General features: G+C 47.8%; 1 protein-coding gene across 1 annotated transcript; it reads left to right on the top strand.

Annotated features, from left to right (window-relative positions):
* The first annotated feature begins 28,443 nt into the window (after positions 1 to 28,443).
* On the top strand, positions 28,444 to 31,201 carry LOC109739173 (auxin-responsive protein IAA1). The gene is made up of 5 exons (XM_020298258.4): positions 28,444 to 28,971; positions 29,110 to 29,330; positions 29,429 to 29,543; positions 30,745 to 30,806; positions 30,925 to 31,201. The coding sequence occupies exons 1-5, from the start codon at positions 28,781 to 28,783 to the stop codon at positions 30,942 to 30,944; spliced, it is 609 nt and encodes a 202-aa protein (XP_020153847.1). The 5' UTR covers positions 28,444 to 28,780; the 3' UTR covers positions 30,945 to 31,201.
* The last annotated feature ends 112,978 nt before the right edge of the window (positions 31,202 to 144,179 follow it).

The following is a 144,179-nucleotide window of genomic DNA, read 5'->3' on the forward strand; positions in this document are numbered from 1 at the left end:
GCTAACACCTTGAACTTGTTGGGAAAAAAATTGCAACAAGTCGAGCTTTGTAGATAGTAACTCTACCATCAGTGTCCGTCTTCCTCTTGAAGATCCATTTATTCTTAATGGCTTGCCCGATCATTGGGCAAGTCCATCAAAGTCCACACTTTGTTCTCATACATGGATCCTATCTCAGATTTCATGGCCTCGAGCCATCTGTCGGAAACTGGACTCATCATAGCTTCTTCATAGTTCGTAGATTCGTCATGGTCTAGTAACATGACTTTCAGAATAGGATTACCGTACCACTCTGGTGCGGAACGTACTCTGGTTGACCTACGAGGTTCGGTAGTAACTTGGTCAGAAGTTTCATGATCATTATCATTAGCTTCCTCTCTAGTTGGTGTAGGCATCACAGGAACGGTTTCTGTGATGAGCTACTTTCCAATTCGAGAGAAGGTACAATTACCTCATCAAGTTCTACTTTCCCCCCACTCACTTCTTTCGAGAGAAACTCCTTCTCTACAAAGGATACATTCTTAGTAAAAATATCTTGCCTTCGGATATGTGGGAGAAGGTGTACCCAACAATTTCTTTTGGGTATCCTATGAAGACGCACTTCTCCGATTTGGGTTCGAGCTTATTAGGCTGAAGCTTTTTCACATAAGCATCGCAACCCCAAACTTTAAGAAACAACAGCTTAGGTTGCTTGCCAAACCATAGTTCATACGGTGTCGTCTCAACGGACTTAGATGGTGCCCTATTTAACGTGAATGCAGCTGTCTCTAATGCATGACCCCAAAACAATAGTGGTAAATCGGTAAGAGACATCATAGATCGCGTCATATCTAATAAAGTACGGTTACGACGTTCGGACACACCATTACGCTGTGGTGTTCCAGGTGGCGTGAGTTGTGAAACTATTCCACATTGTTTTAAATGAAGGCCAAACTCGTAACTCAAATATTCGCCTCCGCGATCAGATCGTAGAACTTTATTTTTCTTATTACGATGATTCTCCACTTTACTCTGAAATTTTTTGAACTTTTCAAATGTTTCAGACTTGTGTTTCATTAAGTAGATATACCCGCCGCGAGCTTCAATACTCATCGGACCGCATACATCGATATGTATTATTTTCAGTAAGTCATTAACTCGCTCCATTGTTCCGGAGAATGGAGTTTTAGTCATCTTGCCCATGAGGCAAGGTTCGCAAGTATTAAATGATTCATAATCAAGTGATTCCAAAAGTCCATCAGCATGGAGTTTCTTCATGCGCTTTACACCAATATGACTTAAACGGCAGTGCCACAAATATGTTGCACTATCATTATCAACTTTGCATCTTTTGGCATCAATATTATGAATATGTGTATCACTATGATCGAGATTCAATAAACCATTTACACTAGGTGTATGACCATAGAAGGTTTTATTCATGTAAACAGAACAACAATTATTCTCTGACTTAAATGAATAATTGTATTGCAATAAACATGATCTAATCATATTCATGCTCAACGCAAACACCAAATAACATTTATTTAGGTCCAACACTAATCTCGAAGGTAGAGGGAGTGTGCGATGGTGATCTTATCAACCTTGGAATCACTTCCAACACACATCGTCACCTCGCCCTTAACTAGTCTCTGTTTATTTTGCAACTCCTGTTATGAATCAATAAACTTGGCTAGATTTCTCAAAAGAAAAGGCAGGTATTTTCTCTGGTTTTGCTGCAAGTTGTGTATGGGACATGACCTCAATGCGCCCTGCCAAGGTTTCCACCACAGCACAGCATACGCACGGTACAATACAATACAATGTATCCATGTTTTTTCTTTTATTTTATATTTCAAAAATATTTTAAATACATATATTCCAAAAATATAATTCATTTCAAAATTAAACTATGGATTATACAAAATTTCATGCAGTGTAAAAACCTGTTAGCGTTTTGTTTAGAAGTTGAGTGCATTCGAGAAAATAGTGATATCTAAACATGTTCATACTTTTTTCTTAAATGCATGTTTTATACAATGTAAAAATATTGTCGGTGTAATTCAAAAAAATCATACAATTCGAAAAATATACGTTACATGTTTTAAAAAGTTCACGGGTTTCAAATATATGTTTGTGACATTTAAAAGATGTACAATGAAAAAAGTGTTCGCATATTGTTATTTCAAAAAATATGTTTGTGCCATTTAGAAAAATACAATGAGAAAAATGTCCTTGTAGTTTTAGAAAATGTTCCGTATCATTCGACAAATGTTTCAACATGTTTAAAAAATGTTTAACATGTATTTCAAAAAATATTAATCATGTATTTTAAAAATGTTCAACGTGTATCAAAATGTTTCTGATGTATACAATAATGTACAACATGTATGGAAAAAAGTAGACAGGAATTGAAAAAAATGAAAAGGAGAAAAGAGAAAAATTGATGAGAACCATGAAAACCGAGAAGGGAAAAACATAGAATAAAACGAAAACAATCAAACAAAACTTTCCAAACCCGCCCCCGGCAGCTGCAATACTGGGGCAGTCCAGTAGCATCGCGCCAAAGGCGAGATCAAAGGATCTCTCAGCGCGGACGAGATATAGCCTCGCGCCGAATAGGCGGTCTCGGTATGTTTAACAGGGCAGATCCTATTTGACGCTCGTTAGCGTCAAAAGATTGTGCCTTCGCTGAGGCGATCGTCCGGTTGGTCCGGCCCACGTACGGGATTCGCCTGTTATTCGTTCGCTGCTGCTTCCTTCGCTGTTTCCTGCGGGGTTTTTTTTCGTTTTTCTTCTGTGGTTTTTTACTTCGTTTTTTCAATGTTTTGTCCAGTTTTTGATGGTTTTGTTCTGGTTTTTTTGTTCCTTTTACCTTTCTATCTTTTCCTGTTCGTTTATTTTCTTTTATGTTTTTTTCTTCTCATTCTTTGTGTATTCACCGCGTATAACAAAAATGTTCATCTTATATTAAGACATATTCACCATATATTACGATAAAGTTCACCATGCAATATAAAAATGTTCATCATGTATTACAAAAATGTTCATCATACATTAATAAAATGTTCATGATATATTACAAAAAGTTCACCGTACATTATAAAATGTTCATCATATTTTAAGAATTTTTTCAATGAATACTAAAAAATGTTCATTGTTTATTTGAAATTGTTCAGCGTATTTTACAGAAATATTCATTGTGAATTCGAAAAATATTAAATGAATATTAAAAAAATTTCAATGTAAATTAAAAAATTGTTCAGTTTATATTACAAAAAAATTCAAGTACACTTAAAATTGTTCAGCGTATATAGAATTTTGTTCATGTTTTTCAGTTTTTGTCCACTTTTCTGAAAATAAACGTTTTATAAAGGTTTGTTATAATTTTGAAATGTGTTCACATTTTAAAGCTATTCGCATTTATTAAGAAAGATTGTTCACATTTTTCAAGAAATACTGAAAATTTTGAAGGAAAAAACGGATCTGCCATTAGTCGTTAGTACTTATACCTTGGCGCTGCAATAAAGTTAACTACGGTTGCTACCTCAACTGGCTCCCGACGGTGCTTCCTACCTTGAGGTTGTGAGTTCGACTCCATCCGTTAACTTAATTTTTTCCTGATTCCTGAAGTTTTACATACGACGCCTGCTAACGGGCCGGCCCGTTTTGCGCGCACTTTAGCGAAAGGTCGTCATATTGACGCACGCGGGCGTCGAGCAGGGACTCTCGTTTAACAGATCATGATTCGGTATCAGGTTTATGGGTTTGCGACACTGTTGAACCGAACCGATGAGATGGGCCACGCGACAAATTGGATAAACCCGGCTAGTCTTCTAGTACACCTTACTTCGAGAAAAAAAAACTCCCGTACAAACATCAGAGGCAGTTTCTGCTAGGCCATCACACACACTCACATATGTGGACATCTGCTAGTCCTCCAGTTTACACATTTTCACTAACAAGGACAGGAGGCCCAAATCCTATTCGGTGCCTTCTGCAGCACTTAACACGTATTTGGTAGGTGGCGCATGAAGATGTTTGGAATGGCTCGGGCCATCTAAGGTTGTAGCAGGAGAAGTTGGTCCTTGTTTTGGGAAGCTTCTGGTCAGGTTTTTTCCTTTCCAGGTTTTTGTCAGTTTCGAGCAGTTTTTTTTTTCAGTTTCTTCATTTTTATTCAAAAGTGCAAACTTTTTTCTCAAATTTTGAACTTTTTTATTTCAAATTGGAGAATATTTTCAAATTTGTGAACTTTTTATTTCATGTTTTCTTTCAAATTTGCATTTTTATTAAAAATTATGAACTTTCTACAACATTCATGAACTTTTTAAAATTTTACGATTTTTAGTTTTTTGTTATTTTTTCACCTTTTGGAACTTTTCCAAAATTATGAAATTCTAAAAAATATGAACTTTTTCCAAATTCATGAAATTATTCATTTTCACGATTTTTTCCAAACTCGTGATTTATTTGGTTTTTGTAAACTTTTTTTAAAATTCAACGCTCAATGGGCCGCTGGTCAACGGTCGACCGCTTCTTTGTGAACCAAGCGACGAGCGAACCAGGAACCGTACGGAGAAGGAAACCGAGCGAGCTGTTCGCTCGGTTATTGGGTCGGTCCAAGAGCGGGCGGCGCCTGAGCACTGTTTGCGCAATTGGTGCAGAAGGCACCATTTAGGAACATTCGACGGGAGGGCGGTAAGATATTTGGTGACCTCAGTGGCTGATAGCAGTGGACGGATAACTCATCATGCTCGTATTTAGTCTACCTTCCTTTCCTTTTTCTTTTTAAAACCATGCAGGAGAGATGCATGCATTCATTATATGATAAAAAGTTTACATGACTACATCTCAAGGAAAGAGGCTCTCGTATCCCTTCATCTGTGACTCTCGGGAGCACATGCCATCGGGCTTCCCTGCCTCCTGTCAGCATCACATCCGATCGGTCACGTCTATTGTGGCCTCAAGGCCATGGATGCATGGTGGATCCCGGCCCTAGCCAGTAGGAGGGCTCATTTTTAGGCGTTTTTAAAATTTTGGTTAGGGTTTGTGTCCTGCTCAGGAAGATGAGGCAGCGGTGCCCTGAAGATGGAATAAGTTCTTCCTGTCTAGCTTTTATCCGAGCAGTGCGTCTAGCATCGTCCAAGGGTGTGTAGAGGTGTGCCTCGGGCAGATCTCGCGATATTCAGTCAGTGTTTATTTGGTGGATCTGCTTGTCGCTCATTTGCGTTCGTGTGTCTACGTGTTGGATCCTTTCGATACGCTTTCTCTTCATCGGTGATGGTTGCTATTCTAGTGCTCTGGTCCTGTGGGGTCTTAACACGAGGACTTCCTGATTGCCTACTACAATAAGGTTTGCCCAGCTTTGGTGCTGGTGGGTGATGACGGCGGCGTGCCTTCGCCTCGCTCTACTGCTTGCAGTCGTCGCTAGCCGGTCTACGGACTGGATGTAATTTATGTTACTATTGATGTCCTTTGTATAGTCATGGCTGACGTAGATCAAAAGTTTTCTACTAAAAAAAGAATGGCATGACTAATGTCGAAGAAGACACAACCAACATCCATAACCAAAACCTAAAGAGCGACAAAACGACCTAGGGATCATCGACACAAGCGCTGATGACCAACGGCCTGGAAATAACACCTGCAATCCTAGCTAAGAACAAAGCAGTGAAAACAACCAAGCATGGAAGTATCAACCGTACACAAAATGATAGAATTAAAGGTACAACCTCATTTAGGTAAGACACGTGGCTTATTTTTTACCACTAGTTCTTCTGAGGATATTGAAATCTCCACCCATAACTAGAGTTTTTTTTGTTTGTAAACTACATAAGCTAGCAAATTCAGTTAGAACACCATCCTTTTCCTCAATCTACGCTGGACCATACACCACAGCAAGATACTAATGAAAATCACTACATTTCTCTTTAATCAAGGCACAATAAAGTGTTTACCACATTCAAAATTCAACATATAAAAATCCACATCATTGGTACCAAGTAGAACGCTTATTGATATATCCGGACTCACTGTGTGCAAAGTTGATGAAGGCAAAGTATTATCCTCAGGGACATATTCTGGATACGGTGTTCCCGCATTCTTCATCAGTTACTTGTCAGGGTATTATGCATGGCTTGGAACTGCTTAAGAAAGGGGTCATTTGGAGAGTGTGTGATGGGTATAGTATTAAACACCTCACAAACGGGTTTTACATGATTTCTGGTGGCTTTACAAGATTTTCAAAAATAATAAAGCTAGCCATGATGGTCTTCTCTCCCCCCCCCCCCCCTAAAATACAGGATTTTCAAATAAAGGAACAGAAAAAGTGAATGGTTAAGATGTCCTCCCCACTCCGGTCATTAGAAATTTCCCATGTCACCTAATGCTAAAATTTCTTAGGAGTTAAACCAACATTGGCACGATACTAACGAATCGCATCCATTCATATGGAACGAACGCGATACATAAAAACAACAACACGAGGCTCAAAACCCCATGAGAATCTATTGGAAATCCTACAAACTGAATGAGCCCCTAAGATTGGACAACAATTTTGTAAGTTTTATTTTGCGAAAAAGTCAATATTGTAAGGTTAATCATGCACTCGTCTGGTTCATGCATTAAAGACATCATCAGTGCACTCGCCTTTTCCGCGGAGTTTCCATGCACGTGTTGGGATATCATCAAGCACGACATTTGTGCTATGTTTGCCAAGCTATCACTAGTAGAAAAAGGACCTAATGTGAGACACATTAGTCCCGGTTTGATTTTGGCCCGGTACTAATGGTATCATTAGTGCCGGTTCGAACGGCTATGCATTAATGCCGGTTCGTGTTGAACCTTTAGTACTGGTTCGTGCCACGAACCGGTACTAAAGGGGTGGTGGCAGGCTCGCGTCAGGCCGGGGCCCCACGATCACCTTTAGTACCGGTTCGTGGCACAAACCAGTACTAAAGGGCTAACCTTTAGTACCGGTTCGTGCCATGAACCGGGACTAAAGGGGTCTGACCTATAGTCCCGGTTGGAGACACAAACCGGGACTATAGGGCTCTACCCCCCCCCCCCCCCCGGGTGTATTGCCATTTCAGTTTTGAAAAAATCAAAAGAAAATGATAAAAACTTCAAAAAATAAAATCCTTCGAGAGGTAGTTATATTACTACATCTACTAGTTAGGAAAATTTGAAAACTTCAATTTGGACATGTTTTGCAAAAAGTGTAGGGAAAATGTAAAACGGCTATAACTTTTGCATACGATGTCAGAAAAAAATGTATAATATATCAAAAAAATCAGCACGAAAATCCGCATACAATTTGACAGCCTATGGCCTGTTTGCAATTTTTTAGAATCCTCAAATTCCAAAAGGAAAAAAATATATGCTCAAATTTCAGTTTTTTTGGTTAAATCTGGTCAAACTACTTATTCAAGAAGTATTAATGTTACTACATAATTATTCAAGAATATTAGTGTTACTAAATAATTATTTCAATTTTTTGAATTTTGGTCAAATCTGGTCAAACTATGGTCAAACTATGGTCAAACTGTGGTCAAACTTATTCAAAAAATATTAGTGTTACTAAATAATTACTGTTTTTTAGAATAATAGTTTCAAACTCAAACGGTGAAACGTGTGACTTAATGCTCAAGCTAAACTGCTGAGGGTTAATAGGATTGTCAGCTTACATTTGTGAGGAAAACAACAAGTGCAGACTTGGAAAGTAGAGGGAATAGAACTCCGAAGTTAAGCGTGCTCAGGCTGGGGGAGTGAGAGGATGGGTGACAGGCCGGGAAGTTAGACGATTTGGAATGAGTGATCCACACTTGAGTAGTTAAGAGGGGTGATTAGAGACTAAATCATCAAATAATTCAGAAAATCGAAAAAAATTCAAATTTTTTTTCCAAAATTTTCAGAAAAAATTTCAAAAACAAAACCTTTAGTACCGGTTGGTAACACCAACCGGTACTAAAGGTCCCCCATACCACAGCGCGAGCTCACGCCACGTGGTGGGCCTTTAGTGGCGGTTCGTGCCGAACCGGTACTAAAGGGGGGGCGCCTTTAGTCTCCACTCTTTAGTGCCGGTTGCAGAACCGGCACTAAAGGCCCTTACCAACCGGTGATGAAGCTTCGTTTTCTACTAGTGTATACTCCCTCAACGGACGCGGCTTCCAGAAGCTTAACGAGGCCATCGTCACGCTGCTTCCCAAGCGCCCTGACGCGGTGTCCATCACCGACTACCGCCCCATCAGCCTTATTCATATCATTGCCAAGCTTGTGGCCAAGGTTCTCTCCCTGCGCCTTGCCCCGCGCCTTGGCGAGATGATCTCGACGAACCAAAGTGCTTTCATCACCGGCAGATGTATCCACGACAATTTCCTCCTCGTGCAACAAACGGCGCGCCGCCTCCACAACCTCAAGCTGGCTCGCGTCATGCTCAAGCTCGACATCTCCCGCGCGTTTGACTCGGTTTCTTGGCCCTTCCTCCTCGACATTCTGCGCCACTTGGGTTTTGGCCCGCGCTGGAGGGAGTGGATCTCCATCCTCCTAGGCACGCCGAGCACATGAGTCCTCCTCAACGGCTGCTCTGGGCCTCCTGTTGCGCATCGCAAGGGGCTTCGGCAAGGTGACCCTGTTTCCCCCATGCTTTTCGTGCTGGTCATCGACGTCCTGGATCGGCTCCGTCGCCTTACCCCGCGGCACATGGCATCTAGCATCTCCTTATATGCCGATGATGTCGTCATCTTCTGCCATCCGGACGAGCACGACCTCACCGTGGTGCGTGAGCTTCTTCGGGTCTACGGAGTTGCCTCGGGCCTCCACACCAACTTTGCGAAGTGCTCGGCATCTCCGATCCAGTGCTCACCGGATGATCGCGCGGCCATCCTTCGTGGCCTCGCGTGCCCGATCGTGGATTTCCCAACTAAGTACCTTGGCCGTCCGCTCTCTATCAGGAAGGTCTCCTCCACCGCACTGCAGCCCTTCATCGACAAGCTCGAGCGCAAGTTATCGCCATGGTGGGCTACCTTGCTCTCCAAGGGCGAGAGGTTGGCGCTTGCTCGCCACATCCTTGGGGCCATGCCCCTGCACATTATGATGGTGATGGCCCTGACACCGCCGATCCTGAAGCAACTCAACCGCCTCGTCCGCTCCTTCCTTTGGCGCGGCCGCAAGGAGGCCAACGGCGGCCACTCTCTCGTCAACTGGCCTTCGGTCTGCCGTCCGATTTCCCTTGGCGGTCTTGGCATTCCAGACTTCCAGCGCGTTGGGCTTGCGTTGCGGACCCGGTGGCTGTGGCTCCAGGCGACAGATCCTTCCCACCCTTGGCACCACCTGCACATGCCTAGCTGCTATGAGGTCCAGGCCATCTTCCGAGCCTCCACGACTTGGACACTTGGAGACGGCCGTACTTGCCGCTTCTGGGTTGACCACTGGCTCGACGGCAAGTCTATTGCGGAGATCGCCCCGCCGATCTATGAGACTATGACAAAGTCCCCCGGCGGCGGTGCAAGACCCCATCTGTCCGTGATGCCCTAGCCGACCGTTCCTAGGCACGGGACATCTCCGGTTCTCTTGGACCGGCCGCGCTGGTCCAGTACGTCCAGTTGTGGCAACGACTGCTTCAGCTAACTCTATCGGACTCTTCAGACTTCCTCACTTGGCGATGGACTGCCAACGGCGCATACACCGCGAGCTCGTGCTACAACGCCCTGTTCCTTGGCTCCACCGAGGCCCCACTGGAGGCTTACCTGGCATCCTTGGGCGCTACTTCGTGTGAAGATCTTCTTTTGGCTAACGCTCAGGGATTGGTGCTGGACTGCGGAGCGCCTCACTAGGCATGGCCTCCCGCATGGCTCTACGTGCTCCCTGTGTGACCAGGCGCCGGAAACCATGGCCCATCTCCTCTCGGGATGCCCGTTCACTAGGCAGGTATTGACCATCCCTTCCGCGGACGCCCCCTTCATCGACTGGCTTGCTTCTTCGGCCGCCAGCACCCCCTCCTGCTTGCGCCGTGGCTTTACTACGCTTGCACTGCTCATTGCCTGGGAGATCTGGAAGCAGCGCAATGCTTGCGTCTTAGATGCCGCCCGGCCGTCCATCTCCAGGACCTTGGCGACGATCATGGAGGAAGCTCGCTGCTGGGCCCACGCGGGCGCCTTAGGACTGTGCAGCATTTTGCCCGAGGGGTAGTTCTTCTGTTTTGGGGACGCGTACACCCCTCTCTGTTGTACGCTCTAACCTCCTGACTCACGCCGCGCCGCGTGTTCGTGCTCATGAGAGGTTCCTGTAATTGCTCTTGCTACTACTTCTACCTATGAATGCAATGATACGAAAAAAGACATCATCGGTATGAGGTCGATGAGTGTATATATTGTTAACCACGATTCAGGTCTTTTGTACTAGCATTTGTTATTATAATTGTATTTCGCAAATATGCAGAGTGCCTGCCACGCCAGAACCACACACTCTCTTCGCGTCCAAGAGAATTGATCCTCGGTGCGTGTTACTCGTATTATACTTCTGAGATCGTTTGGAAAAAGGCAAACTGAAAGCAAATCTACGTTACATGTAATTTTCTTCAGCAATCAACATTTTCTTGCATGCGTGTGTCCCGGCTCCCGGGAAGTAAAACAGTGGCTTGAAGCAAAATTGCTTGTTTTTTCCATCCATCAACAGCAAAGAAGAATGAAAAGGCAGGCGGTCTGCACGGATCGTCCGAACGGAACTGAAAGATTTTCAGCCGCGTGAACTGTCTGGAGATCTGAACATGGTGTCCAGTTTAAGCCCGACAGATTGTAGAGGACGCGCGGCGCACTGCTCGCACACACGAGCTGATTTGATTGTCTGTCGATACGGCTGTGGCCTTTTGCGTATTCTAACCAGAAGCCGGTTTGGTGGTATATATAAACAAACTTGTAAGTTAATCATTCCAAGATCGTTTCTTAAGAATCTAAAGTATGTTTGTGTGTCTGAAGATTCTGCACCAAAACCCCCATTTGTTCTGCCTTCACCTCTGTTTCTTTGGTGGTAGTTATTTGATCATGAACCATTTCATGGTCAATTCAATTAGAAATGCATAGATGACATTACAAAATGGAAAAACCTGCTATGAGTATTTGAACGGCAGCCCATTTTCCCCACAGCATGGGTGTGCACGCACTAGTGGAAAAAGGGTCATCTGTCCCGGTTGGTAAGGGCCTTTTGTCCCGGTTGTTGAGACAGATGGGCCTTCACGTGGCCGGTGCGGCGAGCCCAGGCAGGAGGGCCTTTGGTCCCGATTGGTGGCACTAACCGGGACCAATAGGCATCCACGCGTCAGCATTTCAGGGGCTGGGATTTTTGTTTTTTTTGAGGGGGGGGGGGGGGTTGGGGGTTTTGGGGGTTAATTTAGGTGTTTCATATATTGTGTTAGCTAGCTAATTAATAGAGAGAAGTGTCCTCTCTTATCTCCGTGCTTGGTCGACGCTACGTACTATATACGTATAGAGAGGACTAGACACGCTAGCTAGTAAGCAAATGAAGGAAACAGAAGATCGTCATGAACATATGCATACAGAGAGAAGTGATATCGACCACCTCTCTTTCTCCGAGAGATTGGTCGAACAACAAGTTCTCGTATATCTATCCGACACTACCGGCTACATATATACAATAATTATCTCTTACAATATAATCTCCTAATTATATATGAACACAGGGTCCACATAGTATTCTCCATTTTCAGCGATCACGTGGTCAAGGAAGGATGCCGCCAATTCCTCTTGAATTGCTCGCATACGATCTGGTGGTAGGAGTTCATCCCGCATCCGAAAGATCTAATTTGAAGAAGGGGGTCAATACATATATATATATATATATATATATATATATATATATATATATATATATATATATATATATATATATATATATAAATGAAACTCAACACAAATGATGATAATAAAATAAAATTGTGAATATTATTGCTTACGCACTTCATATTGTTCGTCAGAGTAGCCCCGCTCACAGGTCGTGTGGCGGATGGACTCGCAAACGTAGTATCCACAGAAATCGTTCCCTTGTTCCTGCCACAACCACTTTACAAGAAATAGAGGTCAATCAAACTGATAAGCAAGCATGCTAAATGGTATTGATGAAACTAGCACTTGAATCACTAGGAGATGCGCGGAACATGCTACTATAGTACTTACTTTCGGGTGTCTAAATTGCAGCTTGTTCGGCAGTCCCGGAGCTTTTTTGGTGAATTTTCTCCAAACCCTGCCAGACAAAGAAAACAATTACTTGATATCAGGAAATGAACAAAGTTGCTGATATGGTGGAAAATGATCGATTTAACTTACTTCTCGAGCATTTGAGTCATGTCCGCATAGTCCTGGGGATCTTTTCGTCTCGAGTCTAAGACGGTTACTACTCCCTGCTTAAGCTTAATCTCTAGGAGAATATAGTGGAAGCTGCGCACGCATGCATAAGTCATCAATTACATTACTATAACCTGGACTAATAAGGGAAACCGAATATGCACAAGACAGTAACACTCACTTGAAGTTGTAAGGAAAGAGTATTATATCTTTGTTTTCATTTATTACCAACGATCGTAGCAAGTTGGCCTCGGTATTTTCGCCATGATATTTAACCTCAGTTGCATCTATGAGACTTGTGTTAATGAACCCAATATCATCGATTTGTCTTTTCTTCAATTCGGCGATCTTCAATCTGCATAATATAGTGAGGGTAATTATAAATACATGCAATGAAAGAGCTGACCTATATAGAGAAACTTAATGACAGAAGTAGTACTACTTACAGACAGTAGCAAGTGACCGTTGATTTATCGAGGGCCTTTTGATTGAAAAACTAGAAGAACTCCTCAAATGGAACATTCAACAGTTCAATTCCAACGAGGTCATGCTCCTCTTTAACTCTCAGCGTCAAAGTATTCCTCCCCCCAGACTCTCTGCAGGTTTTCATGTACCATCATGCAATCTTCGCATCATCGTTGTTAGAGATCTTTCATCTTTGACGAGAGGCTTCCCGTACTCGTATCTGTGTTCCTCCACCTCCAAGAAATCATAATGTAGATCGTCGGGCAGGTAATCTCCAAGATTGCTATAACCGAGCACCATCCTCGGATCATTAGCGACGATGTCGCTAGACACCTTGAGCGGGGGGCACGATTGGTTCGCTTGTTCGTCGAGCTGGGCAATTTTTTCCCAGTTTGTCGTTCTTTTAACCTTTGATCACTGACAGTACTTCCCAACCGCTCCGCTTCGACAAATGTCTTTGCAATAATGCGCTCATAGTTGCCTTTCGGCGGAGACTTTGGTGGTTTTGTCAGGGCAGCCAGAGTGCGCTTCGCTTTCACCGGATCTACCTTCTCCTCCGGAGGTGGATGTTTCTTTGCTTTCACCCCTTCAAAGAAGTTCGTCACTTCGGCTCGCATGATCTTCGCGTTCTCCTCCGGGGTCCTCTCGTATGGTAACTTCTCTGGAGTCTTCAGAGAAGGACCAAATATGTATTGCCTCCCGCCTCTGGTGTACTGCTAGACGCCGGCAGAGCAGACAGAGCGGCTGCGGCTGTCTTCTTTCCTTGCTTACGAGGCGGAGGAGAAGGACTACGACGCGTCGGAGCAGCCGGAGCGGCGGCGGGTCCCTTCCGCCCTTACTGACGAGGCGGAGAAGGAGGAGGCTGGCTGCTCGGGCGCGCCGGCGCAGGCGGAGAAGGAGGCGGAGTGCCTCCACGCGCCGGAGAAGGAGGCTAAGTGCCCTGATCACTCGCCGGAGGAGGAGGCGGAGGAGGACGCGGAGTGCCCTTACTCGCCGGAGGAGGAGGAGGAGGAGGAGGCGGAGGCGTCCAGTTCGGAAGGTTGATGAGCTCCTTCTGCCATAGGCATGGAGTCTTCAGAGCAGAACCCAGCCGAGTCTCCCCTTCACCGGTAGGGTGGTCAAGCTGGAGGTCCTCAAATCCCTCCGTTATTTTGTCCACTGTCACCCTAGCATATCCTTCTGGAATCGGACGACAGTGAAAAGTTGCGCCGGGTTCAGGAGGTCGAACAGAGCCGACAGCCGCCTTGACTTTGAAGTTCTGCCATTGCGTCATAAGGTGGCAATGTTGAGACTCCGTGATAGCATCCACGGGGTAGCTAGCAGGAGCCGTCAAGACATGCTCCGGCTGAAGCAGCTCGGTGGAAGCCACGCTGCTTCTCCGCTGAGATGGCGGGGTAGCTTCGGGGGTAGTTTCGGCAGGTTGCTTGCTCTGAGCTATGTCTCGTTCCTCTAGCGCTTGAACCCTTTCGTACAGCTTCTGAATTTGGGTCTGCATACACGCCCAAGAAGCCTAGCAGGTTCACGCAAAGGTTCTTCGTCACGTGCATCACGTCGATTGAAGAGCGGACCTCTAGGTCTTTCCAGTAGGGTAGGTCCCAAAATATAGATTTCTTCTTCCACATGGGTGTGTGTCCCTCAGCGTCATTCGGAACAGCTAGTCCGCTGGGACCCTTTCCAAAGATTACGTGTAAATCATTGACCATAGCAAGTACGTGATCACCGGTACGCATGGCGGGCTTCTTCCGGTGATCTGCCTCGCCTTTGAAATGCTTGCCTTTCTTTCGACATTGATGGTTGGTCGGAAGAAATCAACGATGGCCCAGGTACACATTCTTCCTACATTTGTCCAGCTATATACTTTCAGTGTCATCTAAACAGTGCGTGCATGCGTGGTATCCCTTGTTTGTCTGTCCTGAAAAGTTACTGAGAGCGGGCCAATCGTTGATGGTTACAAACAGCAACGCGTGCAGGTTAAATTCCTCCTGTTTGTGCTCATCCCACGTACGTACACCGTTTCCATTCCACAGCTATAAAAGTTCTTCAACTAATGGCCTTAGGTACACATCAATGTCGTTGCTGGGTTGCTTAGGGCCTTGGATGAGAACTGGCATCATAATGAACTTCCGCTTCATGCACATCCAACGAGGAAGGTTATACATACATAGAGTCACGGGCCAGGTGCTGTGATTGCTGCTCTGCTCCCCGAAAGGATTAATGCCATCCGCGCTTAAACCAAACCATACGTTCCTTGGGTCACCTGCAAACTCAGCCCAGTACTTTCTCTCAATTTTTCTCCACTGCGACCCGTCAGCGGGTGCTCTCAACTTCTCGTCTTTCTTACGGTCCTCACTGTGCCATCGCATCAACTTGGCATGCTCTTCGTTTCTGAACAGACGTTTCAACCGTGGTATTATAGGAGCATACCACATCACCTTCGCAGGAACCCTCTTCCTGGGGGGCTCACCGTCAACATCACCAGGGTCATCTCGTCTGATCTTATACCACAATGCACCGCATACCGGGCATGCGTTCAGATCCTTGTACGCACCGCGGTAGAGGATGTAGTCATTAGGGCATGCATGTATCTTCTGCACCTCCAATCCTAGAGGGCATACGACCTTCTTTGTTGCGTATGTACTGTCGGGCAATTCGTTATCCTTTGGAAGCTTCTTCTTCAATATTTTCAGTAGCTTCTCAAATCCTTTGTTAGGCACAGCATTCTCTGCCTTCCACTGCAGCAATTCCAGTACGGTACCGAGCTTTGTGTTGCCATCTTCGCAATTGGGGTACAACCCTTTTTTGTGATCCTCTAACATGCGATCGAACTTTAGCTTCTCCTTTTGACTTTCGCATTGCGTCCTTGCATCGACAATGACCCGGCGGAGATCATCATCATCGGGCACATCGTCTGGTTCCTCTTGATCTTCAGCAGATTCCCCCATTGCAGCATCATTGGGCACATCGTCTGGTTCCTCTTGATCTTCAGCAGCTTCCCCCGTTGTAGCATCACCGTATTCAGGGGGTACATAGTTGTCATCGTCCTCTTCTTCTTTGTCGTCTTCCATCATAACCCCTATTTCTCCGTGCCTCGTCCAAACATTATAGTGTGGCATGAAACCCTTGTAAAGCAGGTGGGTGTGAAGGATTTTCTGGTCAGAGTAAGACTTCGTATTCCCACATTTAGGGCATGGACAACACATAAAACCATTCTGCTTGTTTGCCTCAGCCACTTCGAGAAAATCATGCACGCCCTTAATGTACTCGGAGGTGTGTCTGTCACCGTACATCCATTGCCGGTTCATCAGAGCTTCGAGAGGAAAAAGCTTAACTAGTGTGGCTCGGGCATTTCATCGAACACCTCATGTGCATAGGAGGTGAGCTAGAGCACCACAAAGCCCTCCCCTCGTCGGCCAGAGAAAAACAGAGCACTAGAGTGCTCTGCTCGCGGGCGAGGGGTATATATAGGCACCTCATTGGCCCCGGTTCGTGGCATGAAGCGGGACTAAAGGGCAGCCTGTGGTCCCGGTTCAAGCCACCAACAGGGACCAATGGTGGTGGGCCAGGAGCAAGGCCCATTGGTCCCGGTTCGTCCAACCAACCGGGACCAAAGGGGCCAGACGAACCGGGATCAATGCCCCCACGAGGCCCGGCAAGCCCCTGGCCTCACGAACCGGGACCAGTGCCCCCATGGTGTTGGAAATATGAGCAATTTACCAAATGATTTCATTAACAGAAATACTAGATAAAGCATGACTAATATAGCCGCGATAAAGCAAGTCATGCAATCTGACGGAGAGAAAGTAAATAGCATCTGCATATATGAACTTGAACTAAACACATCTAGAACAGACACTAGATGAAGTTGCATATATGAAGTAGAACCTATCATATGTAGGGCAGAAACTAGAGCAAAGAACTGTGTCATGACATCTAACAGAAAGAGCAAGAACACGTACGGGACAGCAGCAGCAGAAGCACTGGACTTGGGGTCGACATCCTCTCCAGCCATGTCGTTGCTGAGGTAGTCGACGTCGGGGAAGAAGTCGTCGTCGGGGAAGTAGTCGTCGGAGTCCGTGATGAAGAAGACAGTAGTCGCGCAAAGTGCTCCCCAAAAACCTTATCACCCTTCTCCCGTACAGGACTCAAAAGGTGCGGTTCCGGAGGCCTACTATCCCGACCTGCGGTGCACGCTGCAAGCCGGGATGGAGAAGAACGTAGCAGCAGCGCAGTGCTCGGAACTTTGTGGCGAGAGGAAGAGGAGCTTCTGGTGTGTCTCACTGAGAGGAGCGACCTCTCTTATATAGGCACAGGAGAAGGATGCGAACAGGCTGTGGCGGGAGGTGAAGCAACGGAGGGAGACGAAACGAACAGGCAGGGGCCGAAGAGGCGCGCCGTTCGAATTCAGTGTCCACTACAGAAAACGTTTCAGCTCCCGCGTGACCTTTCGTATACCCGTCGTGCGTGGCAAAAATTTAGACATCGGCTCGGCTCATTCCCGCAACCCGCGTCGTGTCGTGTCGTGACGAGGCGTGGCGAGGCGGGTGGCGGAGGAGGAGCGCGCGTGGATGTCCCTCTTGTTCTCATGCTCATACAAGTGGGGAAAGAACCTCCCTTATAAAGAGGTCCAACTTCCTCTAAACTAGCAATGTGGGACTAAACTTTAGTAGTGTCCCTTGCCTTGCACAAATGGGCTAAGTGGGTCTCTAGGATTTATTAGGAATTTCTGAAATTGTTATTGGGCTAGGCCCATAAATAGATAAAATTCCAGCAATCCCCCACCAGATCCCAGAGGCACACAAAAATTGCCTTTGGTTCCAAAACACTGTTTTATATATCGGTACTGCAGTGGAGACTGTTAAGTTGAACTTCCACCTAGAACTCTATGCTACACTAGTAAGCAACTTGAACAGTGGACTGGGCCTTGAACTGCAAGTTTTCTGCGAATCTAGCTTCACATAAAGCCTTGACCGATACGTGGCTACCGTGGGTCTTCCCCGCGGGTGGAGCTTATGTGTCATACTCCGTGACCTTTCATGAGTTTACTAGAGAGAATCCTACTCTCATAGATTGCGACGTTTGACAATCAGACTCATATAGGTGTGTTCTTCAAAAGATGTTCTGCAGGATAACATCTCTGCTTAAATGAGCCACTTAGAACACATTAAGATATACATCAACCTGCCATGCAGTTTAGGAGAGTATTGCATCTTCATGGAGCGGTATTGTTAATAGTAAGGATACTCTCCTCTCAGTTGATCAACAGCTTGTCTTCCACATCTAATTCACGGGATCTCCGATCACAAAGAATAGGTTACCACTGTGAACAACTCATATTGTGGGTCTCATACCCATCTCCCTCGATGCATTATCTATCACATTACGTGATAGACCCTTAGTAAAAGGATCTGCCAGATTTTTAGACGTTTGGATATAATCCAATGCAATAACTCCGGAGTTTCTCATTTTCCTGACAGACTTTAACCTTCTCTGAACGTGTCTTGATGACTTCATGTTATCCTTTGAGCTGCTCACTTTCATGATCACAGTTTGATTGTCGCAGTTCATAAGGATACCCGGTACATGTTTCTCAACAACCGACAAGTCATTCAAGAGCCGGCGAAGCCAATCTGCTTCGACCGTAGCTGTATCTAGTGCTATGAGTTCTGCTTCCATTGTTGACCTTGTTAAGATGGTCTGCTTGCAAGACTTCCAAGAAACAGCGCCACCTCCATGAGTGAATACATAATCGCTCGTGGCCTTTATCTCATCAGCATCTGAGATCCAGTTTGAGTCACTATACCCTTCAAGCACCTTTGGGTGCCCAGTGTAGTGAATTCGATAATTCGCAGTGCCTTTCAAATAACGCAAAACTCTCTCTAGAGCTTTCCAATGCACATCTCCTGGTTTTGAGACAACCCGGATTTAGTCAGATCCAATTAGAGGGATTTTGTAGGTTCATTAATCAAGCCTTGGCAGAAGAACTTGACCCGACTCAGTTTGCTAATAGCAAAAGAGATGTCAGGTCTTGTAGCACCGGCTAAGTACATAAGCGAGCCAATAATCTGAGAATATTTCAATTGATCTCTAGCAATTCTTCGATTCTTTCGAAGTAACACACTCGCATCATATGGTGTTGGAGAGGGCTTGCAGTCACTATAGCCAAGGCGACTCAAGATCTTTTCTACATAGTGAGATTGAAGCAATGTAATCCCACCATCATCGTCTCTCAACAACTTGATGTTCAAAATGACATCAGCCACTCCTAAATCCTTCATCTCAAAACAACGAGATAGGAAATCCTTGACCTCCTTAATAACATTCAGATTTGTTCCGAAAATCAGTATGTCATCAACATACAAGCAAAGAATAACTCCTTCGCCCCCACCATGGCGATAGTACACACATTTATCAGCTTCGTTTACAACGAAGCCTGCAGCGGTTAAAGTTCTTTCAAACTTCTCATGCCACTGTTTGGGTGCTTGCTTGAGTCCATACAAAGACTTCAGCAACTTGCACACTTTTCCTTCCTGACCATCTAGTACAAACCCATCTGGTTGTTCCATATAAATTTCCTCGTCCAACTCTCCATTTAGGAAAGCAGTCTTAACATCCATTTGATGAACGAGAAGACCATGCGAGGCAGCTAGTGAAAGTAGAACTCGAATAGTGGTCAGTCGAGCCACAGGTGAGTAAGTATCAAAGAAGTCTTTACCTTCCTTTTGGGTATAACCCTTAGCCACGAGCTGAGGCTTGTACTTTTCAATAGTACCGTCAGGCCTAAGCTTCTTCTTGAATACCCATTTGCATCCTATAGGTTTGCACCCATAAGGACGATCAGTTATCTCCCAAGTTTCATTCGCCAAGATGGAATCCATCTCGCTACGAACCGCTTCCTTCCAGTAGTCAGCATCTTCAGATGCATAGGCCTCTGAAATAGAACTGGGAGTGTCATCTATGAGATACACAAGAAAATCATCACCAAGGGACTTTGCAATCCTCTGTCTCTTGCTCCTAGTAGGAACTTCATTGTTCTCCTCCACAGAATTTTCAAAGTGTTCCATCGAAATGGCAGGTTCGGTAATTGTAACTAGTTCCTGATTCGATGAACTAGGTATCTCCTGATTAGACGAGGTAGACATATCCTTCATGGGAAAGATATCTTCAAAGAAAGTCGCATCATTCGACTCCATGATCGTACTGACATGCATGTCAGGTACCTCCGATTTTACAACCAAGAATCTATAGCCAATGCTATGAAAAGCATATCCCAGGAAAACACAATCCACAGTCTTTGGTCCAAGCTTCCGCTTCTTTGGAATTGGAACATTGACTTTCGCCAAACAACCCCATGTTGGCAGATAAGAGAGTTTTAACCTTTTCTTCTCCCATTCCTCGAATGGAGTTATCTCTTTGTTCTTTGTGGGGACTCGGTTTAGGACATGACATGTTGTCAATATCGCCTCCCCCCACCATGCCTTAGAGAGACCCGATGTGTCTAACATGGCGTTAACCAAATCAGTTAGAGTACGGTTCTTTCTTTCGGCCACCACATTTGACTGAGGTGAGTAGGGAGGCGTCCTCTCATGGATTATACCATGTTCCGCACAAAAAGCATCAATTCATTGGAAAAATACTCTCCACCACGGTCGGACCTAAGCCTCTTGATTTTTTGATCAAGTTAGTTCCACTTCAGCTTTATAGATCTTGAAAAAGTTCAAAGCCTCATCCTTAGATTTCAGAAGATACACACGGCAGTATCTAGTGGAGTCATCAATTAACGTCATGAAATATTTCTTTCCACCTTTTGTCAAAACACCATTCATTTCACATAGATCTGAATGTATGAGCTCTAGTGGTGCAAGATTTCTCGTTTCCACAGTCGTGTGAGACTTACGAGGTTGCTTAGCTTGCACACACACTTGAAACTTAGATCCCTTGACAGTGGTGAAACTAGGGATTAAGTTCAACTTCGCTAGTCATGACATGCAACCAAAGTTAACATGATAAAGACGTGAATGCCACACATTTGATTCACTATTATTGCAAATATAATTAACAACTTTATTGCAAACGTCTGATAAGGATAAATGAAACAGGCCTCCTGACTCATAACCTTTACCAACAAAGGTTCCATACTTGGATATTACAAACTTATTCGACTCAAAGACAAGCTTGTAGCCATCTCTACACAGAAGAGATCCGCTAACAAGATTTTTATTGACGGAGGGGACATAATGCACGTTCTTCAACCGCACGATCTTCCCCGAAGTAAACTTCAGATCGACCGTGCCAACACTACGAACACAAGCACTTGAACCGTTGTCCATCAGCACGGTTGAAGTCCCTGCGGTCTGATAAGACGAAAACATGGAAATATCACCGCATACATGCACATTAGCACCCGTGTCAATCAACCAATCAGGAGAATGACATACTGAAAGAATAGTGGAAAATATACCATACCCAACATCCTTTATGTCAGTGCCTCCAATGACAACATTAGCGGTCTTGCCGCCTTTCCCAGGATGACGCTTGTCATAGCGATTAGGGCAACTAGGAGCCCAATGATCAGGATCCCCACACACATGACAAGCACCTTTCTTCTTGTCATTCTTCTTCTTGAAGTTCGTGTGTTGCACAGCCTTGTTCTTCCCATCAAACTTTGCTTTGCCATCAAACTTGCCCTTGTTCTTGAACTTGTGGGGCTGGAAGTTCTTCTTCTGTACCAGATTGGCACTAGATCCTCCCTCAATACCTCGAGCACGTGTGTCCTTTGCTCTCGCCTTTTCTTCCACATCAAGAGTGCCAATGTGATCCGAAACGGAAAACTGCTGCCTCTTATGCTTCAGTAAGGTAGCAAAGTTCCTCCATGAAGGAGGAAGCTTATTGATGATACCTCCGGCAACAAAATTGTCCGGTAGCATACAACTGAAGTGCTCAAGTTCTCTAGCAAATGACTGTATCTCATGAGCTTGCTCAACCACGGAGCGCTCTTCAGTCATCCTGTAATCATAGAATTGCTCCATGATGTACAGCTCAGTGCCAGCATCCGAGACCCCAAACTTGGCCTCGAGTGCATCCCACATATCTTTTCCATTATCAATTGACGCATAAGCATCAACTATGTTCTCATCATGAACACTCAAGAGAGCAGCCTTAAACAAAGTATCCATTTTCTGAAAAGCTTGTGCCTGTTGAGCATCAAGCTCTCCTTCAGGTTTGCCAAGAGTGGCGTCATAGCAACTCATGGTTTGAAACCATAAGACTGCTCTCACGTGCCACCTCTTATAGTGGATACCCTCAAACATAGGAGGTCTCATGAAAGCAGCAAAACCACTTGGTGTAAATTGCCTATAATAAGGTTTTTGGATTGTTGGAAATATGAGCAATTTACCAAATGGTTTTATTAACAAAAATACTAGATAAAGCATGACTAATATAGCCGCGATAAAGCAAGTCATGCAATCTGACGGAGAGAAAGTAAATAGCATCTGCATATATGAACTTGAACTAAACACATCTAGAACAGACACTAGATGAAGTTGCATATATGAAGTAGAACCTATCATATGTAGGGCAGAAACTAGAGCAAAGAACTGTGTCATGACATCTAACAGAAAGAGCAAGAACACGTACGGGACAGCGGCAGCAGAAGCACTGGACTTGGGGTCGACATCCTCTCCAGACATCGGCTCATTCCCGCGGCGCGGCGGGCGGCGGCGGAGGAGGAGCGCGCGTGGATGTCCCTCTTGTTCTCATGCTCATACAAGTGGGGAAAGAACCTCCCTTATAAAGAGGTCCAACTCCCTCTAAACTAGCAATGTGGGACTAAACTTTAGTAGTGTCCCTTGCCTTGCACGAATGGGCTAAGTAGGCCTCTAGGATTTATTAGGAATTTCTGAAATTGTTATTGGGCTAGGCCCATAAATAGATAAAATTCCAGCACATGGGTCCCGGTTCTGAACTGAACCGGGACTAATGGGCTGACCAGGCCTGAACCAAAGCCCTCTTTTCTACTAGTGACGGGACGGGACGGTGGCATCGCACCACAAGAGATGATTGGTACTCCCTTCATTCTGTAATGTACTGTGTCCATGTTTTTTGAGATTCAAGTTTATTCATAAATTAGATCAATAATACATAAAATCATTGCACTGAAAAATTATACCTTTAAAAACTACTCCCTCTGTAAACTAATATAAGAGTGTTTAGATCACTATTTTAGTATTCTAAACGTTCTTATATTAGTTTACGGAGGGAGTACCCTCAAATACAAATTCGAAGGTATCGATCATGCTACCGTCGCAGTCGCTCATGTTGGTTAAATTTATGGTTAAAGTTAAATCTTGAGTATCACATGATACTTTTTTCAGGGGTCGAAGATTGGATGGTGTATTCTTTCAAGCAAGATTGCACTGCGACGCGTACCGCTCCTATTCTTCCTTCTTCGAGGAAGATCGCGATGAGACGCGAAAAGGGCGAGACATGAAGTGAAGGCCGGGTCTGAATGAATAGCGTCAAATCGAACGCATTATTATGCACGCACGGGCAGGCTGCTTTTCTTGACGCTTCGTACTCAAGTCATTAGTCGGATGTGGACTGCCGTGATCTCTGTCTCTCCACAGCAGACACGCTGAACTAATTTTCCTTCCTCTCCGTGAAACACATGATGATTTATTTGTCTATTATATCTTCTTGATAAGAAGGAATACCACACCACATGAATTTTCATACTCCACATGAGTATTAGTTTAATTCATATAGTTCCAGATAATTACTTACTGCTAAAAGTTTCTGACTTCAGTACACAGGCCACACCAAAAAATTAACCTGGCAGAATAAATTAACTTGGCATCTCTAACCTCTCACCCAACTATCTGCATACTCTACTTAATTGGAGGCAGGCCATTTGAGCACCCGGCACCGGTCAAATGATAAACTGGAGAGTATGGAATCTTCGTGGATCGCTGCTTTTGAAGCCGCGACTGCTTTTGGTCTCCCCGCGAGGCCGAGCACGCAGCAATCTGGCGGTCAAAGCAGCTTTGCCAGTGGTACGATTTTCTCAGGCGAAAAGGTGTGGGCTGCATCCCGGTCAATGGCTTGTCTGCGAAGACGGAGCAAATCGGGGTGTTGCTCGCTCAGTCAACCTACATCCTGTCTGGCTAGTGAGGGGCATCCCGTGCCCACTTTGCGTGCACCACCTCCTGGTTTCCAGTGTTTCTCCTTCAAATTCTGATTTCTGGAGTAGTAGTACTACATACAGTACGTACTGGTTGTTCTCCGGCTCCAAGATAACATTGGACTACCGTCTGTGTTTGCATTAATGCTGTTTTTTTCGAGAGTACGTAAATTGCCTACCATAATTTTATAGAAGGGAGAAATTTGATTATAAGAAGCCGACAGGAGTGCGAACACCACCGTTAGCCCACCGACGCCACAACAAAAAAGGAAACTACACTCTCACAAAACATTGTAAACCAGCCACTCCGCCTCTAGCTAGTTTCCACTCCTTAATTTCATCTAAGATGCTGTTTGCCAGGGCCTTCTCATTTATGCTGTTCAAAAGAACCTGGAATTTCACAAAACGTTGCATTTATGCTGTTCAAAAGGACCTTCTCATTTTCCTGACCAGCCCGTTTTGTTTTGACGGACGACGGCGCATGGCGGTCGTGGCTACTTGTCCGAGTGTGCACCACAGATCCAACACGGCGGTAGGGGTGTGGCAGGAAACGCGATGACGAGCAGTGCGCAGCAGAGAGAATGTCAGGTAGAAGTTTCCGATGAAAACTTCGTGAAAACCACGTTCAAAAGTTTTGAAAAATCTACAAAAAAAATACAGTATATTAAGAGGGTAGTGCTCTATTGCATGTGACATTCCACGAGGTAACGATGAGAAACAAATTCAGCAATGAATATAGTGGTGTTTACTGTTCGACACTGTTTATTACCAAGTTTGTTTTTTTATACCACGTAAATGAATTACAGTTTGAACTTGGAATTTTACATGCTAATAGAGCATCACTCCCTTGACGTGATATAATTTATTGAGTTTTTTTTTCGGAACTCCAAAACATAGCTTCCACGTGGCTTTCGTCGGTTTCCACTGTAACCTGGTTTCCATTTGATATTCTCTCATATGCAAGGGGACTGGTGCGAAAGCGATGTGGTCGACTGGGGAAATAAAAACTTCCTCGAACAGTCACCCGCAGGAAGAGGACATATTCAATGCTTCCTTTCTTCGCTTCCTCGCTATGGTTAAAAAGTTACGAACAAAACTAAACTTTTACAACATTGATGCATTTCATCTCACCGTGATCCACATCACAAGAAACAAAAACAAAAGCAAAAGCAAAATAAATCAGATCGTCAGTGCTAAATAAATGTACTATTCACACCAGATTCCAATTGTGTATTCATAGTTGGATTTCTCTTTTTTATTCTCAAGCTTTTTTAGAGGTATTTTTTTATTCTCAAGCTATGAATCACATTTGGTCCTCAAGTTTCATAGCCTGGATGGAGCTAGGGACCGGGCCACGGCCCACCCTAGGTTGCAAGGCTAAAACAAATGAAAATAGTAATAGTTAGAAGAACAGTTCCCACTGTTGGCCCATCCTGTGATTGGGCCAACATCGTCGCAAGGCTTTTTTTGAAGAAACTAATAATTAGAAGAACAGTTTCCACCGTTGGCCCACCCTGGCCTAGTGGGCTAGCTCCGCTATTGGTGGTACATACATGCTATGTTAGTACTGTCAACTTTTAATATGTTTTTGTAACTTTTATATTGTCTTCAAATAAAGTAGAAAGGAAATTCACTTTTCTTGATGTTAGTGTCCTGGCTTAAGAGCTTTGCTGGAAATAGATGCTATAAATGACATCAGTTGTCTCCTACTAGAAGATTCAGAGGTCTTTTTTTAACCCCCCCCCCCCTATATTAATTAATTAAACAAAAAAGTTATTACAATCAGTCATTACAGCATAAGCCACACAGGGCGGTACACAGTTGACGAGCAACCCGTCGTACCTATTATTAAAACTAAACTTAGCAATCTCATGTGCCACCCATTGGCACGCCGATTTATTTTTGAAAAGCTCACATTCTGGAACATCTTGATTATACTCACAGCCTCTTTCTTCAGGTCAACCAGAGCGGATCTGTCAAGCTTGTCATTCGCAAGGAAAGAATGTACGAAAGCACAATCAGTCTCCAAAATAATAGACTGGTGAAGGGTAATACCAATATAAAGACCTGCTAGGCAGGCGCGGAGCTCGGCTTCATTGACACTAGTACACTGACCAATAAAATCCCACGAGGACAAGATAATTTCGCCAGACGAATTCCTAGTGACAACCCCCACACTGGCAGCATTAATACTCTCAACAAAACTAGCATCGATATTGATCTTGATATAATCCGAAGGAGGAACTTTCCACATCTCATGCTCTTCCACCGAGGCAAAATCCGCAATAACACCTCTCACCTTTTCCTTACCTTTGTCGCGAGAATCCAATTGTATAGCGTCGTGATTGGCCGAAAAGGAGAGCCAATAATTTTGCACAAAATTTGCCGAGTTAGAAATGGATTCTTTTCCTTTTCCAAAAATTAAATCATTTCTCAGATGCCAAGCTCGCCAGAAGAGGAATAAAATTTGTTCTCGCTGTTGTAGGCTCAACTGATCTAGCAAACTCAAAAGCCAGTCTGGACCCGAGCATTTGAAAAACTCTTCATCCGGAAAATTCCAAGAGTCTCTCAAGGCGAACCGCAGAGCACGAGCTTTAGGACACCTCACCAGAGCATGAAAAGTGCTTTCATCTTCCACCCCACAAATAGTGCACGTACCTGAATTAGTCTGATGGTGTTTAACTCTATTCAACTAGACTGCCAAACTATTCGTAGCAGCTCGCTACGCAAAAATTCTAATCTTATGAGGAATATTAGCCTTCCAGATTAACCGCCATATGCTCCTTTCCCCCTCTGGTTCGACACTAGATTGACCAAAGGTATCTGGACTCTCTTTCAATTTAAGCGCAAAATTGTATGCACTTTTAACAGAAAATATACCATTGTTCTCGTAATTCCACGCAACAAAGACTCCCTCCCCATGGCCATGAATACGAATCTTTAGAATCTCATCAGCGTCATGTGGATAGAAGATATGCTTCACCAAATTCTCATCCCAAGATTTACTCGTGCTCATGAATAACTCAGATACCCACTTCAGTCTTGTATCCAGAAAACCTAAGACAACCTGGAAAGCAATTGTGATCCTCTTCGATCTGGTCTTACAAGACACCATTAGTGTATCGACGTGGACCGATGCGCAACTTTAGTTTGCTCCATAGCCTACATTGACCAAGCACCTTGCTTTGATTGTGTAGAACTAGAAGTGGTATACTTACTCATCAAATTGGTATTGATCTTACCGCTGGCGACGACGAATGTTGAAAGAGTATTTCAGCAATGGATCGGGTGAAAATAAGTTGGGAAAGAGTATGGGTGACGATCTATTGAACTATTTCTTAGTGACATTAATTGAACGAGATGTGTTTATTGCGGCGCGACTTCCGTCCCCTGAGATAGAAAAGACGATTTGGTAACCAAATCCTTGATCTTCCTAAGGGCAAGTAATGAGCTTGATCTTGCGACACTCTTCTACCAAAGATGAAGGCGGGACGTGGTGCTCTCTTTTGACACGCCTCCGCACACTGAGAGTAGTTAAGGGTTACTATGTGGAGTATATACATCTCGAGTAGGGATGCTCGTAGGCGAGTGAATACATGATTTTTTTTAAAAGTTTATAACACATATACTTCACCCCTTTTAAAACAATATTTCACCAATTCAAAGCTTTCCTGTGAACATGACATGACACTATATATCTCGGTCTTCAAACGAGAATGCCAATTACCAATTGCCGTCACTATTCTTTCAGTGATATGACATGTCGATTAATGATTTACTTGATTAGGTGTCCCCAATAACTTTGTCAATCCCAAAATCCGCCACCCCAGTCTTTTAGAAGTCTTCACACGGTGCGCTGCTCTGACGAGAGAGAGGTGATGACAGCGACGCGTCTTCGGCTTGCTTCGTTTCGTGTAGTCGTCGCTAGATGGTCTATGCATTTGGATGTAGTTTTTATTATTTCTTGTGGTCGATGTACTGTTGTGATTGAAGACGAAGTAGATAGGAAGTTTTTCAAAAAATGGTAATAGTCTACAAAGCATGTTGTGTTTCTAGAAATAAAACCTTGGAACCATTTATCACCCCTGGCCAAAACCAATCGAAGCAAGGTGGCGTGTCATCCGGGAACAAACCTCCCGCGCAAGATTTGGTTGCAATCCATCGGCGCGACCCACCGGCAGCACGGATCCATGTTGGCTGAGCCCGACGGCGCAACCGTACGTACGTGCGTGCGCCGATGACACGACGCGCCCAACAGTTCCGTCCTCGAGCGACGCCTCCTGCCCCGCGCGCCGTCCGCTGGCGATCGCGCGGCCGGCCGTGCAGCGCAAGGCACGGCGGGCCCCGCCGCCCGCCGGTTCCGCGGGCCGCTGCAGGTCGCCCAACCGGCAGCCCGGGCCCACCCGCCCGCGCGGCCCGCCGTGCCGCCACTGTCCGCTTTCCGTTCCGTTTCGGGAAAGCCGACCCCCTGCCCCTTTCGCGCTCCGCCCCTCGCGCTTCTGCGTTATCGTGGATGAGTCCTGGCGGAGGAAGGGGGCGGGGGTGTGAGTGGAAATACGGCGCGGTGCGTAAAGCCGGGCGACGTGACCGTTGACCGCCGGTGACCGGTGGCGGGCAGCGCCCGCCCGCCCGCCTGGTCTGTCTATAACCAACCTGCCGCCTCCCCGGACCGCACAAAGCTGGACCAGAGGCAGCATTCGCAGCAGCCGCAGCAGCACAAGAAGACGACGACGCAGCCACCTCCGACGCAGAGCTCGAGACTCGAGAGAGGCTGACGACGAGGGCGACGAAGCCGGTGGCCATGTCGGCGGAGACGGAGCGGAGCTCCACGGAGTCCTCGGCGGCGTCCGGGCTCGACTTCGAGGACACCGCGCTCACGCTCACCCTGCGCCTCCCCGGCGACCCCGACCGCAAGCGCGGCGCCTCCTCCTCCTCCTCCTGCTCCCTCGCCGACCGCTCCTCCCTCCTCGCCGAGGCTCCGCCGGCCCCCAAGTACGCGCCACTCTCCGTCCCCCTCTGTCCGTTCCCCGTAAAAAAAGGCTTTCTTTCTTGCGGCGAACTGCGCAGGAGTTCGTTGGGTTGGGATTGACCTGACCCGGGGTTTCCCTTGTCTTTGTTTGGCTTTCTCAGGGCGCGGGTGGTGGGCTGGCCGCCGGTGAGGTCGTTCCGCAAGAACGCGCTCGAGAACGTCGCCGCCGGGTCCACCAGGGCGGCCTGCGCGCCGGCCAAGTTCGTCAAGGTGGCCGTCGACGGCGCGCCGTACCTGCGCAAGGTGAACCTGCGGGACTACGCCGGCTACGACCAGCTCCTCCGCGCGCTCCAGGGCAAGTTCTGCTCCCACTTCACCATCAGTGAGTGCCTCAATCGACCCCTCCCCGCCTCCGGCCCCTGCTCATGCTTGCCGGCTTCATGTTCTCAACTGAACTGACGATGTGCTGGGTGTGCGCAGGGAAGTTCGCCAACGACGAGATGAAGCTGGTGGACGCGGTGAACGGGACGGAGTACGTGCCCACCTACGAGGACAAGGACGGCGACTGGATGCTCGTCGGCGACGTCCCCTGGAAGTGAGCTCCTTGCGCCATCCTCCTCTCCTTTAACCTTGATTTCGTTTCTTTACTTATGCAAAGTTGGTGTCCTGTTGCAAATTTCTGCTATGTGCTTGGATGATTGTTTGGACTGGGTTAATTAATTTGTTTGTCAGGCTCTTGGACTGATCAAATTGGATATCCTTGATGTGGGTGAATTGGCCATATCCCGTAGTACTTTTACAAGTGGTTTTTGTTACGAATTAGATTGGTTGCTTGCTTGAGATCTGCAACGGACATGGTTGTCATGAACTGATGCTTTACGGTTTGGTTAGCAAACACCAAGGTTGCTTTGCTTGCGGTTCATAGCAAGAGATTGATTTTTCATACATAATAATGAGATCCCCAGGAGATGTTGTTGGTTGTTGGCACTAACACAGTGCATTGCGTGGGTCTGTACTCTGTAGCATTAGATTTGAACAGATTAATTGCTTCGCTGATTCCGTCCGCGTTTATCTAACTGCGATGTTATTGTAGCTTGTAAGAATATGGCAGACCTTGAGCAAAGTGATTTGGGAACCAACTGAATACCATTTCAAAAATGAACATAAGCTGTCCTTTTATCCCCTCAAGTTAATCTGAAATTCACCTAGTGGAGCATGGATAATCGAAGCAAACGAATATACTCTGCCTGATTTACTTACATCTCTGTTTTTGAGCTCATGTCACATCCAGAGGAATTGACCCTGTGTGGGTCAGTTATAAGAATTGGATGTTTGGTTCTTTCTCGGTTATTCTTGCGCCTTGTAGTGCATTACTACTATTTGTATGCTATACATTAGCATATTATAAGCAAACTTTGATGTCCAGCTTCTTTCCAGTAACAGGGCAGACCATGATGCCTATCCATCAGCCTATGTCTAACCAAAAAAGAATCCGCTTTGTAACTTTGTTAAGATATAGGCTACTAGGGATAAGGTTTCCTTTCTAGTTTTGTTCTCCACTAGTATAATTCACTGTGCACCCTTCAATAGTTTCTTGACCCTTCTAGGAAGTGTGGTTACTGCTTTGTGTGGGTTCCAGATAGTTTGGCGGCCTGGCCCTCGTCAAGTTCTTCGTTATCTTTTATCTCGGTTGGTTCGCAACGAACCACTCGAAACCGAAGATGACGAGAAGTGTTCTCGACGAACTTGTTACACCGACACATTCCTAACTTCCTAACCTGTGGATGCTTACGCAGGATGTTTGAGGAAGCCTGCCAACGCGTCCGCCTGATGAAGAACTCCGAGGCTGTGAACATAGGTATGTGCATGTGCTCGGTCGTTTTCGACATGATTTTCATGCTCCGCAGCTGTCATCTCATGCCGTGCGTGCACTATCAGCCATGTTGATTCGCTGAACTCATTTCTGTTGCTCGCAGCACCCAGATCTGCCCGGTGAGGCATACTGCGTGGCCCTTACGGACGGTGCCGCCTGAAAGGAGGAGGCGGCTTTGCTCTGCCGAGGAGATAGGAACGTGTACAGCTATCGGTTACTTACTACTTTGGGTTTACTTGATGCTCTTGGGTCGTGAAAAGTTGTTGGTTTCATTACTCGTCTGTAGCAGCACCACTATAGTCTCTACTACCACTACTACATATAGAAGATGGTGATGGTGAAAGTACTGGGAGCTTGAAATATACACCTCTACTACTGCATATAGTTTGTTTGTTTGTCTCTTGATGAATAAGACCAAGCTTGCAGAAACCCGGCGTTCTCTGCTGTTGCGCGCGCGCACCCGTCGTAGCGAGGTCGCCTGTGATGCCGCAAGCAAGGCCTTTGGCTTTGCCTTGGTAGAGTTTATTTTTGTGTCAAGTGATGGTTTTTGTTTGAAGTTCATTTTTATGCTAGTAGACTATGAAATGTGCCCACCTTGTTCATATTAATTTGGATGTATGGTGCATGCTTGAGCTTTACCAGTGAAGTGAACATGCTATAACCCCATGCCACTGTGATGCCAAATGGATTGGACTGGTCATTCAAAATGGGACCAGACCAGGTGGGGCCATGTGGCACCTGACTGGCTTGGGTTGGGTTGAGATCGGATCACCGGGTGTCGACCATGGTGACTGGTATCATCAAAATAATTGTACTGTGCTGAAGGAATGATTGTTGTGGACTTGTGGTGCTGAAGCCTGAAGGCCATGTTGATGCTGCTGTTGTTTCAATTCCCCTTTTCCTTTGCTTGAGCTGATAAGCTCGGACGGGAGGTCGTTTTCGTCCCTTTTGCCCCCTTTCCCGCCAGTCACCTCGCTGTCTGGGGCCGCGCCGCGGTCATTCCGATCAGACCAGACCGGCTTCGGGGGTGGCAGGCTGGCTCCTTTCCCTTTCGCTCGCCGGAGAAAACGACCCCGCCGCCCCATGTCGGGCCGCTCCGCGCCCGTCAGCGTCCCCGTCGTCTCTTCCCTCCCCTTCCCCCTCGTCTCTTAACAGAAACGGTGGACAAAACTTTCAGCTGGGCACATGCGATTCCACGGAGATCGTAGTACGTGTTCAGGCTTCTGAACCCAGGCAGGAACAGGAGCATCCCCGGGTTCTATCTACGGTATGGTAGCATCCATTTCCCTGCCGAAAAATTCCTGATGTTTTGCCGTGCGATGGGTGGGTTCAGGGTCCTCGGCCCGACGCTTGTTTGCTCTCGGGGCAGGGGAAAAGGTTTGGGAGGAGGGCTTGGCGCTCACGCAACCCGCGGTTTCAAGAGAGCAATGATCAAAAGGGAGTTTTGGGGATGTGAAAACGCGCGCATCGTTCCATCTTAGCAAAAGCAACCGGGCACAAAGGAGCTTGCTTGTCCTAACAATAACCACTTCTTTTCCTTGTCAAAAAAATAACAACTTCTTTTTCTTTCTAGTATGTATACAAACAGGGCGGAGAAAGTTCCTTTGAGTTTATTTTTTGCGCAAAAAGAAAGTTCTTTCAGTTATTTTACCCATTTCAAGCCGGCGTTTCTTCTCCAGCCTTTTTACCAGCATTCTCCTCCGGATTTCTACAGGTTATCGTGAGCCTTACACATTTAGGTTGATCTTAAGGCACGCCATGTTTGAACCGACACGTGGGACTAACTCGACAGGACATGTTAAGGAGGGTGAAATATGACACAGGCTTGATTAAATTGGGTAAAGAAATGTTTTTTAGTTGAGTATTCTCAATAAGAAAAGACAAAAGAGGGGATAAAAAAAGGAAATTGCTAATGGAGCTCGAGCTCCATGGAGCACAAAATTCAAGTAATTCAAAATTTAAGATTTCAAAAGATTCTGAAAAATTACACACATTTTTTTACATGAAACCGTAGGACAATTGTTCTATGGTATTTTTATTAATTAACAAGGTAGAAGGTACAAGAAAAAGTACAAATGAGCATAACCTAGCCAACACCTTATCTAGGGATGTAAATCATCATATTACAAAACTATGTTTGAATCAATCCAATCTTTGAACTCGCTTGCTTTCGCTGGGTTAGCTCTGATCTGAGTAGTCAAAAGCCTTCCTTAAGGTAGTGAATCCACCCTTGGTGGTGGGCGGGAGCAGACCTGGAGATTTTATCATTTCTGACACCCCAAGTAGCCCAGCATGCCATGATGACGATATCCAGTGCAATGTCTACTGGCAGTTCTGTGCATGCATTTTGAATCTCATAAAATACTGATATGCCTCTATTCTTGAGTGGTGTAATGAGGTCCCAGCAGTGGACTGTGAATGGACAGTTCCAGAATAGATGAATGGAGGTTTCCTCAGTGTTCTCATTGCATAAAGCACAACCATAATTCTTCAGGTACATAGATTTTCGGTGTAGCAGATTCCTGGTATTCACTCTATCACGAAAAATCAACAAGAAAAGATCTTATGTCTCGGTCTGCATGAGGTTTTCCAGAGCTTTGGGAAGATATGATGTTTCTGAACATTACCAATCAACAACTTGTACATGTTCATAGGGAGGAATTGCTTTTTAGTCCATGGGTATGTCCAAAGATCAAATGCTTGACTATTTTGCCTTTCATGCAATAAGCTTGCAGTGTATTGAACTGATCATATGCTTGTTGTGACAGTGGCCTGTGAATGTGAGATTGCAGCTCTTGTAAATTTGAGACATGTTCCAAAGTGACATCTTTGGAGATGGAGAAAGAGAATAGTTCAGAGAATTTTGTTTGGAGTGGGAGCTCCCACCAGCTGTCCCACCAGAAAAAGCACAGTATCTCCCCTACCAGCCTTACAAATTGAAAATTGTTTGTAGGTGGGAAGAAGCTTTAAAATATCCTTCCACCAGAAAGAGCCATCTAGTTTATCTCCAGGCTGAGATGAAGAGTAGTGGGCCGCCCATATGATCTTCAACCATGGAATGTCTTCCTTATTCAAGAATTTGTGCAAGAATGTCATTAGCAGAGCTTGATTGCGGGTGCTAATATCCAACACACCACGACCCCCTTGGTTTTAGGTTTACAAACTTTGTCCCATGCAATAAGTGATGGCCCTTTCTCTTGTTCTCCATATTTTCTCCAGAAACAATGTATGAATACTGTTTTGAGTTGGTTTATCACTGATATAGGAACCCTAAGTGATGCGACCCCGTCTTCGGAGAAGAGGGAGTACAAGGGGAGGTCCGATCTTCACGGCGTAGGATCGATAAATGGATGGGGATAACTAGCTGCAAACAGCCGAAAAATGGAAAATAAGAGATTATGACCCACGAGGAGGAGGCTCACCGAGGCTTGCAATCCAAACATTCGCCGATCCACAACCCGCAATACTACCCCACACAACCACGCTCAAGTCGTGGAGCACGGGATAGGTGCAATCTGCAAGGGAAACCACAAACTCTAATCCACACAACACGATCTAGTCGTGGAGCACGAATTAGGAGCAATTTCTCAAGGAATCACGAGAATAAGGATAACAAGATCTCTCCAATCTCAGGAGGAGTCTATGTCTTTGGTCTTTGATAGAAATGGCCAAAAGTCCCCAACGAAGAGAAGAGCTAGCCTATTTATAATCGGGACAACCCCCCTGGATAGGTGTGGAAATAAACTAGCTTTGGGAACCAGCTTAGGTGTGAAAGAGAACCAGCTTTGGTTTGACTAAATGGCTTCGAGACTTAGTGAGGTAGCTTCTGGAAAACTCTCGTTGGAGGTGGTTGGCAGTTCTCGACCAAACATTGTTCACTGGAGTCGAACAATGTTTCCTTCAGCAGCATAGTCGAGTTCTGGAAACCTTTCGCAAGTTGGGATATCCAAACTCGTGCAAAACATTGTTTCGTCAGAATCGGAACAATGTTTCTTCAGCAGACAATTCATTTCTTCATGAACTCCTAACTTTGTTTCTTCGCCATAAAACATTGTTTTGCACGGACTGATATGTGTTTGGCCTTCTTCGATATTGCACCTGAGTTCAACCAACAACAAAGGAGGTGAAGGCACAACCATGTTTTCAAGGTCAAATGATAAACTTAAGTTAGCATTCACCTGATCATGTACTTGCATTGCACGACTTCTTGTGATTGGACCGTTGATGATTGTTGGTGTGATAACCATGGCTGGGATGTCCTCATCATCCTCCCCCTCTTGAAAAGGAGTCGTCCTCGACTCTAAGGGTTGAATGGTTTTCATGTCCTTATCATCCTACCTCTCTTGAAAAGGAGTCGTCCTCGACTCTAGCTGGTCATCACACAAAAGAAAATTGGCCAGTACAAAGAAACAATGCCAAGATTTTATCAAATGCTTAAGTTTAGCTTTCACCTTTGCGAACTTCACATGTTTTGTTCGACTCAGCAATTCTTTCCAGCTAACATTTCCATGGAGTACAAACTTATAATCAGGCACATCCATGTTTGTATCATCCTCCCTCTCTTGAAGAAAAGTCGCCCTCGACTTCCTTCGGTCTACAAAATAATAGCACAAGGACAATACAAAATATCTTGGCCAAGTAAAAGTCGAATGAGCATATTCAGTATTTAGTTTTATTGGCTCCTTGATGGTTTCATTATGATTAACAAAAGGATATTGTTTGATGGATGACATAGCAATCATCTTTTCTCTAATTTCATCGCGCCAATGCTTCAGGAGTTCATAAGTGCATACCTCTGGGTGTTTCAAGATGAATGATCTCTTTTCTTTTACCTCACTGAGTACCTCCATGCCTTTTTGAAGATCACTTACCCCACATGATGTTTCTTTGATGGTGCTCCATGTGCGCCATAATTGTTCATGGATCTCATCCTCCCATCGCTGTAGCAGGGCAGCTAAGTATGATTTTTGCATCTGCACATACTTCAAAGAAAGAGAGCTTTGTGAATGGTTAGTAGTTGAATAGTCTTCTCTCCTTTCATTTGGTGGATCACTCATCTCTTTGATATTGTGTGTAAACACCTCAAGCTCAGATTTGGTGGACTCACACAACTCTCTACTCCTCTCACTTTGATGGTGTTGTATAATATGTTGTGGTTCACTCATTTCTTTAATCTTGTGGTGGATTACCTCACCCTCATATTTGGTGGACTCACACAACTCACTAATCCTCTCTCGTTGAATGTGAGGTATACATGGGTGGAGATATTCCATCTCTCTAATCTCATTTTGAACAGTCTGATCCTCACATTTGGTGGACTCACTCACCTCACCTCTCTTATCACTCTGATTATGTGGACTTTTGGGAAGTGAACAGTCTTCCTCACATCTGGTGGAGTCACTCATCTCACCTCTCTTATCATTTTCAATATGTGGATTTTTGGAAAATGGACATTCTTCCTCACATTTTGTGGAATCACTCAACTCACCCCTCTTAGCACTCTCAATATGTGGAATTTTTGGAAGCGGGGCGCCCGGAACCAAGTCGATTTGGTGTTCAATGCCTCGCTTCAGCAGCAATCTGGGTGGCACCTCCTTGTGAAGCACATCCCCATACTCCTGCAAAAGATCCAATACAACACTAGGAAGAGTTGAGGGTAAGTCGTTAGCAGCCAATAAAGTTTCCTTGTACATGGGTACAAAGAATGGAGCATTAGGTTCTCTCAATTCCCGCATATCCCTTTTCCTAGCCATCATAACTAATCCCTGTTTTTCCCGGGGCTTGGTCATATTTGGTTGTGGAGCTTTTGGCTGTGGAAACACTCCCTCACTATGTTGGTGGCTCACTCGTTGTGTATGATCATTCTCTCCCTTTTTCTTTCCTTTCCTTTTCATCTCATCAAGATAGACTTCCTCGGGTGTCATGGGCAGCCAAGTGAACTTTTCTCCTTTATGGATAAAACATAAGCGATTCGCCCGCCCGCTGATTTGCACATCACAGTCATGCAACCACGGTCGTCCAAGAAGCAAGTGACAAGCATGCATCGGCACCACATCACACTCAACATCATCTTGATATGTCCCAACTAAAATTGGTATTTGCACGCTGCTAATCACCTTAATTGTGCCACAATCATTCAACCATTGCATGCGGTATGGGTGTGGGTGACGTTTTGTTTGCAATTGAAGCTTCTCGACCATATCCGTGCTTGCAATATTGTTGCGGCTGCCACTATCAACAATCACTCGACATATCTTTGAGTTGACAAGGCAACAGGTGTGGAAAAGATTATGCCGCTGCCCCTTGTCCTCCTCCACAACCTGGGCATTAAGTGAACGACATACAACCAAAGCTTCACCATCAAGTTCCTCATGAGATAAAATAGTTCCTCCTACTTCCCAACCTTGCTCCTCTTCCACTTCATCATTGCCACCTTCAGGGTCACTTTCAGACTCCCATTCACCTTGTTCATTGATGATCATAGTTCTTTTGCTTGGACATTCCGAAGAAATATGACCTCTTCCTTTGCACTTGTGGCATTGAATGTCGCTGCTACGTGTAGAACTCTTTTCTGGAGGTGGAGCAGATGATACTCTTGCTATAGCTGATGACCTCTTATCTTGATTGCGAATAGCAGGTGAGGAAGTCGTCGAGGCATGTGGATGTCTAGGTGGTGCACCCTCAAACTGAGAACCATATGGCTGTTGTGCTCGCTGCCATGAGCGTGTGGTGGTGCGGCCTTGGAAAGCATGAGTACGACCATTACGCATATTCTTCTTCTCAACTCTTATAGCTTGATGTACCACATCTTGTAATGTATCATAAGGAAACATCTCCACAAAATCTGATATTTCATCATTCAACCCATGTAAAAATCTCGCCATCTTCGCCTCATCACTTTCATGGGTTCTTGTCTGAATTAGCAGCACCTCCATCTCTTTATAGTACTCCTCAACAGTGCGGGAACCTTGAGTGAGCCCCTGTAACTGCTTGTACAATTGCCTCTCATAGTATGATGGCACAAAACGGCGCCTCATGACTTCCTTCATCAAAGTCCAGCTACGGATATGATTATTTCCTGACATCAACCGATCGTCTTGCAGCTGATTCCACCATGTAAGAGCATAACCAGAGAACTCCATAATAGCAAGATCAACTCTCTTGGCTTCAGAAAAACCATGGATGCGAAAGATTTGATCACACTTCTCTTCCCACTTAATATATGCATCCGAGTCCTCTTTTCCCATGAATGATGGTACATGTAGCTACACTCTTGCTTGGTTATCACGGTCATCCTGATCACGATGGTCGTAATGATGACCATTGCGACCAAAAACACCACCATGGCGAGGCGGGGAGTAGGGTTCATAGTCCCCCATGCCTTCATCTTCGTCACCATTCTCGGAGAGATCTTCAAGGAAGATGGCATCACCATCATGTGCCGCTCGTCGCCGGTGATCAGCAGCAAACCTGTGGGGGTCATGGCCTCGCCCGCGAGCTTCTCCTTCATGCAGCCCACCCTCACGGAGGGAAGCAAAGTCGCCACGCCTCCGTTCAGCACCAACAGTAGGGGCACCGTGGGCAGCAACTCCTGCCGCTCTTCCACGACCAACCGGGCGATCGTCGTTTCCTTGACGTTGCCGGTTGTCGGCAGCCAGCGAGGCAGCGGGGCTGTGTTGATGTTGATCCCCATTACCCGCGATAGAAGATGACCACCGGACATCCTTCGCATAGCTGCAACTATACTCTCCTCAATCATATCACCAAGTGTTGCGCGAGTTTTTGGGAGATCATCTTCCACATGTTGATGTCCATGTATACTCGAGTTGGATCCTATCATGTTAACTCTTGGAAACAAGTGGAAAAACAAAAATATATGTGGAAAATACTCAGCTCACCTTCTTGCTTACCCAAATTCTAATGATTCCTTGGCGGTTGTGCGGAAGTAGCAAATCAGGAGTGGACGGGCGAATGAAAGGAAGGAAGCTGACGGTTTCTAGGTGGATCTGGGTGGGGTAAAAAGGGAGGGCTAGTGCTGATATCCAATTGATGCAAACCAAATGAACAAGAAAAAATTTGTAGATCCTTGCACCACGTTTGAGCTGCAACACTTGCCACTTCAACTTCTGAAATTTCTCACCAAACTGAATATGATTGCACAGTTGCTCAACACTTTCTATTCTCTTTTTTTGCTCTTTTTTTCACTCTTTTTTTCTCTCTTTTTGTTTTGCTCTTTTTTGTAGCACAATAGATCCAATAACAAGACTCACAGAGAAACAACAGCAACTTTGGATAGAACTTGGTGCAAACACAAAGAGGAAAGCAAACAACTAGATCTCAGCAACAAAGGCTTGGATTTTTTTTGGCTTTTTGGCTTTGGACTCTAGGACGGGGCAAACCAAACTAAAAAGGATAGATCTAGCAACAAAGATATAGATCCTACCGTGTAAACCTTGCTCTGAATACCAGATGATGCGACCCCGTCTTCGGAGAAGAGGGAGTACAAGGGGAGGTCCGATCTTCACGACGTAGGATCGATAAATGGATGGGGATAACTAGCTGCAAGCAGTCGAAAAATGGAAAATAAGAGATTATGACCCGACGAGGAGGAGGCTCACCGAAGCTTGCAATCCAAACATTCGCACAACCCGCAATACTACCCCACACAACCACGCTCAAGTCGTGGAGCACGGGATAGGTGCAATCCGCAAGGGAAACCACGAACTCTAATCCACACAACACGATCTAGTCGTGGAGCACGAATTAGGAGCAATTTCTCAAGGAATCACGAGAATAAGGATAACAAGAGCTCTCCAATCTCAGGAGGAGTCTATGTCTTTGGTCTTTGATAGAAATGGCCAAAAGTCCCCAACGAAGGGAAGAGATAGCCTATTTATAATCGGGACAACCCCCTGGATAGGTGTGGAAATAAACTAGCTTTGGGAACCAGCTTAGGTGTGAAAGAGAACCAGCTTTGGTTTGACTAAATGGCTTCAAGACTTAATGAGGTAGCTTCTGGAAAACTCTCGTTGGAGGTGGTTGGCAGTTCCCGACCAAACATTGTTCACTAGAGTCAAACAATGTTTCCTTCAGCAGCATAGTCGAGTTCTGGAAACCTTTCGCAAGTTGGGATATCCAAACTCGTGCAAAACATTGTTTTGTCAGAATCGGAACAATGTTTCTTCAGCAGACAACTCATTTCTTCATGAACTCCTAACTTTGTTTCTATAAAACATTGTTTTGCACAGACTGATATGTGTTTGGCCTTCTTCGATATTGCACCTGAGTTGAACCAACAACAAAGTAGGTGAAGGCACAACCATGTTTTCAAGGTCAAATGGTAAACTTAAGTTAGCATTCACCTGATCATGTACTTGCATTGCGCGACTTCTTGTGATTGGACATTTGATGATTGTTGGTGTGGTATCCATGGCTGGGATGTCCTCATCATCCTCCCCCTCTTGAAAAGGAGTCGTCCTCGACTCTAAGGGTTGAATGGTTTTCATGTCCTTATCACTAAGAGTGCATGCAGAGTAAATAGGCAGACTTGTAAACATGGATTTGATAAGAATAAGCTTATCTCCAGAAGATAACATAGTGAAACATCCCATCAATCTATTATGAACCCTTTGTAGCAGTGGCATTAAGTCCTCAAACTTAGGCTTGGAAATGCTCAATGGAAGGCCAAGATAAGTATGGGGAAAGTACCCACATGACAACCAAAATTCTGAGATAGTGCAATCATCTTATGATAAGGGGTGTTAATGGGGATCATGACTGACTTGAATTCCAATTCAGTGTATGCCTCATAGTGTAGCAACGGATTCTTTATGTGTTTCAGTTCTCTAGAGCCAGCTTTGACAATAAGGATAGTGTCATCTGCATATTGGATAATTGGGTAATCAGGGCATCAGTGATGCATCAAAGGTGTTTCAATCAGTGAATTATGCATTGCTTCATTTGTCATGGACTATAACAAGTCAGTTGCAATGACAAAGATCAAAGGAGATAGAGGATCTCCTTGTCTTACCCCGTTTTTGCACAAGAATTGTTTGCCATGGACAGCATTTAACAATACGGATGACAAACCAGTTCCATATACCATCTTGATCCAGTTGATCCATTTAGAACCAAAGCCTCTAGCCTGCATGGTCTGGATGATAGTGTCATGATTAAGCATGTCAAATGCCTTCTTATTTTAGAGTACGGCAAAGGCGTACCATATTTTTATAGAAGGCAGAAGACAATAACAAGAAATTACCACTCGCTGCAAACAACAAGTGTAGTACAGACTCCACACTCGAGCTAATCCGAAGAAAAGCCTATGCACACATTACAAACACAACGCAAAGGAACCTGCCCTGACTAGAACATCAAAGCCACATCTCAACCAACACCGATAACCTCGAAGAGCAATAACTTCAACTTCTCAAAATCAAGTTTAAGAAGAATTAGTTCTTTCTTAGACTGGTGTCACTGGTGAATATATTCATAGGACCAGGTAAGACAGTCCTGGATACACCTGTTGTTGAGAAAGCCATATTGGTTTTTGTGCACAATGTTGAGAATGCTTTTCTGTAGTTTGTTGGCCAGAAGTTTAGTAATGCTCTTCATAGTACAGTTGAGCAATTAGATTGGTCTGAAGTCTCGAGGAGTGGCAACAATATCTTGAAGGAAACATGCCCTAGAGGAAATAATAAAGTTGTTATTTTATATTTCCTTATATCATGATAAATGTTTATTATTCATGCTAGAATTGTATTAACCGGAAACTTGATACATGTGTGGATACATAGACAAAACACCGTGTCCCTAGTAAGCCGCTACTAGACTAGCTCGTTAATCAAAGATGGTTAAGTTTCCTAACCATAGACATGTGTTGTCATTTGATGAACGGGATCACATCATTAGGAGAATGATGTGATGGACAAGACCCATCCGTTAGCTTAGCATGTTGACCGTTCAGTTTTATTGCTATTGCTTTCTTCATGTCAAATACATATTCCTTCGACTATGAGATTATGCAACTCCGGATACAGGAGGAATACCTTGTGTGCTATCAAACGTCACAATGTAACTGGGTGATTATAAACATGCTCTACAGGTATCTCCGAAGGTGTTTGTTGGGTTGGCATAGATCGAGATTAGGATTTGTCACTCCGAGTATCGGAGAGGTATCTCTTGGCCCTCTCGGTAATCCACATCATAATAAGCCTTGCAAGCAATGTGACTAATGAGTTAGTTACAGGATGATGCATTACGGAATGAGTAAAGCAACTTGCCGGTAACGAGATTGAACTAGGTATGAAGATACCGACGATCGAATCTCGGGCAAGTAACATACCGATGACAAAGGGAATAACGTATGTTGTCATTACGGTACGACCGATAAAGATCTTCGTAGAATATGTGGGAACCAATATGAGAAACCAAGTTCCGTTGTTGGTTATTGACCGGAGAGGTGTCTCGGTCATGTCTAAATAGTTCTCGAACCCGTAGGGTCTGCACGCTTAATGTTCGATGACGATTTTGTATTATATGAGTTATGTGATTTGGTGACCGAATGTTATTCGGAGTCCTGGATGAGATCACGGACATGACGAGGAAGTGTTCCGGGGGTATCGGGTATGTATCGGGTCACAGGAAGGGGTTCTGGGCAAACCCCAAACTATATGGGCCTAATGGAAGAAGAGTTGGACAGACCAGCCCCTAAGGGGCTGGTGCGCCCCCTATAGGCCGAAATAAGGGGGAAAGGAAATGCGGGAAGGGAGAAGGAAAGGGGAGGATTTGGCCTCCCCCTTTCCTTCCCCTCCACCCTCTCTTTCCTTCCCCCTCCAATACATATGGAAGGGGGGAGGCTGACTTGGAGGAGGCGCCCAAGTAGGATTACTCCTACTTGGGGCACCCCGCCCGTTCTGCATCTTCCACAACGTGCACAGCCACAACACCAATGACTGTCAGGAGCTCTGGGCCATCCGCGACGGGCGCCTCGGTCGTCGCCCCGAGCGCAAAGACCGAGGCTACGGCCACGGAGGAGGATGAGGAGGAGGACGCTGGGACGACCGCGGCCCCCGCCAGGAGTGGCGCGATCAACCTCGTGCGGAGCGCTGGCAAGCCCAGCCTCGTGAGGGTGCCTGGAGAGATCAGCCTTGTGAGGATCATCCTCAGGGCAATGTCGGCCTCCCTCCGCTGCCACCACCACCAAGAAGGAACGACGACCACCACTAGGACGAGGGGGCTGGGGGCTTCCAGGAGCCTCGCGCCATCACCTGCATCCTGGGCGGTGCTCAGGCCCAAGCCTCTCATCGCGTCTTCAAGCAGTTTGCCCGCGAAGTGAACGCGGCCCTCCCCAGGCTCGAGGCCACGCGCCCGCTCAGGTGGTCCAAGTGCACCATCACCTTCAGCTCGACCGACCAGCTCAAGTGCATGGCAACTGCTGGTGGCCTCCCGATGCTCTGCTCGCCCGTCATCAGCAACGTCCTCGTCACCAAGACTCTCATCGATGGTGGTGCGGGGCTCAACGTTCTTTCCATCGAGACATTCGACCGCCTCCAAGTGCCCTATGACCAGCTATAGCCCACCAAGCCTTTCTCAGGAGTAACCGACAGTTCCACCACCCTGATAGGGCAGATCCACCTCCCTGTCACCTTAGGCAAGCGTGACAACTACCGCACTGAGCTCATCGACTTCGACGTCGCCCACATCCGCCTTTCATACAATGCCATCCTTGGGTATCCAGCCTTGGCCAAGTTAATGGCGGTGACTCATCATGGTTACAATGTCCTCAAGATGCCAAGGAACCGCGACATCATCACGATCGCCTGCGAGGAGAAGGACGCAGTGTGCTCTCTCGAGTGCGCCTACCAGGCTGCGGCAGTCAAGAACCCCGATGACGAAGGCATCGTCTACCCTCCTGAGGCTGTCCCCAAGAAGAAGAAGCAGCTGCTCCACCAAGGGCCTCAGGAGAACGGCGTCTCCAGCGGCACCACTGTTGGGGAACGTAGTAATTTCAAAAAAATTCCTACGCACACACAGGATCATGGTGATGCATAGCAACGAGAGGGGAGAGTGTGTCCACGTACCCTCGTAGACCGAAAGCGGAAGCGTTAGCACAACGCGTTGATGTAGTCATACGTCTTCACGATCTGACCGATCCAAGTACCGAACGTACGGCACCTCCGAGTTCAGCACACGTTCAGCTCGATGACGTCCCTCGAACTCCGATCCAGCCGAGCTTTGAGGGAGAGTTTCGTCAGCACGACGGCGTGGTGACGATGATGATGTTCTACCGACGCAGGGCTTCGCCTAAGCACCGCTGCGATATTATCGAGGTGGATTCTGGTGGAGGGGGGCACCGCACACGGCTAAGAGATCAATGATCAATTGTTGTGCCTCTAGGGTGCCCCCTGCCCCCGTATATAAAGGAGCAAGGGGGGAGAGGCGGCCGGCCAGGAGGGGCGCGCCAGGAGGAGTCCTACTCCCACCGGGAGTAGGACTCCCTCCCTTTTCCTTGTTGGATTAGGAGTGGAGAGGGAAGGAGAGAGAGGGGGAAAGGAAATGGGGGCGCCGCCCCCCTCCTTGTCCAATTCGGACTTGGGGGGGGGGAGGGGCGCGCGGCTGCCCCTTGGCCGCCTCTCCTCTTCCACCAATTGGGCCCATGAGGCCCACTAACCTCCGGGGAAGTTCCGGTAACCCCCCGGTACTCCGGTATATATCCGATAACCCCCGGAACCATTCTGGTGTCCGAATATAGTCGTGCAATATATCAATCTTCATGTCTCGACCATTTCGAGACTCCTCGTTATGTCCGTGATCACATCCAGGACTCCGAACAACCTTCGGTACATCAAAACATATAAACTCATAATATAACTGTCATCGAAACTTTAAGCGTGCGGACCCTACGGGTTTGAGAACTATGTAGACATGACCGAGACATGTCTCCGGTCAATAACCAATAGCGGAACCTGGATGCTCATATTGGCTCCCACATATTCTACGAAGATCTTTATCGGTCAGACCGCATAACAACATACGTTGTTCCCTTTGTCATCGGTATGTTACTTGCCCGAGATTCAATCGTCGGTATCTCAATACCTAGTTCAATCTCGTTACCGGCAAGTCTCTTTACCTGTTCTGTAATACATCATCCCGCAACTAACTCATTAGTTGAAATGCTTGCAAGGCTTAAGTGATGTGCATTATCGAGTGGGCCCAGAGATACCTCTCCGACAATCGGAGTGACAAATCCTAATCTCGAAATACGCCAACCCAACAAGTACCTTCGGAGACACCTGTAGAGCACCTTTATAATCACCTAGTTACGTTGTGACGTTTGGTAGCACACAAAGTGTTCCTCCGGTAAACGGGAGTTGCATAATCTCATAGTCATAGGAACATGTATAAGTCATGAAGAAAGCAATAGCAGAATACTAAACGATCGTGTGCTAAGCTAACGGAATGGGTCAAGTCAATCACATCATTCTCCTAATGATGTGATCCCATTAATCAAATGACAACTCATGTCAATGGCTAGGAAACATAACCATCTTTGATCAACGAGCTAGTCAAGTAGAGGCATACTAGTGACACTCTGTTTGTCTATGTATTCACACAGGTATTATGTTTCCGGTTAATACAATTCTATCATGAATAATAAACATTTATCATGATATAAGGAAATAAATAATAACTTTATTATTGCCTCTAGGGCATATTTCCTTCAACCACCTCAGGACCTGCGCCCACGGACGGGGCGCCTCCCTCTCTCGCATAGGAAGGCGCGCCCGGTACCCCTCTCAGGCTGGGCTCGGGGGCTCTCCTCTGGAGGGCCTTTGACCTGGCCAACGTCATGAGGGCGGCGCTCGGGCACCACGTGGAGGCGTGCTTCAGCTCGCGCTTCCGCCAGGAGGGCACAAGGCACAGGGTGCCAGGTGCTCAGGAGTTCATCACCAAGGCAACCAAGGAGCTTCAAGAGGCGAGAGCCATGCGCGGCGATCGCCGGGCACCACCTGACGCGGCTCCTTGTCCTGGCGAGGACAGTGAGCTGCGCGCGTGCGCCAACATCTTGGGGCTCAACAGGGCCGCATATCACGAGCGCTTTTGGCCATTGCGCGTTGGTCGGTGCGAGGGCCCCCCTCACAGCTACGTTCGCATGCCTTTCGACCTGCCGAACGCGGTTGTTACCTTCCAGCGCCACATGCGGAGCGTCCTGGCGGCTCAGGAGGCCAGGCACCAGGCGGTCCTGACGGAGATGGCGACGGTCCTTCACGAGCCTGCCGGGCCTCCGGAGCCTCCTGAGGCGCAAGGCCAAGGTGGCTCGTGAGGAGCGACTCCTTTAGCACGTGTCTTCAGCTAGTCCAACATCTCTTCAGCAACGGCGCCAGGTGAAATTTTCCGGTTTATTCAGTTGGGGCCGCCCCACGGGCTGCATCATCCCTAGGCCACATGGGTTCATCCCTATGGCATGTATCGTTTGCATCTATCAGAACTAGCTTTACTCTTTCCATCAGTCGCTTTATGATTATCATCTGCCTTTCCGGTACTTCGTTGCCATGAACGTCGTACGCCCTTGCAAACCCACCCACGACCGCCTCATGATTAAGGACTGGCACGGCGTCTGTGCTCAGGTCCACTCCTGCAGCGTCGCTAAACCCAAGAGGTTGAGCTCTGGCTCGCTGGCCAGCTCCCATGCACATCATCTCCCATGGCCCTTCGTGCTCTGTTCTCGCATGAGCTAATCACGGGCGGATTAGCTAGGGCGCGTGACCCGGTGCCTCGTCACCACGGGAGCCGCGCACCGGTTGTTTTTCTTCAGGACTTCCGCATGAGAAGACTAGGCACGACGTCTGTGCTCGTATCCATCCCAGCAGCATCGACAAACCCAACGACTGAGCTCTGTTTGACAGGCCGGCCCCGTTCATGTCACCTCCTAGGGTCGTTGGTGTTTGGCCTTCTCATGTGATAACCTCAGGAGATTCATTCGGCGCAGGTCACCTAACCATCTCGCGGGACCTTCACAAGTGCTCTGAATCAAATTCAGGCGCAACCCGTATTGAGGTAGGGCCTCGTGAGTCCCGCACTGGCTCACGAGTGCCCAGACACACCTCCTCTAGCCCTGCCGTGCAAGCCACGTGTCAGGGCGGGGTTGTACATGCCCCGGGGGCTCCACTCAGAGGGAGCCCCACCCACGCACCAGTGGAAGCACTATGCTCCGTGCTGGCAGTCGACACGGCGAGGAGCGGCTATGCCCGTGCAAGTGCGGAAGCGCCATGCTCCGTGCTGGTGATAAACAACCGAGGGCGGCCCCATGGCCGCACCAACCTCGGGGAGCCGTCAGGCTCGGTGTTCAGCCTCACCGCAACGCTTTCCCTTTGGGATAGTCGCGCGAGGGGGCTGGGCACGGGGGCTACGCTTAGGTCACGCCTGGCATACGCCACCCTGCCAGGTCCCTCGGAGTTGGTCTTCGCGCGCCCCTCCTGAGCGGGACCTTGGCGAGGGAAGGTATGGAGGTCTGTTCGCACGTCAAGGGGGACTCCTAAGCATCGCAACTCAGGAGCCTAACTGGTCACATAGCCCCTCACCCCTTGGTCTCGTCCTGGTGATCCGGACGACCCAACGGCGGCTGAGGTATGCGCGGGGCCGGGCCCTACCGACGCAGAATGCTAAGGCCTACTCTCGCATCTCCTTCCTGAGGGCTGTTTGTGCATCAAGGGGGACTCCTGAGCATCAAGACTCATGAGCCTAAATGATCACGTAGCCCCTCACCCCTTGGTCTCGTCCTGGTGATCCGGACGACCCAACGGTGGCTAAGGTATGCGCGAGGCCGGGGCCTACCGACGCAGAACATTAAAGCAAACGGGAAGGAAATTGCAAAATCCTAGCAAATTATTACAAAACATACTGTCTCTTAAAGGTGCAAAGCATATAAGTTTTTTACGCCTCCGCGAGGCACGATGCATGTTGCAGGAGATAAAATGGAGGGGAGCGCCACCATCGAGCTTCTTCTTCAGCCTTGGGTGCTGCCATCGCCCGCAAGGGGTGCCCAGTCGTCGACAACGTCGTCGTCGCCCATGCCGTCAGCCGTGGTCATGGGGTCGGCGGCGCCATTGATACGTCTCCAACTTATCTATAATTTTTGATTGTTCCATGCTGTTTTATTATCAACCTTGGATGTTTTATAATCATTTTATATCATTTTTTGGTACTAGCCTATTGACATAGTGCCAAGTGCCAGCTGATGTTTTTTGTCATGTTTTTTACATCACAGGAAATCAATATCAGACGGAGTCCAAATGCCACAAAACTTCACGATGATTTTTATGGGCCAAAAGGAAGATGGGCCCTGGTTGCACCTGGGGGGAGTCCCGAGGAGGGGACAACCCACCAGGGCACGCCAGGAGGCCCTGGCGCGCCCTGGTGGGTTGTGCCCACCTCGGGTGCCCTCTGGACCGCCTCTTTGCTCTATAAATACCCCAAAAATCCCAGAACCCTAGAAGCGTCGATGAAATATTCATCCAGCCGCCGCAGAGTCCAGAACCACTAGATCCAATCTAGACACCATCACGGAGGGGTTCACCACTTCCATTGGTGCCTCTCCGATGATGCGTGCGTAGTTCTTTGTAGACCTTTGGGTCCGTAGTTAGTAGCTAGATGGCTTTCTCTCTCTCACTAAATTCTTAATACAATGGTCTCTTGGATATCCATATGATGTAACTCTTTTGCGGTGTGTTTGTTGGGATCTGATGAACTTCGAGTTTATGGTCAGTTATATCTTTTTATATCCATGAAAGTTATTTGAGTTTCTTTGATCTCTTATATGCATGATCTCTTATGGCCTCGTATTTCTTCTCTGATATTTGGGTTTTGTTTGGCCAACTTGACCTATTTATCTTGCAATGGGAAGAGGTGCCCGGTAGTGGGTTCGATCTTACGGTGCTTGATCCCAGTGACAGAAAGGGAACTGACACGCATGTATCGTTGCTACTAAGGATAAAAAGATGGGATCTATATCTACCGCCATAGATAAACGGATCTTGTCTACATCATGTCATCGTTCTTATTGTATTACTCCGTTTTTCCATGAACTTAATACACTTGATGCATGTTGGATAGCGGTCGATGTGTGGAGTAATAGTAGTAGATGCGGGCAGGAGTCGGTCTACTAATCTTGGACGTGATGCCTATGTAATGATCATTGCCTTGATATCGTCATAATTTTTTGAAGTTCTATCAATTGCCCAACAGTAATTTGTTTACCCACCGTTTGCTATTTTTCTCGAGAGAAGGCACTAGTGAAACCTACGGCCCCCGGGTCTTCTTCCTCATATATTTGCTTTGCGATCTATTTTATTTGCTCTTTTTATTCAGATCTATTAAACCAAAAATACAAAAATACTTTGCTGCACTTTATTTTATTTGAGATCTATTATTTCAATCTATTACAATTTTCTCCCGTCAACACGCAATTTCTGGCGCCGTACCCCGAAAGGGATTGACAACCCCTTTAACACGTCGGGTTGCGAGGTGTTGTTATTTGTGTGCAGGGGCTGTTTACGTTGTGTTGCTTGGTTCTCCTACTGGTTCGATAACCTTAGTTTCATATCTGAGGGAAATACCTACCGCCGTTGTGCTGCATCATCCCTTCCTCTTTGGGGAAATACCGATGATGACCCACAAGTATAGGGGATCTATCGTAGTCCTTTCGATAAGTAATAGTGTCGAACCCAACGAGGAGCAGAAGGAATTGACAAGCAGTTTCCAGTAAGGTATTCTCTGCAAGCACTGAAGTTATCGGTAATAGATAGTTTTGTGATAAGGTAATTCGTAACGGGTAACAAGTAACAAAAGTAAACAAGGTGCAGCAAGGTGGCCCAATCCTTATTGTAGCAAAGGACAAGCCTGGACAAACTCTTATATAAAGGAAAGCGCTCCCGAGGACACATGGGAATTATCGCCAAGCTAGTTTTCATCATGCTCATATGATTCGCGTTCATTACTTTGATAATTTCATATGTGGGTGGACCGGTGCTTGGGTACTGCCCTTCCTTGGACAATCATCACACTTATGATTAATCCCCCTGTCAAGCATCCGCAACTACGAAAGAAGAATTAAGGTAAACCTAACCATAGCATGAAACATATGGATCCAAATCAGCCCCTTACGAAGCAACGCATAAACTAGGGTTTAAGCTTCTGTCACTCTAGCAACCCATCATCTACTTATTACTTCCCAATGCCTTCCCCTAGGCCCGAACAATGGTGAAGTGTCATGTAGTCGACGTTCACATAACACCACTAGAGGAAAGACAACATACATCTCATCAAAATATCGAACGAATACCAAATTCACATGACTACTTATAACAAGACTTCTCCCATGTCCTCAGGAACAAATGTAACTACTCACAAATCATATTCATGTTCATAATCATAGGGGTATTAATGTGCATAAAGGATTTGAACATATAATCTTCCACCGAATAAACCAACTAGCATCAACTACACGGAGTAATCAACACTACTAGCAACCCACAGGTACCAATCTGAGGTTTTGAGACAAAGATCAGATACAAGAGATGAACTAGGGTTTGAGAGGAGATGGTGCTGGTGAAGATGTTGATGGAGATTGACCCCCTCCCGATGAGAGGATCAATGGTGATGACGATGGTGACGATTTCCCCCTCCCGGGGGGATGTTTCCCCGGCAGAACAGCTCCGCCGAAGCCCTAGATTGGTTCCGTCAAGGTTCCGCCTCGAGACGGCGGCGCTTCGTCCCGAAAGCTTCCTTCTGATTTTTTCCAGGGCAAAAGGCACCTTATACCAGAAGATGGGCATCGGGGGGCTTCCAGGTGGCCCACGAGGCAGGGGGCGCACCTAGGGGGTAGGGCGCGCCCTCCACCCTCGTGGACAGTGGGTGGCCCCCCTCTGGTGCTTTCTTTGCCCTATATTTTAAATAAATTCCAAAACTGACTTTCGTGGAGTTTCAGGACTTTTGGAGTTGTGCAGAATAGGTCTCTAATATTTGCTCCTTTTCCAGCCCAGAATTCCAGCTGTCGGCATTCTCCCTCTTCATGTAAACCTTGTAAAATAAGAGAGAAAAGGCATAAGTATTGTGACATAATGTGTAATAACAGCCCATAATGCAATAAATATTGATATAAAAGCATGATGCAAAATGGACGTATCAACTCCCCCAAGCTTAGACCTCGCTTGTCCTCAAGCGGAAGCCGATAACGAAAAATATGTCCACATGTTTAGAGATAGAGGTGTCGATAAAATAAAATACGGACATGAGGGCATCATGATCATTCTTAGAATAGCAACATATATGTATTGTCATATGATTTCTTATGCTGAAGTAACAATCTATTCACAATGTAAAGTATGAATCAGAAACTTCATTGAAAAACTAGCAAACTATAATCTCGGTCATTGAAGCAATTGCAATTTATCATACCATCGGAAAGAGTCAATATAAGAGCTTTTCAGCAAGTCCACATACTCAACTATCATTTAGTCTTTCACAATTGCTAACACTCACGCAATACTTATGGGTATGAAGTTTTAATCGGACACAGAGAAAGATAGGGGCTTTATAGTTTTGCCTCCCAACCTTTTACCTCAAGGGTAACGTCAACAATAATGCTTTATGAAAACCCACATCCAATTGGATATATATATCAGGATCTTTCCAACACATAGTGCTTGCCAAAGGATAAAGTGTAAAAAGGAAAGGTGAAGATCACCATGACTCTTGTATAAGGTATGAGACAATAATAAAAGATAGGCCCTTCACAGAGGGAACCAGAGGTTGTCATGTACTTTTATGGTTGGATGCACAAAATCTTAATGCAAAAGAACGTCACTTTATATTGCCACTTGTGATAGGGACCTTTATTATGCAGTCCGTTGCTTTTATTTTTTCCATATCACAAGCACGTATAAAGCTTATTTTCTCCACACTAATAGATCATACATATTTAGAGAGCAATTTTTATTGCTTGCAACAACGACAACTTACTTGAAGGATCTTACTCAATCCATAGGTAGATATGGTGGACTCTCATGGCAAAACTGGTTTTAAGGATATTTGGAAGCACAAGTAGTATCTCTACTTGGTGCAAAGGATTTGTCTAGCATGAGGGGGAAAGGCAAGCTCAACAGGTTGGATGATCCATGACAATATAATTTATTTCGGATATAAGAAAACATAACCCATTACGTTCTCTTCCTTGTCCAACATCAACTTTTTAGCATGTCATATTTTAATGAGTGCTCACAATCATAAAAGATGTCTGCTACCTCTTGAGCACTGCGTTGGTTTTCCCTTGAAGAGGAAAGGGTGATGCAGCAAAGTAGCGTAAGTATTTCCCTCAGTTTTTGAGAACCAAGGTATCAATCCAGTAGGAGGCTACGCGCGAGTCCCCCGCACCTACACAAAACAAATAAATCCTCGCAACCAACGCGATAAGGGGTTTTCAATCCCTTCACGGTCACTTACGAGAGTGAGATCTGATAGATATGATAGGATAATATTTTTGGTATTTTTGTGATAAAGATGCAAAGTAAAATAAAAGCAAAGTAAATAACTAAGTGTTGGAGGATTAATATGATGAAGATAGACCCGGGGGCCATAGGTTTCACTAGTGGCTTCTCTCGAGAGCATAAGTATTCTACGGTGGGTGAACAAATTACTGTTGAGCAATTGACAGAATTGAGCATAGTTATGAGAATATCTAGGTATGATCATGTATATAGGCATCACGTCCGAGACAAGTAGACCGACTCCTGCCTGCATCTACTACTATTACTCCACTCATCGACCGCTATCCAGCATGCATCTAGAGTATTAAGTTCATAAAAACAGAGTAACGCTTTAAGCAAGATGACATGATGTAGAGGGATAAATTCATGCAATATGATAAAAACCCCATCTTGTTATCCTCGATGGCAACAATACAATACGTGCCTTGCTGCCCCTACTGTCACTGGGAAAGGACACCGCAAGATTGAACCCAAAGCTAAGCACTTCTCCCATTGCAAGAAAGATCAATCTAGTAGGCCAAACCAAACTGATAATTCGAAGAGACTTGCAAAGATAACCAATCATACATAAAAGAATTCAGAGAAGATTCAAATATTGTTCATAGATAAACTTGATCATAAACCCACAATTCATCGGTCTCAGCAGACACACCACAAAAAGAAGATTACATCGAATAGATCTCCACGAGAGAGGGGGAGAACAATGTATTGAGATCCAAAAAGAGAGAAGAAGCCATCTAGCTAATAACTATGGACCCGAAGGTCTGAGGTAAACTACTCACACTTCATCGGAGGGGCTATGGTGTTGATGTAGAAGGCCTCTGTGATCGATGCCCCCTCCGGCGGAGCTCCGGAACAGACCCCAAGATGGGATCTCGTGGGTACAGAAGGTTGCGGTGGTGGAATTAGGTTTTTGGCTCCGTATCTGATCGTTTGGGGGTACGTAGGTATATATAGGAGGAAGGAGTACGTCGGTGGAGCAACAGGGGGCCCACGAGGGTGGACGGCGCGCCCCCCTACCTCATGGCCTCCTCTTTTGTTTCTTGACGTAGGGTCCAAGTCTCCTGGATCATATTCTTCCTAAAAACCACGTACCCGGAGGTTTCATTCCGTTTGGACTCCGTTTGATATCCCTTTTCTGCGAAACTCTGAAATAGGCAAAAAACAGCAATTCTGGGCTGGGCCTCTGGTTAATAGGTTAGTCCCAAAAATAATATAAAAGTGAATAATAAAGCCCATTAATGTCAAAAACAGTAGATAATATAGCATGGAGCAATCAAAAATTATAGATACGTTGGAGACGTATCAAGCATCCCCAAGCTTAATTCCTGCTCGTCCTCGAGTAGGTAAATGATAAAAATAGAATTTTTGATGCCAAGTGCTACTTGGCATAATTTGAATGTAATTCTTCTTAATTGTGGTATGAATATTCAGATCCGAAAGATTCAAGACAAAAGTTTAATATTGACATACAAATAATAATACTTCAAGCATACTAACAAAGCAATTATGTCTTCTCAAAATAACATGGCCAAAGAAAGTTATCCCTAGAAAATCATATAGTCTGGCTATGCTCTATCTTCACCACACAAAGTATTTAAATCATGCACAACCCCGATGACAAGCCAAGCAATTGTTTCATACTTTTGACATTTTCAAACTTTTTCAATCTTCACGCAATACATGAGCGTGAGCCATGGACATAGCACTATATGTGGAATAGAATGGTGGTTGTGGAGAAGACAAAAAGGGAGAAGATAGTCTCACATCAACTAGGCGTATCAACGGGCTATGGAGATACCCATCAATAGATATCAATGTGAGTGAGTAGGGATTGCCATGCAATGGATGCACTAGAGCTATAAGTATATGAAAGCTCAACAAAAGAAACTAAGTGGGTGTGCATCCAACTCGCTTGCTCACGAAGACCTAGGGCATTTTGAGGAAGCCCATCATTGGAATATACAAGCCAAGTTCTATAATGAAAAATTCCCACTAGTATATGAAAGTGACAAAATGAGAGACTCTCTATCATGAAGATCATGGTGCTACTTTGAAGCACAAGTGTGGTAAAAGGATAGTAACATTGTCCCTTCTCTCTTTTTCTCTCATTTTTTTTATTTGGGCCTTTTCTTCTCCTTTTTTATGGCCTCTTTTTTTTATGGCCTCTTTTTTTTCGTCCGGAGTCTCATCCCAACTTGTGGGGGAATCATAGTCTCCATCATCCTTTTCCTCACTTGGGACAATGCTCTAAAAATGAAGATCATCACACTTTTATTTTCTTACAACTCGATACTTAGAACAAAATATGACTCTATATGAATGCCTCCGGCGGTGTACCGGGATATGCAATGAATCAAGAGTGACACGTATGAAAGAATTATGAACGGTGGCTTTGCCACAAATACGATGCCAACTACATGATCATGCAAAGCAATATGACAATGATGGAGCGTGTCATAATAAACGGAACGGTGGAAAGTTGCATGGCAATATATCTCGAAATGGCTATGGAAATGCCATGATAGGTAGGTATGGTGGCTGTTTTGAGGAAGGTTTATGGTGGGTGTATGATACCGGCGAAAAGTGCGCGGTATTAGAGAGGCTAGGAATGGTGGAAGGAAGAAAAGTGCGTATAATCCATGGACTCAACATTAGTCATAAAGAACTCATATACTTATTGCAAAAATCTACAAGTTATCAAAGCAAAGTATTACGCGCATGCTCCTAGGGGAATAGATTGGTAGGAAAAGACCATCGCTCGTCCCCGACCGCCACTCATAAGGAAGACAATCAATAAATAAATTATGCTCCGACTTCATCACATAACGGTTCACCATACGTGCATGCTACGGGAATCACAAACTTTAACGCAAGTATCTCTCAAATTCACAACTACTCAACTAGCATGACTCTAATATCACCATCTTTATTTCTCAAAACAATTATCAAGCATCAAACTTTTCATAGTATTCAACACACTCATAAGAATTTTTACTATTCTTGAATACCTAGCATATTAGGATTATTTAAGCAAATTACCCTGCTATTTAAGACTCTCAAAATAATCTAAGTGAATCATGAGAGATCAATAGTTTCTATAAAACAAATCCACCACCGTGCTCTAAAAGATATAAGTGAAGCACTAGAGCAAAACTATATAACTCAAAAGATATAAGCGAAGCACATAGAGTGTTCTAACAAATTCCAAATCATGTATGGCTCTCTCAAAAGGTGTTTACAGCAAGGATGATTGTGGTAAACTAAAAAGCAAAGACTCAAATCATACAAGATGCTCCAAGCAAAACACATATCATGTGGTGATTAAAAATATAGCTCCAAGTAAAGTTACCGATGGAAGTAGACGAAAGAGGGGATGCCTTCCGGGGCATCCCCAAGCTTTGGATTTATGGTGTTCTTAGATTTTCTTGGGGGTGCCATGGGCATCCCCAAGCTTAGGCTCTTGACAGTCCTTGTTCCATAATCCATCAAAATCTTTCACCCAAAACTTGAAAACTTCACAACACAAAACTCAACAGAAAATCTCGTGAGCTCCGTTAGCGAAAGAAAACAAAAGACCACTTCAAGGTACTGTAATGAACTCATTCTTTATTTATATTGGTGTTAAAACTACTGTATTCCAACTTCTCTATGGTTTATAAACTATTTTACTAGCCATAGATTCATCAAAATAAGCAAACATCACACGAAAAACAGAATCTGTCAAAAACAGAACAGTCTGTAGTAATCTGTAACTAACGCAAACTTCTGGAACTCCAAAAAATCAGCCAATATAGGAAGACATATGCAATTTGTTTGTTGATCAGCAGCAATTGGAATCAGTACTTTATCACGTTCTGGTGATTTTTAACAATTGTTTCCGTGAACAGAAAGTTTCTGGAAATTACAGCAAGATCAAATAACTATCATCCAAGAAGATCCTATAGGTTTAGCTTGGCACAAACACTAATTAAAACATAAAAACACATCTAACCAGAGGCTAGAAAAAATATTTATTCCTAAACAGAAGCAAAAAGCAAAAAACTAAAAATAAAATTGGGTTGCCTCCCAACAAGCGCTATCGCTTAACGCCCCTAGCTAGGCATAAAAGCAAGGATAGATCTAGGTATTGCCATCTTTGGTAGGCAATCCATAAATGGCTCTCATAATAGATTCATATGGTAATTTTATTTTCTTTCTAGGGAAGTGTTCCATGCCTTTCTTTAATGGAAATTGGAATCTAATATTCCCTTCCTTCATATCAATAATTGCACCAATCGTTCTAAGGAAAGGTCTAGCAAGAATAATAGGACATGAAGGATTGGAATCTATGTCGAGAACAATAAAATCTACGGGCACATAGTTCCTATTTGCAACAAAAAGAACATCATTAATTCTTCCGATAGGTTTCTTAATAGTGGAATCCGCAAGGTGCAAGTTTAGAGAGCAATCATCAAAATCACGGAAATCTAGCAAATCGCACAAAGTTTTGGGAATAGTGGAAACACTAGCACCCAAATCACATAAAGCATAGAACTCATGGTCCTTAATTTTAATTTTAATAGTAGGTTCCCACTCATCATAAAGTTTTCTAGGGATAGAAACTTCCAACTCAAGTTTTTCTTCATAAGATTGCATCAAGGCATCAACGATATGTTTGGTAAAAGCTTTATTTTGACTATAAGCATGAGGAGAATTTAGCACGGATTGCAAAAAGGAAATACAATCTATCAAAGAGAAATTATCATGATTAAATTCCTTGAAATCCAAAATAGTGGGTTTATTAATATCTAGGGTTTTGATTTCTTCAATCCCACTTTTATCAATTTTAGCATCAAGATCTAAAAACTCCGAATTTTTGGAACGCCTTCTAGGTAGAGGTGGATCATATTCAGTCTCATCGTTATCAAGATTCATATTGCGAAACAAAGATTTAATAGGAGACACATCAATAACTTTTAGATCTTCATCTTTATTTTCATAGAAATTTGAAGAACACGCTTTCATAAAGCAATCTTTCTTAGCACGCATCCTAGCGGTTCTTTCTTTGCACTCATCAATGGAAATTCTCATGGCTTTGAGAGACTCATTGATATCATGCTTAGGAGAAATAGATCTAAGTTTTAAAGAATCAACATCAAGAGAAATTCTATCAACGTTCCTAGCCAATTCATCAACTTTAAGCAATTTCTCTTCAAGCAAAGCATTGAAATTCTTTTGCGAATTCATAAACTCTTTAACACTAGTCTCAAATTCAGAGGGCATATTATTAAAATTTCCATAAGAGTTGTTGTAGGAATTACCATAATTATTAGAGGAATTACTAGGATAAGGCCTAGGATTAAAGTTTCCTCTATACGCGTTGTTACCAAAATTATTCCTACCAACAAAATTCACATCTATAGATTCATTATTATTCTCAATCAAAGTAGACAAAGGCATATCATTAGGATCATAAGAAACACTCTTAGTAGCAAATAATTTCATAAGTTCATCCATCTTTCCACTCAAAACATTAATTTTTCTATCGCATGCACTTTTTTATTAGTAGATCTTTCAGTGTGCCATTGAGAATAATTAACCATAATATTATCTAGGAGTTTAGTAGCTTCTACTAAAGTGATTTCCATAAAAGTGCCTCCCGCGGCCGAATCTAAAAGATTTCTAGAAGCAAAAATTAATCCGGCATAAATTTTTTGTATAATCATCGACAAATTCAAACCACGAGTAGGGCAATTACGTATCATTAATTTCATCCTCTCCCAAGCTTGTGCAACATGTTCATGATCAAGTTGCTTAAAATTCATAATATCGTTTCTAAGAGAGATGATCTTAGCGGGAGGAAAATACTTAGAGATAAAAGCATCTTTGCACTTATTCCATGAGTCAATACTATTTTTAGGCAAAGACAAAAACCAAGCTTTAGCACGATCTCTAAGCGAAAAAGGAAATAGCTTCAATTTAACAATATCATTATCAACATCTTTCTTCTTTTGCATATCACACAAATCAACGAAGCTATGTAGATGAGTAGCGGCATCTTCACTAGGAAGGCCGGCGAATTGATCTTTCATGACAAGATTCAACAAAGCAGCATTGATTTCACAAGATTCAGTATTGGTAAGAGGAGCAATCGGAGTGCTAAGGAAATCATTATTGTTGGTATTGGTAAAGTCACATAATTTGGTATTATCTTGAGCCATCGTGACAAACAAGCAATCCAACACACGAGCAAACAAAAAGCAAGCGAAAAAGAGGCAAACGAAAAAGAGAGGGCGAATAAAACGGCAAGGGTTAACGAGAGGCAACTGGCAAATAATGTAATGCGGGAGATAAGGGATTGTGATGGGTACTTGGTATGTTGACTTTTGCGTAGACCTCCCCGGCAATGGCGCCAGAAATGGCTCGTTGTCGGGAGTCCAAATCTTGAATTGACCTTGCGTAAGCCTCCCCGGCAACGGCGCCAGAAATCCTTCTTGCTACCTCTTGAGCACTGCGTTGGTTTTCCCTTGAAGAGGAAAGGGTGATGCAGCAAAGTAGCGTAAGTATTTCCCTTAGTTTTTGAGAACCAAGGTATCAATCCAGTAGGAGGCTACGCGCAAGTCCCTCGCACCTACACAAAACAAATAAATTCTCGCAACCAACGCGATAAGGGGTTGTCAATCCCTTCACGGTCACTTACGAGAGTGAGATCTGATAGATATGATAGGATAATATTTTTGGTATTTTTGTGATAAAGATGCAAAGTAAAATAAAAGCAAAGTAAAAAGCAAAGGAAATAACTAAGTGTTGGAGGATTAATATGATGAAGATAGACCCGGGGGCCATAGGTTTCACTAGTGGCTTCTCTCGAGAGCATAAGTATTCTACGGTGGGTGAACAAATTACGGTTGAGCAATTGACAGAATTGAGCATAGTTATGAGAATATCTAGGTATGATCATGTATATAGGCATCACGTCCGAGACAAGTAGACCGACTCCTGCCTGCATCTACTACTATTACTCCACTCATCGACCGCTATCCAGCTTGCATCTAGAGTATTAAGTTCATAAAAACAGAGTAACGCTTTAAGCAAGATGACATGAGGTAGAGGGATAAATTCATGCAATATGATAAAACCCCATCTTGTTATCCTCGATGGCAACAATACAATATGTGCCTTGCTGCCCCTACTGTCACTGGGAAAAGACACCGGAAGATTGAACCCAAAGCTAAGCACTTCTCCCATTGCAAGAAAGATCAATCTAGTAGGCCAAACCAAACTGATAATTTGAAGAGACTTGCAAAGATAACCAATCATACATAAAGGAATTCAGAGAAGATTCAAATATTGTTCATAAATAAACTTGATCATAAACCCACAATTCATCGGGCTCAACAAACACACCCCAAAAAGAAGATTACATCGAATAGATCTCCACAAGAGAGGGGGAGAACATTGTATTGAGATCCAAAAAGAAAGAAGAAGCCATCTAGCTAATAACTATGAACCCAAAGGTCTGAGGTAAACTACTCACACTTCATCGGAGGGGCTATGGTGTTGATGTAGAAGCCCTCGTGATCGATGCCCCCTCCGGCGGAGCTCCGGAACAGGCCCCAAGATGGGATCTCGTGGGTACAGAAGGTTGCGGCGGTGGAATTAGGTTTTTGGCTCCTTATCTGATCGTTTGGGGGTACGTAGGTATATATAGGAGGAAGGAGTACGTCGGTGGAGTAATAGGGGGCCCACGATGGTGGAGGGCGCTCCCTAAGTGGGTAGGCGCGCCCCCTACCTCGTGGCCTCCTCTTTTGTTTCTTGACGTAGGGTCCGAGTCTCCTGGATCATATTCTTCCTAAAAATCACGTTCCCGAAGGTTTCATTCCGTTTGGACTCCGTTTGATATCCCTTTTCTGCGAAACTCTGAAATAGGCAAAAAACAGCAATTCTGGGCTGGGCCTCCGGTTAATAGGTTAGTCCCAAAAATAATATAAAAGTGAATAATAAAGCCCATTAATGTCCAAAATAGTAGATAATATAGCATGGAGCAATAAAAAATTATAGATACGTTGGAGACGTATCAATGTCCAAGATAGTATATTTATATGTGAAAACCTCTCTTTCTTTATTACTTCCTATTAATTGCAGCGATGACCAAAACTATGTTTGTCAACTCTCAACAACTTTTATTCATCATACTCTTTATATGTGAAGTCATTACTCTACATAAGATCAATATGATCTCTTTATTTCTTTTTATTCTTTCTTTTTTTCCTTTATTCCCTCAAGATCATAGCAAGATAACCAAGCCCACGACTCAAGACTAATCTTTATTATGTATATCACACGGACTCGATTGCATAGATAAGGATCAACACAAAAACTCAAAGCTAGATCATACTAAACTTTATTCTACTAGATCAAGATATAACCAAAAGGATCGAACTAAGAAAAACGGTAAAGATAGAAGTGTGATGGTGATACGATACCGGGGCACCTCCCCCAAGCTTGGCAGTTGCCAAGGGGAGTGCCCATACCCATGTATTTATGTCTCTTTCTTCGGAGGTGGTGATGATGGAGTTGTTGATGATGTAGGCTTGTCGTCCATCTTCCATGGCATAGGCCCACCATCATAGAAGGATGATCGAGTCTCCGGGATCCTCGAATCTGCAGCCAAACTCATCCTCTTGAATCTATATTCATACTCACAGTTTTGGTTTTGCAAGTCATAGATCTGGGCTTGGAGGTGCTCGATTTTCTCGTGAAGCTTGAAGATGGTCTCCCCAATGTTCTTGGCATCCAGCTTGTGGTTGTTGGTGAACTCTGCGACCATCATGTGGTTGGCGTTGAGTCCGCGTTCCACCATCCCCTGGCACTTGAAAACTTGTTGCTCCATTGCTTCGAGTCTTGTCTCCACGCTTCCGGTCCTCCTTGCACTACAAAAAAAGACACATCCGTGAAATTTTGGGCCGAACGATTTTTTTTTCTGTCATACATATGACACTTCTATGACGATAATTGTGACAAAACCCGGTATCATCATAGATGTGGTGGGCTCCTACTTCTATGACAAAAAATCATGACAGAAAATGGGCTTTTCGTCCTGGGCGGGCCGGAGACGCAGCTACATGACATTCTTTGGGCCGTCCATGATGGAAAAAACCGTGGTAGAAGCGAGGGCGAGGAAATTTTCGGGGAGTTCCCGGTTACGGTGGGAGGTCGGGGGCCGAGCGATGCGCGTTTCTCTCGTACACGTACGCGCGTGTGTGCGAGGCGTTGGCTCTAACTGAACCCGAGCGAGGCGTTGGGATCTAACTGAACCTGAGCGATTGCACTGCAGGCTACGCATTAGTGAACCCGAGCGATCGATCGATGGCTGTTAACTGAACCCGATCGAGCGATTCCTTCGCTACTGCTGCTAACTGAAGCCGATCGTGCTGCCTTTAGGATGAACAGTGAGCGTTGCGGGGGGGTTTGGATGAACAGTGAGCGGTGGTGTTGCCTCTGGATGAACAGGACCCCGTGGTGTGGTGGAGGGCTGGATGAACAGTAGACGGTGGAGGGGTGCCCGTGGAGGGGTGGTTGAACAGGACCCCGTGGTGTGGAGGGCTGGATGAACAGTAGATGGTGGAGGGGTGCCCGTGGAGGGGTGGTTGAACAGGACCCCGTGGTGTGGAGGGCTGGATGAACAGTAGACGGTGGAGGGTTGGCCGTGGGGGTGGTTGAACAGTAGCCGGTGGAGTAGCGCGCGGTGGAGGCTGGATGAATAGGAGCCCGTGGAGGCTAGAGGAGGTCGACGGTGGAGATGAACAGTATCCCGTGGAGTCCCGTTTTGCGGTACGCCACACCCCTCCCGATGAACAGGACCCCCGTTTCGACCGTAGGAGGTCCGTTTCGTCCGTTTTGCGGTACGCCACACCCCTCCCGATCAACAGGACCCCCGTTTTGACCGTAGGAGGTCCGTTTTGTCCGTTTTGCGGTACGCCACACCCTTCCCGATCAACAGGACCCCCGTTTTGACCGTAGGAGGTCCGTTTCCTCCGTTTTGCGGTACGCCAGACCCCTCCCGATCAACAGGACCCTGTTCCGAATGTAGGAGGTCCGTTTCCTCCGTTGTGCGGTACGCCAGGCCTCGTTTCCATCGCCTGTTCCATCCAAGCCCTCCCGATGAACACGACCACGCATTCCGTTCCGACCTAGCCGGTTGGCTCCCACGCGTTCCGTTGCCTCCCGATGAACACGACGCATTCCGTTGCCTCCCCATGAACACGACGCATTCCGTTGCCTCCCCATGAACATGACGACGACGCTTTTTCTCCGTTCCGACCCAGCCATGTACACGAGCCCTGGCCATACGTATGCGCGAGTAGGCGTTCGAGACCCCACCCGTATGTACACATACGTGGCCGTATTTTCTTTCTTGCACCCTGGCCGATGTACGTACGTGTACATGCTACGTGCGCGCCTCTACTACGACACGTACGCGCCTCTACTACGACACGTGCGCGCCTTGTGACGCCCCCGATTTGACCGTACACTAATCATGCACGCAAATGTGTACGATCAAGATCAGGGACTCACGGGAAGATATCACCACACAACTCTACAACATAAATAAGTCATACAAGCATCATAATACAAGCCAGGGGCCTCGAGGGCTCGAATACAAGTGCTCGATCACAGACGAGTCAGCGGAAGCAACAATATCTGAGAACAGACATAAGTTAAACAAGTTTGCCTTAAGAAGGCTAGCACAAACTGGGATACAGATCGAACGAGGCGCAGGCCTCCTGCCTGGGATCCTCCTAACTACTCCTGGTCGTCGTCAGCGGCCTGCACGTAGTAGTAGGCACCTCCAGTGTCATAGGTGTCGTCGTCGACGGTGGCGTCTGGCTCCTGGGCTCCAACATCTGGTTGCGACAACCAGATAGAAAGGAAAGGGGGAAAAGAGGGAGAGAAGCAACCGTGAGTACTCATCCAAAGTACTCGCAAGCAAGGAGCTACACTACATATGCATGGGTATATGTGTAAAGGGGCATATCAGTGGACTAAACTGCAGAATGCCAGAATAAAAGGGGGATAACTAGTCCTGTCGAAGACTACGCTTCTGGTCATCTCCATCTTGCAGCATGTAGAAGAGAGTAGATTGAAGTCCTCCAAGTAGCATTGCATAGCATAATCCTACCCGGCGATCCCCTCCTCGTCGCCCTGTTAGAGAGCGATCACCGGGTTGTATCTGGCACTTAGAAGGGTGTATTTTATTCAGTATCCAGTTCTAGTTGTCATAAGGTCAAGGTACAACTCCGGGTCGTCCTTTTACCGAGGGACACGGCTATTCGAATAGATAAACTTCCCTGCAGGGGTGCACCACATAACCCAACACGCTCGATCCCATTTGGCCGGACACACTTTTCTGGGTCATGCCCGGCCTCGTAAGATCAACGCGTCGCAGCCCTACCTAAGCACAACAGAGCGGTCAGCACGCCGGTCTAATCCTAAGCGCGCAGGGGTCTGGGCCCATCGCCCTATGCACACCTGCACGTTGCGAACGTGGCCGCGAGCAGACCTAGCAACCCACACGATCACGGCGGTTACGTCAACACGGTCCAACACGGCGCACCACTCAGTCGCTGACGTCAAGAAGGCTTCGGCTGATACCACGACGCCGGGATACCCATAACTACTCCCGCGTAGATGGTTAGTGCGTATAGACCAAATGGCCAGACTTAGATCAAATACCAAGATCTCGTTAAGCGTGTTAAGTATCCGCGAACGCCGACCAGGGCCAGACCCACCTCTCACCTAGGCGGTCTCAACCTGCCCTGTCGCTTCACCATAAAGTAACAGTCGGGGGCCGTCAGGAACCCAGGCCCACCTCTACCGGGGTGGAGCCACCAGTCCTTTCAGCCCCCTCATCAGAATCACTTGCGGGTACTCCTCGAGCCGACCCGACTTTAGTCTCCACATGTGTCATGTATATAGTATATAAGTATATACCCGTGATCACCTCCCAAAGTGATCACGGCCCAGTAGTATAGCATGGCAGACGGACAAGAGTGTAGGGCCACTGATGGAACACTAGCATCCTATACTAAGCAGTAGGATAGCAGGTAAGGGTATCAACTGTAGCAACAATGACAGGCTATGCATCAGGATAGGATTCACTGAAAGCAGTAACATGCTACACTACTCTAATGCAAGCAATATAGAGAAGAATAGGCGATATCTGGGGATCAAGGGGGGGGGCTTGCCTGGTTGCTCTGGCAAGTAGGAGGGGTCGTCAACTCCTTAGTCGAACTGGGCAGCAGCAGTGTCGGTCTCGTAGTCTACCGGAGAGAAGAGGGGGAAGAAACAGTAAATACAATGCAAACATAAGCATGACGATGCGTGACATGACAATGAGCAGTGCGAGGTGTGTCCTAACGCGACAGTAGGTGGTACCGGCGAAGGGGGGGGGGAACATCCGGGAAGGTATTCCCGATGTTTTGCGTTATCGGACAGACGGACCAGAGGGGGAAGGTTGCTAGTTCGATAGGTTAGGGAGGTGTGGTGGACGAACGGATTGCGTATTCGGATTCGTCTCGTCGTTCTGAGCAACTTTCATGTAGAAAACAATTTCATCCGAGTTACGGTTTAAAAGATATGAATTTTCGAAGATTAATTGAATTTCTGGAATTATTTGAATTTAGCAAAAATGAATTATGACGTCAGCATGAGGTAATGCTGACGTCAGCAGGTCAACAGGTCGGCTGACCAGTCAAACCAGACAGGTGGGTCCAGTGGGACCCACATGTCAGCATCTGTTAATCTAACAGTAATTTAAACTAAACTAACAGTCTAATTAGAGGGGTGGGCCCCATATGTCAGTGAGTGATTAGTTAATCTAATTATTTTTATTTATAAAACAATTGTTAGACTAATTAACAGAAGGGGGGCCCGCATGTCAGTGGCTGGGGGCCGCCCAGTCAGCTCGTTGACCGCGGTCAACAAGTCAAGGGGGGGACCTGGGTCCACCAGTCAGTGGCCCAGGCGGTGCCACGCGGGTGCCACGTCGGTGACGTCGCCGGAATCACACCGGCGACCATTCCAGCGGCGGAAGTTCGCCGGAGTTGCTCGGATTTCCAGCACAGGGCACCATTCCGCGCGTTTTCGGTGGCGTTCGAACGAGTAGATCGTCCCGCGTCGATCTAGAGTGATCCCAGGAGCGGGGGTGGCCGGAGTGGAGCTCAACGACGACCGCGGGCGGCGCCGGACTACGGGCATCTCCGAAAACCACGCTACGGGCTGCGTTCTAGCTAACAAACGACGCTAGCGGGCTCTACGGACCTCCGGCAACTCGACGGAGGCCACCGCTTGGCTCGGAGATGGACGTGGTGGGGGCAACGAGCTCGCGGACGAGGCCGCATGCGGCAATGGCGACGGCGGCACCGCGAGCCTTCTACGGTGTATGAGGAGGAACCAGAGGAAGGAGGAGGGGGTGGAGGCTTACGGCGCGGCACACGGAGGCCCTCGAGTGAACGGGAGCGCAGAGGGGAGGCGGGATGAATCGCGGCGGGTGGCGGCGACCGAGGTTGGGGAAAAGCTTGACCCGGCCGCTGCAGGGCACCCCAGCTCGTCCTGAAGCGCGGGGTCGACGAGGACGACGTAGAGGGAGCTCGGGGACATCGGCGGCTCGACGAACGGTGGTCGGGGCCACGCCTACGAGGCTTCGGCGGCGATCTCGCTCGGGCGAGGGGAGGGCCAGAGAGAGAGAGCGGCCGAGATGCAGAGGGGAGTTGGTGGAGGTAGGTGGGGAGGAGGCCGAGGCGTCGAGGGGAGGGGTCAGTGGAGGCGGGGGCGCTGGCGATCTTATCCCCTCCTCGACGCCGGCGAGGGGGGTCCGGCGGGGACGCGCGCCTGTTCCGACCCTGGTCGGGGGAACAGGGAAGGGGAGAGAGCGACCGGGGGGGAACGGGCCGGTTCGGCGGATGGGCCAGGTGGGCCGGCCTGGCTGCGAGCTGGGCCGTCTGGTCCAGGGGGGTCATTTCTTTTCTTTTTGTTTTACTTTGTCTTATTTTTCCTTTTCTGTTTTGGCTAATTGTCTGGGCACCAAGTGAGTTTTGTAAAATATGATAGCTGGCCCACAAATCACAGCACAATATACCTTACCACCAAAAACTAGTTTGGGGTAAATATCATTTCATATTTATTTTGTATTAATAAAAAGGTTATTAATTAATGTTTTCAGCCACTGTTTGAGGATGTTTAAGTCACCTATCAAATTTCAATAATGTTCTTTACTATTTTATCATAGCCTCTGATTTATCTACTATTTATTGAACATTTTAGTTTTAGTATTTGAAAACTTTTATTGTTTGCTTGATTTTGAACTTTGAATTTTGATCCGGTTTTGAACTAACGCGAGATTATCAACACTAACAGAGGTGACGTGTCATCTCTAGTGTAGGTTTACTGTAGTATAATTATCCGGGCGTCACACGCCTCTACATCCACCAGTATATATGTACGTACACGTTCGCGACCAGAATGACAACGCTACGTACGCTTCGACCAGGTGGGTCCCGACTGTCAGGCACTTCCTTGCGTGCGAAGATGTAGCTGGTGGGTCCCAGCAGTCAGGGGGGCGAATCATTTTGTTTTGTTTGCCCGGACGCACTTCCTTGCGTGCGAAGGTGTAGCTGGTGGGTCCCAGCAGTCAGGGGGGAAACATTTTTTTCGCGAAATACGGTGGCCCGTCCGGTGGGTCCCCGCTGTCAGATGGAGGAATAATTATTATGCGCGTAATAAGGAGGCACTTCCTTGCTGCGGCCGTGGACCCAGCTGTCTGCGTCTCCACGCACAGTACTCTTCCGATGGAAGTCGGTCGTTGACCACATTGACCACGCCGCACCGAGAGCACCACGGCGGTGGATGACGGCGAGGCCTAGGAAGGGGACGACACGGAGGCAGGGAAGACTCGGCAGTTGTTTCCCACACGGAGGGGAGTATGACTGTACGAGGGTTTACTGGTTCGTCTGCCATCGCCGGAGAATAACAACAGGTGTGGGTGAGTAGAGGGATGGCTAGGCCAGCGATGGGAGTACGGTGGGGCGGTGAGGCCTGCGCGGCAGCACAGCCGGCCGTGGGGAGGAGGGAGCAGGCAGTCCCGCCGGCGCTTGTTTGAGCGGCTGGAGTAGGAAGAGCAGAGATTGAAGAAGCACGACGGCCGTTGGATGGACATCCAACAGTCAGTGCTTGTGCGTCAACCTTTTTTTAGGAAAGCCTCAAATATGTGGAAAACAACATACAGCCCATCTGCCATTATTCTAATAATTTACAGCCCATTTGCTAATTCTTGAGGGTTTTTTTGGAGCCCATATTCTTTTTGTTAGCATTACAGCCCATATTGTGGCTACGGTTAAAAAATTATACAAAATTTTGCATATTTCGGTGCGGTCCGAACTGTTTTTAATCCCGAAATTTCGACTCACATTCAAACTGATTTTAAAAATAAATGTATATCAATATAAAATCCAACAAATTCTCCACGCATAAAAATTAATGTAATTTAAAATCTTGAAATGAAAAAAAAGATATTTGAAACTAATTGCCGGTTTGATGTGTTTTAAAAATGTACATCCCATTTCTCATTACAGATGGGCCATTTTCTCGGCCAGCCGAATGAAAGCTCTCCTCGTCCTGAAAGATTTGCAGCCCAACAAACCTGACAAAGCGACTTACTTGGCAAATCACAAAAAACTGGGCTGTGGCCGTGGACCCAGCTGTCAGCCTCTCCACGGACAGTACTCTTCCGATGGAAGTCGTTCCTTGACCACGTTGACCACGCCGAGCGGAGAGCACCACGGCGGTGGACGACGGCAAGGCCTAGGAAGGGGACGACGCGGAGCCGGGGAAGACGCGGCAGTGGAAGCCCGCGCGGAGAGGAGTACGGGGGTTCACTGGTTCGGCTGCGGTGTGAGGCTGCCGTCGCCGCTGGGCCTGGCCAGCGGTGGGAATAGTAGGGGGCGATGAGGCCTCTGCGGCAGCACAGCCGACCACGGGAGGCAGGAGCATGCGGCATGACCGGCGCTGCTTTGGGCGGTTGGAGCAAGAAGACCAGAGGTTGAAGAAGCTCTACGGCCGTTGGATGGACATCGTACGGTCACTGGAGCTAGAATCGTTCATATTGACTAAGTTGACAAAGCCCTTCGTCCCCGTAACCTTAGTAGGCCCATAAGTCAGCCTCCCACCAAGGTGGGTCCCAGCTAGCCGGGGGAGTATTCATTTTTTGTGCGTAATAAGGAGGCACTTCTGGTGGGTCCGAGCTGACAGCCGGGGGAATGTTTTTTTTCGCGAAATACGGTGGCCCGTCCGGTGGGTCCCAGCAGTCAGGGGGAAACAATTTTTTTCGCAAAATACTGGTGGCCCGTCCGGTGGGTCCCCGCTGTCAGGTGGAGGAATAATTATTTTCCACGTAATAAGGAGGCACTTCCTTGCGGCTGCCGTGGACCCAGCTGTCAGCCTCTCCACGTACAGTCCACGTCCGATGGAAGTCGTTCCTTGACCATGTTGACCACGCCGCGCCGAGAGCACCAGGGCGGTGGACGACGGTGAGGCCTAGGAAGGGGACGACGCAGAGCCGGGGAAGACGCGGCAGTGGATGCACACGCGGAGAGGAGTACGAGGGTTCACTGGTTCGGCTGCGCTGCCGTCGCCGCAGAATAACAGGGGGTGTGGGTGAGTGGAGGGATGGCCTGGCCAGCGGTGGGAGTAGTAGGGGGCGGTGAGGCCTCCGCGGCAGCACAGCCGGCCACGGGAGGCAGGAGAAGGCGGCACGGCCGACGCTGCTTTGGGCGGCTGGAGCAAGAAGACCAGAGGTTGAAGAAGCACGACGGCCGTTGGATGGACATCGTACGGTCACTGCAGCTAGAATCGTTTATATTGACTAAGTTGACAAAGCCCTTGGTACGTCAACTTAGTAGGCCCATAGGTCAGCTTCCGAAATGGTGCGCCCCAGATGTCAGGGGGAGGAATCTTTTTTGGGCGGGTGAAGCTAGAATATCCGAGATTGAAGAAGAAGCACGGCATCCGTTGGATGGACATCCAACGGCCACTACTGCTAGAACCGTGTGTTGACTATAAGTTGACAAAGCCTTGCATACGCGTCAACTCTGTTTTTTTAGGGGACGCGTCAACATAGTAAGGCCAGAAGTGTGTGGCAGAGAACTTATAGCCCATTTGAGATTTGTAGGAATGTGTAGCCCATTTTTGAATTCTAATGGAATTTACTACAGCCCATTTACAGATTGTTAAAAGTACAGCCCATTTCAACCAACCATTCAAAACAGAATTCAATAAAATTTCCCACATTTTGATGGGATCCGAAATATTTTTATCCCAAAATTTCTAGTTAGATTAAATACAATTTCAATATAAATTTATATTACGTAAAAATCCGACAAGACACTGCGCTCGCAACAATTAATGAAATTAAAATTTTCAATATCCAAAAATATTATTTTATAAAGTAATCACGTGTTTGGTGCATTTTTTTGTAGTTACTGCCTAGTTTTTATAATTACATCCCATTTATTATTTCTTAAAGCCCATTTTCTTGTTAAGCCTAATGCATCCCTCCTAGGAAAGATTTGCAGCCCAGCGGGGCGGAGAATAACAACTTGACCTTGCCTGGGTATTCCTAAAAAAAGTATAGCTGGGCTAGCCATTTTCAGCTTGACAAAAATTTATATTTGGGCTGGATATCTGGCCTGGGCTAGACGGGCCACAGCCCGCCCAGTTAATACCTGCAGCGATGTTTTCGTTGTTGTTCAGAGGAGAAAAATTAATATCTGGGCTAAACATCGAAAAACTCTGCAGTGCTCACACCTCGAAAACACAAATACTGCTCGAGCTGCTTGGTCCCAGCTGTCGGCCGCTTCTTGTGCAATTCTCTCGTTTATTGACTACTACATAGGTTGACAATGGTGTGGGACCGTGATGTCAGGAAACCAGGAGGAAGCAAAATAAATTATAGTTATATATATATATAATAATAAGGAGGCACTTGCGTACGTGAGGCTATGGACCTGGTGGGTCCCCATTGTCATCCTCTCCAACTAAAGTCATCTCCTCGCCCGCGCGCGCTTTCCGCGTGAAACAGTCAGCGCCGCCCGCCCCGCTTCCTGGTGCAGGCGATTGCTCCGCCTTCAAACGACACAAGTGCCATCCGTCCGTCCATCTGCCGCCCACATTAATGATACGCGGTTGCCGAGGCGGCTACTCTGGCACCACACGTCCGTCCCTCCGCCCGCCCACCATTGCTATATAAACTGCTGCGCCGGCCATAGCCACAGTCATCTGCATCCGTTCCCTTTCTCCTGTCCACACCACTACTGCCCACCATGGCTTCCTCGCGCTCCGGCGCTCTTCGGGACGGGCGGACAACGGACCATAAGGACATGGCAGCCATTGCTGCCGACCGGCTGGCCGGCAGGCAGCCGGAGGACGACGACGTCCCAATGGAGAACATGGTAGTCGACGCTCCGGCGCCAACCCCCTCCTCCACGCCATCCTCGCCGGTGCATTGCACCATGACCATCGGCGAGGCCCGTGCCCAATATATGGACAGGGTGAGGCAGATGCGTGAGGAGCAGTTCCGGGAGGCGCAGGCCGACGCCGCCTACAACCACCATCTCCTCCAGGAGCACCTGCAGGCGGAGGAGCAGATCGCCGCGGAGCGGGCGGAGCAGGAGGCGCTGCTCGACTCGTACCGCTCCGCCCGCAAGGGCCGCCTCGAGCGCTAGCGGTACCGCATGCGGGTGGCGGAGGCTGCGGCCGCCTACAAAGAGGCTAGCAAAGAGGGCGATGAAGCGGGCGAGGCGCTGTTTGGTGAGACCGAGGACGAGGTAGAGGACAATGGCGGCTCCGACGAGTCCCCGCTCCGCTGGCGTCGACGAGGCCCTGCTCCGCCGAGGCCCCGCGGCGCCAACAACGAGGCAGAGGACACCACCGGCTCCATCGAGGCCCCGCCCCGCCAACAACGAGGCAGAGGACATCGCCGGCTCAGCCGAGGCCCCACCCTGCCGACAACGTGGGGGAGGATTTCCACCGCTCCACTGAGGCGCCGCCCGCCGGCAACGAGACAGAGTACATCGCCGGCTCCGCCGAGGCCCCGCCCCGCTGCCAACGAGGCCGTGCCACACAGAAAACGAGGAAGAGTAGAACACGGTAGGTCGCCGCCGCTCGGGTCCAAGTAAGGCCACCGCTGCTACCCTCCGGTTGAAGCCAAGCTAGGCGGGTTGACCATTGACAGCCGGTTAGCTTCTTGGCGGCGACGTGGAGTCGGAGAGCTGCACTGGAGAAGAACGCTGCTTCTACTTAACTGCTGGTGCAGTTGGCTGACTGACACGTGGGCCCAACAGGCCACATGTCAGTTACGCAACTGCACCTGCAGTTAAGTCACTGAAGCTTCTGTTCGGCTCAGCGGGACACAGGTGGGTAGCTTCGGTTAATTTATTATACCTCCAGCGCACCCCTTTTTAGTTGAAGAATGTATGAAATGTAATGAAATACGGCATGTTTATATGAAATCCGACCGTGTATGAATGAATTTATTTCGATTAGTTCGAATTCCTGTATCACTGGCATTGGATGAACATGCAAAACAATACGTACTAGCATTATTCCCAGGGTGATCACCACGTTTGCAGCAGTTTCACATGTACTCCCTCCGGTCCTTTCTAGTCTGCATACAAGTTTTGTCTGCAGTCAAAGTATCTCTACTTTGACCAATCTTATACAAAAAAGTATGCACTTTCACAATGTGCGAAGTAAACAGGAACATAAGGAGTACAAAGAGTTTGAGCAGCTTTTTAGCGTTTCTGTACATTGCAATCAAACACACAGGCCTGGCAATTCATAGAGAACATTCAAAACAATCGATGATTATGCATCTCAGCGGCTCACATGTCAAAGGCAATATTTACTTCACAACTAAAGAATAAAGAAAAAATTGATCGACGCTGCTGACAGCAAAGGGCGTCCCATTCGAAAATATCAAACGCATGTCTTGCTAAAATCAATGAGCAAAATTTGACAAGCTTGTCCCATTCCGAAATATCAAATGCCTACGATTGTGGAATGGGCAGGGTTTGCCATCAGTTCGGACATTGACATGGCACCTCGTGCTAAATAAACCAGCTGTTCTTTTTGTGCAGTTCCACCAAAATCAACCAAATTCGCGCGTAGCTTGTATGATTTCGCCCTTATATGTTGCAACGCCTTGAACTTATCGGCACCTCCTTTCTTGTGGTGGAAATGAATGATTCGATGTATTCATGAACATTTTGAGCAGTTCCCATTGAAATCAAGCTGAGCACCCATGTTTGCACAAATACAAAAAAGTGATTAGTATAAAGCAAACTGTACTATGAATTGACAGTTTCAAGAGGCACATACATGGTCCATGTAGAGCACACTTTTAGAAAAATGGAACTCACCAGAAATAATCCTAGAACAACATTGTACTCGTGCATCACAGCAAAAAAATGGAGATTTGTCAGTCCTTCTGAGCTGAAGTTAGTTTGGTCTTGTGGGGAGTAATGTAACCATCCTTCAACTGCTACTTCTGATGAGAAGATAGACAGGGCTTCTTCATACTGGCATAATCGGAACTAGTCACTTCACGTACTCCATATTCTTCTTCAGAGGAAGATGATCCTGTTGTGCAAAGACAAGAGGACTACTAAATGCTAGCATCCCTGTTTGCTCGAAAAAAAGGAAAGGAAATATTTAAAACATCACAGATGAAGCACTTCTCAAGGACAATACCACTTTTTCATGACAGTATCTAAACAGTAGCACAACACCAATAGAGATGACAAAGCTCAATCATATGGATTGAATCAGTGGGCGAGTACCAACCTTTGTCAGGAGGCTTATTGTGTAGAGCATACAGATGAAGCACTTCTCCGGAACCATCTGTTGCTATCTACGGTGGTGGCCATGCTTACTATATACTCCTCGATTAATTTAATGTTTCCAACATCTTCTTGTGCAGTTCCACTAAAATATATGGTATCTTCAAAGAAGATCCCTGTTTGCACAAGTAGAGATAATTACATATTACATTAAGAGTGGCATCAAATCAGTGGCAAAACAATTGCTCGTTCCAGCCATAGCAATAAATTAAGATGCAAAACTATATCATTACTTGTGTCATCACAGTTCCAGTGCTTCATTACAGCACCGGGAGTTGATTTTTGTTTTTCTTCCACTTATTCTTCCCCTTCATCACTTGGTTCAATAACAGACAAGCTTCACCTTCAATGTAAGATTTGGCATGTCAATTAGGGAGCACAAGTATAGTACTAAACTTAATTTTCTGATGAAAGTGGCAAAATACAGGCCAACAGTTGTGAAATATCCTTATCTTACCTCAATGGGATATTACGGTGCACATACAGATTGGAAGTCTTGTCTCCATTTGTGCAGTTCACTAAAATCAAGCAACATTATCGTACAAGTAGCACAACATATGAAAGCACACTACAGAATCATGTGAAAGAAGGCTAGTACTGACCTCTCATGATGCGGAATTCAAACAACTCACAAGAAGAAGATCTGAACCAAATTCGCCTTAACGGATAGGAAGTAAGATCTCCTCTTGTGCAGTTCCACTAAGATCAAGCAACCAAGCAACATGGTCGGTGTGACATTTTGGTTGAACTGCACAAAACACTCTTAAAACAAAAGTGTTTTGTGCAGTGCAACAAAAGGTCACAATGTCAACGAGGTGAAGTAGATAACCCTGTTTACACAGAGGTGCAAAGGAAACAATTAGTGGTCAATAACGGTGGATGACACAGAAACCAACAAAAAGAAGCATCTACCTTATCTAAATGGGAAAGAAAGCAAGACAGTAGCATTTCTCAAATGGTGGCATTGATTAATATCAACATAGAGATTATATTAACAATAAAATTCGTTAAACATGTAATTTGCTTTTAACTGTGGCATTGCATCAATTTTCCAGCGGCATTATTAGAGGGTGTTTGTTTACAGGGACATTTTGGCGTAGGGACTAAAAAAACTCCGTGTCAGTCCCATCTAAACCAAACAGGAGGGACTTTTAGGGACTAAAAGTGGGCATTTGGGACTAAAGAAAGAAGACCCCGAGGGAGTCTTTTTGGGACTTTTTCCAACAGTTGCCCTGCCACGCATCGCACCTTGTCTCTATTAGTTCATTACTAGGGGTAACATGGTCTTCTAGCATGTCATTTAATAACCTCTAGTCCATGTTTAGTCCCTGGAACCAAGCAGGTAGGGACTAGGGAGTTTTTAACCAAACAGGGCCTTAGATTAACAACAGCTAATGAGTTGCACGGGACAGTGGACGCACCAGCACCATGTGCATCTACCGATGTACTGTGGTCATGCACAGTCTGTTGCAACAAAGAACAAACAACCAAGGAGCATATTTGTGTTGGTCCCAGTTTTGTTATCTTTAGACACCTTTCCCTATGTGAGCGCAGCAAATCTAGTCCTGCTCAAACTCTACAGCCTTGTCCCTTCCTTTCCTTTTTGAACTAGTACTTTCGCCCCTTCCTTTCCTCTTTGAACCATGTCCTAGATTTATGCGATACAACTTTCCCCACTACTTTCCCCCATTCCTTTCCTCTTTGAACCACGTCCTAGATTCATGCTATACAACTTTCCCCCTTCATTTCCTCTTTGAACCACGTCCTAGATTCATGCAATATACAACTTTTCCCACTACTTTCCCCCACTCCTTTCCTCTTTGAACGACGTCCTAGATTCATGGTATACATGCAGCTAGAGCAATGCATGTGGAGTAAGTAAATTATACCTTAAGGTTCTTGGGGCGTGGTTCGGTGGGCGACGGGACGGCGGCGAAGAAGAAGGGGTCGGAGGCCCTCCCGCGCCGCTGCTGGGTGGAAAGTGAACAGCTGCGCCGGTAGTCCCTCGCCGACGGCGACAGCGTTAAGCCTCCTTCCCTTCCAGGCGGACGGATCCTGCCGGCTCTTTGAGCAGCGGTGAGGGGAGAGAGAGGCCAACGAAGTCTTGTTTAGATCTGGAGAGGGCGAGAGAGTGTGAAGAGAGCAACTACAAGCGCTGAGGCTCCAGCGGGAGAGGGCGAGAGAGTGTGAAGAGAGCAACTACAAGCGCTGAGGCTCCAGCGTGTATATATATACTGGAGAGAGAGTGTGAAGCGTGCAAACCCTAGAAAACATTTTGACTAGTCAAAGAATCCACCCGAGACCTCAAGTTTGATGAGCGAACAGGCTAACCAGCTACACAACCCTCCCGTTATGTTCAACGAGAGGGAAATAACCTTTTATACATTCCTGCATTCGTGTGACAAGCATGTCGTGTTTTTTTTGTGTGTGTGTGTGGGAGTCATTGGGATTTCAATCATAATCGTGTCATGTGGCTTTGGTGGTAAGGCTATCCACAGTGGTGCAGAAATAATGCAGCCTTAGTCACCTTACCTCTCTCCACGTAGTACGTTGGGTCCCACCAGTCAGAGGGTGAAACAAACAAATTAATAAGAAAAATTAAAAGCACCAGCGGTGTATCTTAGGGTTCAGGATGGGGGCGGTGGTCGCCGGCGGTGGTGGGGCGTTGGCGGGGCAGTGGCATGGGGATCGGCGGAGAAAAAGCTCGGCACGGGGGGCCTAGAGGGATGGCCGGGGCGGCGGCGGACCGGCGGTGGGGAGTGTTTTCGGGGCGGGCGGGGCGGCACACCGCCGGCCGCGGGCGGCGGGGGGCTGCTGTTTGGCCGGTGGTGGCTGGCAGCTCAGGGGGGTGGAGGTTGAAGATGAACCGCAGGCCCTTGATTTCGTATCCAACGGCTGCAAAATTGACTGACCAGAGATGAAAAAGTCAGTCGACCGACGTGTAGCCTCACCTTGCTAGTGCGTTCAGTTTCGACAGCAAAATTCAGTTTCGACAGCAAAATTCAGTTTCGACAGTTAAGTTCAGAGATGAGCGGCTGATGTATTTTACATCTAGCACTTTGTGGTTATTTATTTTATGTCATGTATTGGAGATGCTATTAGAATTCCACTCAGGTTAACGTTGTTCATTGTCTCTCTTGTCCTGCTTCAGCCTCGGCGTCGTACAACTCACCGAAGCTGCTCCAACGACGAAACCCTCCATCACAGCAGAGCAGTACCTCGGGCTCCATCTCCAGACGCCTAAGATCTTCTTCCCCTCCTCCGACAGCAAAGTCAGCCGGAGCATCCTCACCGGCCAACCCAATCACGCTGAGATCAACATGGCTTCGCCAAAGAGGTTGTACACTTGTTGCATCTCTTTTTTACTCTACATGTTATATATATTGTCCCCTGAGCACACGGATTTGTTCCTTTAGTGTCTCCTTGAAAGAAAAAACGTAGGAATTTTAATTTTCACTTGTCCTCCTTTTCAAATTCCTATTCATGAAGCACAAGACTAAGAGATAGTAGCATAATAGCATTATAACCGTACATTTTCTTGTGGTTTGACTTAATCTCACCATGCTTCTTTGCATCCTGTGATCTTCCAATTGTTGTGAATCAAACACCCAGATTGGCAGAAATCCTGTGTTTTTAAATTCTCTGTTTTGCACGTGCATTCCTATCCTATTCCTGTCTATTTCCTATCCCTGCATTGTTGGAATCCTCCAATTCAAACGAGCCCTTACAGAATTACTTCTCTTACAGATAGTTGTCAAAGAAAACCTTGCGTGGTTTGTCCTGCTCCTGCTGCGCCATCGTCCACCCCAGCTCAGCTGCTCCAACGACAGAAGGGTCCAGCACAGCAGGGATCCGGCCTCCAGACTGTCTTTCGCCGCCTTAGATCTTCTTCCCCGCTGCTGGCAGCCATGAAAACTGCATTACCATCATCAACCGAGCAGATGACCTCGAGGACTACACGGGTCCGCAAGAGAGGTCACACTCTTTCGTGTCTGCTTACGTTATGCATCGCCTAATATTACATGCTACTTTATCGTCCTGTTCACCGATTAGACTCTGAGTCAGCTCCAAACTAATGGTCAAACTTGAGTTTTTAAATGGTTGTGGGGTACATATCGGGGCCGCTATCAATAGTATCTATCTACTATCTGGTTAATCTCCGGTGTCTACTATGAGTTTCATGTTGGGTGGGAAACAAACAGTAAAGAAGCCATTATCTGTATTTTTTAACTGAAGCCATTATCTGCCTGCTATTATTGGTTTTGGGTCTATCCACAGGTTGCTACCATCACTCTGGATTTCTGCATGCACTCCTTACATAATCTCACTATGTTTTATTCCTATGCATGACAGTTATTGTAAACAATGGAACCGAACATGTAGAGCAAAAGAGACGAGCCTTGCGTGGCACTAAAATTTCATGCAGACGTCGCTCCATGGTAGGCGTAAAGGCAGCCCCCTCCACGCATTTCGGATTGTAATCGAGAGGAAGATATCTGTTCTGAGGGGGATTCAAAAGGAGAAGACAACTCCTATTTACCCCCTGAGGTCTTCGCTCTAACTTGCCATGCTGATGTTGGTTATATCATGCATATGGTGTCTTGCATTGCTTACTTTATACATCAAATATGTCATCTACTTAGTTTAGACATCCTTTGTGCGAATGCCATCTGTTTAGTTTATTCATCGTTTATGTGAATTATGCAACGCCATCTTGTTTAGCCAGGCATCATATATGTGAATTTTGCAATGCCATCCTGCTTAGCTAGTCATCTTATATGTAAATTATATCAGGCCATCCTTTTTTGTTACATATTACATCTGTCAACAATGTTAGTACATTCAACTGCTCTTCGTGTGCATCAGCCATTTGACACGGTGATGGCAAATTCTGGAGTGAAAACAAGGTCTTCAGAGCAGACTATGCTATCTGACGAAGCGCATATCTCGCTGGTTACGGATAGCTCCTCACAGGAGGATTCAGAGACAGATGACCAGTCCTATCCCCCCCCCCGAGGTGTATGCTCTAACTTGGCAGGGTTATGTTGCTCATATCGTGCGTATGGTGTCTTGCATTGCTATGTCATTTGATTAGTTTAGACATGGTTTGTGTGAATGCCACCTGTTCAGTGTCTAATTACCATATATGTGAATTATGCATTGCCATCTTGTTGCAAGACATTATATATGTGAATTATACAATGCTATCTTGTTGCAAAGGCATTATATATGTGAATTATGCAATGCCATGCTGTTTAGCCAATCATCATGTATGTGAATTATATCATGCTATCATTTTTTTGTATTACGTGTTCCATTTGTCGACAACGTTTGTATATTCAACTACTCTTCCTGTGCATCAGCCATTTGAAGCGGTGATGGAAGTATCTGGAGTGAAAACAAGGTATTCAGATCAGAAAATGCTACCTGCTGAAGCAGACATCTTGCTGGTTACAGAGAGCTCCTCAGAGGAGGATTCAGAGACTGATGACCAGTCCTATTTCACCCTGAGGTCTATGCTCAAACTTGGCAGGGTTATATTACCCATGTCATGCATGTTGTCTTGCATTGCTTAGTTTTTACATCATATATGGATTGCCATCTGCTTACTTGCTTACTATATAAATCATATATTTGAATTATATCATGCCATCATGTTTACATAGTACATACACATCATCTATCTGAATTATGGCATGGCAACCCATTTAATAAAGACATCATATAATTATATCATCTCATCCTGTTTGGTGTTTACAGTCATCATATTTTGAATTATGGCATTCTATCCGTGAATGTATGTGAATTATGGCATGCCAACCTATTTAATAAACACATTATATAGTTATGTCATGTCATCCTGTTTACATAGTCTCATATTTTGAACTATGTCTTTCCATCTTTTTTAGTTAGCCATCATAATGTGAAATTGTGCCATGCTATCATGTTTAGTTAGCCATCATATATGTGAAATTGTGTCATGCTATCCTGTTTGGTTAGACAACATAAATATGAATTATTTCATGCCCTCTTTTATTCCCCACTATCCATTGCACCTGTCTATCATACAATGTCTATACTTTCAATTACTTTTCTTGTTTATCAGCCATTTGAATTGGAGAGCGTGATGGCAGTATCTAAGGGAGTAACAACACGGTCTTCAGAAAAGATAGTGCTACCAGTTGATGCAGATAGAACCACGGTTGTACTTGCCCAAGGACCAGATCCACCACACATAACCCAGACTCTCGCAGATTGTACCCCTACCCAGTTGGACAGAGAACCAGCTACACCCCTTCTAACCCCAACCCCGGCAGATAGTAACCCAGTTCCAGTTGACACAGCACCGTCTCCACCACAGAGCACCCAAACACGAGCAGTTAGTAAGGGAACTGCAGTGCCCAAAGCACGAGGACCACCACTCCGAATCCCAACTCAACGCTTAAAGGAGAAGAAGATTTGTTCTCAGGTCAGGTTCTGTAGCTATGGTTCATACTCCTTTGCTCTTGCATTACTGTATTTACTCATACCAACTATTTTCAAATTTGAAGGATGGAATTGAAACTCCAATGGCGCAACAGGTATGTTTTAAACCTGTTTCTTTAACTGGTTTGCTGTTGTAACCTGCTCTATGTTGATTTCAGTTTCAATTGAATAAACAGTTATGTTCTCATGTCATGCACATTACAAGTGTTGTTATTGCTCTATAGTTACCCACACTTATATTCTGTCTATTCTGCTTTGTCTTGAACAAATATTATTTGAACTGTGTCTCTATCTTGATTTGGCAACAAAAACTAGAATGATATAGACCATAAAATGACCATGGTACATAGATATATGTTTTTTTCATGCTGTTATCCTGTCCACTTTACTACTGAACTCATTTACCAAAATGAGTTTCATATACAACATGGTAAACATGTGATGTGTCTGCTTGTTTCTCTTTTAGAATGCGGACAAATATTGGAGAACAGTACCACGTTATCCAATGGTAAAGGAAGTAATGCAGATAAGGTTCAAGATAGTGAGACATCCCTGTTGGTCTCCAAGAAAGCTGATAAAAACTATCTTGACGACAGTGAGGGAACCCAAAAGTCCTGTCTTGATGTAGTGTTCGAGTTACTGGCCACTACTGCTGGCACAAGCTCTTCGAACTCGCTGCCTGAATCAGTTCATCTTCTTGAGTCTCAACTTCAAGTTGAAAGACATCGATCAGATGTGCTGCGACAGGAAGCTGAAGGACTGAGGAAGTCCCTGCAGAATTCAGATGCATATTTTCTGGTGCAACAACAAGCGCTGGAGGATTTAAGCGCCAAACAAGAGAAAGTTAATAAGCTTGCTAAGCATCTTGCCAGCATTATGGGTACCCAGGATATTGTTTCTTGAGATCTTCTGAAGTGGTTTCAGTTCTGGATTTGTTTTGCTGCGGCGTTTATTTGCGCTGGTCGCCAACTTTGACAACCAGTGTATATGATATGCTGCTTTGTTCCCTATATTTGCACTGGTGGCGAACTTTGATGCCCAGTGGATGTAATATGTGTAATAGCCGTGATAGCCTAGCGTTAGTTGCTTGCTTATTTATTTCCTTGTTGTCTTGTTTATTTGTTTGCTTGTAGTCATTGCAGTTCTTTTTCCGCGGTTAGCTAGTGGCTGCAATAACCTATTTTTTAAAACTAGGCCACAATAACCATGGGCTAATATTTACTGTAGTGACACTGGGCCTCCTACTGGCCGTAGAAACAGTGGGCCTTCTACGGGCCGTAGAAACAATGGGCCTTCTACGGGCCGTAGAAACAATGGGCCTTCTACGGGCCGTATCATCAATGGGCCTTATACGGGCCGTATGATCGATTGGCCAAACATGGGCCAAACAGACCGCATTATGGCTGTAAACGGGCTAGAGTTGGAATCGTCCGTTCATGGGCCGACCATAACGGGCCATCGTTAATAGGCCGTATTCGATGACGCTATGAAAACGGCCCAACGTATTAACGGACCACAAACGGGCCGACTGTAACCACGGGCTGAATTTGGCCCACAAGCAGAAAATTACAGTAACGGGCCGTAAGTAAACGAATGCTGGAAATGAGCCCAAGAATAAATGGGCTCTGAGAAGGCCGAAAGATAACATGGGCTAGAAACGGCCCAACGGAATAACGGGCCGTTAATGGGTATAAAGTGATACACTGTTCATCACGGGCCAGTTTCACCACGGGCCGTTAATGGGTGTAAAGTGATGCACTGTTCATTACGGGCCAGTTTCACCACGGGCTGTTAATAGGCCAAAAGTTACATAGGGCCTCATATGGGCCGAAAGACGTCATGGGCCATACATGGGCCAGAAGTGAAAACGGGCTGGAATCATATTGGATGGCCCAGATGACGCTGCTGGGCCTAATTCGGATAGGGCGTAACGGGCCTTGGGTTAGCGGGCTATAAATGGGCTATATGCGAACAGGCCGTTAACAGGCTTTCCATGGGCCGGCCCTCCACCTTTTGACCAAGTCAAACAGGCCGGCCTTTTCACAGGAATGGGCCTCTGTTGGGTCGTGCCACGTGTCGACGTATCATAGGCGCCTTCTGTCCAATGAGTGGATGACATCTGTCCCAACGATGAGCTGACACGTGTTTCCTCCAGCCAATGATGATTTTACACATGGAAAATCCCCATTGGTCGGGGCTGTTAACGGGTTATCGGATCCAAAACCCGACCCGATAGCTTAACGGCGTTTCGTTACGGTGGATGCCACGTGTCGGTCACCCTTGACGAAAGCACTTCTGTGACGCGCTATTTATCGTCATGGAAGTGGACACTTCCGTGATGATAATTTTGGTAATGTCATGGAACACTTCTACGACAGCACAGGTATGACTATCTTGATTCTGTCATAAATTTGTCATGGATGTACATGCATGACAAAAAACGCGACCTACTGTGACAAACACGTATTATCACGGAAGTGTATTTTTTTTGTAGTGTTGGTCTCTCAACATCGCGGATGTGCAACACCCACTCACGCATCTCAATGGTTTGAGGGTGTTGCAGCACCTCCGCGACGTAGGGGTTGATGGCCTTCTCGAAAAACTTATCCTTGGGGGTGCTTGAAGACGCCAAGGTGATCTAGATCTGTCAGAAAAACAGCTCGAAACAAAAGCAGAGGATTTTGTCGTGGTACCGTGGTCAAAACCTTGGGGAGATTATATAACGAATTGTTACCGACCAAAAGAAGTACCGTGCAAGAAAGCGGAGTCCAGAGGGCACACGAGGTGCCCACAAGGCAGGGGGCGCGTCCAGGGGGGTAGGGCGCGCCCTCCACCCTCGTGGATGCATCGTCTCCTTTCCGGACTACTTCTTATTTTCCTATTTTCTTAAATATTCCAAAACGGAGAAAAAATGTTGTTAGAACTGTTTTGGAGTCGGTTTACTTACCATACCACATACCTATTCCTTTGCGGAGTTTGAAACGTTCTGGAAAGTGTCCCTTATGTACTCCTCAGGGGTTACGGTGTCAATAACATTGGTTTCAACATTTATGGGATTACCTGAGATATAATGTTTGATTCTTTGACCGTTCACCACCTTCGGATGTGTGCCTTCGAAGTTGTTGATTTTTATGGCACCGGAATGATAGACCTCCTCGATAACGTAAGGACCTTCCCATTTAGAGAGGAGTTTTCATGCAAAAGATCTTAAACAAGAGTTGTATAACAGAACATAATCACCTACATTAAACTCACGCTTTTGTATCGTTTTGTCATGCCATCTTTTAACTTTTTTCTTTAAACAGTTTGGCATTCTCATAGGCCTGGGTTCTCCACTCATCAAGTGAGCTAATGCAAATAGTCTCTTCTCACCGGCAAGTTTGAAATCATAATTGAGCTCTTTAATGGCCCAATATGCCTTATGTTCTAGTTCGAGAGGTAAGTGACATGCTTTTCCATAAACCATTTTATACGGAGACATACCCATAGGATTTTTATATGCAGTTCTATAGGCCCATAATGCATCATCAAGTTTCTTGGACCAATTCTTTCTAGATCTATTAACAGTCTTTTGCAAAATTAATTTAATCTCTCTATTACTCAGTTCTACTTGACCACTAGACTGTGGGTGGTATGGAGATGCAATTCTATGATTAACATCATACTTAGCAAGCATTTTACGAAAAGCACCATGAATAAAATGTGAACCACCATCCGTCATTAAGTATCTAGGGACTCCAAACCTCGGAAAAATAACTTCTTTAAGCATCTTAATAGAGGTTTTATGATCAGCACTACTAGTTGGAATAGCTTCTACCCACTTAGTAACGTAATCAACAACAACTAAAATATGTGTATACCCATTAGAGGAAGGAAACGGTCCCATATAATCAAATCCCCAAACATCAAATGGTTCAATAACAAGTGAATAGTTCATAGGCATTTCTTGACGCCTACTAATATTACCAATTCATTGACATTCATCACAAGACAAGACAAACTTACGGGCATCTTTAAAAAGAGTAGGCCAATAAAAACCGGATTGCAATACCTTATGTGCAGTTCTATCTCCAGCGTGGTGTCCTCCATAAGCCTTGGAGTGACACTTGCGTAGGATTTGTTCCCGTTCATGCTCAGGTACACAACGTCTAATAACACCATCTACTCCTTCTTTATAAAGGTGTGGGTCATCCCAGAAGTAATGTCCTAAATCATAGAAAACCTTTTTCTTTTGCTGGTATGTGAAACTAGGTGGTATAAATTTAGCAACAATATAATTAGCATAATCAGCATACCATGGAGCAGTACGAGAAGCATTTATGACAGCTAATTGTTCATCAGGAAAGCTATCATCAATAGGTAGTGGGTCATCAAGAACATTCTCTAACCTAGATAAGTATGATGTTAATCGTAGAATTGCGTCTTGTATGATATGAGTCTTTGCTTGTTTATTTTGTGTTCTAAGTCATCAGTCCTTGCTGGACACACCTATTTGGGAGAGCTAAAATTATGTCATGACTTGTTAGAATTGCTCTCTACGCTTCACTTAAATTTTTATGAGCTATGGACTTGTTCTAGTGCTTCACTTATATCTTTTTGAGCACGGTGTGCTTAGTATTTTTGAAGAAATGCTCTCTTGCTTCACTTAGATTTATTTGAGAGTTAGTAAAATTTTGAAGAAATTCTCTCTTGCTTCACTTAAATTATTTTGAGAGAAAGAAAAATAATTATGCTCATGATCTTCACTTATATTTGTTTGAGCTTATGAAAAGCAACACATGAAAATTAGTCCCAAAGTGATAGATATGCAAGAAGGATATAATAAAAACTTCCATGAAGATCATTAGACAAAATAAACTTGATTCTTAGTAATAGTTTTGAGATATGATGATGTGATATGTGAGTTATGTTGATGAGTAATTGTGCTCTAGTAAGAATATTGGTCTTAAGGTTTGTGATTCCCTATGCAAGTACGAAAGTCAATAGTCATGCAATGAAATTATATCCTACTTGTGGTGCATTATTCGGTGTTAATTATGCTTAATGCTTGCTTATGAGATTACTCGTTTCTTGGTTGGTCACTTCTCAATCTTTTTGCTAGCCTTCACTTTGCACCAAGTATGACCTCTACTTGTGCATCCAAAATCATTTAAACCAGTTTTGCCACATGAGTCCACTATATCTACCTATATGCGGTATTCTTTTGCCGTTCTAAGCAAATTTGCATGTGCCATCTCCAATTTTCAAAATAAACTTCTATTTTGTGTGTTTGTTTCGCTTGCGGAACGGTAACGGGTGGCTAATATTTTCCATGTTGGATGTGTTATTCCCACGATGAGTGTTTATTCACTTGTCATTGCACGAGAGTAAGGCAAAGGTTTTAGGGATGCCCAGTCTCGAAATGCAAAAATTAATTTACTTTATGTTGTCAAATAATAAATTCCTTGGAAAGTGTTGGTATGGAGGGCAACCGTGGATACGGCTAGCCATGGAAAGTGAAAGAATGGTGGAAAAAGGAATAAACTCTATTTTCTGTTTGGAAACCGCCTATGGCATATCTAGCATGGAAAGTGTTCGGAACTCTGAGTCGTTTTCGTTGGTGGGATGGATACACCTCCCAAAATGTTTTTATCTCTAATTTTTCGCTTTGAGCTTTGGCACCTCTACAAATCCCTACTTCCCTCTATGAAGGGCCTTTATTTTACCTAATGCAATTTTTATTTTGAATTTGAGTCTCCATCTTCTCTTATGAAAGCACCAACTAGGAGGCAATATGATCGTGCTCAAGTATTGGGTGTAGTTAATATTCGAGTGTGTTTCATGAATGGATCAATGTTTGAGCATGATGGGCTAGGGATAACTTATTTTAGCATTGATATTTTGAAACACATGGTTGCTTGTTGATAAGCCTGAGTATCTAAATTATAAATCATTTTATATCAATCTTGGATGTTTTACAATCATTTATAGTCATTTTATATCATTTTTTGGTACTAACCTATTGACATAGTGCCAAGTGCCAGTTGCTGTTTTTCCCATGTTTTTTACATCGCAGGAAATCAATATCAGACGGACTCCAAATGCCACGAAACTTCACAATGATTTTTTATGGGCCAAAAGGAAGCAGATGGGCCCTGGTTGCACCTGGGGGGAGTCCCGAGGAGGGGACAACCCCTCCTCGCGCGCCCTGGTGGGTCGTGCCCACCTCGGGTGCCCCCCGGACCGCCTCTTTGATGTATAAATACCCCAAAAATCCCAGAACCCTAGAAGCATCAACGAAATATTCATCCAGTCATCGCAGAGTCCAGAACCACCAGATCCAATCTAGACACCATCACGGAGGGGTTCACCACTTCCAACGGTGCCTCTCCGATGATGCGTGAGTAGTTCTTTGGAGACCTTCGGGTTTGTAGTTAGTAGCTAGATGGGTTTCTCTCTCTCTCTCTCGCTAAATTCTCAATACAATGGTCTCTCGGAGATCCATATGATGTAACTCTTTTGCGGTGTGTTTGTTGGGATCTGATGAACTTCGAGTTTGTGATCGGTTATATCTTTTTATATCCACAAAAGTTATTTGAGTTTCTTTGATCTCTTATATGCATGATCTCTTATAGCCTCATATTTCTTCTTCGACATTTGGGTTTTGTTTGGCCAACTTGACTATTTATCTTGCAATGGGAAGAGGTGCCCGGTAGTGGGTTCGATCTTACGGTGCTTGATCCCAGTGACAGAAAAGGAACCGACACGTATGTATCGTTGCTACTCAGGGTAAAAAGATGGGATCTATATCTACCGCCATAGATAAACGGATCTTGTCTACATAATGTCATCGTTCTTATTGCATTACTCCGTTTTTCCATGAACTTAATACAATAGATGCATGCTGGATAGCGGTCGATGTGTGGAGTAATAGTAGTAGATGTAGGCAGGAGTCGGTCTACTAATCTTGGACGTGATGCCTATGTAACGATCATTGCCTGGATATCGTCATAATTATTTGAAGTTCTATCAATTGCCCAAAAGTAATTTGTTTACCCACTCTTTGTTATTTTTCTCGAGAGAAGCCACTAGTGAAGCCTACAGCCCCTGGGTCTTCTTCCTCATATATTTTCTTTGTGATCTATTTTATTTGCTCTTTTTATTCAGATCTATTAAACCAAAAATACAAAAATACTTTGCTGCACTTTATTTTATTTGCGATCTATTATTTCAACCTATTACAATTTTCCCCCGTCAACACGCAATTTCTGGCGCCGTACCCCGAAAGGGATTGACAACCCCTTTAACACGTCGGGTTGCGAGGTGTTGTTATTTGTGTGCAGGGGCTGTTTACGTTGTGTTGCTTGGTTCTCCTACTGGTTCGATAACCTTGGTTTCATATCTGAGGGAAATACCTACCGCCGACGTGCTGCATCATCCCTTCCTCTTTGGGGAAATACCGACGTAGCTTCAAGCGACATCAGCCATCAGCCGTGGTCGCGGGGTCGACGGCGAGGAACTTCAGCAACAGGGCCTCCACCTGGTTCTTCACGGCTTCTGCAGCAGCGGTGCAGCGCTCCGGGTCCACAGGCTCAAGCAAGGCACCAAAGTCGAAGCTGGGGTCGCGAAGATGGAGGAGGCTGAAGACGCACGTCACAGCCGAGGTGGAGAGCGTGCGGGCTTCTCCTTCCACCTGGGGCCGACTCCAACGACAACGCCCTCGAACACGGTGAAAAGCTGGGGGAGCAGCTCGGCGGGGCCTTCCTCCGCAAGCATCAATGGCTCCTTCAACCCCCTCCCGTAGAGATCCCGCAGTGCCTTGCGGGACCTTTGCTCAAGGGAGTCGAAGGCGGCACGCCCCTCGGCAAGAACTTTTGCGTTGGCCTCCAGCTGGGCCTTGTCCGCCTCCACCTCCTCCTTCAAATTCTCCAGGCGGCCGCGCTCTGCGGCCTGCTTCTGTGCCGCTTGCTCCAGCTCGGTGTCACGGTCAGCGACTGCAGCTTCCTGGGCCATCAGCTTCTCCTCCCGCGCCTCACGCTGACGAGCCTCGGCAGCCTGCCTGTCGCGGAGGGTCTTCAGCTCGGCTTCCGCCACTCGGCAGTGCTCCTCAGCAACCTTCACCACCACGTCGCGGGCTGCCGCGGCCAGGCTGGCAGCCTGTTCGCCCTCCTCTGAGGCCACCACAGCCTGTCGCCGTGCCACCCTGACGGGCGTGTCGGCTCGGAGCCATCCCGAGATCAGCTCCAGGCGCCCCGACGCCAGGCGCCGGTCGGTGCCTTGAAGGTCGTCACGAAGCTAGTTCAACGCGGAAAGAGCCTCCTCCAGAGCACGAGGCGCGACAGAAGAGTCGCGGTTCTGCGGTGTAATGGACGAGGGAGAATATGGCGCCGGTGCCAGGATCGGTGAAGTAGCAGAAGCAGAAGGGGCCGGGGGCTCTGAGGCCTTCGGAACCTCGGCAGGGGAGCTGAGGGCGGGCGCGTCTGGAGTCGGCCTGGCCACAAAAACCGCCTCCTCCTGAGGATGGGCCTCCGAGCCTTGCGAGGACTACCCAGCCGCGGGAGCACGTAGGCGGGCCCCATCCTTCTGCGCCGGGGGTGGCGCGGCCGCGGTAGGCTACTTGGCCTCGGTGGCTCCAGCCCCCTCCTTCTTCTTCTTCTTCGCCACCGGCGTTGGCCTAGACGCAGAGGAAACAAACATCGGGACACTACGACAAGATCAAGAAACAAAGACAAGATGGCACACTTACTGGTCCGTGGCGATGTAATCCCTCATCCTCTTCAGGAGCGCGGGGTCCGCGAGCTGCATGGGCATGGGAGCCGTCGTGCCCTCAGGGGCAGACGGACGCACGACCGACTTTGCAATGGTGGCGGCTGGCGACGAGGCAGGGGCATCGCCTCGGGGGATCAGCGCCGACCTTCCCTTCTTCGGGACCCCTAGCTTCAGCTTCTTCAGAGGGGTGCCCTCGGACCTCGTGGTGACCCTGGCGGAGCACGGTGACTCCCTGACCGGGTGCTCGCCGGCGGCGTCGTCGTCAGGAAGAACGCGGAGAAGATCGAACTGGTGCGAGGGAGAGGTCTCCCCTGCACCTTCCCAAGTTGCCTCCGAGCCTGCCTTCTCCTCCTCGTTGGACTCGCCGGAGGAAAATGTCACCGGGGAGCTCGGGGCCGGGAAGGCGCCAGAGGCACGAGCCCGCACTCGTCGAAGATGGGCATGGCATCGGCAATCTTCTCCCCATCGGGGCAGCGGTACACACTACAAAAAAGGACACATCTGTGACATTTTGGGCCGAACGAAATTTTTTTCTGTCATACTTATGACACTTCTATGACCATAATTGTGACAAAACCCGGTATCATCATAGATGTGGTGGGTTCCTACTATGACAAAAAATCATGACAGAAAATGGACTTTTCGTCCTGTGCGGGCCGGAGACGCAGCTGCATGACATTCTTTGGGCTGTCCATGACGGGAAAAACCGTGGTAGAAGCGAGGGCTAGGAAAATATCGGGGTGTTCCCGGTTACGGTGGGTGGTCGGGGCCGAGCGATGCGCGTTTCTCTCGCACACGCACGCGCGTGGGTGCGAGGCGTTGGGCTCTAACTGAGCCCGAGCGATTGCACTGCAGGCTACGCGTTACTGAACCTGAGCGATCGATCGATGGCTGTTAACTAAACCCGATCGAGCGATTCCTTCGCTACTGCTGCTAACTGAAGCCGATCGATGCTGCCTCTGGATGAACAGTGAGTGTTGCTGGGGGGTTTGGATGAACAGTTCCTGGTGGGGGTGGATGAACAGGACCCCGTGGTGTTGCCTCTGGATGAACAGGACCCCGATCGATCGAGTCGGTTGGGGCTGGATGAACAGGACCCCGTGAAGGGCTGGATGAACAGGACCACCTCGTGGAGGGCTGGATGAACAGTAGATGGTGGAGGGCTGGATGAAGAGTAGCCCGTGGAGGGGTGGTTGAACAGGAGCCCGTGCAGAGAGCTGGTTGAACAGTAGCCGGTGGAGTAGCGCACGGTGGAGGCTGGATGAACAGGAGCCCGTAGATGAACAGTCGCAGGTGGAGGCTGGAGGAGGTCGACGGTGGATGAACAGTAGCCCGTGGAGGCTGGAGGGGGTCGACGGTGGAGATGAACAGTATCATGTGGAGTCCCGTTTTACGGTACGCCACACCCCTCCCGATGAACAGGACCCTCGTTTCGACCGTAGCGCTCCAACACAAGTCCGTTTCCTCCGTTTTGTGGTACGCCACACCCCTCCCGATCAACAGGACCCCCGTTTCGACCATAGGAGGTCCGTTTCCTCCATTTTGCGGTACGCCAGACCCCTCCCGATGAACAGGAACCCGTTTCGAACGTGGCCAGTCTAACACAAGGCCGTTTCCTCCGTTCTGCGGTACGCCAGGCCTCGTTTCCATCGGCTGTTCCATCCAAGCCCTCCCGATGAACACGATGACGCATTCCGTTCCGACCCAGCCGGTTGGCTCCCCATGAACATGACGACGACGTTGTTTCTCCGTTCCGACCTAGCCATGTACACGAGCCCTGGCCGTACGTATGCGCGAGTAGGCATTCGAGACCCCGCCCGTATGTACGTACGTGGATGTATTCTCTTTCTTGCACACTGGCCGTTGTACGTACGTGTACATGCTACGTGCGCGCCTCTACATCGACCAGTATGTACGTACATGTTCGCGACCAGAATGAGAACGCTACGTACGCTTCGACCAGGTGGGTCCTGACTGTCAGGCACTTCCTTGCATGCGAAGATGTAGCTGGTGGGTGCCAACAGTCAGGGGGGCGAATTGTTTTCCCCAGACGCACTTCTTGCGTGCGAAGATGTAGCTGGTGGGTCCCAGCAGTCAGCGGGAGACTTTTTTTCACGAAATACGGTGGCCCGTCCGGTGGGTCCCCGCTGTCAGGTGGAGGAATAATTATTTTGCATGTAATAAGGAGGCACTTCCTTGCTGCGGCCGTGGACCCAGCTGTCAGCGTCTCCACGTACAGTCCACGTCCGATGGACACGCCGTGCCGAGAGCACCAGGGCGGTGGACGACGGCGAGGCCTAGGAAGGGGACGACGCGGAGCCGGGGGAGATGCGGCAGTGGATGCCCACGCGTAGAGGAGTATGAGGGTTCACTGGTTCGCTACGGTGTGAGGCTGCCGTCGCCGCAGAATAACAAGGGGTGTGGGTGAGTAGAGGGATGGCCTGGCCAGCGGTGGGAGTAGTAGGGGGCGGTGAGGCCTCCGCCGCATCGCAGCCGGCCACGGGAGGCAGGAGCACGAGGCACGACCGGCGCTGGTTTGGGCGGCTGGAGCAAGAAGACCAGAGGTTGAAGAAGCACTACGACCGTTGGATGGACATCGTACGGCCGTTGGATGGACATATATATTCCAAACAATATGACAATCTCTCTAACCAAGGTAGTAGGGACGAGGAGTAAACGGAGGGAGTAGTAAAATTTTCTCCTCGTCCTACGAGCCACCGTGCGCGTGGGCGAGGGAGCGGGCGTAAGGCGTACAGTACTACTACTAGTAAGCAAGATTCACCTCATCCTGCGAGCCACCGCGCCCGTGGGCGGGGAGACGGTGTACTGAGCAAGCTTCTCCTTGTTCTGCGAGTTGACGGGACACATCAAAAGTACTCTAGTGTATAGAGCCTTGCCTCTAAGGTAGGCCCCACATGGTTTGCCTCTTTTTTAACATAACGCGTCAAGTCGCAATTTGTTTGTTTACCCGTGGTAGAAGATCCTCCCTCCACCAAGTGGACAACCAGTACACGGTCAAATTACCACGTGGGCTGCCTTTTCGTACAGAAATGAGCTCCACCGTGTACCCGCGCGGGTGTGGTTGGGAAAGAGACGGGAGTATGTGCGCCGTTCGTGCACCTCTTCTCTTCGTGCACGTCGCCCACCTACGTGAGTGTGTGTGAGAGATACAAACCTAGACAAATGGCTTGTGCGGAATAACTACTCTTCGTAAGCCATTGTAAGAGTGGACAAAATGGTGAAGGAGGAGATAGGGGAGCGGCGGAGGTGTGCGATTCTTGGCCGGCGTTTGGCCTCGTTTAAATATGAGATTAAATAGACGGCGGATGGGAGGAGCTCGGCCGGCATTGCGTTTAATGCCGGCCCAGTCATGAATGAACGTGTGTCCAGAGTGGGTTTCTCGGCTTCCACACGGGCGGGTTTCATGGAGGCGTTTGAATGTGGCAAGGAGGCATGTTCAGCCGGGCGTGCAGCGAGTGGCGCCCTCGACTCTGACGTAGGACACCGCGCCGTTCTTCCACTGACGTGTGGGCTCTTTGGGTACATGGCCTGCATGTCAGTGACCCAACACAGGCAATGCACAACAGAGGAACCTTTGGTGGGCCAGGGCGTTCAGAAGCGGGCATTTCATAAACCGATGATTGTTCATTGAGTGTGACGTCATCCTTTTCATGTAGATAAGCCTACTATGTTGATAGCCCGTTCGATACGTTGTGATACATATAGACCGCTACAAACATCAATGTTCTGCTTATCACAGATAAGATTGATTAATACCCGTAACAATCCATGTCCTTAACAAAGGGTGCATGCACGTATAGGTTGAGCGTGTGTCTTGCGTCGTGTGTTGTGTGCATGCAGGCGTGCGAGTGTTGCGTGCGTGCTAGGGTACGTTTCAATGTTGCATGGATGTGCGTACGTGCGTGTGTTTGTGAGTGCATGTGTACGTGTCAGTGGTGCATGCGTGGGTGTGTTCGTTATGTGTACGTGTCAGTGTTGCACGCCTGCATGCGTGCGTGTCTTGCGTGCGTGCATGTGTACATGCGGGGTGAGGCTACACATCAGTCGACTGACTTTTTCATCTCTGGTCATTAGATTTTCCAGCCGTTGGATACGAAATCAAGGGCCTGCAGTTTATCATCAAACTCCACCCCCCTGAGCCGCCAGCCACCACCGGCCGAACCGCCGGCCCGCGCCGCCCGCGGCCGGCCCGTGCCGCCCTGCCCGCCCCGAATCCACTCCCCACCGCTGGTTCGCCGCCGCACCAGCCATCCCTCTAGCCCCCCGCGCCGAGCTTTTTCTCCGACGATCCCCACCCCACCGCCCAATCAACGCACCCCCCACCGCCGGCGACTGCCAACCAGAGGTCTCACGACTTCGAGTACCCACCGACCACTAATTTATTACCATTTCTGTCCTCCATATACGTGCTGACGGGTGGGCCCTATGGTAATGTGCGCCGCTGAATGTGGACCGTTTGACTAGTCAATTGATTATGTCATCAACAAATTACGGAGCTGTATGGTGAGTCAGTGACCGTATGATCACCCTAAAATGTATTTTATTAACACAGTACAGACTCAAACTACCATTTCTTTCTTTCATATACGGGCTGACAGGTGGGCCCCAGGATTACGCGCCCCAATGGTGCAACACTAGTTGCGCCACGTGGAACGTTTGACTGGTCAATTGATTGTGTCATCAACAAAATACGGAGTTGTATGGGTGAGCCAGTGACCGTATAATCATGACATGTATTTTTTTAAGACGGTACAGACGCAAGGGCTCATATATATGCGCAAGCACTCACCGCTATAACCGCACACGCATACCCTACCCCTATGAGCACCTTCGGGAGAGTGAGCCAGCATATGATCTTGAGATTTTACGAAGTCACCATAGGTGCCTCGTAGTCGAGTGGAACGTCTCCTCCCACTGAACGCACATCGCCGGAAAATACTGAAATTAACCCAGGATAAATGCGAGCACCGGGACTTTAACCCTGGTGGGCTCGAGAAACCACTGTCCTCCTAACCATCAAACCACATGTTGGTTAGCACGACAACATGTATGTGGTGACCATGACGAGCTTATTCTGAAGTTCTGTGACCATATCGTGCTTTCGCTTCAAATCCAATGACCGTAAGTGTCGTCAACAAAATACGGAGCACGCATCAAATGCAAAGTCCGTCAGTGTCATCAATAAAATACGGAGATGTATCGTGAGCTAGATACCGTATGATCACCACGAGAATGTATATGGTGAGCGTAATGAGCATATTCTGAAGTCCAGTGATCATATAGTGCTTTAGCTTGAAATACAGTGACCGTCACGCGTGAATGTGCCGTGGGCATGCATACTTTTAGAGGGCAAAGAGATAGTTTGTGTGCGTACGTGAAAGTGGTGAAGAAAGAGGGGATGTCCGGTGGAGACAAGGAGAGATATGCCCTTCGTTTCTCTTTCCCGTGACTAATATTTTAGGAGAATATATAAACATTCACAATGCAGAACAAATATTTTTGGATGCACCATGCCATTAAATTTCATGTATAACATTGTACTATTGTATATGCTTATTTTCTTAGTGGCCGATTGCGTGTGTGGTGTGGTGGGCACATCATTTCTAGTTGTGTGGGTTAACATGAGGACTCATGGGTCGGTTCCATCCTGTGCCACATAGGTTGGATCGAGACGCGTTATACGAAGACCCATGTGGAGGACTCGGTGTACAACACGAAGCTAGCTACCACAGTCGCGGAGGACTCTATCCCCACTGGTGATAAGCCGACTATATATGATTTGTAACCCTAGGCCCCCAGTATGTCATAGAAGCTTGGTGGCTAGTTCGTCGATAGTATACACACACGCACAATGCCTGGTATTCACGTGTACTTTGTACACACCCCTATCACTAATATACAGTACCAGGAGTAGGCTTTTTCCTCAACTGCAAGGGTCCGAACTAGGGTAAAACTTTGCCTCGTATTACCATCCAGCCTAACAGTCAGGGATATCCTACCGAATGATATGATGGAATCATATCTGCCAACTACTAAGAGAGAGGTGTGTCTGGGGGGGCAATATGTGCGAGAGAGGCCTAAAGATAATGTGCGTGCGGGAGACACGTAGGCACATATATGTGCGTATAGAGGGCTAGTAGAGACCGTGCATGTGTATATATGCATGTGAGAGAAATAGTGTTTTCCAACTGAGGTTAGTGAAAAGAGTGGTACATAGTAGTCAGAAAGAGAGAGAGATATAGAGAGAGCATGTGCGTGAGACTCCCCGACACCCCGAGAGAGATTGTGAGCATGTGTGAAAGAGAAATGCCGATGCATATAAAGTGTGTGCTCTTATGCGGTAGATAGAGAGATATATAGCGCGTTTGTGAGAACGGGCCGAGGCATAGTGCATCTACGTGTAAAAGGCAGTTCTACGCATTAAATTAAAATATAAATGGCATTATTATTTTTGGATGAGATCTTGAATTTTGCAAATTGCGTATGGACGAAAATAGGTCTATCAGACACCCATACTCTATTGAATTCTAGCATGTGCATGTGTTTATTTCATATTATCGATCCATAGAGTGAGAACGGTTTGAAATACAGGCAATGGATGCTTTCGCAATTCATATATAAACATTAATTAGTGTACTCCATGTTGTTTGTGTGAAGCACTTTATACATTTGTCACTTGCATGGATACATTCCAAATTGTTAGCTACGAAATAGAATACATGTCGAATTCAACATAAAGGGGGTTTCGAAGATTCGAATTCATAGGAAGTGCATTCATCTATTTGAACCCGAGATAATGGCATTTGTAAATCAGATGTAAAAGGGGGCATCAATCTTAGTTGTGCGTTTGAACATGCTATATATATTCAAACGCATGTCTAACTTTTTGTTTTGCAACCAAGGAGATTATATCTGGAACCATGCATGAACTGAGGTAAGTTGCATATTTTTTAATATATACTCGTGTACAATGTATATTCAAATGTACCCCCTCCATTCCAAAATAATTGTAGCTTTAGGATTTTCAAGAGTAAAGATTTGAGAAGTTTGAAAAATCCTGAAAGTTCAATTCAAGAGAACCGAAAAGGTTAATGCTTTTGCTCCCAAATATTGAACGAAGCGCCAAATAGGCCTCTGGTCACCCGAAACCGCGCGAGACTAATGTTTGGTGGTAGGGAATTACTGTCCTGACTCTGGCCCGTGTAGCCTATCGGCCCGATGTTCAAAGGTCTAAACCAGGGTAGGTTGTAACTTCACCAAGACGCCACTCTCAACCGCCTCCGAGAAGCATTCATATGCCGTGGGCGCCTAAACACCCATGCGCTCGGCCGAAACCTATCCTGCCCACATTTGGGACACCTGAGATTACTGTCCTACCCCCAACCCACAATATGTCCGAAATTTTAGATGGGGCAAAGTTTGTAACTTTCCCCAAATTTCAAACAAGCGCGTCCCAAACCGAAACATTGTTCCCCCTTAGTTCCCCGCCTCCCTCCGTTTCCCCATTCATACTCCGTGGGTGCCAAAACGCCCTCTCCACCAGCCGCGAAACCCCAGCCTCCTCCGTCCTCCACCCAATAGCGCCCAATCCGCCGCCGCCCTCCTCCATCACACCGGAGCCGGTACCCCGACGTCGTCGTCCAACGCAACCGCAACCGCAACGCGCTCAAGGACTTAGCAGCTGAAGCCGAGGTAGAGGTGCCTCCACGACGCCGACGCCGACGCCGACGTGCACCGTACCAGAACCACTCCGACCACGCCGTCCTGCGCCTCACTGCTGCCGCTCCACTGTCGCAACCGTCCACCGCACCGGAGCTGTTACCGCTACGCTGTCGTTCACCGCCTCGGATCTGGTTCCCCACCGCCGACAGACGGCCACCACACCACACTCAACAACTTGGCCATGGGTTCGTCCAAGGCTGCACCATCCTCCACAACTTCTCGTTTCCAGCGAACCACAAGAAGATCGTTGGAAAAACAGAAGGAGGACACATCACTGCCAGCATAAAGAGGTACTCATCTTCCCTTATTCGTGCAAACCTTACGTCTCTGCTCACATCGTATTCATCCCACGAAAGAAACTAGTTGAGCGCTTCTTACTGCATCTTCTTTGTGATACTAAATGCACAAGGTTTCCTCCCTTTACTATTTCACCTTTGCTAGAGGTCAGTAGCCCGCCTGGATTTCAATTCAGGGTCAGCCGAACCGCAATTAAAAGAAGTAGCACCCGCTTAGGCGCGCGGAGCACCTAGTCCGCCTGTTCACGGGGGAAGCGGCGCATCGGTGTCTATCATAGGGGTGTGGGGCGCAGGAGCTGCTTGCGCCCGATCTGGAGGTCGGCGGGGCTTGAATGGATGGCCGGGGGGCGGTGCCAAGCACGGCGGTGCGGTGAGGTCGAGGGGAGGGCGCAGGCAGGGGACTGGGCCGGTGGTTGCTGGCGTTTCGAGAAAGATCATCAACACTGACTGGCTGGAGGTAGATGAGGGTGATCTGCCCGTTCTTTGTACATCGGACGATGCCGAAAAAATGGACTGACCTATTTGTTTTCAGTCGAATGTTATTTTCATAGAATCATGTAGTAATTTAGTGTGCCATGCACGTTGTAGAGCTATCATATGTCTCCCGTCATTTATTTCTCACCGGCCTGCTATCTGCTACCTTTACAATGTACTAATTGTGCACACACTTCACCCATACTCACACTATTGTTTTTTATGCATGGGTATTTCAGACTCTGACGCAGTGTTGATGAATGCAGAAAAGAAAAGACAGAAGTCGCTCCAGTGTAATTCGAAGATAAGCACTAAGCGTTTCAGTGCTCTAAAGGATGCAGTGTCAGCAGTTGGAGACAGTAAACGTAGCTCTGCAGTTGATGATCTCAATTGCCACATACAACCATCCCAGGTGCTTGCTTTAACTTCGCGCTGTCAAATCTGGTTGCATGTTGCATATGGTGTCTAGCTTGTATTGCTTCCAATTTGGTTAAATTGCATCTGCTTACTTTACACATTATACCTTTGATAATGACATGCCTTCCTATTTTTGATACATACTACATATTTCTATTAACCATGTTCGTACATCAAACTAATGCTCTTTTGTATCCCTCGTCAATCACTTATAATGAGACAGTCACCCGAGTGGGTTACTGTGAGACGCCATACTCGTTTAAAGAGTGCAGTGTCATCCTCCCCACATGATTCTCAAGAAACAGCAAGGCTAAATGACGATAGTCAACGTAGCTCTCTAGTTGATGACTGCAATTCCCCCACACCACCATCACAGGTGCTTGCTCTAACTTCGCAGTGTGATATGTGGTTGCATGTTGCATACGGTGTCTAGCTTGTAATGCTTCTAATTAGGGTAAATTGCATCTGCTTAGTTTACACATTATACCTGTGAATATGACATGCCTTCCTATTTTTGGTACACACTACATCTATGTGTTAACCTTGTTCTTACATGAAACTACCTCTCTTCTATATCATGCATCAATCACTTACGATGAGTCACCTTTATTCGTTGCATATTGCATATTATTTCTAGCCTGTTGCCATGTATTGCTTCTAATTTGGTCAAATACATTTGTTAGGGCACCCTTTTAATTTGGCAGAGTGATATTGGTTTCATCTTTCATATGGTTTCTAGCTTGCATTGATTCTAACAAGTTCAAGCACCTTGTGCTTAGTTTACACTTTATACATCATACATGTCAATATGTCACGCCGTCCTGTTTTTCATACATATTCCATCCTCCTATCATGCGGCTGCCTTACATGAAAGTAGTGTTCGTCAGTATCATGCATCAATGAGTTCTGAAGAGCAAATTTTATTCCTTTTTCTTGTGGGTTTGACTTGACAAGGCAAAATCAAGAAAGAGGAAGGAAAAGAGTAAGGAAGGCGATGATGGTGGTCCTCTGCAGCAACGTAAACGAAGCATCTGTACCGATTCTCCTTCTACTGATAGTGCATTACAAGGTCCAAGTCTCCGCTCCCCTACTCCACCATCCAAGGTGCTTGCTCTAACTTGGCAGTGTGATATCTGGTTGCATGTTGCATATGGTGTCTAGCTTGTATTGCTCCTAATTAGTGTAAACTGCATCTGCTTAGCTTACACATGATACATGTGAATATGACACACTTTCCTATTTTTGGTACATACTATATCTGTCTATCACACCATGTTCTTACATGAAACTACTCTTCTTGTGTATCCTGCATCGGTCACTTATGATGGGACACCTTTAAGTTGGCAGTGTGATATTGGTTTGCGTCTTGAATATGATTTCTAGCATGTATTGCTTCTAGTTTGATGAACGCCACCTATGACAAGACAGTTTTAACTTGGCAGAGTGATATTGATTGCACCTTTCATATGGTGTCTAGTTTGCAGTGCTTTTAATTTGTTGAAGTGCCTTCTGCTTAGTTACCACATCATAGGTGTGAATATGTCAAGCCGTCCATTTTTCGTACATATTCCATCCTCGTATCATGACTTTGCCTTTCATCAGAGAAGTGTTCGTCAGTATCATGCATGAATGAGTTCTGAAGAGCGAATTATATTCCTTTTTCTTGTCGGTTTGACCTCACAATGCAAAATCAATAAAGCTGAAGGAAATTGGCAAGGCATTGGATGATGGTGGTCCTTCCAAGCAACTAAAATGGAGGTTCTCTACAGATTCTACTCCGCCATCCTCCCAACAAGATTCGCAAGACAACGCAAGGCTAGACAGTCAACGTAGCTGTGTAGATGATGAGCACATCTCCCCTACTCCACCATCACAGGTGCTTGCTCTAACTTGGCACTATTATATGTAGTTGCATGTTGCGTATGATGTCTAGCTTGCATTGCTTCTAACTTTGTTGAATTGCATCTGCTTACTTTACACATAATGCCTGTGAATATGACATATGTTCCTGTTTCTAGAACATACTATATCTGATCACACGATGTTCTTACATCAGACTACTGTTCTTGCATATCCCACATCAGTCACTTATGATAAGGCACCTTTAAGTCGCCACTGTGATATTGGTTGTGTCTTGCATATGATTTCTAGCATGTACTGCTTCTAATTTGTTGAAACGCCATACAGTTTGAACTTGGCAGAGTGATATTGGTTGCATCTTTCATATGGTGTCTAGCTTGCAGTGCTTCTAATTTGTTGAAATGCCTTCTGCTTAGTTACCACATCATAGGTGTGAATATGTCACGCCATCCTGTTTTTGATACATATTCCATCCTCACATCATGTGTTTGCCTTTCATCCGAGTAGTGTTCGTCAGTATCATGGATGAATGAGTTCTGAAGAGCGAATTTTATTCCTTTTTCTTATCGGTTTGACTTCACAATGCAAAATCATTACAGCTGAAGGAAATTAGTCCGACAGTGGATGATGGTGGTCCTTCGGAGCAACTCAAACAGGGGGTCTCTACAGATTCTACTCCGCCATCCTCCCAACAAGATTCGCAAGACAACACAAGGCTGGACAGTCAATGTAGCTGTGTATATGATGAGCACATCTCCCCTACTCCACCATCACAGGTGCTTGCTCTAACTTGGCACTATTATATGTGGTTGCATGTTGCGTATGATGTCTAGCTTGTATTGCTTCTAATTTTGTTGAATTGCATCTGCTTACTTTACACATAATGCCTGTGAATATGACACGTGTTCCTGTTTCTAGAACATACGTCTACATGATGAGCACATCTTCCCTACTCCACCATCACAGGTGCTTGCTCTAACTTGGAACTGTTATATGTGGTTGCGTTTTCTATATGATGTCTAGTTTGTATTGCTTCTAATTATGTTGAATTGCATCTGCGTAGCTTACAACTTATACCTGCAACAATCACTTACCCATAAGACACATTTAACTTGGGACTGTGATGTAGGTTGCATCTTGCATTGTCTTCTAGCTTGTACTGCTTCTAATTTCTTGAAATGGCACTTACGACGAGACACTTTTTACCTGATAGAGTGATATTGGTTGCATGTTCATATGGTGCCTAGCTTTCATTTCTTCTAATTTTGTTGAAATGCCTTCCGCTTACTGTTTTTTCATACATATTCCGTCCTCCTATCGTACGTGTGAATATGAAACGCTGTCTTTTTTTGTATATATTCCATCCTCCTATCTTGTGCTTGCCTTACATCAAAGTAGTGTTTGTCTGTATCATGCATCAACCAGTTATGCGGAGCTAATTTTATTCATCTTCTTGTGGTTTTGACTTCATAAGGCAATATCAGAAAATAGGAAGGAAAAGACTAAGTTAGGGGATGTTGGTGGTCATCCGCACCGACGCAAACAGAGACTCTCTAGATTTTCCACTGCTACTGCTAATAAAGTTGAAGTCCCAAGTCTACATGATGAGTTCATCTCCCGTACTCCACCACCGCAGGTGCTTGCTCTAAGTTGACAGTGTGATAATTGGTTTCATGTTGCATATGTTATCTAGCCTGTATTTCTTCCATTTTGATTAAATTGCACCTGCTGAGTTTATACTTTATACATGTGCATATGACATGGCGTTCTGTGTCTAGAATACACTGCATCTATCTATCATACCATGTTCTTACATCAAAGTACTGCTGTTGTGTATCTCGCATCAGTCACTCATGATTGGACGCTTTTAACATGGCAGTTTGATAGTGGTTGCATCTTGCATTGATTTCTACGTTGTACTACTTCTAATTTTTCGAATTGCCACTTATGACAAGACACTTTTAACTTCGCAGAGTAATATTGGTTGCATCTTTCATATCGTGTCTAGCTTGCATTACTTCTATTTTTCTTGAAAATCCTTCTGCTTAGTTTACACATCGTAGATGTGAATATGTCATGTCGTCCTGTTTTTCTTACATATTCCATCCTCATACGGTTGTCTTACATCAAAGTATTGCTTGTCTGTATCATGCATCAATGATTTCTGAAGAGCGATTTTATTATTTTGTGTTGTGGGTACGGCTTGACATGGCAAAGTAAAAAAAGAGCAAGGAAAATAATATAGTAGGGAGTGGTGTTACTCGTCAGGTGAAACGGAAAAGGATCTGCCGTCCAGATTCTGTTGGTACTTATAGTGCACTAGAAGGTCCAAGTCCACCGGCTAAATCTACAAACACAGTATCACCTTCTCCACCAGCTGCAGCATCCGCTTCAACTGTACTAGCATCTCAACGAGTTACTCGTTCGTTTTCTCCGGAACTGGCCAGTTCCCAAGCTGCCTTCACACCTAACACTACTTCCGAAGCACTGCTGACACAACAGGACTCGGCAAGATCAGATGAACCTCATGAGCATCAACACCAAGACGGTACCTGACCGAGTCAAGTTGCAGTTGCATGCTCCTTTATATGTACTCTCACAGTTTGATGTACACTAACACTTTCCATATTCGTTGTTGAACTAGCACCACGGCGCAAGCGAAAACAGACATCAGGGATAATGCTTGACAGATTAACAAAATCTAAAGGAGGAAGAATGGAGATCCATTTTGAGGCAGGTTTAGAAAGGCCACGTGATGCTACAGAGGCAGCCGTTGCCGTTAGGTGTCATGCACGTATCCTCCCAATGTGGATCCAGTACAGGAATGAGAAAGACAATACCTAGTTTAACACCTTCCTTGACCATTTATCCGTAAGTAATGTTATTTATCGCAATTAGTAATATTGTCTTGCTATGTCCCATACTTTCTAGCTTCCTCCTAATGAGACTCACATTCTTTTTTGAACAGATGAGGTTCAAGTTGGATCCGAAAGATGATGCAACTAAACAAGCATGCACTCATGTTTTTCAGTCTGCTCTGCGACAGTATCGGTACCACCTTAGAAAATCTCACTTTGAAGGCAAGGCTAACAATGAAATCGCCCAAACATCTCAAGTGGAATATATTACAGATGAAGGCTGGATAGCCCTCGTTAAACATTGGTCTGATCCAAAGTATCAGGTAGGCTATATGTATTTGATTAGACCACATATTGAACTTGTATTTATGTATGTGCCTTACAAGTTTATCTTCTTCTAGGCTAACTGTTTGAAGAACAAGACCGACCGTTCTAAAGTGAAATTCCAATAGACAACAGGATCTCGTAGCTATATTGCACTCTGCGAGGCTCTTGTAAATAGCTGCTACTTCCTTCTTTTTTTCTATGCCATATTATTGTATCTATATTGACTTGTTCCAAATACAGAGGAAAGCCTGTGCGGACAAAAAAGAACCTGAACCGAATGCGGTGCAAATCTTCAAGGATTGCCACACCAGTAAGATGAAGGGCATGAGCACACCAGTTCAAGCTGCTGTTGTAAGTCCTTACTCCTCCTGCCTTTGAACTGATTGGTACTGTGATGTGTTCATTTAACTACTTGGTTTGCAGCCAATGTCAGTTACTCTGTTCACTTTTATACACAGTTGTCTTAACGTATCATTTCACCTTACATGGTTCAAACAAGATGAAGGATATTCTTTTGGTCTTGATCTGTAATCTAGTTGTTATGTTCACGTGTGCACACAATGATAAAATAGCTTGTTTGTTTTATATCTGTTTGCCCATGATATGAATGATGTCATACTATGTTCATCCTACTTTAAACCATGTCTCTTTATCCTTAGATGTCAATGAATGTGAGGAAATAGACAATACAGTAGGCATGCTACATGAACATATGTTCCGAAAGTGATTTTATTATGTAGTTGGCACTGCAATACATGCTAATGTATTATAGTAGTTCACCAAAATAAGTTATGTATAAACGTGTAACCTACTTTGTTTGTTTTTGTCTCATTAGTAACTTATCTAGTACACTAATCTACAAGTTCAAACTTTCAGGAAGCTATGGAACAAATGATTGAACAGCCACAACCACCTGAAGGTGACGAGGCTACCATAGGCACAATGTCACCTCTTGCTGCAGTGCGCCAGTATCTCTCCACTAACAGTGCAAGAAGCACCTTCCTGCGTAATTCTGGGTTGGTTGTCAAGGTAACCTCGTCCAAATCGCCTACTAAACAAAACCTTCCTGCTAGACAGAGTGATATATCTGTGCTCCCGACACAAGTCCAATCCCTAATGGGCGTCGTTTTCGAAACAAGAATAGTGGTTGAAAAATGTCGTCAAGATATGAATGGTTTTGAAACCAGACTATCAGACATTTGCTTCGTTGTTCAAGAGCAATGGCGGAAAAAGGTGAAGATCATGCTGCTCCATCAGATTCTACAGCCTGAAACATTAGCACTTAGGTCAAATGATCTGTGCTTCTATACATCTGATGGTGCTTTTATCTGCAAGGACTGTAAACTTTATGCCAATAGGCCTTTTGTTGTATGGTTGGAATTTATTTTGTTGTGATACAACATTTATGATGCTGCCAAAGACTGCAGTAATTACGACGCTATTTTTGTATAGTGTAGGTTTATCTTAGTAATGTATGCAGCCGAAAGCTTTGTAGGAGCCCAACATGCCAACATTCGTCGGGCCCATTCCAATTGGGCTAAAAACGATTATGGGCCAAAATTTAAATGTAGCCCACTAAAAATATCTGGGCCTAAATCAGCATAAGCTTTCATATTTTTCTAGTAGGCTTGTGCCCATAGTGGGCCTTTAACAGGCCTAAACATAATTTGGGCCCTCAGTAACAATAGGCCGCTTAAAGGTGTAAATATCTCGAGCCCATAAAAACATGGGCCTTTAATAGACGAAAGTGAGATTGGGCCCTGATTGTGCCAAATAACCCACTGGTCTTAGCAGGCCGAAATGGTGGCCCATTTACGATGCAGATCTTTCACAGGCCGAAATTTGGACGGGCCGTAAATGCGCCGACCTAATACACGGGCCTTTAACAGGCCGGAAGTTCGGTCGGGCTAGATTATCGTCATTTTTATATGGGCCATTAATGGGCACGATGTGACGTTGGCCACATATGGCCCCTGGATTTCGTCCGACGTTAACAAGCCAAAATCACAATAGGCTGAAAGTAGCCCAAATCTGTAGTGGGCCTCTAACAGGCCAAACGTCAGACATGGCCGAATATGACCCAAATCCTTCATGGTCGTTTATGGGCCGCAAGTTTCAATGGCCTGTAAATGGGCCCAAATGAAGCAGGACCTTTAACAGGCCGAAAATACACCCGGCCGTAATTCGGCCCATATACTTAGCGGACTGTTAACGGGCCAGAAGTGACCATGGGCCGCGATGATAACAAGTTTAGGACAGGTCGTTGACGGGCCGATTTGACACTAGCCATACGGGCCTTAACTAAGAATGTCGGGCCTTTAGTTGGGCCGGCCCATTATGGTCCGCAAAATCTCGCGGGCCTTTAGCTGGGCTGGCCCATTATGGCCCGCAAAATCTCGTGGGCCTTTAGCTGGGCCGGCCCATTATGGTACGCAAAATCTCATGGGCCTTTTGCTGGGCCAGCCCATTATGGACCGCAAATCTTGTGGGCCTTTAGTTGGGCCGGCCCATTTAAACTTTATGGGCCACTTTTGGGCCGGTCCACGTGTCAACATTTCATAAGCGCATCTCGCCCATTGGATGAGTGACACCTGTCCCAATGGTGAGCTGACACGTGTTTCCTCCAGCCAATGATGACTTTACACGTGGAAAATCCCCATTGGTCGGGGTTGTTAATGGGTTATCAGATCCAAAACCGGACCTGATAGCTTAACGGCGTTCCATTACGGTGGATGGCACGTGTCGGTCACCCTTGACGAAAGCACTTCTGTGACGTGCGATTTATCGTCATGGAAGTGGAAACTTCCGTGATGATAAATTTGGTAATGTCATGGAACACTTCTACGACAGCACAGGTATGACTATCTTCATTCTGTCATAAATTTGTCATGGATGAACATGCATGACAGAAAACGTGACCTACTGTGACAAACACGTATCATCACGAAAGTGTATTTTTTTTGTAGTGACAGTGGAAGATGGCTGTCCGGGGGGCAACCCTGGTCCTTCCTGAGCAGGAGGCGCACGACCTTGTTCAGCTCCTTGTCACACAAGTTGTGGGGGCGTAGCCGCAGGTTGCCTTCCGTGCCCCTGAGCCTCCACAAGGGGGGCGGGTGCGCCTGGAGCGGAGCCAGGCACTGCGTCAGGAACTCCTTGACGATCATGGCGCTCGTCAGCTTCTCCGCCCTCGGATCGTCCGGCTTCAGTTCGTCCACCATCTTCTCCATCAACTGCTCCGCACGGGGATCAGTGAGCTTCTCGTGAGACCATCCTTCATGGGGCGTCGGCAACCCAGTCCGCAGCTCCAGCCGGGGGTAGGAGCGCTTGGCGTCCATAAAGATCCACTTGTTCTGAAAGTCATCCACCTTCTTCCCGGCCCACGAAATCGCATTGCTGCCACTGGCCGCGATGAAGTTGGCGCACCCCGAACACTGGCTGCCATTGACCCGAAGATAGAAGAAGTGGCGGAGCAGCGCCACGGAGGGCATCACCCCCACGAATGCCTCACAGTAGAAGGTGAAGATTGACAGGAGGAGGAGGATGGAGTTGGGATGAAGATGGAGGGCGTGGAGATTATAGTGGCGAAGGACGGCATAGAAGAAGCTGGAGAAAGGGGGAACCAGCCCCGCGAAGACGTTGTGCAGGAAGAAGGGATACAAGGTGCTGCCCAAGGCTTCCGGCTTGGCGGAGCCGGCCCGGAGCATCGTCTCTCCCCCCCTCGTTGCTGCTGCCCGCCGTCAGCTGGAGCGCGGCGGCAAGGTGCTTCTCCTCGGCGATGGTGGACGCGCTGAGGGCAGGCTCGAACCAGGAGGGTGAGCGTGCGGCCGCGGCCGAGGACTTCGCCTTGTCGATGGCCATCGGTCGCGACCTTGGGGAAGAGATTCGGCGGATCTAGAGTTTTTCTGGGCAGAAGGAGAAGGGGATCTGGAGTAAGACGAAGGAAGGGCAATGAAGGCCCCTCAGCGGGCGCCAGCCTTTTTGTCAGCCAGGAGTGGTTGCCGAGGCAGCATGGGGAAGCAGAGACTCCCACGTCCCATCAATCGCCACGCGTCAACCGAGGCCGCAGGCGGTTAGGGCCCGCGGCGCTCCGCACTTACCCCTTGGCTTCGCCTGGAAGCCAAGTTCGAGTGCACCTTGGGCCCGGGGGCTACTGTCGTCGTCCTGGGACCGGGGGTGCCCAGACTTGTCTGCCTCTCGCACAAGCAAAACATGATCACACCTTAGTAATCTTTGGGTGTTAATCACATGGCGATGTGAACTAGATTACTCACTCTAGTAAACCCTTTGGGTGTTGGTCACATGGCGATGTGAACTATGGGTGTTAATCACATGGTGATGTGAACTATTGGTGTTAAATCACATGGCGATGTGAACTAGATTATTGACTCTAGCGCAAGTGGGAGACTGAAGGAAATATGCCATAGACGCAATAATAAAGTTGTTATTTTATATTTCCTTGTATCATGATAAATGTTTATTATTCATGCTAGAATTGTATTAACCGAAAACTTGATACATGTGTGGATACATAGACAAAACACCGTGTCCCTAGTAAGCCTCTAGTAGACTAGCTCGTTCATCAAAGATGGTTAAGTTTCCTAACGATAAACATGTGTTGTCATTTGATGAACGGGGTCACATCATTAGGAGAATGATGTGATGGACAAGACCCATCCGTTAGCTTAGCATGTTGATCGTTCAGTTTTATTGCTATTGCTTTCTTCATGTCAAATACATATTCCTTCGACTATGAGATTATGCAACTCCCGGATACCGGAGGAATACCTTGTGTGCTATCAAACGTCACAACGTAACTGGGTGATTATAAAGATGCTCTACAGGTATCTCCGAGGTGTTTGTTGGGTTGGCATAGATCGAGATTAGGATTTGTCACTCCGAGTATCAGAGAGGTATCTCTGGGCCCTCTCGGTAATGCACATCATAATAAGCCTTGCAAGCAATGTGACTAATGAGTTAGTTACGGGATGATGCATTACGGAACGAGTAAACAGACTTGCCGGTAATGAGATTGAACTAGGTATGAAGATACCGACGATCGAATCTCGGGCAAGTAACATACCGATGAGAACGGGAATAACGTATGTTGTCATTATGGTATGACCGATAAAGATCTTCGTAGAATATGTGGGAACCAATAATGAGCATCCAGGTTCCACTATTGGTTATTAACCAGAGAGGTGTCTCGGTCATGTCTACATAGTTCTCGAACCCGTAGGGTCCGCACGTTTAACGTTCGATGACGATTTTGTATTATATGAGTTATGTGATTTGGTGACCGAATGTTGTTCGGAGTCCCGGATGAGATCACGGACATGACGAGGGTCTCGAAATGGTCTAGATGTAAAGATTCATATATAGGACGATAGTATTTGGATACCGGAAGTGTTCTGGGGGTACCGGATACGTATCGGGTCACCGGAAGGGGTTCCGGGAAAACCCCGGCAAACTATATGGGGGCCTAATGGGCCAAGAGTTGGAAGGCCGAAATAAGGGGGGAAGGAAAGGAGGGAAGGGATAAGGAAAGGGGAGGATTCAGCCTCCCCCTTTCCTTCCCATCGCCCCTCTCTTTCCTTCCCCCTCCAATGCATATGGAAGGGGGAGGCCGACTTGGGGGAGGCGCCCAAGTAGGATTACTCATACTTGGGGCACCCCTTGCAGCCCCTCTCCCTCTCCCACCTATATATATATGTGGGGGCACCGCTAGAACACACAACATTGATTCCTAGCCGTGTGCGGTGCCCTGTCGGCGTCCTGGGACGGGGGGTGCCCAGACTTGTCTGCCTGCGGCCCATGAAGTGGCTCCATCAACGGCCTGGTACGACCCAGCTTCAGGATCAACAACCCAAGACCCTCGCGAGGGGCCAAGCCTCGCAAGGCGGACGACACCAAGACCTCCTCAAGGGGCGGCCTCCTCACACTACAAAAAAATACACTTCCGTGATGATATGTGTTTGTCATAGTAGGTCACGTTTTCTGTCATGCATGTACATCCATGACAAATTTATGACAGAATCAAGATAGTCATACCTATGCTGTCGTAGAAGTGTTCCCGACATTACCAAAATTATCATCACGGAAGTGTCCAGTTCCATGACGATAAATCGCGCATCACAGAAGTGCTTTCGTCAAGGGTGACCGACGCGTGACATCCACTGTAACGGAACGCCGTTGAGCTATCGGGTCCGGTTTTGGATCCGATAACCCGTTAACAGCCCCGACCAATGGGGATTTTCCACGTGTATAATCATCATTGGCTGGAGGAAACACGTGTCGGCTCACCGTTGGGACAGATGTCATCCACTCATTGGACCCAAAGCGCCTATGATACATCGACACGTGGCAGGGCCCAACAGAGGCCCATTCCTGTGAAAAGGCCGGCCCATTTGACTTGGTCAAAAGGTGGCGGGCCGGCCCACGGCAAGCCTGTTAACGGCCTTTTCGCATATAGCCCAATTACAGCCCGCTAACCCAGGGCCCGTTTACGGCCTATCCGAATTAGGCCCAGTAGCATCATCTAGGCCGTCCAATATAATTCCAGCCTGTTTTAACTTCCGGCCCATGTATGGCCCATGACGTCTTTTGGCCCATATGAGGCCCTTAGTAAACCTCGGCCCATTAACGGTTCATGGTAAAACTGGCCTGTAATGAACAGTGTATCACTTTATACCCATTAACGGCCCATTATTCCGTTGGGCCGTTTCCAGCCCATGTTATCTTTCGGCCTTCTCGGGGCCCATTTATTCTTGGGCTCATTTCCAGCATTCGTTTACTTTCGGCCCGTTACTGTCATTTTCTGCTTGTGGGCCAAATACAGCCCGTGGTTACAGTCAGCCCATTTGTGGCCCATTAATACGTTGGGCCGTTTTCATAGCGTCATCAAATACGGCCTATTAACGACGGCCCGTTATGGTCGGCCCATGAACGGACGATTTCAACTCTAGCCCATTTACGGCCATAATGTGGCCTGTTATTGGCCCATGTTTAGCCAACCAATCATACGGCCCGTAGAAGGCCCATTGATGATACGGCCCGTAGAAGGCCCATTGTGTCTACGCCCCGTAGAAGGCCCATTGTTTCTACGGCCCTTAGAAGGCCCATTGTTTCTACGGCCCTTAGAAGGCCCATTGTTTCTACGGCCCGTAGGAGGCCCATGTTAACTACAGTAAATATGTAGCCCATTGTTAATGTGGCCTAATTTTAAAAAATGGGTTATTCCGGCCACTAGCAAACTGCGGAAAAAGAACTTAACTGAAATAAATAAACAAGACAACGGAAATAAATAAGCAAGCAACTCACGCTAGGCTATCACGGCTATTACACATATTACATCCACTGCGCATCAAAGTTCGCCACAAGTGCAAATATAGGGAACAAAGCAGCATATAAACGCCGCAGCAAAACAAGTACAAAACTGAAACCACTTCAGAAGAGCTCAAGAAACAATATCCTGGGTACCCATAATGCTGGCAAGATGCTTAGCAAGCTTATTAACTTTCTCTTGTTAGGCGCTTAAATCCTCCAGCACTTGTTGTTGCACCAGAAAGTATGCATCTGAATTCTGTAGGGACTTCCTCAGTCCTTCGGCTTCCTGTCGCATAACTCTGATCGATGTCTTTCAACTTGAAGTTGAGACTCAAGAAGCCGAACTGATTCAGGCAGCGAGTTCGAAGAGCTGGTGCCAGCGGTAGTAGCCAGTAACTCAAACACTACATCAAGACAGGACTTTGGGGTTGTCTCAGTGTCTTCATTATAGTTTTTATCAGCTTTCTTGGAGAACAACAGGGATTTCTCACTATCTTGAACCTGATGTGCATTACTTCCTTTACCATTGCATAACGGGGTACTCTTCTCCAATATTTTATCCGCGTTCTAAAGGATAAACAAACAAACAAACAAACACATCACAGGTTTACAATGTAGTATATGAAACTCATTTTGGTAAACCAGTTCAGTAGTAAGGTGGACATGATAATAGCATGAAACAAACATATATCTATGTAGTATGGTCACTGTATGGTCTATATCATTCTAGTTTATGTTGCCAAATCAAGATAGATACAGTTCAAATCATATCTATTTAAGACAAAGCAGCATAGACAGAATATAAGTGTGGGAAACAACACAGCAATAACAACACTTGTAATGTGCACGGCATGAGAACATAACTATTTATTCAATTGAAACTGAAATCAACATAGAGCAAGTTACAACAGCAAACACGTTAAAGAAACAGGTTTAAAACATACCTGTTGCGCCATTGGAGTTTCAATATCATCCTTCAAATTTGAAATTAGTTGGTATGAGTAAATACAGTGATGCAAGAGCAAAGTAGTATGAACCATAGCTACGGAACCTGACCTGAGAACAATTCTTCTTCTGCTTTAAGCGTTGACTTGGGGTTCGGAGTGGTGGTGCTCATGCTTTGGGCACTGCAGTTGCCTTACTAACTGCTCGTGTTTGAGTGCTCTGTGGTGGAGACGGTGTTGTGTCAATGGGAACTGGGTTACTATCTGTTGGGGTTGGGGTTAGAAGGGGTGTAGCTGGTTCTCTATCCAATAGGGTAGGGGTACAATCTGCGTGAGTCTGGGTTATGTGTGGTGGGGCTGGTTCTTGGGAAAGTACAACCGTGGTTCTATCTCCGTCGACAGGTAGCATGATCTTTTCCGAAGACCGTGTTTTTACTCCCACAGATACTGCCATCACCCCCTCCAATTTAAATGTCTGATAAATAAGAAAAGTAATTGAATGTACAGACATTGTAAGATAGACTGGCGCAATGGATAGTAGGGAAGAAAACAGGGCATGAAATAATTCACATTTATGTTGTCTAACCAAACAGAATAGCAGGACATAATTTCAAATATATGATGGCTAATTAAACAGGATAGCATGACACAATTTCACATGTATGATGGCTAACTAAACAGGATAGAATGACATACTTCAAAATATGATGACTATGTAAACAGGATGACATGATATAACTATACGATGTGTCTATTAAAGTGGTTGGCATGCCATAAATCACAAACATGTCGTCGATGGAAACATGATGCCATGATATAATTCACGGATAGAATGACATAATTCAAAATATGATGACTATGTGAACAGGATGAGATGATATAACTATATTATGTCTTTAGAAAATGGGTTGGCATGCCATAATTCAGATACATGCTGTCTATGTAAACATCATGGCATGATATAATTCAAATATATGATTTATATACTAAGGAAGTCAGCAGAGGGCAATCGCATATATGATGTGTCAACTAAGGAGATGGCATTCAATATCGTGTATATGATGTAAAAACTAAGCAATGCAATACAACATATGCATGATATGAGTAATATAACCCTGCCAAGTTTGAGCATACACCTCAGGGGATAATAGGACTGGTCATCTGCCTCTGAATCCTCCTCTGAAGAGCTATCTGTAACTAGCAACATATCTGCTGCACCAGGTAGCACTGTCTGCTCTAAAGACCTTGTTTTCACTCCAGATTTCTCCATCACCAGTTCAAATGGCTGATGCACAGGAAGAGCAGTTGAATATACAAACACTGTCGACAAAAGCAATGAGAAATACAAAAAAAGGATGGCATGATATAATTCACATATATGGCGCTTGGCTAAACAACATGGCATTGCATAATTCACATATATAATGCCTTGCAACAAGATAGCATTGCATAATTCATATATATAATGTCTTGCAAAAATATGGCATTGCATAATTCACATATATGGTAATTAGACACTAAACAGGTGGGATTCACACAAATCATGTCTAAACTAAGCAAATGACATAACAATGCAAGATACCATACGCACGATATGAGCAACATAACCCTGCCAAGTTAGAGCATGGACCTCGGGGGGGGGGGAATAGGACTGGTCATCTGTCTTTGAATCCTCCTCTGAGGAGCTATCCGTAACCAACGAGATATGCGCTTCGTCAGGTAGCATAGTCTTCTCTGAAGACCTTGTTTTCACTCCAGAATTTTCCATTACCGTGTCAAATGGCTGATGCACACGAAGAGTAGTTGAATGTACTAACATTGTTGACAAATGTAATACGTAACGAAAAAAAGGATGGCCTGATATAATTCACATATAAGATGACTGGCTAAGCAGGGTGGCATTGCAAAATTCACATATATGATGCCTGGCTAAACAAGATGGCATTGCATCATTCACATAAACGATGAATAAACTAAACAGATGGCATTCACACAAAGCATGTCTAAACTAAGCAGTTGACATATTTGATGTATAAAGTAAGCAATGCAAGGCACCATATGCATGATATAACCAACATCAGCATGCCAAGTTAGAGCAAGACCTCATGGGGTAAATAGGAGTGGTCTTCTACTTCTGAATCCCCCTCAGAACAGTTATCTTCCTCTTGATTACGATCCGAAATGGGTGGAGGGGGGCTGCATTTGCGCCCACCATGGAGCGACGTCTGCATGAAATTTTATTGCCACGCAAGGCTCGTCTCTTTTGCTCTACATGTTCAATTCCATTGTGTACAATAACTAACATGCATAGGAATAAAACATAGTGAGATTATGTAAGGAGTGCATGCACAAATCCAGAGTGATGGTAGCAAACTGTGGATAGGCCCAAAACCAATGATAGCAGGCAGATAATAGCTTTAGTTAAAAAATACAAATAATGGCTCCTTTAATGTTTGTTTGCACCCAACATGAAACTCATAGTAGACACCCGAGATTAACCAGATAGTAGACAGATAGTACTGATTGCTGGCCCAATATGTACCCCACAACCATTTTAAAACTCAAGTTTCAGCATAAGTTTGGACCTGAGTCGAAGTCTAATAGGTGAACACGATGATAAAGTAGCATGTCATCATATTAAGCGATGCATAACATAAGTAGACACGGAAGAGTGCGACCTCTCTTGTGGACCCGTGTAGTCCTCAAGGTCATCTGCTCAGTTGATGATGGTAATGCAGTTGTCGCGGCTGCCGGTGGCGGGGAAGAAGATCTGAGGCGGTGAAAGACAGTCTGGAGAGCGGATCCCTGTTGTGGTGAACCCTTCCGTCGTTGGAGCAGCTGAGCTGTGGTGGAACACAGCACCATAGGAGTAGGACAAACCACACAAGGTTTTCTTTGACACATATCTGTAACAGAAGTAATTGTGTAAGGGCTTGTTTGAATTTGAGGATTCTAATGCAGGGATAGGAAATAGACAGGAATAGGATAGGAATGCACGTGCAAAACAGAGAATTTAAAAACACAGGATTTTTGCCAATCTGGGTGTTTGGTTCACAAGAATTGGAAGATCACAGGATGCAAAGAAGCATGGTGAGATTAAGTCAAACCACAAGAAGTGTACAACCTCTTTGGCGAAGCCATGTCGATCTCAGCATGATTGGGTTGGCCGGTGAGGATGCTCCGGCTGAATTGGCTGTCGGAGGAGGGGAAGAAGATCTTAGGCGTCTGGAGATGGAGCCCGAGGTACTGCTCCGCTGTGATGGAGGGTTTCGTCGTTGGAGCAGCTCCGGTGAGTTGTACGACGCCGAGGCTGAAGCAGGACAAGAGAGACAACGTTAACCTGAGTGGAATTCTAATAGCATCTCCAATAGATGACGTAAAATACATAACCACAAAGTGCTAGATGTATACATCAGCCGCTCATCTCTGAACTTAGCTGTCGAAACTGAATTTAACTGTCGAAACTGAACTTAACTGTCGAAACTGAATTTTGCTGTCGAAACTGAATTTTACTGTCGAAAGTGAACGCACTAGAGGTGAGGCTACATGTCAGTCAACTGACTTTTTCATCTCTGGTCAGTCGATTTTGCAGCCGTTGGATATGAAATCAAGGGCCTGCAGTTCATCTTCAACCTCCACCCCCCTGAGCCGCCAGCCACCACCGGCCAAACAGCCACCCCCCGCCGCCCGCGGCCGGCGGTGCGCCGCCCCGCCCGCCCCGAAAACACTCCCCGCCGCCGCCCCGGCCATCCCTCTAGGCCCCCATGTGCCGACCTTTTTCTCCGGCGATCCCCACGCCACTGCCCCACCACCGCCGGTGACCACCGCCCCCACCCTGAACCCTAAGATAGATAGTGGGGTACTTCTCCGGCGAGCCCCCCTCCCCGCTGCGGCTGGTTCTTCCTTAACTCCGGCGAGCCCCCCCACCCCCTGAAAATCGACTAACCCAAAAGTCGATTCAGTCGACTGAAGTGTGGCTAAATCGGAGCAGCATCGCAAGCAAGAGCAAGAGCGAGAGCAGCAGCGCGAGCAAGGGAAAGAGCAGACCAGGCAGGGGACCGAGAGCAAGAGCAGAGCAGCAGCGCGAGCGAGAGCTAAAGCAGCAGCAGCGCGAGCGAGAGCTAAAGCAGCAGCAGATCCTACTGATGTGGACGTCGCCGCCAAGGGAGCGACGCCGTGGAGGAAGTGGCCGACGACGCCACGGTGGATGGAGCCGCGCCGTGTTGGCTCGGGACTGAGCGCTGGCAGCACCGTGAGATCGAATCAAGAAGAAAATGCGTCGATTAGTGTACAACCTCTTTGGTGGCGCCGATTAGGCCGCAGCTTCATCCAAGGAAACGGTGATGCTGATGCTCTTCCGGTGGTGCAGGTGAACACGGCGGTGTGGGAATGGAGGTGGCGCGAAAGACGAGGGGAACGTCGGGGCAGCTCCTTGGAGGTGGAGGATGGGGTGGCTGAACCGGCGGGACGACCAGATCGACGACGGATCCTCATCCGGTATGGTGGATGAGGGACGTCGAGGTGTTGCTGTGGACGACGTCGTTGGGGAAGATGCTCCGGCTAGGTGGCAGACGGAGGAGGGTGTGGGGCTTCGCGGGTTTTCCCGGCCTCGGGTACGAATGGGTGGGCGGATGGGATGGGAGTGGGTAACCATGGCTTAGGGACGCGCTTGTCCGAAATGTGGGGTAAGTTACGAAAGTACCCCCTCCGATTTGAGGCGGTTCTTTCGGTTCAGGGGTATCACGGGCATTTCACGTGTCGGGATTTCACAGGAGGTGGGATTTTTCGCGCGCGTTGTAATTTTGGAATAGCAAGGCACGGGTTGAGATGGAGGGAGTTGTCGGAGCACAACGAGACAAAGATATATCTTAAATATTTTGGGCTAACAAGGCGCGGGTTGAAGAGGCGGGAGTTTCGCAGCACGATAGACAGAGACGCTAGCTTGAAATTTCGGCATAACAGGGCGCGGCTTGAAATTTCGGGAGAACAAGCTTAACGTGTACCCAAAAGAAAAAAAGACAATTTAGACTAGTATGATATACTACGTACAATGTGTTTAACACGCACAACACACACACAGACACCATTTAGACTAGTAAGGTACACGTGCATTGCACGCATGAGATTTGGCAACCAAATTATGAATAAATACCACATTATAGCATGTAAGCTTTGAGTCATATATGCATGATGTAGATGTTCGTTTAATTCTTATAGTTCATTTCATTCAAAATCATCTAGTTTTTATAAGAAAGCTAATATATTTTAAGATTCATGGAATTGTCCGTTGTAAAGCATAAAGTAAAAACAAATCATGTAGAAAAACATTTGGGTAATTCTGATACGGAAGATTCTAGAACAAAGAAGAATTGCTTGTGTTTTGAGGTTTGTGCATTATGCTTAAGTTCAACCATGGAGTCTTCTAGATTGTACATGTGGCAAAATCTGGTGGAATCTAGATGATATCCAATGGCCAGTAGTGCTCAAATTTGCCAGCTCTGCACCATCGGATTGGCCTCATCCAACGACCATCTTTTAAAGTTAAAGTTGTCCGCACACTATATAAAAAATATAAAATATATATATATAGGGGTATAGATATAGAGATGTGATGCGAAAGACACCCATCATCTCCAATTAGAATAGTGTGTCCATGCACAGATGCAATGTGGCCAAACGATGTCTGCCGTCGGTATCTCAAATTCAAACCAGTCTGACCTTGTTCAATGTGTATACATTACAACATGCTCATTTCCAAACCACACCGCACAGATCTCCGTTATATTCATGCATGCATGGGTTTCAAACATCATGATCTCTTATTCAAATATTTGAATTCAACTTCACATTGATTATGACCTCACCTAGTCTTTTACACCCACACATTGGTCTTCTCTTTATAATTGTACCACTAACTTTCTCTCGTGCATGCATGCACACACACTACCAGTCGGCATTATCCATCGCACACATGCAATCTTTTTCTTCAGGTCGGTCTCCCATGAAGGCACACACACACACATCCCCCTCTCCATCATATCGGGCATTCTTTATCTCTCATGTGGATGCGCAATGATCGATGTTCTATGTGTGTGTGTGTGTGTGTGTATAGATAGGTCTTTCATAGTTTTCCACATAAACCGATCAATCCATATATCTAGTGAGGTCTCACCCTCTTTCCCACGTCCACATCGATCAATCTATACCTCTCTATATAGGATTACATATATGGCTAATACACCCACATTAATTATATATCCAACGCCCCCCTCTCATCATCCATGCCTTCCGCTTCATCTCTCAGACACGCGCACAATGGCGAAGACAGGGGGCAGCAAGGGCCCTGCCCCCCCCTAACATCACTATATATCGAGGCTAATACGAATGTGATCATTAGACAATTGCTGGTAAAAATGGTTTAAGTTGATGAATTGGCCCTCCTCGTAAAGTATTAGCAATGCTTGGCCCCCTAGCTCATGGGACATTTCATGGCTCCGCCACTGCGCGCAACAGCGCACGTTCTCGCCCCCTCTCTCTAAATATTGATCTCGCAGTTGTGCACTCCTTCATAGTCTCCCTCCACTCGGCCCCTCGCACCATCTTCTAGCCCCCCACCGGATTTTGCCACATGTACAATCTAGCAGATTCCATGGTTGAACTTAAGCATAATGCACAAATCTCAAAACAACAGTGGTTCTCCTTTGTTCTAGAATCTTCCGTATCATAACTGCCCAAACTTTTTTTCTAGTTGAATTGCCATTATTTGTTTTTACTTTATGCTTTACAACGCACAATTCCATGAATCATAAAATAGATTAAGGTTTTTTATAAAAACTAATTGATTTTGGATGAGATGAACTATAAGAACTAAACGAAGGTCTACATCAGGCATATATGACTCAGAGCTTACATGCTACAGTGTGGTATTTATTCATAATTTGGTTGCAAAATCTGACGCGTGCAATGCACGTGTACCTTACTAGTACTTTGAGTATGTGCAAAACACAATGGCACGCTACACAGTGTCTCTCTTACAGTTCATGAAGCCATGTGGCACATGTGGAGGCGTTGTCGCAACATCCTTGTGTGGATTGATCACAGTGATGTGCTGCTGGTTCCAGAAGAATGTACTCATCCTCCCTGAGCCGCACTGGCGGTACATGCACGAAGCAAAGATGTGCACGCACGCCACGCACGCACTCATTCCCTCGCACGCACACGTGGGTACACGGGCGGACGCAATTTTGTACCAAGACCCACCCCATGTGATAATTTGACGCGTTTAAAGTCCTTCACTTCATTGATGGTCAATTAATACAGCGCATGCAAATTGAGTGGACGTGAGGGCGGAAGAAAGACATTACTACTCCACTACGTGCATGCAAGTAGTTAAATCATGGGTTGCTAGTAGTACTTCCATTGGTCTCCTTCGTATTTTGTGCCAATTTTTGACAGTAACATAATATTTACGCATCTGAGCAGTGTAGTCTACTTGAAATTTATGTTCAACTAAACTCATCGGGGGCCGTTTCGAGCCTTGAAACCAAAAACCATCAATTAATCTTTACCTTGTTCCCATCACATTCGAAAGTACTAGTGCTACAATTAAGTGCAAGCCTGCTCACACCTACCAGTACGTACCAAACCTGAACGTGTTCCCACTATGCAGGTTTTAGTACTACTGCTAGTACTTAGGTTATAAAAAGGGGAACTACCTAACCAAAAATTACTCTACCTTCCTCCTCATAAGTCCTCCTTCTTCGTCCGTCCTTGCCATGGCCGGTGTGCAGAGCTCTAGGTCGAGAACTGCTCGTACCAAGGGAGGGGCAACCAAGGCTGCGGAAAAAAAAAGAGAGGGCTCGCTGCCACGCAGAGACCTCGAAAGATCTCTCACAGGGCAGGCGATGGCTCCCAGGGGCGCCCTAGACGCGGAGGCGAACATGCCGAGCTAGCGGCGCTGGATTCATTATCCCTCGACGGCATGCCCGATCAGCTCAATAAGCACCTCAATAAGCAGAAGGAGTTCATCCACGGATCGGTGGAGCTGCTGAAGGAGAGCCTCGACGACATGCCCGCTGAGCTCAATGAGCAGGGGGAGTTGACTGCCGGCTTGGTGATGCTGTTGAAGAAGAGCATTGCCTCGGAGAAGAAGGCGACCGGCGAAATCTTGCAACTTCAGGAGGACAAGGCGAAGCTCTGCCACGAGCTCGACCTGCTGAAGGAGGAGAACGCCGGCTGGAAGAAGCTGCATGAGAATAGTAGTTCCTCGATTAAGATGTTGCAGACCCTCATCATGGAACAGAAGGAGGAGTTGGTGAAGCTCCGCATCGAGCACCTGGCTGCTGTGAAGGTACGTAATGCGGCCGTGGAACAGATGATGAAGGCTCGCATCAAGAAATCCCGCGTCATGGACACAATGATGAAGATGGCGGAGGAGACGCGCAAGGAGATGGAGGTCATGGAGGCGATGAAGAAGCAATTACGACTCCGCGGCCAGCAACCCTTCATGTAGTGAGAGCAGCGCCCCAGACTTGTGTGTGCATCTTCCTTCTTTTTTTGGGGTGATAATCCTCCTTCTTCTTTTGCTCATGTGTTTCTTATTTTGCTTCGGGTGTTTCGCCGCACGTGTCACCTTCTCTACGAGGCATGAATAGAACAATGCTAAAAATGAGATGACTAGCAAATTAGATCATTCTTTATCGCCAATAGAACAATGCATCTTGCTAGTAATATATAATAAGAGTAGGGAGTAGAGGATATGGCACTGGGCTGCCGTGTTTTGTCCTCCTCCGTCGTACTCCAGTGGAAAACTTGAGTATACCGCACGGTTCTTTGCTCCTCCTCAGGTCGTCGGCACATTTATACGAGCAGTCAAATCACAAGGCCCCGCCTTCCAGCAGTAATGAGCCGTCAAACCACAAAGGCCCTCGCCTCTCGTGAAAAGGACCAAGCTAGACTGCCCCGCCCTCTAGCCTTTTAAAAAATGTATACATTTTTACAGTAGTAGTATCGATGGATTGCGCCATGGAGCAAAACTAACAAGATGTAATTAAAGAAAGAAGGTGGTACATATAGAGAGCGCTCGTCGCCAAATTATGCATATACTATATGACACTACCCACTATGAAGGTACTATAGTAACATAGACTAGTAACTAGTCTATGCTACTCTCCACTATGACCAGCCAAAGTCGAGGCGCGGATACCAACGAGGGCCTGGTTGTGTCTATACCTGGACAACTCACCCGACTGCATGCGCACCAGGCAGACGAAGCTCGTGTCGTGTTGGTGCCGTGTGCGGCCCGCACATTAACCAAAACCTCGCGCCTCCATCTTAGCCTCCGCGTTTTAAACTTCTCAATCTCAAGGCCAAGGAGCAACGTGAAACCTATGATAGAGCCAATCGGATGGTTGAGAACACTACAATTCGTAGATACAGATGCGTGTGTGAGAGAGGACGAGTGCGTGCGTGCACCTCTTCTCAGAGTACAAGTGTATGTGGGTGGCATCGACCTAGGGAGCAGTGATGGTGCATGCGAGAAGTCCCGAGAGATAGGTGTAATGCGTCTGCAAAAAAGACTAGTCTATAGCTCGCCACGAGGCTATTCCTGTCGAACTCCAAGCGTAAGATATGTATCCGACGGTGCCAGTTTTTGCACGTACACAACAGTAGAAAAAGAACTAGTACCATGGCATATGCTACACCACGGCCGAGAAAATGTGCCGATGTTACGCCATCCGGGAATAGTGCCGCACTTCAAAACTAGAACCGTCAATAAATTTTGAGCACGTCTAGTCACATTCCAAATTACTACTACTACCACGCTATATTTAATTGCAAACCTGTTCACACCGATCACAACCTAAACGGTTTCCCACTTAGGAGCGTACTAGTAGTACTCGGTTATAAATACTACTATGCTAAGATGACTGCACATTCCTCCTCAACTCCTCATCCACAAAAAACAATCAAGTCAATCAAGCCATGGCCAGTGTGAGTTCTGGGTCGAGAGATTTCCACCAGGGAGAGGTGAGCATGGAAGAGGAAGCACGAGAGATGTCTCGCCTCGCCGCAAAAGCAGCCGACATGTCCAGCCGCGCAGCAGTAGCAGCACAGAGGTCCCGTCGCGCCGCCGAAGCAGCACGGAGGTCCCGCCGCGCCATCGATGTAGCAGACTGGTCCGGCCACACCGCGGAAGCAGCAGAGATGTCCCGCCGAAGCAGCACGGAGGTCCCGCCGCACCGCAGCGGCCTGGGAAAAATTCTCACGGGCAGGCGAGGACTCTTACAGGCGCATGCGTGCGATGGTCCATAGCCAGATGGATCAGATCTCTGGCTGGGCGAGGTTGCAGGACGAGGCTACTGGCGTCATCCGGCAACTAGGGGAGGGCAATGCGAAGCTCCGGGGCGAGCGCGACCTGCTGAGGGCGAAGATCGCCGGAAGGGCGAAGCAGGCGGAGGAGACAGCTACCTTGTTGCAGAGGACGGGCGTCATCGTCAAGAAACTTATGGACGAGAATGCCATGCTCCGCATCGAGCGCAATAGGCTGGTGGAGGAATCCATGGGTGCTGCCAAGCAACGTATTAAGGACATGAAATTGATGAAAGAGATCATCGCCCGCCGCGAGAACAAGTCTCCGCGACCTGCAGCGCATAAAGAAAGTAGAGATCAGCGAGCCAGGTCGTTGTATGCGTCTTCCTTCTTCTTTTGCCCTTGTGTATTTCGGGCGTAGCCGCATGTGGCTTTTTAAATTATCTTCCTAATTATGTAAGACAATTATTATCCACTCTCGTCGTCCTTATATATATTCATCAGTCTTGCTATAAGTCACAGTAGATGCTATATAGGTCCGTCGGATCTTACATCAAGATCCGTGCAAAATTTTCTTTTCAGATTTTCTTGTTCCCTCTTAAATCTCAGTCGAGTGAGACATTGCCACGCCATTAAATAGAGGCTCGGGCGCCATTAATGGAGACCTTGGGAGAGAGGTGGACGGCAGATGGAGGTCAAAGGGCTCTTCTCCCGATAAGCACGCGCAGGGGTCTGATCGCACGCCTCCCGTACTCAAATAGCTACCCTACACGGCGCCTCCTAGCTAATAAAAAAAGGGGACGCGTGGCGGCACGTAAATAGTAAATAGAACGCCCACGGTTTCAATAATACTTGTGTTTCCGATTGTAACGTGACAGCACTTGTTCCAAAATGACTTTGTTGATTGTTAATGTGTGCGCCTTTGCAAATCAGACAGCAAAATTACCACAGCATGTTGGTGCCATGTCATGACACCAAGCCAAGTTTCATGATTTTCATGCGTGTTTTGGATTTACAGGAATTAAAAAACCAAGTTCCAGCTGAGCCATGACGCCCAGATGTTTGAATTTCATTCCCATTTCTGGCATGGGACCTAGAAATTTACCTGAGGACACACATGTGATTTTTCAACCAGCTTTGGTGCACTGGAGCATGTGCTTGTATTTAAAATTTGAATTATGCACACAAAGGTGACACGTTCCCTCTCAGAACCATGAGCCTTCTTGAGAGAAGCTCCGGTTTGCAAAAAGCTTATACCAAAACTTGTTCCTATTCTGCAATTTTTTTTACCACAGCATGGTAGTACCATGACATGACACCATGCCAAGTTTCATGATTTTCAGGCGTGTTTTGGATTTACAAGAAGTTTAAAACCAAGCTTCTCAACGTTCTCGGCTGAACCACGATGCCCAGATTTTTGAATTTCATTCCCATTTCTTGCATGGGACCTAGAAATTCACCCGAGGACACACATGTGATTTTTCAGTCAACTTTGGTGCACAGGAGCATGTGCTTGTAGTTCAAATTTGAATTATGCACATTAAATGACTAGAAACTCAATTAATGTATAAAAAGGGCCAAACGAACCCGGAATAATTCCAAAATTTAATAGGGCACTCATATAGTTCCATGTTGCCTCTTTAAAGAAAATCTGGGGGGAGGCAGCGTATATTGTTTCGCACACAAAGGTATAAAGAAATTAGCATACCTATTTAATTCTTGGGTTCTTATTATTTATGCCACTAGTTGTGTATCACTACTCAGTTTTGCCATTAGAAGTTACAACTACTCAAAAAATGCCATCGATCCGTGAGATGCCTGCTCAAAAATGCAATTAGATATCTAAAAAATGACATCGTTAAGTTAGATGTTTGCTCAGAAATGCCATTAGACATTGTTATTTTCACGTCAAACCCGTTGACCATGTTACATGACAAAAATAAGCCGATTCTCACAATGATAAGTTAATGGTGTCCAGCAGAACACACCCCTCAAATAAAACTAAGCACCCTGGAATTCTTTGACAAAACTAAGCACCCTGAAATTCTTTGACAACTAAACTGCTGGCTATATGATGTTGGCCATATATATTGTACATATATAATGTCAAGAAACGAGTGGTAGTACTATACCAACTAAAAGATGAAATGTACGAAATATAACGAGAAGAAACATAACATAGTTATGCTGGAGGCTCAGCACAACACACCCCTCAAATAAAACTAAGCACACCAGAAATTAAACTAAGCAACTAATCTGGTAGACACTGCATTAGAACCACCATGAGCAACGACACTGCCACCTTACTCGGAGTCCTCGTCCACGTCCTCGACTTCATCCTTCTCCCTCTCCCTCTTGGGCGATACTTCTTTGCTTGAACCGCACACTTGGCTCTTGCTCTTCATCCAACCCTTGTAGATATGGAAACAAAGGTAGCCATCCATTGCAGCGTAGTGGATGTGGTCTATATCTAGTACATTCCACTGCCATGCATGACGATGAAACGTGTACGGAGGCTTCTCTAGTTTACCGTACGAAGGATGAACCATGGCTTCTGCCAGGGTCAGCATTGAAGGCTGAGAGGAGGACACCAGGCTTGCCTTCTGGAGATCGAAGAGCTGGCCTACAACGAGGCCTATCCGACCCAGGATTTCCTTGTCGTTCCTAAAGTCTACAGTAACGAATTTGACTCGGCCGCCCTTGAGGAACTTCTTAAATTCCTCGCACTCAACATCGGCATGGCATATGTGGTAGACCAAGCATAAGTCATGCACGCAAACCTGGATCATGGCGGGCTTCTTCTTCTCTGCCTCCTTTAGTTTCTTCTCGCTTCCCAGGACTGTGGTGTACTCAACATCTAGCCCAGCAACCCACTCATCATTTGAGTTTTCGAACATGTGTTTGAAGAGAGCAAGGCATTCTTTCACCGTTGCGGAAGAACGGGTGTAGATGACGTCGAACTCATAGCCGGTGATGGTTCTAACCTTATACTCACCACCTATCATGGAGATTTGGGACGCCATGGATTTGGGAGGAGGGTTAGGATTAGTGGAACTGCCGTAATGTGAAAGGACGGGATGACTAGGAGCGGTTTATCGATTGTAAAAATGTCGAATGGGGGGGCGCGTGCGAATGGCAGGGTAGTGGCTTGCCTAGTGGATAAATGGATTCATGCACAGTACTATGGGGGCCCAATTAGATGTCATGTCTACTCGACGCCCAATTAAATGGCTTTCGATGTCATGTCAAGCGTCGGGAAAATTACACGTGATACGAAGCTTTCCATTCTCCCATGATACGGGCTTCCGAGAGCCCTTGGATCCGATATCGAACGGTTGCATGGCGTGATTCTAGACCTATGGGTGAATATCCTATCCTGGAGGGTTATTCTACAAATTTTCAGCAACTTAGCATGCGACCGTTTGATCTCAGATCCAAGGGCTGCCAGCAGCCCGTATCAGGGTCGCGCCTACCACGACCGTCGCCTCGCTCGCGCGGTCGCGCCCTTGGAGATTTAACATGGTGCGTTAGGCTATCTGAGATTGGCATGTCATACATAGTCATCACTTAGTCACTCATACAACAAGGTTAGCTATAAGGTTGGCTATAAGAGTATTTTTTGTTTACTTCTCTCTATCTCTTTCTTCGTAGTATTTATTGTATTTGCCAAGGATTGACCTCTTCCAATGAAATGGTGCTTAGATGAGGTGCTATGGGCATTAAATGGCTTAGCAACTCAAGTCCCCAATGCATAGGTGCTTAGTTTTTTGTTGCTAAGTTTGCTTCATCTAGGTACATGCGCTTATCACCGTTTCTTCCTGGGGTCACCAAACTAGTCTCTCTGTTCTTAATTAACTTGCCACATCAGACTTTATGCCTATGTGGCAGGCTTAGCACCTGTAGGATCAAGTACAATAGTGGGCTATAAGCCCGCTTTACATGGCATTTTTGCATATGTGGGGGAAGAGGCAAGGAAAAGGTGGAGGAGTGGGCTCTCAAGCAAGAGCCAGCCTCTACATGGTGGAGCATCGGGAGAGGCACCTGTATGGAGGTGGTCAGGAATCGGGAGACTCACGCCAGTCGTAGCGCCGCAGTTAAAATGATAATGGCAAGTCAAATCAGCGGGCCACACCTGTCCAGAAGTAACTCGCTGTCAAATCACACAGCCCTACGTTTGCAGCAGCCTACTCCCTCATGTTCTCGCGTCTCTGTTGAACCGACTAGGCGGAACTGCCCCGCCTACCGCGCAGGAAAAGCCCCGCCCTCGACTTTTAAATAGTACAGTATACTAATTTTGTATCCATGGATTGCGCCATGGAGCAAAGCCTCAAGAAAACGGCGGTACACATGTACGGAGTATACAGCACGCCCGTCGCGTTCGCGTCGCACCCCAGACGGTCGGTCAGTCTGGCACGCCGCTCTCCGAATGGAACGCGCGTCATATTGCGTTTGCACACACATGTGGGACCGCAATTGAGAACCGACCATAGGCACACTCCCCGGCCCCGCAAGTCGGGTGAGATAATAGAAGAGAGAGACGAGCGATAGTACTACTAGAGAAGTGTTGTAGGAGTACATACGTTGGTACCTGGACGATCCCTGCAAGACACGGAAGATCAGTTCGTCCATGCATGTGACCAGACTCCAGCAGACACGCCTGGATTGGCTATCGTCTACATATCGTGCAGGCTGTGTTGTACAGGGCTGTAGTTCTGGTGAGAAATCTAAAAAAAGGTTTCTTGTCATCTCGCAAAATTAGGTGTCATGTGCTTCGGATCACTGTGAGGGTTAAACAGCGACAACTGAGTTGGGCTAGTCATTGGGGGCACATGCACGAAGACTACTCGGCTGCCATCTAGGTCAAGTCGGCTATGTTAATTAGGACATCTATCGACGGACCCCTTTTCTACGAGTTTATCTTTAATTTGAGCTTTGATCCTCGTCTAGTTTGTCCGTCGGGATTCATCTTGTCTCCTTTGGGCAGTGAGGTTATGATTTCTTGTCATGTGGCATTTTTTCGTGTTATATGTTATAATCCGGTGCTTCAGATCAAAATGACGACAACTGCGCCTCCGGGGCACGTGCATGAAGACTTCTCGACAGTCATTGCCGAGGTCAAGCCGGCTCCGGCCGGTAGACAAATGAAAACTAGTACTCCACTATATAGGCAGGAGCCTCCGCGCTTGCTTGCTAGTGTTGCTCTCTTCACACTGTCTCGTCCTCTCCATATCTAAACACGACAGCGCTGGCCACACTCTCTCTCTACTCACCGCTAGTCACAGATCCAGCCGGATCCTCTCCACCGGGGAAGGTGAGAAGGTGCAACGTTCACACGGTCGTCCTCGGCGATGGCTCTTACCCACTGCCGGCGTGTCCCGATCGGCGTGCCTTGTCGTTCTCTCCCAAGCATCGCTGGTGAGGGAGGGCCTCCCACCCCTTCTTCCTCGCTGCCGTAGTGTGGGTAGATCCAACCTCCCGCCGCCCACCTAGCGACATCCCGGCGACCCTCTGGTATAAGTTCCTTCGAAACCGGCATTGCTCTACTTCCCGAGCTCCTGACGTTGCTGCATTTGTATCTTTTACTATTTCTCAGGCCCCCTCGTGTAGATAGGATCGATCGGCTGTTCGAAAACCACCTAATTTATTACTGTTAAGAGGTAAAACTAGTTCATGCACTCGAATCTAGTAGTACTTGGTTCAAACAAGGAAGAAAGGGGGTGGGGTGGGGGAAGATTTGTTACCTGAATCTCGGACTTGGTCGAAAGAGGAAATAATGGGGGCGAAAAGTAGCAGAGACTTGCTATCCAACTGGTATCTAGGTCTAATAGGGAAATAAAGGGAACGCAGTACAAACTCAATATAAACCCGATCTATTGGTTGAAAAGGGAAAGAAAGTGTGGACTGGGGGCAAGTCAACAGAGTAAGTCCAGCACTAGATTTGCTAGCCTCACACAGTATAAGGTGGCTATATACCGAACAAAAATGGGACCAACCCAGATATCCTCTTCTGATGTTTGTTGCCCCGAGCCGCTCTTATGTAATGCCATTGGTAAAATGTAGCAGTCGCACTGTTAAAAGTAAGGACACGTTAAACCAATGTTGTTTTCAATGTAATGCCTCCAGTAATATGAATCAATGGCACTTTTTTCATGTCCTGCTAAATTTCCCATTAAGATAAGTTGCTTCTTTTCCTTAGAGATGCAACTGTCCTGGTCCGCCTACTCTCCAGGAGCTTCACGACCAACCTTGATGTTGCTCAATTTTATTGCAACTAATGAAGAAGAAGCTCTATGGGTTTCGTTTTCTGATGGAAATGGAACCGGGGCTGGAGCCCTTTTCTTAAAAGAAGAAGAAGAAGCTGCTAGCTCATGGGACATTGCTTCATTTTAGGTGAACTGCACCAAAAGGTCCCATGAATTGAATCATCCATGTTGGTGACTGGTGTCATCCCTTCTACGATGGCGTTGACTGCAGATATGGTTCCCATCACGAGGTATGTTCCTTTTTTGTCTGACCGTTTGCCAAAGATCCTGCATGTTGATCCTGATCTTGTGCTACTATTTTGGCACTGCCATGATAAAGCAGTAATGTTATTATTTTGCACCTTAATCTAGTGGCACTATTAATTTGAGGCAATGTTTTGGCACCGCTAGTGCCACTGTTTTTTTATATATAGAAAGAGGGGGTTCCCTCCGATTTCATTAAAAACCCAACCATAGAGAACCATTATCCGACAGCATCTCAGTGTAATCGGGCAGTTATGCAACAACTACTAGAACGGACTGAGTACTAGCAGGAGACAAGTTCGCCACATAAGCTAGGCAGGTAGGGGAATGCAGCACCAGCTCGACCAAGTTTGGATTACAACCCAAATGCTACCATAGAAACATCAGGGGGAAGATAGGGGCTGAAAGAGCCAGCTTCAGCATCCCAGTCTAAGCACCCCTAGCCTTCATCCTTGCGACGCACGGTACACCTCGTTTGCCACCTGCTCGACCCTAGTGTCACTGATAAAATGAAGTAATAATACAGTTAAAATAGAGCGAGTGTCCTCTCTATCATTTCATTTCCAATGCAGATAAAGAAAGTGCTTCTCTTTGTTAATGTATGTTTCATCAACTAGTCCCATTGTTAATGTTTAAGCGTTTCTGCAAACTGGGGTGCTTAATTTTAGTTGATCTGCACAAAAATAGAGATTTGAATGTCTCAAGGCCCCTCCTTGTACTACCGTTGTACGCTGATGTTCATCACTGGCAGAAGGTGTATCGGGGAGACTTGGGTCAATTTCCAGTATGATATTATATTTTCTTCTGTTTATTAGTGTATGTTTCATCAACTAGTGCCACTATAATGTAATCATGCCTTTTCATTATCTGTGCAAACAGGGTTATTCAGCTGCATTTTGGTGGAACTGCACAAATGTACAGATGGAACCGGCATATATGCAGAGTGTGAGGTGCCAAGTAAAAATTACCGACACCAACCCTGCTCCATCTAAGCATTGGCATCCATCACCATCAGTGGGATGTGTGGCACTCACTGTGGACGGATCTTTCTCGGCAGCAAATCCTCTAACCAAATACTAGTAGCTTAGACTTAAAAAAATACTAGTAGCTTATATTGGCAGTTTTCTAGGGGTGTACTCTTTTCTGAAAGAAGCACCAATCTATTTTTCTTTATTTGTACACAATGTCACAACTTTGACCCAAAGGTCCAGAGCTATTTTAGGGTGATTGGCATAGTACTCGGAGACTGATTGTAAGCATGATTTTTATTAGTTGTCACACTGATTGTAAGCATGAGCAGATGGAAGATTAGGTTAGTGCGAAGCTTACCTTAAACCCTACCGACGCCGTTGAAACGAGGCGAGCGTCGAGGGAACCATGGAGAACGGCGGGGAAGTGACGTCACGCCATCCGGCCTCCTCTTGCGGTGGGAGAACAAATACTCATGTGGCTCCGGCTGGCTCTGCACCCTCACGAACGGCACACCGTACTCGATCGATTCGTTATCCTCTGGGTGCTCAACCTTCGACCTGTACGCCCACCACCTCTGCCTGACTTTCGCCTCGAGCGAATCTGTCTGCTCCATCGCCCAGAGGAGATACTCGATCAACTCGAAGGACTACGGCGTGACTGCCGTCGAGGGGTACATCGCCGCCCTCATCGCCGTCATCTCGCTCTTTCGCATACACTGCCACATGGCCCTCACCGTCCTCGAGATCTCCCACTCATTGTCAAACCAAGTAAGGATCTCCTTCAACCTGGCTAACTTTGCCTGGTCGCCGTCGGCGATCTGCCTGATTCATTGCTGCATCCCCTCCATAGATGTCCTTTTGAGTGGTCCGGTGCTAGCTTTGGAAGATGGGAGGAGAGACGATGGTCTTGCAATAGAGAAGAGGGAAAGGTGAGACGGTGGTTTTGGAATGGAGATGATGGAGAGGAGAGGGGTGGTTTTGAAATGGAGAAGAGGGAGAGGCGAGACGGTGGTTTTGGAATGGAGATGATGGAGAGGAGAGGTTCCACTACCTTTCGATCGCTGACAGGTGGGCCCCGCGCTTGGTGGGACCCATGTGTCGGTGTCTCAATGGCAGGATGGGCTACGTCAGGGGATCCTCATCCAAGGAGAGAGGAGGTGGTTTTGCAATGGAGAAGAGGGAGAGGCGAGATGGTGGTTTTGGAATGGAGATGATGGAGAGGAGAGGAGGTGGTTTTGCAATGGAGAGAGGGAGAGGAGCGTGCGGCAGCGATTTAGGATTGGACGAGAGGGCCGGCGCGCTGTGACTGGATCAAAATCAAAATCAATTTACCCTTCAATTAAGAAAGCGACCCCACATTAACTAGTCTCCCTTTTATTCTGGGTCATAATTAACCATGATTTTTGCAAATAAAATATATGTTATACGTTGCAAAAATAATATAATTTGAAAGTACATTCAGATACGAACCAAACGATACAATTTTTGGTGACATGCATTCACATTTTGCTTGTCAAATACAGTACGTGGTCAAACTTTGACCCAAAATACGCAAAACAAAAAATACTTCCAAGACCAGCGCCGCTCTTCCGCTCTTCTCCTCTTAAACCACCGCCGCTCCTCTCCTGTTCCAATCTAAATCCAGCGCCGCTCCTCTCCTCTTCCATTTCAAAACCACCGCCCCTCCTCTCCTGTTCCAATCCAAAACCAGCGTCGCTCCTCTCCAGTTCTAAACCAAAACCAGCGTTGCTCCTCTCCTCTTCCATTAAAAATCCACCGCCGGCGAGTGAAGGTGCTGTGGAGAAGTAGATCGATGGAGGAGTACAACCGATACGTGAGGATCGCAGACGGCGACCCTGTGAAGCTAGCTAGGATGTTGGAGATACAGTCTTGGTTTGACAACAAGGACCAACTAGCGGCGACGGCGACATCCATGGACAAATATCTGCAATAGAGCGAAAAGGCGGCGATACTCCCGGAGGGAGTCGCGCGGAAGTACATAGAGCTGCTTCTCTGGGCCATGGAGCAAACAGATTCACCGAATCCGATCGTGAGGGAGCAGTGGTGGGAGTATCGATCCCAGATGGAGCATCCACCAAAGATTGAAGGATCGAGCATCTACAGGGTGCCATTTGTGAGGGTGTCGTGCTAGAGCGAGCCGGTGGAGTCTTCGTCGACCGAACTGTCGGGTGGTAGGTGCGACATATGCCAACGGGTGGCTTATCATTGTGGGAGCCAGTAAGACGTCGCCGGTGCCTGGAAACGGGATGAGGCGAAGACATGCACGCCGGCGAATCTTACCCAGGTTCGGGGCTCTCCGTGGAGATAACACCCCTAGTCCTGCTCTGCGGGGTCTCCGCATGATCACTAGATCAAGACAAGTAGCTACAAGTGCTCCTTGAGCTGTCGGGTTAGAGGGAGAAGAAGGGCAAGGCTAGCTCTCATTTTCTCTCTATGTGGTGTGTGTAATTCTAAGAGACCAACCCTTTGCATGGGTGTCCCGAGGGCTTTATATAGGCCTACCCCCCAGGGGTACAATGGTAATCCGGCTGGGCGCGGGTCCCAGCCATCAGTGTCTATGCTAGCCGGCTTCTCCGCCGGTCATTGGGTCCCGCCGGCTGCCGGCTTCTGGGCCGGCACGCCGGCCCCACCGCATGGGGGCTTTGTCGGCGGCTGGTTACTGTTGCCTCGCCTATGATGACGAGGGCTTTGTCGAGGTAAGCATGGCTACAGTGTCGCCGCCTTGGCGAGCTCTCACTGTAGCCTTACCTCGTCTGGTCTCCTTAATAGGGCGCATGCTTCGAGGGAGGGAGGTAGCCGGCTGTTGGGAGCCGGCCACATCCCTGGCCGACTAGAGGAGGCCGGGCCGTCTCAGATGTCTCCCTGGCAAAGGGGCCCGCCGCCCGCGGGCCGTTCTGGCACCTGTCGTGGGTGACGTCGGGGCCAACATGGCTACAGTGCCGCGCCGGTCGGGGGATGGCTGGCCCGTACGGCGCCCTGTGGCCATGCCTGTTCCGGGATTCGGGGGTAGTGGGCTGTACTGCGGCCACGCCCCATCCTATCACCGTTATGTGGGTACAGTCTTAGTGGGTGCAGTCTTGGCCGACTTCTGGGAGTCGGCCTTCTTCATGGTCGGCTTCTGGGAGTCGGTCCTCTTGGGGCCGGCTTCCTGGAGTCGGCTATCTCGTATCTTTCTTGGGGGAGGTTTTCTGAGACTGGGTCGCCTTCTGGGAGTCGGCCCTGGGGATAGCCGGCTGGAGGAAGGCAGCCCTATGCTTTGTGTGCTTGAAGGCTTGAATGGCCTGATAATTTTTCAAAGAGCCAGGGGGAGTCGGTTAGGCTACCCGTGGCCATTTACTCCGACAGTAGTCCCCGAAGCTGATTGGGCTTCGAGGTTGAGTGGGGGTCGAGAAGCTCGGGCAGCTTCTTATCTTGACGAGCCGGCAGCTGGGAGCCGGCTTCGGTTGGGCGCGCCGTCTTGGCGAAAAATTTTAAAGTCGGAGGGCGGGAGTCTGTTGGCGCGCGCGCCGGGCTGCGGGCCGGCCGCTCGCCGCCTGTGAACCACGTGGCATCCCTTGGCTGAAAAGAGCCTGCCAGCCCACGCGCGCGACAAGACGTCGCCGCAGGTTGGGGGCCCACCACTCCTACGCCCAGGCCCAGGCGCGGATTCTCTGCGGCCCAAAACAGTCCGCACGTCTTCCTGCGGCGGTTTCGGCACGTCTTTAGGGCGCCGTAATCGCGGGACGTGGGGGAGTGGGTGCAGTTAATCCCACGTCCCACCCCACGCCTCGCCTCCTCGGCTTCGCCGCACGAGGCTATAAGTAGGGGGAGGAGGGGAAGCGGCAGACGCTCGCACGCTCCTCTCCTCTCCGCCATCTTCTTCCTCCTGCTTTCCCTCCCAGCAGCGTCTCGCCGCTGCGCCGTCCCACCATTCTTTTCCCCGCCGCCGCGCTCATTCTCGCTGGCTTCACGCCACTATGCAGTACGGCGGGGACTGGGACAGCTCCAACGTCCATGAGGACCACGTCGAGTTCCTCCGCAAGACGCGGCGGCTGCCCGGCGCGGATAAGGTGCGGGTCCGTCTCGTGCCTGAGAAGGAGATCACGCCGGAGCCGGAGGAAGGCGAGCGGGTGGTCTTCCGCTCACATTTCTTGCGCAGCATCGGCTTGCCAGCGAGTGCTTTCTTCCGTTCCTTCCTTGAATTCTATCAACTCCAGCCGCACCACCTCACCCCGAACACGGTGGTGCTGATGTCCGCCTTCGTCACCTTGTGCGAAGGCTATCTTGGCATTCTCTCCACCCTCGAGCTCTGGGGGGAGTTCTTCCAGTCCAAGCTAGGCACGCGTATGCAGGGCGTGCCGGCTCAAAGTGGCGCCTTCATCGCGATGCGGAGGGTGGCAGCCGACAACCCTTCCCCGTCATCACGCTAATCCAGTCGGTGAAGCTTTGGCAGAAGTCATACTTCTACGTGAAGAACGTCGCCCCGCAAGGCGACTACGTCAATTTGCCGGCTTATGTAGCCGGCCCGCCGGCGGGTAGGCGGCCCCAGTGGTCCTATCGGGCCGTGACGCTGACGCCGGCTGGACCGCGGCTGTCGCCCGACTGCGGGTGATGATCCAGTCGGAGGGCCTGACTGGGCCCGACTTGCTAGCCGCCTTCGTCACGCGCCGGGTGCTTCCGCTTCAGAGTCGCCCTCACCTGATCTGTCAGATGAGCGGCCAGCTCGATCCGAGTCGGATGTGCACCAAGGACATGCCGCACGACGAGGTGGCCCATATGGTGAATTACCTTGCAAACTGCAAGCTCTCTGCAGAATGGCAGTTTGGCAAGGAGCCATATTCCCGAGCACATCCGCCGCCCATGGTATGTTCTCTTTTTCCCTTTCTTCTCTTAGTTTTGTCGCCGAGTTCCTTTTAGCCGACTCTGACTAGTCGGCACGTCTCGACAGAGCCCTCTCCTTTGGCCTGCAGGCGGGTCGGAGGCGGAGCGCCGATTCCTCCCCGACCGGACGGAGCACGACCTAGAGGACCCCGACTTGGGGGCGGCCGCCATGGATGACAACACCGAGGCGGGTGGCGGCCAAGCCGGCGGCGAGGCAGGCGGCTCCGGGCTTGGAGTCAGCTTCGACGACTGGCCGGATGACGACGAGGCGGAAGTCGTCCCACGCCGCCAGCCGGCGTCTGGCCACTGCGCGGGTTCCTCCGCCGCGCCGCCTGCTCGGGGCGGCGGGCAGAAGTGTCGTGCCGCATCGGGCTTGTTCGGTAGTCGGCCAAAGAAGCCCAAGGGCGGGGCAGCGGCGACCAGGCGGGAAGAGGCGGCCGCGAAGGCGGCCCGCTTTCGCAAGGCGGTGAAGCAGCCGCAGACGGTGTCGGCGTAAGTGTATACTCCTTCATGTATTCTTTCTTCTTTTCTCTGCTAGTTCCTGAATCCTTGTCATTTCTCAAAAAATCAGGGCTCCACTGTCGCTCGAGCGGGTTGCTGCCGCCTCCGTCGTTGGATCGCCGGGAGGATCCGGGAGCACCACTCGCCTCGTAGACCCCCATGCCGAGCTTCAGGCGGCGACGGAGCGAAATGCGCGGGAGGCGCGGGAGGAGCGGGAGGCGGAGGAGTTGAGGGCGACCGCCGCCAAGGCGGCGCAGGAGGAGGAGGCGGCGAAGGTGCGCGCCGATGCAGCGGCCAAGGCCCAAGCGGAGGCTGCGGCCACGGCGATGGCGGAGGGGGCCTTGCTAGTCACCCCTCTGCGCGTCGCGGCGCTTGAGGCCCCAGAGCCCCCGCTAGAAGAAGCCGGCGGTGACCAGCCGGGATTGGAGAGGGAGGACGACGTCGTCGTCCCGGAGAGGGAGGCAGCACCGGCCCCGCCGACTGGGGCGACCCAAGGCGGGCGGCCTAACTTGCCGCCTGCACAATCGGCCGAGGGTGAGCCGACCGCGAGGACTGATCTGATGGTCCAGACGCCGTCGCGCCAGCGCGCGGGGAAGGCTGCATCGGAGCCGCAGAAGGCCGCGGGCTCCAGCTCGTCGGCCCAGTACATGGAGGCGGCCAGCGCCAGCTCGGGTGGACGTCGGGTGGAGGGACGGCTGTGGTGAACGTGGCCGCGCAGGACGTCCGGAACCGGCTTCAAGCCCAGGCTGCGACGCTGAGGAAGTATAATGACGAGTTCCTTGCAACACGGGCGGCCATTCGGGTTAGTCTTCTTGTCTTTGCTTTTTTGATCTTGGTTTCTTCCGTGGGGGCGCGTCAGCGCACCCACTGGGTGTAGTCCCCGAGTTCCGAGTCAGCTGCTGAGCAGGCGGCTTGGAACTTCCTAGCGGGCCTTGTTTTGCTATTCTTGTTCTCATTCACTCCTCTGCCTGACTTGCAGGACTACCACAACCTCCGCGCGGCTGCCTTCAACTCCCAGGCTCGGGAGCTGACCCAGAAGACTACTGACCTATCTGAGAGCCGGGGTAAGTGCTTCGTCTTTTATCTCACGTGGGGGCGCGTCAGCGCACCCACTGGGTGTAGTCCCCGAGATTCGGGCCGACTGCTGAGCAGTCGGGTCGGATCTTCCTTGACGACTTCTTCCTTATTGCTTCTTTCTTTTCTGCCATCCCTGCAGCGGCCAACGCCAGTCTAAGGGAGCAGCTGGGCGGGACTCAGGCCGCCCTCCGCGCTAAGGAGGCCGAGTTTGCCGCCTTGGGACAGGAGCGTGACCGCCTGGCCAAGAGGTTGGCCGACCAGGAGGAGAGCCACAAGGCGGCCCTGAAGGCGGTGCGGGACAGCGAGGCCGCCCTCCAAGCCGAGTATGAGACAGAGGCGGCCAGATAGGCCGAAGCGAAGCAGACGCTGATCAACGGCTATGGCCAGATCGAAGACTTGGTTGACGGTAGGCTGCCTTCCTCTTCGTCCTTGCTTGCCGCTTGCCGTTTTAGCTCGTTTTCTGACTTGGTGTTTTTCTCTTCTTTCTCTTTCTTCCTTGCACAGAGTACTTCCCTGGCTACTCTACCACCGCCAACCAGGTCGTCGAGGCCCACCGCGAGGCACAAAGGCAGGCTGGCGCTGAGATCGCACCAAACGCTCGCCGGTCGCTGGAGGAGCAGCTCTTGGCGATCCAGGCCCGCCTCCAGCCGGCTCATCGCCTGCTCCGCCGGCTTCAGCGTGTTGGGGCGTAGGTGTTGGCCGCTCTCTGGCCTGGTGAAGTGATTCCCCGCACCCCTAGTCGGACTGCCGACTAGCTGGAGGTGGCGGTCGGCCGCTTCGAGGCCTGGAAGGCTTCGGCGGCTCGGTCCGGCGCCAGGCAGGCGCTGGAGTTCGCCAAGGCCTAGTATCCCGAGCTGAGTCTGGACCAGCTGGCCACCTGGCGGCAGGAGGCCGACACGGAGCTGGAGCCGGCGCGGCCGGCTATCATCCAGCGGGCTTCGGCGATCGCCGACTACACCGACACCAGCGCCTTCGCTCCTGAGGTGGACGACAATGGTGTTGCCCAGCCGGAGGAGTGGTTCGGGCTGAACCCGGCAGACGGCGAGGACTCGGCGGAGGAGATCGACTATAGCGATGAGAGCGAGGAGGAGGAGGAGGAGGGTGAAGACGCCGGGCCAGATGGTGGAGCGGCCGGTTAGCCTCAGCTTGACCGTGCCTCCAGCAACAAGGCACGCGCGGGTGCACCGCCTGCAGCCGACGATGATCAAGCCGAGACCCGCCAGCCAGCCACTCCTCCAGCCGGTGGCGCCGTCTCCATGACCAACCCGGCTCCCACACTGCGCCCTTAGTCTAGTCTGCTGCCTCTATTTTCCTGTTTTACCACTCTTGGAATAGTATTTTGTTAGGTTTGCACAATTCTACCCACTGGGGGTGTATTCGAACTATATTGATTACCGGCCTGTTGGGGGCCTTATGTGTAAATATGATTATGCATGCGTTTGTCTTTCCCTTGTTCTTTGCTTTTCATCCTTCTGTTGTTTCCTTTGCCGCCCTCCCTTGGTTGCCGCCTCCCCAGTCGGATAGTTGCTCTGCAATCTGTGGCTGGAGCAGTGCTTGGCCAGTTGGGAGGGCAAGTACTCTAGCTTTGTTGGATTATAGCGAAGTGATTGGGAGGCCAGCCAGCCGGCTGTTTTGACAGCCGGCAAGCATGGTTGGTGGCCGTCTTTTCGTTATACAAGTTCGTTAGTCCTTCGCCGTTTTTCATGTGAGCATCCTTTCTGCCTTTGGCTCTTGCTAGTCGGACAGTCGGTTCTTCGAGCTGCGACTTTCAACAAGAGAGGGCTCGGGTGCCGGCACACTACTTGTCTGACTTCAGGTAGAACTTTAATATAACTTAAGGCGGCCAGTCCCCGGGCCGACTAGTCGAACCCGGTGCCAGACAGAAAATCAAATGTAATAATACATTCATGAATATGACACTCATCATTCATAGATAAAGGAGGGCAGTCCCCGAGTGCTCCTCGGGGGGCCCGTTGTTTCGTACTTAATACGAAAAGGTAGCATGATACATACTGCTTTCAACTGTAAAATCCTCTCAGGAGGTTCGCGTTCCATGGTCGCTCCGACTCCTTGCCGGAATCATCCCTCTTGCGTGCTCTTGGTTTTTGTGCGTCGATCAGGTAGTAGGAGTCGTTGCCTAGCGCCTTGCTGATGAGGAAAGGGCCTTCCCAAGGGGCCGAGAGCTTGTGCTGGCCGGCTGTTCGCTGGATCAGCCGAAGCACAAGGTCGCCCTCTTGGAAAGATCTTGGCTTGACCTTGCGGTTGTGGTAACGGCGCAAACCCTGCTGGTAGATGGCGGACCGGCTGAGTGCTAACAGCCGGCCTTCTTCCAGTAGGTCGACGCCGTCTTCTCACGCTTCCTTGGCCTCCGCCTCCGTGTACATGGTGACCCGAGGCGAGTTGAACTCGATGTCGGTTGGGATGACGGCCTCGGCACCATATACAAGGAAGAACGGAGTGAAGCCGGTTGACTTGTTAGGGGTAGTACGCAGACTCCAGAGGACAGCCGGCAGCTCATCGAGCCAGCAGCCGGCCGATCGCTCCAGTGGTACGACCAGTCGGGGCTTGATGCCGGAGAGGATGAGTCCATTTGCTCGCTCGACCTGGCCGTTTGACTGCGGGTGGGCAACGGACGCTAAGTCCAGTCGGATACCTTGCGTCGTGCAGAAACGTGCCAGTGCTCCTTTGGCAAAGTTTGTGTCGTTGTCGGTGATGATGTTGTGCGGCACGCCGTACCGAGTAGTGATGTCGGCAATGAACGTCACGGCAGTCGGCCCGTTCAGCTTCTTGATCGGCTTTGCTTCGATCCACTTGGTAAATTTGTCCACGGCGACAAGCAGATGTGTCAGGCCGCCGCGGGCTGTCTTAAATGGGCCCACCATATCCAGCCCCCAGACGGCAAAGGGCCAGGTGAGGGGGATGATCTTGAGTGCAGAAGCCGGCAGGTGTTGCTTGGAACTGAAGACTTGGCATCCTTTGCAGCTTTTGACTATCTCTTTGGCATCTTCCAAAGCAGTCAGCCAAAAGAAACCGTGGCGGAAATCTTTGGCCACAAGTGATCTTGAGGCTGCGTGGTGGCCGCATTCGCCTTGATGGATATCCTTGAGGATTGCCACACCTTTCTCTGGCTCGACGCAGCGCTGGAAGACTCCAGTGACGCTGCGCTTGACAAGTTCTCTGTTTATTATTGCATATGCTCCGGCTCGACGTTGCACTAGTCTTGCCGAGATCTCATCAGCCGGCAGCTCTCTATTGACTAGGAAGTTGAGGATGGGCTGGGCCCATGATGGAGCTGTGACTTCTTCTACTGTCAGTACGGCCACTGTGACTCGGGTGGGTGGGTTGGGTGGTGGGGAGTTGGAGTCGGCCACCGCTTCTTGTGTCGCTGCAGTCCCCGGGCCGACTGCTGCAGTCCCCTGGCCGGGTTCTGAAGTCCCCGAGCCGGGTGCGACTACGGCAGTCCCCGGGCCGGTTGTCGAAGTCCCCGAGCCGGCTACTGGGTTCCTCCAGTCGGATCCGGCTGCATCGGTGGCAGGCGGTACGAAGATAGAGTCCGACTCTAGAGACGGCTTGATGGACGGTGTGAGGAGGTGCTGGAGAGAGATACCGGTCGGTATAGCCTGTCAGGTAGAGCCGATCCGCGCCAGGGCATCTGCTTGGTCGTTGTCGGCCCGTGGCACGTGAAGGAACTCGCACCCTTCGAAGTACCCACTGATCTGCTGGACAAGGAATCGATAGCTCGCCATGTTTGCATCCTTGGCATCCCAGTCGCCAGATGACTGCTGGACCACCAAGTCTGAGTCGCCATAACACAGGATCCGGCGTATGTCGAGCTCTTTGGCTAGCCGGAGCCCGTGTATGAGTGCCTCGTACTTGGCCACGTTGTTGGAGGCGGCGAAGTGGATTTGGAGCGTGTATCTGAGTTTGTCGCCTTTGGGAGAGGTGAGGACGATGCCGGCTCCCAAGCCGGTGCGCATCTTGGACCCGTCGAAGTGCATCCGCCAATGGGTAGAGTCGGGAGCCGGCGGTAGGTACTGGGTCTCGGCCCAGTCGACGAGGAAGTCGGCCAATGCTTGGGACTTGATGGCGGTGCGGGGCTGGTAGAAGATTGTGTAAGGTGCCAGCGCAATGGCCCATTTAGCCACCCGGCCGGATGCATCCCGGCTGCCTATGATCTCGGCAAGCGGGGCGGTGCACACGACCGTGATGGGATGCTCTTGAAAGTAGGGCTTCAGCTTCTTGGCGGCGAAGTACACTCCATAGCACATCTTTTGGTAGTGCGGGTAGTTTTGCTTTGAGCTGGATAGTACTTCGCTTAGATAATACACCGGCCTCTGGACTAGCTAGGCTCGGCCTTCTTCCGGGCGCTGGACCACGACAACTGTACTGACCACTCAGCTAGTCGCGGCAATGTAAAGGAGCATGGGCTCCTTCTCAGTCGGCGCCGCCAGGACAGGTGGAGTAGTCAGCATCTTCTTCAACTCATGGAAGGCTTGGTCTGCTTGGTCATTCCACTCGAAATGAGCGGATTTCTTCATGAGTCGGTACAGGGGGAGAGCCTTCTCTCCTAGTCGGCTGATAAAGCGGTTTAAGGAGGCCAGGCACCCAGTGAACTTCTGCACGTCCCGCAACTTGGTGGGAATCTCCATTCTCTCAATGGCCTTGATCTTCACAGGGTTGCACTCAATGCCGCGTTCGGAGACTAGAAAACCTAGAAGTTGGCCGGCTGGTACTCCGAACACGCATTTCTCGGGGTTGAGCTTGATCTGGAATCGGCGCAAGTTGGCAAATGTTTCTTTGAGGTCCTCCAGCAGGGTGCCGCGCTTCTCTGTCTTCACCACAATATCGTCTACGTAGACGTGGGCATTTCTGCCGAGTTGCTTAAGGAGGCATTTCTGCATGCAACGCTGAAAAGTGGCACCGGCATTCCTCAAGCCGAATGTCATAGTCAGGTAACAGAAAGCTCCGAATGGTGTGATGAAGGCAGTCTTCAGGCGGTCTGCTGGGTCCAACTTGATCTGGTGGTATCCTGAGTAGGCATCCAAAAAACTCAACATCTCACATCCGACCGTGGAGTCTATCACTTGATCAATCCATGGCAACGCAAACGGATCTTTGGGGCAGGCCTTGTTGAGGCTGGTGTAGTCTATACACATACGCCATTTGTTGTTCTTCTTCAACACCAAGACTGGGTTGGCAAGCCACTTTGGGAAAAATACTTCCATAATAAAGCGGGCGGCGAGGAGCTGGGCTATCTCTTCTCCTACGATTCTTCGCTTCTCTTCTGACAGTCTGCGGAGGGGCTGCTTGACCGGCTTCGCGTCGGCTCGGACGTGTAATTTGTGCTCGGCGAAATCCTTCGGAACACCCGGCATGTCCTTTGGGGACCATGCAAAGATGTCTCGATTCTCACGGAGGAAGTCGACGAGCTCGCCTTCCTATTTACTGTCCAGGTTTGCACCAATGACTGCAAACCTTTCCGGGTTCTCCGGGTCCAGAGGTATCTTCTTCGTCTCCTTGGCCGGCTGGAAGGAGCCCTGCGCATCATAATCCTTGGGGTTGGGAGACAAGGCCGGCTGCTTGCCGACCATGGCCACAACTCGCTCCAGCATCTTCTTCTCTTCTGCCACTACGAGGGACTCGGCCAGCCGACTGCTGGCTGCGGCGCACTCGATGGACTTCTTGTAGTCGCCGGCTACAGTGATGATCCCCTTCGAGCTTGGCATCTTCATCTTCAGGTAGGCATAGTGGGGCACAGCCATGAACTTGGCTAGAGCAGGTCGGCCAAGCAAGGCGTGGTAAGGGCTCTCCAAATCTTCTACCTCGAACCAGATTGCTTCTCGGCGAAAGTGATCCTTGTCTCCGAAGAGAACATCCATCTTGATCTTGTCGATCGGGGACCAGGACAGGCCGGGTACGATGCCATGGAACACGGTCCGGCTTGGCATGAGCTGCTTTGCCTTGAGGTTTAGCTTCTCCATGGTATCGCGGTACAGTATGTTGATACTGCTTCCGCCATCAATCAGAACGCAGGAGAATCGGGCAGCTCACCTCTCCGTTGCGAGGGTGACATCCAATACTAATGCGTAGGAGCCAGGGGACGGCATCACCTCTAGGTGGTCGGCCCGACTCCAGTTGATAGGCTTCTCGGACCAATGCATGAACTCGGGGTTACTGGAGGCGACTGCGTTGACCTCTTGGTGCTGTCGGCGCCGGCTGCGCTTGTCTTCAACCTGGCTCGTGAAGACGACGTAGGCGGCGTGCTCTTCAGGGAACTCATCTTGAATGGCTCCGACTGCTGGTCGAGCAGCCGGCTGCTGGGGGGCTAGAGGCGGCAGGCCGGGAGGCGGAGGCGGCACCAGCCCCTCGCCCTTGGAGATCCGTGTGAGCCAGTGGCACTTTCGAGTCGTGTGGTTGGACGGCTTCGCACCGCTGTGGAACTTGCAGGGGGCATCGAGAGTCTGCTCGTAGGAGAAGGCCGGCTGCCAAGCCGGCCTGTTGCCCTTCTTCTTGGGAGCAGGCCGTTCTTCGGGCTGCTCATCTTCGACTGTGGCCACCTGCCGACTGGTGGAAGGCGGCATAGGGGCCTTGCGCTTGTGGTCATTCTGGTAGGGGCGCCGATTGGGGTCGCCAGCCGGCGTCTTGGGAGCCGGAGCGAGCACCTTCCCAGAGGCGTCCACTCGGAGCTCGGTCTTCATCGAGGAGTCGGCCGTGGCGTACTTGTCCGCGATGATCAGCAGCTCGTCGAGGGTAGCCGGCTCGTCGCAGAGGAGTCGGTGCTTCAGGAGGGTGCCCTCTCGGCACCCGGCGGTGAAGTATTCGATAGCCTGAACCTCGTGCACCCCCTCGCAGGAGTTGCGGAGCTCGGCCCACCGCGTGAGGTAGTCGCGGGTCGACTCGTTGGGCCCTTGGATGCACAGGGAGAGCTGGCAGGGCTTGGGAGGCCGCTTGTACGTGCTGGTGAAGTTGCGGACGAAGACTTCCATGAAGTCCAGCCAGCTGTTGACGCTGTAGGGCTTGAGGCTGTTGAGCCAGGTGCGTGCCATGCCTTGCAGCATGAGAGGGACGTACTTCACGGCTACGCGCCGGTTGCCGTTCGCTATGCTGACAGCAGTAGAGTAGTCGATGAGCCAATCTTCCGGCTTCACAGAGCCGTTGTACTTGGGCGTGTCTCTGGGGAGCGAGAACCCTTTGGGGAAGGGCTCGTCGCGGATGCGGGGGCCAAAGCATGGCGGGCCGACATCGTCTTCTTCTTTTAGCGCCAGGGATCGAGCTAGGCGGTCGATCCGGTGGCGGGCGTCGTTCTCGCCGACTCCTTCGCGGTGGCCTAGTCGGCCACCAAGAGTCGGATGCGTGACAGGTGGTGGGGTAGGATATCTCTCCCCTCGAGGCAGGGGAGGAGGCGGATTTCCTTGGCGCTCCACTGCTCAAGGGCGGCCTTCCGCATCGCGCTCGATGGTGATCCGAGTCCGGCTGCGGCTAGCAGCCGGCTCCTTGTCTTTCCTTGCGCGGGTGCCGCTCGCAGTCGGCGACCGGGATGTCACGGCGTGCTCTCGGCGCGGGGGAGGACTCTCAGTGCGGGCGCCGGCTTTGTGTCGTTCCGCGGCCGCGTCGATCAGCTGCTGGATTTGCCTTGTCATGTAGGGGAGCTCATCGGCTCCCAGCCCATTTAGCTCTTCAGCGGCCGCCTGAGCGGCTCGCGGATTCTCGAGCGGGGTGGCGTAGACGGGGCGGTCTGCCCCCAGCATGCTGGCGATGGCCGCGCCACGCTTCTTGACGAGGCCGGCTCGGCTCGGCCCGCCATGAGGCGGCGTGCCAAAGGCGGCGCGGTCGACTTCGCGCTGGTGAGCCTCGGTGAGGCGTCTCATGGAGGCTATCTTCTGGCCTTCCGCGATGAGGGCGAGGCGGCGTGCTTCCAGGGTCTCGGCGTCGGCGTCGGCCGGGATGGGGACGGATAAGTCATGCATCGCCGCTTGCAGGGCGTCGTGGGCGTTCTCGCCCGAGTTGGCGACGTGGCTGATGACCAGCACCTCAGTGACAGCGCTGCTGCTGCTGTCGGCTCGAGGGAGAGGGTCGTCGAAGACTACCACGTCGGAGGGGTAGGCGTCGAGCGATGCCGTGTCGGAGTCGACAAGTATCGGGTCGGTGGAGCCGACCGACTCCAAGTCTACAGCAGGCTCGCTGGAGACGTGAAGTTGGTCGAGGAGGCTGACGAGGTGGCTCTCGGGGTAGTCCGTGCCTGCGTCGGACGCGGGCTCCTCGGAGATGCGAGTCTCGCCGAGCAGATCGGCGAGGCAGCTCGCTGCGCAGGCGTCGTTGACGCCTTGCAGCGCGTCGGGGCAAACGCCATCGGGTGCAGCGGGCTGGCTGCGCTCGCGGGGGAGGAAAAGGGTTCCCGTCCAGAACAGGTCTCCGGACGATGGTGCACCTGGCCCCACGGTGGGCGCCAAATGTCGGGTGGTAGGTGCGACATATGCCAACGGGTGGCTTATCATTGTGGGAGCCAGTAAGACGTCGTCGGTGCCTGGAAACGGGATGAGGCGAAGACATGCACGCCGGCGAATCTTACCCAGGTTCGGGGCTCTCCGTGGAGATAACACCCCTAGTCCTGCTCTGCGGGGTCTCCGCATGATCACTAGATCAAGACAAGTAGCTACAAGTGCTCCTTGAGCTGTCGGGTTAGAGGGAGAAGAAGGGCAAGGCTAGCTCTCCTTTTCTCTCTATGTGGTGTGTGTAATTCTATGAGACCAACCCTTTGCATGGGTGTCCCGGGGGGTTTATATAGGCCTACCCCCCAGGGGTACAATGGTAATCCGGCTGGGCGCGGGTCCCAGCCATCAGTGTCTATGCTAGCCGGCTTCTCCGCCGGTCATTGGGGCCCGCCGACTGGTGGGTCCCGCCGGCTGCCGGCTTCTGGGCCGGCACGCCGGCCCCACCGCATGGGGGCTTTGTCGGCGGCTGGTTACTGTTGCCTCTCCTATGATGACGAGGGCTTTGTCGAGGTAAGCATGGCTACAGTGTCGCCGCCTTGGCGAGCTCTCACTGTAGCCTTACCTCGTCTTGTCTCCTTAATAGGGCGCATGCTTCGAGGGAGGGAGGTAGCCGGCTGTTGGGAGCCGGCCACATCCCTGGCCGACTAGAGGAGGCCGGGCCG

Source organism: Aegilops tauschii, chromosome 3, assembly GCF_002575655.3.
Source record: "Aegilops tauschii subsp. strangulata cultivar AL8/78 chromosome 3, Aet v6.0, whole genome shotgun sequence".
NCBI classification, from domain to species: domain Eukaryota; kingdom Viridiplantae; phylum Streptophyta; class Magnoliopsida; order Poales; family Poaceae; genus Aegilops; species Aegilops tauschii.

Excerpts from the sequence above, each read along its gene's own strand:
- LOC109739173 (XM_020298258.4), top strand. The coding sequence starts at position 28,781 with ATGTCGGCGGAGACGGAGCGGAGCTCCACGGAGTCCTCGGCGGCGTCC. Across the intron at positions 28,972-29,109 it reads GAGGCTCCGCCGGCCCCCAA|GGCGCGGGTGGTGGGCTGGC; the intron begins GTACGCGCCACT and ends TGGCTTTCTCAG. Across the intron at positions 29,544-30,744 it reads GTCGGCGACGTCCCCTGGAA|GATGTTTGAGGAAGCCTGCC; the intron begins GTGAGCTCCTTG and ends ATGCTTACGCAG.